Below are 144,179 nucleotides of genomic sequence, written 5' to 3'. Positions count from 1 at the left end.
AGCTTCATCGGGTAACTTATCAAGAAAAATACCATTTGCTAAGGCGTCCAACATCATGCGAATGGGCACATTAACTCCATTATAGAACATCACAACTTGAGTCTAGTCATAGAATCCGTGATTGGTGCAGTTGCAAAGCAAACTCTTATATCGGTCCCAACACTCATACATTGACTCGACATCAGCTTGACGAAAACTTGCTATGTCATGCGAAGTTGCGTGTTCATATTGGGCGGATTATACCACAGTAAAATATTTTTGCACAAATCTGTCCAAGACTTCATCGAGCTGGATGGGACTCACTAAACCAAGCTCTTGCTCGGTCACACAAAGAGTTGGGGAATAACTTTAGCTTTAGCACATATTTGTGCACTCCTTGTTGTCTAAACGAGTCCCACACTTCAATGAAAGCACATACATGTTGCCTAGCATATTCATTATATGAGCCACCGAATTGGCTGATCGAGTTCAAAATATTGAACATCATCGGTTTAATTTTAAAGTGGGTTGCCTAAATTATGGGTGCCATGATTCCAGGATTGATATCATCAAGAATAAGAGTTAACTGATCTTGTATAGCACGTGGTCTTGCAATATTTCTAGGAATATTATTTGCCACGATATTTGGATCTCCCTGATCCTCCACTTGGTCACCACCTTGGTCTTATAATCGATACATATTGTTTTGAGCACCCTGAGTACGTCACCTTTGTCTAAAAAGATGCTCGATTTCAAGTTCAACGGGTACTAATGGTTCTCCAGCGGTTCTCTTGGTCATGCAACGACAAATCCTACAAAAGAAATAAAGAAACACACAAGTAAAACTAAAAAAATGTGACAAGAAAAACTTGTTATGGAAAAGCTTTAAAAATTTCCTTCAGTTTCCAAATCCCCAGCAACGGCGCCAAAAACATAATCGCGTGTAAATGTGTGTTTTATGGCATGTAAATCTGTACAAGTATACACAATCGATGCCAGTAACATAGTAGTGAGTAAGTATCGTCTCCACGGGGATTGGGGAATTCTTTAAAGCAAGTTATAACTAGGAATTAGGTGTCACTAACTAATCCTAAGTGTCTAAGTCTAATGATATAAAGAAGGGAAAAATATGCTATGGCAAATGGTATGAACAGATGGAAAATATATGATAAGGAAAGAATTTTTTGTGAAGTGAAGTGAATAGTAATTTTGTGTCGTGGCAAGAAATTTATGCAAGAGTAAAAATAAAAAAATTCTAAGGCAAGAAATATCTGAGTTCTGAATATAGATTGAAAACCTCACAAAAACAGACTTCTAACAGAGTACTTGGGTTGGATTTGCTACAGCGAGAAATTATTCTCTGTCTATGATGATCTAAGTACGCTATGCCTATGTTGTCAGATATGATTTAATAGAAGTATTCATAGGCTATCTCTAGTAAGGAACCTGATAAAGTTACTGCCACGGAAATACCTCTCAGCGTAAACTGTGACCCTAGTTTATCGAATGAGTGATAATCCTTTTAGCCGTTTGAAAACCCTCTCCTTATCTCTAAGGCGAATTAGAACCTCACCATCCCGGATTAGTTCTCTTATTCACGTAGATCTAACCCAAATATCTCGATATTAGGCATATTCTCTTAGAAAAGTGACTATCTTTTAATAGCTCTTACAGAGACTAAGAATTTTATGTCATGGCATCATACAATCTCTCAAAAGCTCTTACAATGCTACAACATAAAGTTAAAACAATGAACAAAACAACATAAAACATAAACATACCTAATCATCCATTGAACACAAAATAAAAACATCATCCCAAAGAATCCAACACCAAATAGATCAGTTCATGGTGTGGCTAAAATCATCCCAAATTTTCATTAAGTACAAACCCATTAAAAATATAAGAAATAAAGAACAATGAGAAGAAACGCTCCCAACAAAGGGTTATTACCATGACTTTAGACCACCACCATAGACTGCTCCAGTAGGCTAGCCTCTTTCGAGGGCCTAACCACTACTCCGGTGAAGCCAGGCTATGGAGGAATCCAAGAAAAAAAGAAAGAAGAATGGTGGACAAGAATGTACTACATTCATCTTTCCAAAGCTTTTAGGGTAAGTGAGAGTGGAATTGGAATTATGGGCATTATTTCCTATTTATACTGGGGAGTTTTAGGGTTTTATGCCCCTCAAATGCCCTTAAATTCATGTCCAATATGTGATATTATGGTAGCTGGCAGTGGTCCCAAATTATCAGTAGGGGCAGGGGGTTCACGTGAGGTGCATTAGACAACTGGCTGCACGACGTCAACTACTTTGTCTTGTACTGCATCCAGACTTGTAAGACAAACTTACCATGGAAAAAATTCCTCACGATCATCATCACCAGTTCCTTTGGCCCTCGCTTTAAAATTGGCATGTCAAATGATTCTCTCCTCGGTCATTTCCCATCACCTACATAATCAAAACAACACATAACCCTTCTCATCAGCAGCATCAATTTTATCAAGAAAAACTAGTCACTGCAAAACTTTCCACCACATGCAATAAAATGCCCTAAATGCAACTATATACAGCTAAAATGCTTATGACAATAGCTTTTATAAGATCAATAACTTAAGTAAAAAGATCCAAAATATAGTCTTTTATGGAGTTATTATGAAGGTATTGCAAGATCTGATATAGCCAGCAATGCCTGATGTTGGTCATAGCTCAACTAGCATAAAGACTCCTAATTCCATGAAGCTAGGAGGGGAAGAAGAAACTATGGCTACCGATACCAAGTCAATGGAGGCTGAAAATGATATCGACGATGAAGAAGAAGAAGATGGTGATAGTGAAAAGGAAGAGGAATCTGAGAAAGATATTGAAGTTTTACCTTTGGATGAGGAAATTCTAGGCAAGGCAAAATAGTTGAGCATCATTCAGTTATAAGTAACAACTACGGATAAAGTTGATGCTCCAACAGAGCAAGTGGTGGATCAATTGCTGAATTTAAAAACAACCACAGCTGAAGAAGAAACCATTATTGTTGATGAACCAAAGTTGGATACAATTATGGTAATTCATAATGTTATCATTATTGTTGGAATATCAACTGCTGCGAGTCAACTGGAGAGCACTCCCATAGCACAGGTCGTTGGCGCGGAGAGACCAGAACCAGAAGTAAAGAACGAGTTGGATGTTGCAGTATCCATAACTCCAGTCTCTAATGCTCATGTGCAAGAGCCACGTCAACGTTGACTAGACAAAAGAGGAAGAGCTCAGTGAAAGTAAAAACAATAACAAAGCGTCTCTGTCCGAATGTTTTAAGCCCACGCAAAATCCCAAAGAAACAAACTTAGGAGAGTTTTGCTTCCCTTTCTCTTAGTTTAGTTTGTTATTTTGTTTTTGTTACAAGCATTAGGGACAATGCATCCCTTAGGTTTACGGGTGTGTTGTTAGGTTTAAGTGTTTCATTTAGGAAAGTAGTTACATATATAATTGCATTGGTAATGCTTTAGGATAATTTTGAAAGAAAATTAATGAAGTAGTTTAGCGAATTTTGATGATGTCTAATGATGAATATTAACTGAAATGAAATATTATAGGAAATATTGTAGAAATCCTTCGAATTAAGGATGATTAGAATATTTTTTTAACACATAGGTGTATGTTTTCAATACTTAGAGAATATAGAAACTTTCAAGTTGTAAACATTTTATCTTTATTAGATGTTATAGCAATTACTTCAAATGAGAGACTTAGGAAATAAGTTGGGTAATGCTAGTAATATCTTCAACATAGTCTTAGGAAATAAGTTGGGTAATTCTGGTAATAACTCCAACATAGTGAGAGTAATAAGTTGGAATTCCAACATTGGTGAGGAAATATTGTTGTAGCATTGAATACCTTTAACATAGTAGGTGCAAATTGTTTCTAACTTAACCAAGTATTGATTGGATACACCTATATTTCACACACTGAACACTGAGGATTCTGATTTTATGACATGGTATTTTCTTATTTGAGATTACATATATGCTTTACAACATTCTATAAGGGCTAAAATAGAAACTTTGTTACTTGGTTAATTTTTCTTGGTTATTCTATAGTAGTGTTGTTAGTTTAGGTGTTTAATGCATGCTTTACTTGAGGACAAACAAACACTTAGGTTTGGGGTGTGATAACTCTCTGAAAGTGTTATATTTGGCAGCCTTAATTACCTAGGTTTAGTTTGAACTTAAGCATATTTAGAAGCATTTTAGGATTAAATTTACTTAATTTTGCACATTCTATATGATAGGAGCGTTATGGGTTATTAAGGGTTAAAATTGATTTTTGTTGCTACAAATTGTTGCACTGGTGTTGTAGCACTGTAGGAAATGTTGATCAGATGATGTAGCAGTCGTCTAAGCTTCAAACGATTAAAAGAACCTTCTTGATTGGGATAGCTGGCTTGGGTAGTTGTCATGTGGACGGATAATACCTGAAACGTGGACCTATCCTATTGGGTGATGGAATTCTCATTCAAGCTATAAAAGGGGAGTACTTTGGTTCAAAAAGTGTGACAATTGGGAGATATCCAAAGTAACATTTTACACTTTATTTCTTCTCAATCCATGGACACATAAATCCTCTGCCAGGGATTGTTGCTTCACAAAGAAAGCTTGCTAAGGAGCTTTAGTGGTCAGCAGATCACGTTCAATGTCTTTTATTGAGAGAGGGAGTGATTTGAATGATTAAACTTTTGTTGGATTTTTATTATGAACTTTGTATTTTATGTTTACTTGGGTATTTAGTTTATGATCTTTGAATTTCATGATTGTGAGTAGAAATATTTTACAATTTAATATATAGTGTTTTTGTTTGAATCTGGAAATATTTTCATTCGAATTGTTATACACATTTGTGAGCTTTGGTGTTGATGAGTGGCATAGGTACACTGAAAAGTTTGCAACCATTAGATTAGCATTGTTAATAGTTTGAAACTGTAATTAATGAATGTTATTAAAGTAGTTCAAATGGTTTTAATCAATGTTGATCACATCGACTAAGTATATCATGTTTGCATAAAATTTGGAAGTCATAATATCATATCTTTTGATTTGATAGCTGACCAATTACTTTCTGGAATGTTGTAGCATAAACTGGTACTTCTCGTGATTGATTTCATTATTTTCTATCTAGCATCTCATTTCCTTGATGCATTTTGCTACTAAAAACTCTAATTAAAACAATATGCTCTATTTGGGTTGGACATATGAAACTCTCATAGTTTCCATTTTATTACTTGATTTGCGATGCATGCATTTGAGTTCTATTCTATAGAATATTTGTAGCATCATCCACCCAAAAGTTTCCTTTAAGAATAGTTTATATTGGGACCATCGGCGAACCCCATAGCGCAGTAGAAACAAAACTCGACGGTATCACCAGCGATCCAAGTATGTAAAACCGAAATCGAGATGAATGGATGTGAATACTTACAGCGGGTTCCTTGAAAAAATAGCAAGAACAACAGTGAATACTGGTGGTATAGATCGGTTTGAATCGTAAGCCTCCACGAAATCACATCTCGGCCTCTACTCAGTTCACCCGATTGAGAGCAATATTTGTTTTCCCCAAAACTATTTTGAGAGAAAAAAACGGCTGAAGGTTTATGTGTGTGTGTTAAAAATGGCTGCTAGACCTAACACACCCTTTTATATCCATTACCCCTAACATCTTAGGGTTTTCAAAGTTATTTTGAATTAACAATAAAATAATATTTAATTAATTCAATTAAATATACATTAAAGACTTATAATCTGAATTATAATCTTTAATGTTTATTTAAAAACTTATTTAATTCTTCCGAATTATATATACCAATTAAAAGAGTTGTAATCTAAATTACATTCTTTTAATGCTTACTTACTATATTCGGGATAATTAAAATCATATGTATATCAAATATACATATCATAACTCTAGATATATTTTGGTAACATACAACAAATTGTATATTTTTGCTCATTTCAATCCTAATATTACATACAATGAGTGACATCTAGCAATATTACAAATTGTAATCTAGATACATTCTTGTAACGTTAGTAGTAATTATTATAACAATTATAATATTACATACAATGAGTGACATCTAGCAATATATCATTGTCACCTAAGTTACAAGAAATTATGATTCGATATATCATCTTCGTGATTAACTCTTTGATGTATTACATCCTTTTGTCCTTTATATCTAGAATAGGCACAAGTCTTATAATAGTCACACTTGTATAGCCCATCTATTGTTTCTTGATATCTAGAGTAGACTATAATTAACGAATATGATATCACATATCAACTTATTCGAGCATAGCCATGCATTTCTAGTCTCACTCAATAAAGTGGCCTCTGATATATTTCCTATTATGTAGGAAGGACAAATCCTATCTTAACATATAAACCCCACTACATATATCGAAATATATTCAATAACAGTCTTTATAGTGCAGCCAGTTACGAAGCATGTTTAACTGTATCAAAACATACAACAATATATGTTGGGATGACATTGATCTCAAGTCTGAGGATCATGCATATAGTCATCACCATGAGCAATGTTATGACTGTTACATAATAATCCAAGACATATGCTCATGATGGGTCAATCTAATACATTGTTCTCTAACAATATAATCATGTATTAATTCTGACATCTCTATGTCAATGACAACTCCTTGTCATCAATCAATACCATGTTAGTCTTAAGCATATTATTATTGTCCATGCCCATAATAATACTTGACTATGGATCTTTTAATAATGTTATTATATGGACTTTATTATCTTTCAGTTTATGTTAAACACAGGCACATAACTGAAAATAATAGTGGCAATGCCTTTATTCAATAAAATCGGTAAATAAATATATTATTAAATCATCATATGATTGGTCTTTGGGCATACTCTAACAATTTATAATTATCAAAATCATCCATCATATCATAAACGGAATCGAATAAGTTTACAAAATATAGGAGTCTCCCAAATACGTACAAATATACCCATAAGTTTAAAAATTAAAATAGAGTTATGACTCAAATACAGAAGGTCCATATAGAATACATGCCCTCTAAAATAGACTCAAGATATACTCTGCAAATAGTTTGGTCTAGCATGTACTGATACGATAGGCTCCTCGATAATATGTCTGCTAAACTATGCACAGAAACAAATTCCATACGTTGAGCTCACAAGCTCAGTGCCACGAAAATAATTATGTGATACTACATGCATTCATTACATGAACATGCCGGAATGCAAAGTCATGAACGTGCAAAATTACATATCAAATATGAGATAGGCCAAGTATAGTGGTCAGAAAAATTTACGTGCGTCTCAGACAACACGTTAGCCCATATAAAATGGGATAGCTTTGGGGTAAGAACTGAAATTTACGTGCATCAAAACTTATAGCCCTTAGTTTACCTCAGATCCTTGAGAGGTCGGGGTGAGGTATGGAATTTACTTGCATCGAAAGCTCACATCCGAACCTAGTTGAGCATAAGGTACGATTTTGGAATTTACGTGCATTAGAATTTATATCGGTATGACTCAGAATTTATGTGCATCAGAATTTGTATCGAAAAGACAATAGATGGATATTCACAAACAAAGGACAATCGTCATAATGGTAAAGTAACTCGGGTATCCTAACCGTTTCCAGAGCATCACACGAAGGCAAATCTTATATTATCCTATCTTGTTTGGTTTCTAGGTGATAATTGGGTTAACTTGTTTGTTTCCACTTGTATTAGATATTTATAGCTTATACAAACTTAAACACCTCAGCCCGAACACCCAAACCAATTTACAAAAAATACCCAAAAACCACTATAGGTACCGATATTGTTCCAATAGTATCGATACTAGACCCTTGAGTATCGATACTTAAGTGAGCATTGATACCAAATTTTGCTTCGATGTTTTGGAAATTACCTTGGTATCAATACCTCTATGGGGAGTATCGATACTCTACCCTGGGTATAAATACTCCCATGAGTATCGATACCAAAATCAGCTTCGATGTTTTCAAAAATGCCTTAGTCTCGATATTTACCATCTGGGTATCAACACTGAACCTTGAGTATCGATACTCCTTGAAGAGGTATTGGTACTTCTCTTATAAAATGATGGGTTTTAGCATTTCACGAAGAATATTATCGGTATTGTTCCTCCAGTACTAATACTAACAGACTTGGATGCTATGTTTTGATCACGAAAACATGCCAAAAACTCACTCAAACATCCCCCTAAGACTAACAACCATTTTTAAAGTCTTATTTAGTGTCTTAGATGTTAAAAGGTATCAACTTTCATGTTTGAAACACACAAATACATATTTCACCATGAGTGTACTCTAGCATGCTTACATGAACAAAACATACCAAAATACACAAACCATGATCTACATGCCTCTAGCCTTGAAGCTAGGTGATTGAAAACATTCTCAAATCACCCTATGACCAACTTCTCCTTGCCTCTAGCCTTAGAGCACTCTTATTACTCTTGCACTAATCAAACCATGGAAAATGAATTATTAACTGATGTAAATACTTGGAATGAGGTTAGAAATGTTTCTATAACTTAAAACTTTCCCAAAAATGGATTGAACCATAAGTTTCCATAAACCCCTTTAAAACCCACATTTGGAAAGGCTAAGCCAAACCATGAAAATGAGGGCTTGAATAGAAGCTTGAGAGGTGATGATTGTAGTTCTTACCTTAGAACTCTTAAATGAGGTTTAGGATTCTTAAAGCTTGAACCTTTTCTTGATTCCTTGGAGAGGAAAGAAGATGAAGTTCTTGAATTTTTTCCTCATGGCATAATATTACTAAAGGAATTAGTGGATGGGAGCACGTTTAAAGTCAGTGGGCAGCGTTTAACGCATTATTTCCAGTAACAAAGCCTAGCATTACTTCAATCACACTAAGCGATCCCCCTCTATTTTAATATTTTTACTTTTGAATAAGTCAATTTCTTTGATACTTATTTTTAAGCTCTTATTTTTATTTCTATTTTCTTTGTACAGGTTCTTTTCGTTTGATAACTCTCTGCTAGTTATTTGTTGTATCGCAACCTTTCGCCTTATGGTGTGCATCCATCATTATATTGTAGTATAAGGGTAAAACTTTATCTTTTCTGGTAAAACTGAGTATGAGTTGTCGACATTTACCCTACTTTTATTTTTTACCGTCCACCTTAGCTTATCATAATCGTCCATTCAAAATAAAACCTCATCCCTCTACCCTTAAATTTTAAATTTGAAAACCTTATCCCCTTTCATGCAAGCCATTTACTCTCATTTACTTTACCTTTGCTATTCATTCATCTTCTATATGATTTTGATATCTTTGTTAACCATCTTCTCCAATTTCATCATCTAACTGAGAATTGCCATGGCGCCTAAAAATAAGGTGAGCACAAAGCCATCTGGCCCTACTCCCACTCCGACGCCTTTGCTGCACAAAGTTCCACCAGCGGAGTAAGTTATCAGATTTATGGATGATGATCAATAACAGCGTTATGAAAATAAATTTGCTGGTCGAGACTTTTTCTATGAGGAAGGTTTCGATTTAACTACCGAGGAGGAGCCTCATATTTTTTAATATATTTCCCAAATGGTTGTGTGGTGAGGATGGGAGAACGTTAGTAGATATCCCAGAGACATCAATCAACAAGTAGTGTGGGAGTTTTATAGTAATCTCACTGATCAGACCAACCGATTGGTGTTTGTTCGTGAAAAAATGGTCTATTAGTGGGCAAAGCCCATCAATAATTTGTTGTGCATCGCTGAGGAGCCATGTGAACATTCAACATTTATGGAAAACCTAACTGAGGAAGAATTGGAGCAAGTAGGAAGATGTTTACCTACCCAGGCTCTCTTGGATGAGACCAATGACTTGAGTTCAAACCATTAAGCAACTTGATCTTCATCGAGACGCTAGGGTATGGTTTATTTTTATTAGAACTCGTTTAATACCAACTATGCACTCTTCCACAATTACTAAGGATAGAATCTTGCTTCTTCACTCTGTTTTAACGAGGAGAAAAATCGATATTGGGAAAATTATTTCTGCTGAAATGTTTTCTTGTGCTTAGAAGACTCTAGGTTACTTATATTTTCTATCGTTAATCTCTACATTATACTACCAAACACATGTGGTTGCCTTGTCTTTGATCAGATTATAGAAAATCAGAGCCCGATTACCCCGCTACTATGAGGAAAATGTTGTGAAGGAAGGGCTAGACCCAAATGATGTTCCTAGAGAGTCATCTACTCTCATTGCCACAACACAACTCCCGCCTGTGGACGACAGATCCTTGGAGGATTTAAAGACAGCTATAACATATGTCATTGTTAAGCAAGATTAGATCATGTCCCTGCTGAGCCATTCTTTGTAGAATCAATCCCAAATACACATCGCTCAGGTTCAGTAGTGGGAGTATGCAAAGAAAAGAGATCTAGCGAGCAAGATTATGTTCGCCAAGCTATTTACGGAAGTTGAAATTTTCTAATTTTCTAGCGAAGATCTTTGAAGATCTGATGCAACCAACATGCCTGATGCTGGCCATAGTTCAGCTAGCACTGAGAGTACTAATGCTACACAATCAGGAGGTAAATAAAAAGCAATGGTCACGGATACTAAGTCAATTAAAAGTGGAGAGGAAATCAAGGGTGATGAAGAAGAAGTGGACAGTGAAAAGGATGAGTCAGAGAAATCTACTGAAGTTTTTCCAATGGATGCTGAAGTTCAGGAGGAAGAAGAGTATGTGAACAGCGAACAACTGTAAGATAAGGCTAAAGATGGAGTTGACGCTCCAGCATAGTAAGTTTTGGCTCAGTTATTGAATTTGAATGAAACTACAGTTAAAGGAGAAGCTACTGCTATTGATGAACAAAAATTAGATGCAACGAAGGTGATATGTAATGTCATTGTTGCTATCGAGCAATCAACTACTGCTAGTCCGCCGGAGAGCACTGATATCGCACAGGTCGCTGGCGCTAACAAACCAGAAACATAAATGAAAAAAATTGGATGCTACAACGTCCACAACTCCAGCCTCTGTTGTTTTTGTGGTAAAGACACGTTAACATCGGCCAGTCAAAAGAGGAAGAGCTCGGTGAAGGAAAAAACAAAAACAAAGTGTCTCTATCCAAATGTTCTCAACCCACGTAAAAGCCCAAGGAAACCCATTTAGGGGAGTTTTGCCTCCCTTTCTCGTATTTTAGCCCGTTTTGATTTTTTTGTTCAATTTTTGTTGTGTTTCTAATGTTGCATGCATTAGGGACAATGTATCCGTTAGGTTTTGGGGTTTGTTGTTAGTTGAATGTTACATTTAGGAAGGTAGTTTACATATATAATTGCATTGGTAATGACATATGAAATTTTTTTTTAAAATTAATGACATTGTTAAGGGAATTTTAGTGATGCCCAGTGATGAATATGAAATGCTATATGGAATTCTATAAGATCTTTTCGAAATTAGGATCCTTAGAATTTTTTTTTACACTTTGGTGTATGTTACCAATGCTTAAAGAGTTTAGAAATTTTTAAGCTGTAAATATCTTATCTTTATTAGATGTTATAGCAATTGTTTAAGAAAAAAATAAGAGTCTTAGGGAATAAGTTGGGTAATGCTGGTAATAGCTCCAACATAGTTTTAGGTGGTGTTTGGTTCGCTGGAATGTTTATGAGGGAATTGGAATCTGTGAAGGAATTGGAATCTGTTAGGAATTGGAATCCAATTCCATATTCTGTTTGGTTGGCAGGAAATGGAATTGGAATCAAATTCCATATTCTGTTTGGTCTGCAGACATGTCAGATGAATTTTATTTCAGTAATGTAAAATGATAGAATTGCCCTTCTTATTTTTTGCTTTATTTTAGTTTGTTTTACAACTTACATGTAGTATATATAAAAAATTAAAAAATATTAAATTTTAATTTTGTTGATTGATTATTCATTTTAATAAATTATAAAAATCATTCTAATAAACATCATAAGTTAAAATCATCGTAATAAAAATATGTTAATAAGTTACCAAAAGATAGAGCAATATTTCGATACATTCCAATCGGAGTATGTTAATTAGTTACCAAAAATATACCAAAAACTATTTTTATTCAATGTATGAATTAGAAACCCGACCTGACACGACACAAAATAATAAAAAAAAGTATTTTTATTCAATAAAAACATTGACTTAATTGAAAAAAATTATATATAGGGGTATTATTGTAATCATTCCGGTCTGGTTTTTTTCACCCTAAACCCAAACATGACCCGACCCGAATATCACACTTAAAAAAACCCCGATCCGACCCGAATATCACACTTAAAAAACCCACCCGACTCAACCCGAATATCACACTTAAAAAATCCAACCCAACCCGAACAAAATAAAGTTTCACCCGACCCGACCCGAAATATGAATTAGAAATCTGACCTGACCCGACCCGAAATAATAAAAAATTATTTTTATTCAGTAAAATAGTGACTTAATTGAAAAAATATATATAGAGGGGTATTATTGTAATTATTCCAAATATAAGGTAAAATTATATATTTTCGGGTCGGGTATTTTTCACTCTAATCCGACTCGACCCGACCCGAATATCACACTTAAAAAAACCGACCCGACCCGACCAAAATAAGTTTCACCCGACCCGACCCGAATATATGAATTAGAAACCCGACCGACCCGAAATAATAAAAATATTTTTATTTAATATGAATAATTTACCAAAAGATTGATGAGGGTAGTATGGTCAAATTTTAATTCCCTCTAACAAGGGAATTGAATTCCATCCATTCTTGGATGGAATTCACTTCCCTCAATTGATGGAAAGTTGAAGCCATGAGGGATTCCAATTCCCTTGGAAAACTTAAACCAAACATGTGAAAGTAGTGGAATTGGATTTCAATTCCCTCCAATTCCAAGGGATTCCATCCAACCAAACGCCACCTTAGGGAATAAGTTGGGAATGCTGGAAATAACTCTAACATAGCAAGTGAAATAAGTTGGAATTCCAACATTGGTGAGGATGTAATACCCCAAAATTTTGGTTAGTGACCAAAATATAATTTTTGAAAGTTTGGTGGCTAAAATAGAAATTGGGAAAAATTTAGGGACTTAAGTAGTAATTTTCCCAAAATAATTTTTATTCCATAAATGAATATTTACTCTTGAAAGTGGGGTTTTATTGAAATAAATTCTTGATCTGGAAATTGTGTTGAAAACTAGAAAGTGTTAACTTCGGGTAAAAATTCGATAAAACGAATCGAATAGAAAATTTTAGAAAATTTGAAGGATGATAAATTAATATTTTAAATATTATTTCCAAATTTTAAATTGATGAAAAAAATATGGAGCATTGGATTTGAGAATTTATTTCCATGTTCAATTTGGATTGGATGAAAAATGGCAAGATTGAAATTTTTGGAAAATGGCATGGGCAAAGTTATAAAGGCTAAATATTTTGTCCATCTTTGATTTTGGAAGATGATAAGGTTTATGTGGCTTGGTATTATTGTAAATACCAAGTTTCATTAATGGCAAAATGGATATTTCTCATTAAATGATTATTTTATTCATTTAAGCTTAAATAAATGATAAATTAACATGAAATTCATTAGAAATTTCATGACAACTTGGCCATTTTCAGCCAACATTTCATGCTCCCCATGAACAAGGTAAGAGAATTTTTTTTTTCATTTTTGAGCAATTTCTTTTGGATTTTGGAGCATGTCGTGAAATAGAAAATTGTTCTATTCGAAAAACGCTATCATTTGGTACCATTATTGTTTGCTATTTTGGTTTGTGTTCAAAGATACCAAATTATAGGGTTCATATATATTAGGGTTTATAAAATTGATGGAAGATTTTGATGTTATTGAGGTTGTAGAATTTTTTCAAGCATGATTGATGATTAAAATCACTGTACATGATCATATGAACATATGAAGTTTCGACCTAACCCTAATCTTGGGAGAAAGATGTGCTTTGATGAAATTAAGTTAGGGTTTTGTTTGTAGAGATTTTATAAGGATGAATCGAAGTTGATTTCATACTTGAATCGAATCAAAATTGACTAAAATAATGAAAACCCTAATCTTGAACATACAAAGCATTCGGCCATGACTATAGAGGATGAGAAAAATTATGGAAAATTATGTAAGGGCTTTAAATGATGTAGGAAGTATTCTACAAGCCTTCAAAAAATGGGACCATTATGTAATTTTTGAAAAGTTTGGGGACCAAATCAACAATTTTGAAAATGTGTATTGTTGTGTAATTATTCAATATTTTATAATATTATGGAAATTAATGTTTGAGTGTTGAAATTGAAGTTAGGATGTGAAAATGGATTATTTTGGAAACCTTGTAAAAGTTAAGGTTTAAATCACAAATATGAAAAGGTTGGGAGCTTAAGTGAAAATGTTATGTGAAGTTGGGATCAAAAGAAACTTTAGTAGTAAATTAGAAGTATTAAGGTCAACATTTATGTTATGACATGGAAATCGTATCGAATAAGCATCGAAAAATTTGTTAGGAAATTATCTTCCAAAGAATGCCTATGTTAGTAAGATTCTAATATTTGGTTTGAATTTTATATGTTTGGTAATGATGTTCATTTAGATTGAGTGCTTGAAACCAAGATCAAATATTATTAAAGTTAAGGAGAAGCTTAAGGATGAAATGGGAAATTCCAAGGAAGGTTGCAAGCCAAGGACACCAGGTGAGTGCAAATTTTAATTTGTACTATGTTATCGAACAAACATTGGCATGCGATGAGCCAGTGACAAGTTACTATGGTAAGGAGTGACTCTTAAAATGTTATGTGATTTATGATGCATGCATATATGTGTATTTGGTGAGCTAATAGAATTAGTGAACAAGTGAAAATGCAAATTGGTGAAATCTGCTTACAATTTATGTTCTGGACAGTAAGTTTAGAAAATCACTATAAATTCTAAAACATTGATTAGAGGATAATTTTTATACTGTTGGATTATTATACCAGTTTAGTTCTTTTTAGAACAAACAGAAACTAATTCCGAGGTGCATAAAAAAGATATGAATTATTAACCGATGATAGGTCAGAAAACGGGGTAGCAGATTCTGCTCAAAACATATTTTTTCGATCAACTTTGAAATTCACCATAAATTGTACAAATTGAACTAGAAGGAGTGCTTTATATGGATAGATTTTTATTTGAGTTTAGTTTCCAATGGTATAAATGGAATAATTTTTGAGTGTGTATATTAATACTAAATAATATTTCTTTAAAGTTAGTACAAATTTCCAGAATATGAAATTACGACAAATTTTGGGATTTAACCAAATTAGAAGTGAATGATCAAGTTAAAGCTTAGTGAGACTTATATTTTTACTTGTATATAATTTCAAAGTGAGTTCAATGCATGGATAGCATATACATGGATGTTTTATATATCATTGGGTAGGACTTGTAATAAGTCTACCTTATTTGTGTTGGCATGATATTTATGCCATATATCACATATTTGACGTATTCTAAATATGTCAAAGGTTGAATATAAAATGCATTGATCATTGGTTATTATATATATGATTTTTATCATAAATATATATAATGTTAATTACGAATGTTACTTCGAGTATGAACTGCTCAATGTTAAAATTTTATTAATACATTGCCATGGATAAAATAAAAAAATAGACTATATGCCCAAGTAAGTCATTGAGGGACAATGTATAGTTGGCATGACATAGAGTATAGCATATGCAGGTTTATATTAGCACTAGTGTGTAAGGACACTAAGTGTAGGATGGCACAACCTTATGTGTCATATCCGGATTAGCACTAGAGTGTAAACCTAGTGTATGACACAACCTTATGTGCCATATCCGGATTAGCACTAGAGTGTAAGCTTAGTGCAGGTTTAGTACTACGTTGTATATTTGACTCGAATACTCAAGGTCTTCAGGGTTTAAATGGGCTATATTTATTGGTTAATAAATGTAACATACATAAGCTTACGAGCTTGTGGAATGAATGGCAAGTATATTGGTAAGAAACTTGATATCTGATTATATCATGTTATATTATGGTAACATAGTTGGAATACATGTAAGTGATCATATTGCATTAAATATGCTTATTCATTTATATTTATTTGTTCTATTGCTTTAAATATTCATTTGATTGTCTCACTAAGTGTATACTTAGCGTGTGATGATTTTCACTCGTAGGAAAAGTGAGGAAAAGGAGTAAGGAGTTGAGCTTAGTATCAATCACCAAAGAAATATTTACAGTAAAATGATGGCATCCTACTGTGTTCTAAAAGTTCTAGTTGGCATGTATACGAGAATGAAATGTCTGCAATTTATTATATAGTTGTAAATCATAATTAATATTATGATATTAAACTATGCTTAAAAAATTAATTTGGGTTTAAATCAAACGTGTTATAAAATCTTATTTATTTTATGAAACATAACATAACTGTCTATCATTGCTTGAAACTAGGTTTTGAATTGGTAACCAAAAATATTATTATGATTTTTATCGGAATAATTATTTTATAATAATTGTTCAAGTTATGAAACTGATGATGTTTGAATGAAACAAAATTTTACTCAGTTCAATCAAAGAAATGTTTGAATTCTGATGTGACATGTAACTCGTTTTGATACGCGTATACGAGTTATGGGTGTTACAGAGGAAGTATTGTTGTAGCATTGAATATTTTTAATAGAGTATGTGCTAATTTTTCTAACTTAGCTAAGTATTGATTGGATGCAACCTAAATTACGCACACTACACTCTGAGGATTCTAATTTTGATAAGATAAATTTCATTTCCTTATTCGAGAACATTTATGATTTATAGCATTAGCTGAGGGCTGAAAAAGATTTTTCTGCTTGGTTAGTTTGAGGGCTGAAAAAGAATTTTTTCTGCTTGGTTAAGTTCTTAAAATTATATGTGACATTGTTGTTAGTTTAAACATTTCATTCATGTTTTGCTTGGGACAAGCAAACACTTAGGTTTGGAGGTTTGATAACTCCCCAAAAGATTTATCTTTAGTGGCCTTTTTCACCTAGGTAGTTGAACTTGAGCATTTTAGGATTATTTTAGAATTAAATTAGTTAATTTTATGCATTTTGGCGTATTATGAACTTTGTGGGTTACCAAGGGCTAAATTTGATTTTTGTTGCTATAAATTGTTACACTAATATTGTAACATTGCAAGAAATGTTGAGCAGATACAACAACAATCGATGAAGCTCCAGACGATTGGGAGAACCTTCTGGATATGACAACTGGCTTAGGTAGCTATCAATGGACTAGATATCACCTGAAACGTGGAAGCTTTAACATTGGAGGATGAAAATTTCATCCAAACTATAAATATGGAGTATTTGTGTGCCAAAAGGTGTGCGATTGAGAGCCATTCAAGTACCCAATCTCCATGTTATTCTTCGTACGCAAGGTAAGCTTAAGCCCCCTGCCATGGATTGTTGCGCCCAAGGAGAGCTTGTTGAGTAGCATCAGTAGTCAACAGATCACCATTCAAGGATTTCTATTGAGAGAGGGAGTGATTTTAATGTTTTAAACCTTTTATGGATGATATATTGTGGATTTCTCATTTTATGTTTACCTCGATACTTATTTTATGTTCTTGGTACTTATGATTATGAGTAGAAATGCTTATATAAAATATGTAATTTGATTATCTCTAGAAATAAATTTGGTTGACTTGCTCTTTTTGAACAGATTATCTGATAGGGAAGTGGTGGTGGTTTAATGAACGTTTCTCTTATTGAAGAATCAAACCTATAAGCTCTAGACCCGATGAAGAACAAGGGGGATGAATAGTAGAAGGTGGTTGGGTCCCTTATGAAGGTGAACAATAAAGATGATGATGTGAGGATGGATTTGTGGAAAATAGATGGATAATGTCCTATCGAGCCCTCCTAGTCACAATGAAAAGGTAAACACGATATATGGATCTAACCACCCTCCTAGTCGCGATGAAAGGCAAATTGGAGTGTGAAGATTAATCTCCCTCGCAAGAACTCCAGGAGAATAAGCTTCAAAGGCACAAGGCAATCAACACTTGCAAAACCGAACTCTTGTTGTATTATTAATCAAAGAAATTTGTTTTACAAAGTTAATGGTCTCCTTTATATAGGAGATGAGTTCTAAAGGTTCTAAATAACTAATGAATAATAACAACAAACTAAACATTCTTAACTCTAATTCCTAATAAAATAATAATAAACTAAAAATAATATTTAACTCAACCTTAATTCATAAAATAATAAATCTAATCCTAAATATAATGCATCATCCTATATTAAATTATATTACAAATAATCAATAAAATATTGAGAATTCGTAAATTTACAAAATCCTGTATTAATCTCATATAAAATTTTCTGCATGCACCATCTTCACTAAAATGACCATATCTTGAGTTCCCGATATCGGATTGATACATTCAAGAACCTTTGAAAGATAAGAGACAGACGGTCATATATTAAGAAGACATGTTGACCAAATAAGATCAGGATCCCATTCAAAAGTCATTTCAAGTATTCTATTGTTCTGGTCTTCTTTTCCAAGGCTTGGACGAGTAGATCATTTGGAAGAGTTTACTTCTTCCTTTGATCTGAGTCTTGTGATGCATGTATCAGAATCTCTTGATACTTGATATTATTTATGCTTGCAACTCTAATAACAACAACTTGCTTATGTGGTTCGACATCCGTAGCGTTCATTTGCTACCACTTTATTATTTGAGTGATACGTATACTTGCGTTAAATGCTATAACATCTTACATAGCATCAATTACCACTCGAACGTGTAAACAAATCCTTATAAAAATTAGTAGCATGCTCCATTGATGCTTTCTTTTCAGTAATCCAATTGCCATCCTCAGATTTAAGTGCGGATATACGGTTTGCCCTCCTTTCATGAACTGATGTGTGAAAGAACTTCGTGTTTCGGTCTCCAAGCAACATCCACTGTGAGCATCCTTTCTATTGCCAAATGACTCTTCCTGATTCAACACCGTTTCCAGTTCTAACCAAGTTTCTCTGACAACTGAACCAAATAATCCGACGACCCCATGGCTAATATTTGATCAATACCACCTAGCCGAGCTCGCAACCGCTGTTTGCGTAACCCAATGTGCCCAAAAAATCTTATTCCAATCCAAATCCTTCTCATAGAAATTTTCCACATTATCAATTAAGGAACACAGAAGACCAAAGATACCCCAAAAATTCTTCAAAATCTGGATGACTCTGCCAAGCATCCATAAATCGGGATGGGCGATCATGCAAACTCCCCCGATCATATCTCAACGAGAAAAGAAGTGGCCTATGATCGGAATCCATCCTATCTAAGTGAAGAACATGAGAATCTATAAACGAAGCAAACTACAGAGAATTAAAACAAAACAATCATTACGTTTGTAGAGAGAACCTCGTGCCCAAGTAAACAGGGGACCCCGAAAACCCAAATCTAAAAGCCCTTGAGAAAGAGAAAATCAGAACCAGGGCTACGCACTCTAGCACCCCAGTTCTTACATCCGCAAATATGATGACATTGAAGTCCTCCCAGTAGCCAAGACTACCCCTCGGGTTTAACTACTCAAGTTTTCTCCAAAGATGCCTTCTCTTTTGACTGCTCTGACTATCATACACCGTAGAAACAGAAACCGACTGCAACTACCATCACTCGCACTAACCATAGCATTCAAAAATTGGTTACACCTGAACAATATCCACAACGACACTCTCCTGCCAGAGAATCCAAACTCCACCACTAAACCCGTGTGCCTCCACTCGAAAGGAAAACGAAAAACCCAATCGAGAAATAATAGCATCTACATTATGGCTGCTAACTCAAGGTTCAAATAAAGTAATCACCAACGATTTATAATCGAGAAAAAAAGACTTAAAATAACCTCGGAATGTCCGACTCGCATCACCATGTCAGTTTCACAACATAAATCTCATCATGGAAACAAGGCATAAAGTATACGAACCTTACTATTCGCTGACAAGACCCCCGTCCGACGACTGATCGTCCAGGTACTCAAAATCATACGGCCCCTCCCCATCCGAGGAATGACTCATCGGTGATGCATGGTCGGATTCCACAGTCTGGAATGAACGGTATTCACCTCCCCTGCAGTAACCCAATCAAGCTCTTGCGTCACAAGTTTAGCCAATTCTGCTGCAGACAGTTTGGGCTTTGCCCGAGGATCTCTAGCTTGGGAAGACAAAGCCCCGTGATCAATCCTTAACACTGCACCCTTTCCACGCATCCGCCTAACAGCATCCTTAGATGAACCCAGGGTTTCAAATCGGTCGCGTTTTCGGTTATTTTAGATTTATCGTGATTGCAGCTGTCGCGAATGCTATTGTGGCTGTCGCGGACGCTATTGCGACCATCGTGAATAACTCGGACGGCGACGAAACCGCTATCACTGTCACGGACCGTTCTTTAAAACCCTGAATGAACCGACCTACTCACCCTCCATAATGGAAATAGCCTTATGATTACCTGACTTAGTTGAAACATCATGTTCCACAAAACGCACAGCAGTCGAGACTCTCATTACTGCCACTTCCTTTGTCCCTTTCCGATTCTTCCTCACTTTATCTGGATTCGAAGCCCTATAAGAGTCATTTTTGACACCCCCTATTGGTTTCTTCCCTTCTTGCACCATACGCTTTGAACTGCTAATCCAACGACCGCCACCAACATCCAAGGCCCAAATAAATTTGATTATTGCGATGTCCATGTCAGCAATACCTGAATTTTTAGTGGGTATCACCGCTTGCACCACGGGCCACCTTCAGTTTCATTCCTAGCACTGCATGATCCTTAGTATGACCATAGACCTCACATTCATGACATATATTTTGCAACCCCTCGTACTTGAGCTTTTGGAGAAGACCATCGATACGAATGCAAGATAAAAGCGGCTTAGAGAGATCAACCAACTGCCAGACACGTAAATTTTTTCCGACGACCAGAATCCGTATTATAATCGATCTTATAACTCCCAATGAGAGTCGCATATGTCAAAATAGAACTTTAGTATAATAACGATACGGAAGACCCGGTAACTTTACCACATAATTACCTGTGACTGTTGTTTTTCCGATGTCAAAAAGATCCGACTCCATGGTTGCACTGTCAATAACTCTCGTATCATCCCGGCCCCTCGGTAAGAACTTTGGTATAATCCAACATCTGATAATCGTACAAGTAATTTATCAAGGTCGATAATACAGTTCTCCCAACGGTTTCCAAAGAGTATCACTATAGTAACAAGCGCCTTATACCCAATGGAACGACCAAGAAGTCTAACAATAATTGCATTAAACATATTCGCATCCACCTGGTCATGAAATCTATCCGAAAATTGAATAGAAGGTATAACCTCCGAGCGGTCCATTATGATATGATGTCCTCATCCGTGATGGTTACATCATCCCAGAGAAAAACTAGGACTCTACTCAACTCTCCATGCAGAGAACCTGAACCAGACATCATCTTTGTATATGTTACCCTCTCTGTCTCTTGGGAACAGGCCCATATTTGCCATCATCCGTCGACACAACTGAGGTACCCCTCACAGTTTAACCATTATTAATCTCCACTACATGCCAGGCTCCCCCACAACTTCCTTTTCGATAGCCATAGTTGCATCTACTCTGACCTTTCTTAACCGCTCGTTCCAACTGACAGAGATGCTGGCCTCTCCTTCCAAGGACCCGGCGAGGTGTCGAGAACATCTTTCGGTGGCCAACCGCCAGGGTTTTTGTATACCCCTTTGCTTTTCGGCACTTTATGGTGACATCACTAGGGTTTACGTCGCTATGGTTAGTATATTATGAATGAATCGATCTAATATAATTATATAATATGGAAATTTCTAAATAAAAAAATTCTAAAATACCTGCTAACTGAGTAATTAGCTATTTACCTATAAATAGAAATTCTTGGCATTTTAACTGTAAAACTCTCATGTTTTTGTCTAGTCTCTCATACTTATTCTCCTATAAGCTTTTAATTCAGCATTGAAATTATCATTTCCTTCACGTATTCTCCCCCTCAAAAAGAAAAGCAAATCCCCATCTCTGATGTTAAAGTTTTGGATATGAATCCGGCGGAGCAAACAACAATTACCAGCAAGGCATCGAGAAAATTTGTCTTCAATGGAGCCCGATGTGAAAGCCTTTAGGATCGTGAGGGTTCGAGTTACTGATAGAGAATGACAGCGAAATGATGAATTGCTCATTGTTGAAAATCAAATTTAGAAAGCTTTATACTCGATCAAAGAATGAGAGGCAAAAGAGAAGAGTGGCGACGACAATTAAGGTTTTTAAGAGGATTAAGGTTGCTGGAAATTGAGATAAGAACAAGATTAAGACATAAGAAAATAATAAAAACAAGAGAAATAAGATAATGAATGTAATAGGATAAAAATAACTTAGTCAAATTAGAGTTTCGGCAAAATTTCTGACACAAAATCAAGAAGTAGATAGGATTTAAAAAGAGAATAATTTAAGGATTAATATATGCAACAGAATTATAAAAGACAAACGAAACTAATGAAAATTTGAAATTGAAAATTTTCCCGGTAAGTAAAGGGGTTAACACAAATCATTCTTAAGATCCCAGAGATAGACAATTGTATGCCAAATTCGAGAAGTACGAGTTTTGTTTAGTAGAGGTTTCCTTCTTAGACCAGTCGTGTCAGCGAACGACATTAGAGTTGACCCCTAAAAAAATTCAGGCTATAATTGAGTGGGAACACCTAAGATATTTCAGAGGTGCACAGTTTCCTTGGTTTAGCCGGATACTAGTATCGATTCATTTAGGATTTCTCGATGATAACGGCCCTGTTAACCACAATTGCTTCAGAAGAGTCTCGTTCGTTGGAATGAGAAACGACAGGAGAGCTTCGAGCAGTTGAAGGTCATCTTGACCAAGCCCCAGTGTTAACCCAAACAGATCGAGAAAGACTTCATAGTTTTTAGCGATACTTCGTTGAATGGTATAGATGCGTTCTAATGCAGAAGAGCAAGGTTGTAGCTTACGCACCCCGTCAACTTAAGCCTCATGAGTGTAATTACCCTACCTATGACCTTGACCTAGAAGCAGTGGTGTTCGCTTTAAAGATTTGGCGTCACTCTCTCTTTGGTAAGAAGTGTCCACATATTCACCGATCACAAGAGCCTCAAGTACCTTCTCACTCAGAAGAGTTGAACTTTAGACAACACAGATGGTTCTAGTTACTTAATGAATAGAATACATGATAGATTATCATCCGAGAAAGGCGCACGTGGTAACAGACACCTTAAGCAGTAAGTCAATGACCAAGTTGCGAGCTCTCTTGGCACGCTTGAGTTTATCCAATGATGGTGGGTTGTTAGCCGAGCTGTTAGTAGAGCCATAATTGGTAGGTGAAGTCATGAGGCTACAGAGTCAGACGATTGATTGAAATTTGAGTCGAGTGGCTCAACAGGGCGAGGTGCCAGATTTCGAGTTACGAGATGAAGGTGTGTAGTTTAGGGTAAATATGTGTACCCGCAGACGCTCAGTAGCGTAGAAAAATTCTCCATGAGCACACTGTAGTCCACTATCCATACACCCAGGCAGTAAGAAATGTATCAGAGCTTCGTCGATTTTTCTATTGACATGATATGAAAGGGAAGTGTCAGAGTTTATCGTTAGGCGTCTAGTGTACCAGTAGGTGAAGTGGAACATCAGGTTCCCTTAGGATTGCTCTATCCCATTTAAATTCCTCAGTTGAAATGGGATAGGGTGACCATGGACTTCGTGACTGGGTTACCATTGACCATACAGAGACATGACGCAGTTTAGGTCATAGTAGATCGCCTAACCAAATCAACTCACTTCCTCCTAGTTAGGATGGATTACACCTTAGAGCGGAACATCAGGTTCCCTTACCACCAGAGGTAGAGCGTATCCAGAATGTGTTCCACGTATCTATGCTTAGAAGAATATCGCTTCGATCCTTCGCACATCATACCTTGAGAGTAGATTGAGGTCAGCCCAAATATGATCTATTCAGAAGAACCCATCATAATTTTAGCAAGGGAAGTGAAAGAGTTAAGGAGTGAGAGATTCCTTTAGTGAAGGTGCTATGGAGGAACCATGGCTTTGAGGAGGCAACTTAGGAAACCGAAGTGGACATGCAGCTTCAGTATCGTCACCTCTTCTATCTAGGTAAATTTCGAAGATGAATTTTTTATTTAGGAGAGATAGTTGTAATGCCCTGGATTTTGGGTAGGAGTTTCGGCTAAATCGAGTTGGACCCTGATTTAATTCCCAAGTTCATAGGAAGTTTTTACCCAAGTTGTTTTAGTTTTGGGCTTGAGCTATGCCCAATAGTGAGTAAAAGGGTAATTTCAGTTTGCAATTAAAAGTAAAAGGACAAAGGAGGTAATTTAACATTTGTAGACACTTATTTTGTCCAAAATTAATTTGCATATTAATTATTATTAATCAACATTACTATTAATATTTATTATTATATATTATTACTAAGTATTATTATCATTAATATAATTGTTATTATTAATTATTATATTATTACTACTACTATTAAATAAAATATAAATACTAACATACAATATTCCTTTACATTTTGCAGCCCAAATACAACCCCCAGCCCGCCAAAATCAATGGCCCAATTATGGAACCAAATAGCATCCCCAAACTCGATTAGGGTTTTCTCACTCTTAGCCCATCACCCTTAATTAATGGTCTAAATTAGTGATCATTTAGGGTTTTCTAAACCCTCAACCACCATCATTAGTAATGATCAGTCACCCTATCAGTTCGTGAGCCCCACCGTTCATCTCCCAGTCGCGTAAGCCACCACTGAAGACTCCCGAGCCGCCGTCATTATCAAATCTGACCAAACAATCACCAATGCAACCAAATCAGTCAAAATATAAACCAATCAACCAACCCATTAAAATCATAAAATTCCTGTTACATCCAAGATAATACTAGGGAAATAATTCCCCTATAGTCAGATCTCATGATTTCTACACGAAAAATAGGGATAAATCGAGCTTGCAAACATTATTTGGGGGATTTTTTTCAAACGAAAATAGAGAATGAAAAAGGGTTTTCAGAACCAAGCTAAAAAAGGCCAAACAAAGGACTTACCTTCTTATTTCCTAAACGAGACCTCTTCGTTCGTCGGAGACGAAGAAACCACCACCAAATGTAAACAAATTTCCCTTAGATTTTTTATTTCTAGGGTTTAAATGGGGTTGGTTTTGGGTTTTAGATGTTTGAAAGGTTATAAGAGAGAGGAAAAAGAGGCTTTGGGGCTTTGTTTCTCCCCGTGACCACTGATATACGGTCGAAGGGTCTCGGTTGTTCTTCACCCTCAGTGAGAGAGGGAAATTGATAGAGTTTGGCTCTCCCCAAAATAAAAAGAAATAAAGAAATGAAAAAAAATATGGGGATGGTCGATATTTTAGGTTGTGTTTTAACCCTATATATCATGTAAAACGACGTAGTTTTGGGAGGGATAAGTGTTAGGACCGTCGGCACACCCCATGGCGCAGCGAAAACAAAAACTTGACGGTCTCACCAGCGATCCAAGTACGAAAACTGAAATCGGGAGGAAGAGATGCGAATACTTACAGCGAGTTCCTTGAAAAACGCAAGGAAAGCAGTGAATTCTGGTGGGTAGATCGGTTCAAATCGTAAGCCTCCAAGAAATCACGTCTCGGCCTCTACTCAGTTCACCCGATTGAGAGCAATTTTTTTCCCCAAAACATTTTGAGAGAAAGTGGCTGAAGGTTTTGTGTGTGTTCTCCCCAAAACGGCTGCTAGAACTAACACACCCTTTATAGCCAAGTTACCCTAGTCATATTAGGGTTTTTATTATTTCAAATTAATTAAATCTATATTTAATTAATTAGAATTTAATAATCCTTTTATATTCAAGTTACCCTAATCATATCAGGGATTTTATTATTTCAAATTAATTAAATCTATATTTAATTAATTGAAATTAAATATTCGGGATTATAAAATATATACTTAAAACTCTAGATATTTTAGTAACGTACAACAAATTGTACTTTTTGCTCGTTTCAATCTTAGGGTGTAACCCTGTAGGTTATTGTAACATTAGAAGTAATTATTAGAACAATTCTAATATTACATACAATGAGTGACATCTAGCAAATATCATTGTCACCTAAGTTACAAGAAAATATTATTCGATATAATCTTGGTGATTAACTCTTTTATGTATTATATCCTTATGTCCTTTATATCTAGAATAGGCACAAGTCTTGGAATAGTCACACTTGATAGCCCATCTATGTTTCTTTATTTCTAGAGTAGACTTTAATTAACGAATAGTTTATGATATCTCATATCAACTTATTCGAGCATGGCCATGCGTTTCTAGTCTTACTCAATCAAGTGGCCTATGATATATTTCCTATTATGTAGGAAAGACATATCCTATCTTAATCATACACACCCACCACATATATTGAGATATATTCAATAACAGTCTTTATAGAGCAACCAGTTACGGAGCTTGTTTAGCTGCATCAAAACATACAACAATATATGTTAGGATAGTATTGATCTCAAGTCTGAGGATCATACATATAGCCATCACCATGAGTAATGTTATGACTGTCACATAATAATCCAAGACATATGCTCATTGTGGGTCAATCCAATACATTGTTCTCTAACAATATAATCATGTATTAATTCTGACATCTCTATATCAATGACAACTCGTTGTCATCAATCAATAACATGTTAGTCTTGAGCGTATTATTATTGTCCATGCCCATAATAATACTTGACTAGGGATTTTAATAATAACAATTATGTCTTATATGGACTTTATTATCTTCCAGTTTAAGTTAAAGACTATATATAACTGAAAATAATAGTGGCAATGCCTTTATTCAATAAAATCGGTAAATAAAGTATTATTACAATCATTATTGATTGGTCTTTGGGCATACTCTAACAATAAGTTTGTATTTAACGCATAGGATAATAGCAGTTTCAGTCCTTCTTACTTTGTAACCTTACCTTTTGGCTATTGAATGAAGTGTTATGTTATTTGTCTCGGACAATTAATTTTCAATGTTTACATATAAGTCACCAGTTTATATTATGTCATGTTGCTAATATTTGATTATGACCATGAAGTTTATGATTTTTTTATTTTGGTCACTATTTTGTATGGATGTCTTTAGGTAAACTTATTATTTATCCTTCCATGTTTTTAGTTTATTCGATTTTAGTCTTTAAATTCATTTATGGTTTATTTGCATTTTTAGTGTCTTTGCTATTTAATATCTTCGATTGTTAGCTTGATTATTGTTGGTTTTGCTGTTTGGCCTTTTAAGTCACCCGTTAATATCATTTTGGCCCCTTGAATCACCAAGTGCTTAATTTCCTTTGTTTCTATTCTGATCTGTAATATTTCCTTGTTTTATTTTAGTCCTTTATGTATATATACATATTTGTACATATGCGTAGCATTACTTGTATATTATGGTTTTATATGTTTTATGTGGAATAAATATCATTAGCCATATTTGCACTAGATTTCTTTATATTTTATTATGTGTATGAATAAATTATTTTATATTTTTAATTCACATTTAATTTTATTATTATATATTCCTTTATTTATTTATTTATGTTTTACTCGAATATTTTCAAGAACACTTATTTGTAGAATGGGCGTGGTAAGTACTGCTTGATCGAAGTAGTGTAATATGATATGACGTTTGAAAGAAGTATGAACTTGAAAAAAACTCGAATGTTTTTTTATGTACGAACTTACAAACGATAGTAATATTTTTATTTTATTTTTATTTTTTATTCTATTTTATTTAATTTTAGTATTGACGATGTATGTTTTTGAAAAAATTATAAATTATTTCATGCAAATTCGATATTAATTTAACAATTTAAACAATATGAGGAGAGAACATTATTTTACAGATAAGAAATAGATGAGATAGCTTTCCTATGGAGGATTGCTAATCTCAAGATTTTCTTTTTCAAGTTAAAGAATTTTGTCTAATAATTAATTCAGAATAAATTATACAATGTTCAATAAAAGGACCATACTTTAAATATAAATTCAAATTTACAATGTCCACTATTTATAACTATGTGTAAGCGACTAAGTACCAATTTTGGGCGTTGTGGGGGTGCTTATCCTTCCCCACGCGTAATCAATTGCCGAATCCATAAAAATAAATTTTTGGTAAGGCAAACCAGTTTTCATCTAAAACTGATTTTTTAAAATTATTTTAAAAGACATTTTTAGGTATTTGATCTACCTAACCCAAAGTCGATGGCGACTCCAATTCAAAATAATTCAAATTAATTCAAAATCCAATTTTCTTTAAATGAGTCATAATTGTTTTTTTAAAATATTAAAATATTTTTCAAAAATGGTTATGACATTTGGCGACTCCACTGGGGACTTAGAGAGTCAGGCTAAGTGTTATACGTTGTCTTAATGGTGGAAATTAAAAATTTAAGTATATAGTTAACTTATGATCCATTTATTGAAGTTTTTAATTTCTTTATTTTTTTAATTTTCTTAATAACAATTTAATTTTTGTTTTCAGCTATGTCAAAGTTTCTATTGAGAGTTTTTTCTTTTCCGTTTTTTTGTCAAAGGTTTGTATGTTTCTCCTCACATACATCATGAGCATTTACATGACATAAGCTCTATACCCGAGCTTCGTCCCAAGTAAGTAGGGGGAACGCTTTACTCTCATAAGAATTTATTCTTCGTATGAGTTTTAGAAAATAACCCATGTAGTACACATTCCTTATACCTTCGTAGGAATTTATTCCCCGTATGGGTATAAGGTCACTAACAATAAGGACAATTCAAGTACCCTTCCCGCTAGAGCCGAAACCATGCATGTAGTGAACCATAGAACGGTCACCCTAGGTATAGCCATATCGAACCTCTGTCCGTTAATAAGTACCAAAAATAAGTGTACATGAAGGAAAAACCTACTCTAACCTTTTATTAATTAATTAATTTATTTATTTATTTTTGAAATTGGTAGAATATATTTACTCCTTTCGAATTAAAGCATGCGAACTAGAAATTATATGCGGTTAGGTTCTAATTGCAAAATAAATATACGAGGGTAGAAAGCATGTTTGGGTAGGACACGTTTTGATAAATTTTATTTGGGTAGATAACATGAGAAAGGTTCAATTTATTTATTTTCTTATATTTTTGCTAATTTTACTCATTTATTTCAATTGACTATTTTGTTTGTTTTGTTTTATTATTTTTCTTTCTTCATACTGCATGTACATAACATTAGAAAAAGGCGATTGATCCGAGAGTGTCCATAGAGTTGAAAGACTTTCATGATAGATAAAAGTTTACTAAACAAAGAAGAAAATCATGCGATATAAGAAATTGGTCTGAAGCAAAGCAAAAAGAGAAGGAGATAGTCTACCAAGGGCATTATGTGTCAGAATTGTCTAATTATACACCAGTCTCGATAAAGCAAAAAGAACTTCAAGGATTGAAAAAGATCTTGGAGAGTTGGAATTTTACTGAGAAGCAAATATTCCAACAAACTTATGGAGATATATTCCATATGATGTATGTCATTATAAACCCAATCTTGGTTTGAAGCATGATACAATTCTGGAATCTAGCTTATAGTTGCTTCACATTCAATCGGGAGGACATGACTCCGACACTGGAAGAATACCACTTTTTGTTGAATTTGTTGAACGCTAAAGTGGACAAGATCTATTCCCGATCAATAAAAAGAATGTCATTTAAATCAAAACTCGCAAATATCTCAGGCACAAGTGACAAGTGGGTGATTGATCACCTGTAGTAAAAAGGAGAAAGTGAAGGAATGTCGTGGTTCCACTTGCAAAAGATAGTCGAAGCACACATGAATAAAAATGTATGGAGAGATGTTCTTGCCCTGGGGATCTATGGTTTGGTAATTTTTCCAAAGTGTTGGTTCTTATCAAGTTGTGTTGACTTGGTTGAAAATAATGAAGAGAGCTGAATTCAGTTCCTGCAATTCTAGCTAAGACTTACTGATCCTTAAACACCAGTAGGAGACTTTGAGGAGGACACTTTATGGGTTGCGCTCAACTACTCACTATTTAGATCAGACATCATTTTTGGAAAGAAGAAAAAGTCAACTACAACTACTTTTTGAAAGATTATTCTCATGTTGCGAAGTATTTTGCAAAATAATGGTCTGAAACGTCACATAAAGACGGATCAACTTCTTCATGAATGTACATGATCAAAATATAACATGGCGAGCCCCATGGTTAATGCATACTCAAATTTTATTCAAATACAGAGACTTGGATTAGATTGTGCTTCTAGGGCTGTGGGGAGGAGTCGAGTACGCTTCTTTATTAGTTCTAAGACAATACAGTGCTCGACAGTTCGTTCCGGTGACCTATGGATTGGCTAGCACTGAGTTTAATTACAAAGAAGTCAATTATAAGAAGAAAGTCAATGATGTGGATGATTCATGGAGGTTGACTTTCCGGACCAAGTTAGTTGGAGCTTATGTCATCCTAACACCTGACTATGAAGTCTGGAGAGTTACAAGGGTAAATGAAAAAATCTCTTTAGCTTCTGGAGAAGCATCAATGTCAATGGAAGAACAATTCAAGAGAGTTTCTTCGAACCTAGAAATCCAGAGGAAGGAGTTCGAGGTGGAAAAAACCAAAGATGCTAAGAGAATTGAAGAAATGGAAAGGGAAAACTATATATTAACTCTCGATGTTGAATTTCATGCCAAACAGTTTAAAATGATGAGGAAAAGAAAAGACGTGGTGGAGGCTTACTTAGAAAACATAAGGCAGGATTATCAAAAGATGCAACGAGCCAGAAGAGGAATTGGGTCTAGTAAAGCACCTCAGCATGGGCTAGAGTTAGAAACTAAAAAACTCAGAATTAAAAGTCTTGAGGTTGAAAACAAGTGCTAGCTCAAGAAGTTAGAAGCTGAAAAAGCAAGAGTAGGGGAACTAGAAGTTGACAAGAAAGAGTTAATAAAGAAATACAAAGCCGAGACTCGTAGAGTTCAAAAATTCAAAGAAAATGAAGAAGACAATCTGAAAGAATTAAAAGATGAGAAAAATCGAGTCTAGGGGATGGAAACCAAGATGAGTAGCATACTTGAAATTTTGAAAAAAAAAGAGCGAATAATTCAAGAGCTCGAAGAGGAAAAAGAGAAAAAGAATGATGAAATATGGTTTGAAAGGCAGGGTTGGAATCGTATCCTCGATAGAAAGTAGGCAGAGATCGGGTCATTGATGTAAACATTTCCACAAAAAGTCGGTGAGTGGATGAGCTCAATGGAGAAATGAAAGAATTATATATAAGGTTTAAAGAAGCGTTAAACCAATATCAAGCCATGAATGACGAGCTTAAAAGCCACATCTCGTATCTTGAGCAATATATGCTTCAAGTACAAGTTCCACCTGCATCAATGGACTTAAGAATTTATCTTGAAGAAAATAAAGCTTTCCGAAAAGAAATTAGAGAGCTGAAGGGCGAGCTCCAGCGGTGTCGGATTCAAATTACTAACCTGAAAAAGAAGATCAGTCGTATCAATGTTGGGTGGAAAAACACATATGAACATTACCACTCTATGGTAGGAGAACAAGAACGTATGATAGGAGAGGCCATAACACAAATGGCTAAAGTAGTTCGATGAATGAATTGACTAACATGGTTGAGATCATCCAACTCTAAACTAATCTAGTATCTGAATATATGAAGGAGGTCATTACAATCATGAATGAAATTGTAGAGCTGAGCTTGATGGCTAGATCTTATCTGTAATCAAACTCCTTTGTAATGAGCGAAATTTTTCATCTAATGAAAGTTATTTCGGAATGAATACTGCTAGGATCAATGCCTTTTATTTGCATTTGCACTTGCATCATTTATTCGTCATAAACATTCATTTCATCAATCATAATACATTTACCAATAACCTGCATTCATATTTAAGAGAACAATAAAATAACTTATGGAGGATTATGTGACGGAAGACACTGACAAGAAAAAATACAAATCCTCATCATACCCAAAGAAAAACCATGGAGGCTAAGCTTGAACAACTAAAAAAGGAAATGCAGGAAGATTTGTTAAGGATACAACAAGAATGGGAAGCAAAAATGGAACAATAAAAATAAGTCATAAACCGTATCTTGCAAAGTCAAACTAGCATGGTAAATGACATCGTGGCCAGAATGTCTAGGTTGCATATTGAAATAACAAAAGAGCCAAGTACTCCATTGGTTGAAACTTCTGAACTTACCACAACATAATCTACCCCGAGATTGGTTATTTTACTTGAAAAGCTTACTAAGCATCCCACAGGATCTTCTTCCATCAAAACTCAAATGGTTACAACAAATCCTCAAAATAATCCACATGAATACAATGATATAGATCATGAGGAAATTAAGAAATCCAAGAATGAGGTACCAGAACATCTGAAAGGCTAGTGCAAGGACTTTTTCAAAGAAATGGGAATGCAAAGCTCTCTGGATGGGATGGAAATAGTAGGATTGAGCTTGGTGCCATATTTAATTTTACCCCTAAATTTTGAAATGCCAAAATTTGAGAAATACGAGGGGAAAGCTTGTCCTATCGCACATTTGACCATGTTCTGCAGAGGAATGACTGGTTTTGTAAAGGATAATGGATTATTGATTAATTGCTTTCAAGCCAGCTTGACAAGATCAACTGCAAAGAGGTATAATGAGTTGACCTGTGCCAAGATAGGGTCATGGAAATATTTGTTTCTTACCTTTTCAATAGCTCATAACTTTTCCACATATTCATGTCATTAATGCATTTTATATGAACTCATGTCATGTCTCATAATACGAATCTGCTCATGTACCAAGATATAAAATCTAGACTTATCACAAGTCTAGAATGGAGTATTTCTATAATCATGCTATGCATATGCACTCACCTATACTTCTTTGCCTTTTCCTCGATCGATCCTACTGGTAGATTGTTCCCGAACTCGTGTAGGCTCGGTATCTACATAAACATAATTTTCAAGATATCAGATGTCTATGTCTTGAAATTAATCTTTAATATCTTACCAATCTAAGGAATTAATGGCTAATCTTTCTTTCTTTACTTTCTTTTTTTTTTCTCATGGGGGAATCGGTTCCCCCCTGGGGGTATCGATTCCCTCTAGCATTCTGGAATTCATATTCGTTGAGGGGGTATCGGTTCCCTTGAATGGGTACCGATTCCCTAGCCAAAAATCCTATTTTGAGCTCGGAAATCATCCCATTTCAGCTCAAACATACATATTTCACTCTCTTTACTACTCTTAGCTTTCATACACTTACTTTAACTAATTATTATCCATTAAATACCTCTAAAACTTAGAATCTAATTCTCCATGTAGAATTTAAGAATCTAACAAATTCCAATATGTTCTAAATTGAATTCTAACACCTTATACTTCTTAGTTAGCTTCTTGACAAGTCAAAAATCTTATTCAAACTTCAAAAACTCATTCATATCAAAATTTCATCTAAAAAATTCATTTTCCAAATCTATATCTAAAACACTCATCTTGTTGTCTTAATGTCATATAAGCTTTCCTTTAGCTTTATAACATCCAAACTTCCATTTCCAATCTAAAAATCAAAGAAACTACCAAGGTTCAGATTTTTACCTTTACTTGCAAGCTTCACGTTGGGAGAAGAAAGAGAAGAAAATAAGGAAGAAGGAAGAAGAAATGGAGAATTCTGGAAACCTAATGCCCACGTGGTTCTAATATAATCCCCAAGTATATTTAATTATTTCATTACTCAATTACTCTTTTACCCTCTTAATTCCCCTTCTTTATAATTCAATCCTACCCAAATAACTCAAATAGATCATTACACTCTTCCATCATTTTATTAAATCACCAAATGTTGAAACTTTGCAATTTAATCACTAACCTGGCATGGAGGATGTTACACCTGGCATGGAGGATGTTACACTACGCCCTGGCAGAGCTAAAAAAGTAAGAGATGTGGTAATCGATGATCCTGAGGATAGAGTAAATGAACCTGTCAAGATCAAGGAAGCTCAAGAATTTCTAAAGTTTTTAAAAACAGCGAAAACAACATGTGGAGTAACTCCATAAAACTCTGACACAATTTCGATGTTATCTCTTTTGTTACATTATGAGGTACATCGAAATAAAAAAATAAAGGTTCTGAATAAGACCTTTGTAGAAAAAGACATACCGGTGGAATGGGTGGACAGAATGGTGAATCACATCAATGCAGACAATTTCATCTGTTTCTATAATGATGAGATACCCAAAGAAGGTAAAGGCAGATGCAAGGCATTACACATTATTGTCCAGTGCAATGGAGTTATCCTCTTTGGGGTGTTGATTGACAATGGGTCGGCCTTGAATGTCATGACATTGCCACACTAAATAAGCTTCCAGTAGATACCGCCCAAATGATGGTCTATGGCAATATCATGCGAGCATTTGATTGGAATGAGTGAAAAATCATAGGGAAGATGATGATACCTCTCAGAATTGGCCCTATGACATTTGAAGTAGATTTTTTTATTATGAACAGCCATCCGAGTTATAATTACTCGCTAGGAAGGCCGTGGATTCACATGGCTAGGGCAGTTCCTTCTTACTCACCAAAAGCTTTGATTTAACATTGATGGAACTCTAATGACCATTAAGGCAAAATAAGATATTATCGCTTTTATCACTACTCATGTACTATATGTAGGTGTGGATGAGAATGCACTAGAGTCATCATTCCAATCTTTGGAATTTGTCAAAGCCACTTTTAGTCCTGAAGGCAAAATAATTCCCACTCCTCAACTTTCAAACAATACGAAAATGCAACTAAAGGAGACATTAGCTCAAGGAGAAAAAGTTGGGGAAAAACCTGGTCAAGAAGCTACAAGGCATCACTTAAGGGTTGGCCTTAGTTTCTAAAAAGAATTATTTTGGCATCAGATATAGGCCAACCTATCATGACAGAGTAGGGGATGTACAAAAGCTTAGGGAAATGAGAAAGACAATAGCGCAAGGAGAAGACGTTATCTGGGGACTTATGGTTATACCACCACTCTTTAAAACTTTTGTGTCTGGAGGATTTGTCACTGACACACTAAAGCAACCATGGGACGATGAAGAAGAAGCAGTGATTGAAGATTTTATGGGAAGCTGAGCATTAATGCCATCACAGATGATTCTACTGAAGAATAATTGTTGGCATCGATTCATCCATGTCCACCTGGTTATATTTTGAATAACTACACTATTAAAGAACTCTTCGTATTCTATAAGCACTCTTCAAAGTAATGCATAATAAAAAACAGGTCTCCTTTTGACCGAATATAATAGGGCTTTTGTAAAAGACAAATTATTATTCGTCATTGCTTTAATGAAATGATGCTTTCTCTTCATTCTCTCTATAGAAAATATCTTATTCAATTCTTTAATTCTTTATTATTTATTTATAGTTATTCTTTTGGTAAATATCAAATAAAAATTCTTTTCCACAGTCGAATATACTTTTTTTCCATTCGTATGTCTCCAGATATCAATTATTCGAATAATAATATTTCCGAACAAAAATTGATTTTGAAAATGACATGTGTCTAGAAGAATTTAGGGTATAAGGATGATGAGGAATATGAGTTGAACCCTGAACTTGTTAGAATAACAGAATAGAAAATAAGCAATTTTACCCCATAAGGAGAAAATCGAGAAAATAAATTTAGGGACAGAAGAGGACAAATAAGGTCAAGATTGGTACTCCGCTCTCACCAAAGACAAGAAGGATTACATAAACCTTCTACATGAGTGAAAAGATGTGTTTGCCTAGTCTTATCAGGACATGCCAGGGTTAGATACTGACATTGTGGTACACAAGTTGCCAATAAAGCAGAATGTAAGCTGTGCAGCAAAAGATTCGAAGGATGAGGCCAGACATGCTGTTAAAAATAAATGAAGAGGTGAAAATAGTTTGATGTTGGTTTCCTACAGGTAGAAAAATATCTTGAATGGGTAGCAAACATAGTTCCAGTTCCGAAGAAAGATGGCAAGGTTCTGATGTGTTGACAATCGAGATCTCAACTTAGTGACTCTCAAAGATAATTTCCCGCTCCCACACATTAATACCTGGTCGACAACATAGTTGGTCATGCTATTTTCTCTTCAATGATGGCTTCTCTGGGTACAACCAAATCAAGATGAACCCAAAGCATGGTTACCTTGTTCCATGATATGACATAAAAAGAACATGTGGTGGCCTTAAAAAAACTGTTTCTAAGATTGAAAAAGTATTAGCTAAAACTTAATCCAGTCAAATGCACTTTTGGAGTTACGTCGGGGAAGTTATTGGGATTTGTAGTTAGTGAAAAGGGATAGAAATAGATCCGATAAAGTCAAAGTAATTCTGGAACTACCACCACCTAGAACATAAAAGGAAGTACGAGGATTTCTAGGGAGATTGAACTATATTGCCAGATTCATATCTCAGTTAACCGAGAAATGTGATCCAATCTTTCGATTGCTGAGAGAAACAAAATCCTGGAGTATGGGGATGATAGCTGCCAAGAATGTTTGACAAAATCAAGAGTTACAAACACTCTGGTATTAATGCCACTGATCTCAGATAAGTCATTGATTTTATACTTGATTGTCTTTGAGAAGTAAATGGGATGTGTATTGGCACAACATGATGAAACCGGGAGAAGAGAACGAGCCATTTACTACTTTGTTAAGAAATTCACTAAATATGAAACTTGATATTCCTCGATCGAGAGGTTGTGTTGTACTTTGGTATGGACTACTAAGAGGATGAGACAATATTGCTATATTACACCACTTAGTTAATATTAAGGCTGGATCCATTAAAGTACATGATGGAATCATCAGCTATAACTGGACAAATGGCCATATGGAAAATGTTGTTGTCCGAGTTTGACATAATCTACATGAATAAAAAATCAGTGAAATGAAGCGCCATTGCTGATTTCCTGGAAAGTAGAGCATTGGAAGACTATGAGCCAGTAAACTTTGAATTTCTAAATGAATACTTAATGCACATATTTGTTACGAAAGAAGTAGAGGCTCCGATGGATGAAGTTTGGAAAATGAATTTCGATGGTGCCTCAAATGTTGGGACATGGAATTGGGGCAATACTAGTTTCACCTGAAGGAGATCATTATCCTTTTACTAGCCACTCACATTTGGATGCAAAACATTATGGCAGAATATACAGCATGTATCATGGGTATTCGAGCTGCAATTGAGCGCAAAATTAAAATTCTGAAAGTATTTGGTGGTTTGCTCTGGTTATTTACCAACTTCATGGAGAATGGATGACTCGAGACTCCAAGCTGATAGAATACAAGAATATAGTGATGGATTTGATCAAGGAGTTTGAAGAGATTACTTTCACTTATCTCCCCACGAAGAAAATCAAATAACAGATACCTTAGCTACTTTGGCTTCCATGTTTAAGGATAATGATCAGGCTCTAATTATGCCCATCCGAATGAGTATAAGATAAAAGTCGACTCATTGTTGTAACATTGAAGAGGAAGAGGATGATGGCCTCCTGTGGTATTATGATATTTTTCAATATATGAAGTATCGAGCTTACCCCGTCGAAGCAACTGAAAATAACAAATGAACTTTAAGAAGATTTACTATGAGGTATGTCCTCGACAGAGATATCTAATATAAAATAGGAAAAGATCAAGTGCTGTTGAGATGCTAGACAAGGTTGAGGCAAAAAAGATACTTACAGAAGTCCATGAAGGGATTTGCGGAATGCATGCCAATGGCTTCACAATGGCCAAACAAATCATGAGGTTTGGGTATACTAGTAAACCATGGAAGGAGATTGCATCACCTTTTCTCAAAAATGTCATAAATGTCAGATACATGGTAACCAAATACATGTCCCTTGTGGGGCATCGATGTCATTAGGGCAATTTCACCAAAGGCTTCAAATGGATATCGTTTCATCTTAGTGGCTATTTATTACTTCACCAAATGGGTCAAAGCTGCCTCGTACGCTAATGTCACAAAAGGAGTAGTTTGCATATCATAAAAAGGGAAATCATTTGTAGATATAGAACACCAGAAATGACCATTTCAGATAATGCATTGAATCATAATAATGATTTAATAAGGAAGTCTGCACGAAGTTCAAGATCAAATATCACAACTCGGCTCCTTATCACCCAAAAATGAATAGGGCAGTGGAGGTAACAAATAAAAGCATCAAGAAGATCATCACGAAAACAACTGAAATGTATAAAGACTGGCACAAGAAATAACCTTTTGCACTGCTTGCTTATCGTACATATGTTCGTAAATCGACTGAGAGTATTGATGGAGCCGAAACTAAACAAGGCTTATTAGATTCAGAATAGGTTTGATCAATTGAATTTGGTTTAAGAGAAAAGGATGAGAGCTATCTGCTATGGCCAAATGTACTAAAAGAGGATGATACGAGCCTATGGCAAGAAGGTCAGACCTCGAGAATTTCAAGAAGGGGATTAGTGCTGAAAAATATCCTCCATATGCAAAAAGACTTTCTATGAAAGTGGATGCCAAATTGGAAGGTCCTTATGTTGTGAAAAAGGCCTTTTCAGGAGGAGCTCTAGTTTTGACTGAAATAGATGGAGAAGAATTGCCTCATCCTATGAATTCTGATCCAGTCAAGCGATATGAAACCTAAAAAAGAAAAAAAAAAGAAAAAAATAGAATAAAATAATAAATAAAGGGGTTCAATATGAAAACTCAAATGGGCATCTTGAAACCAAAAGAGGATTCGAGTGAAAATCCACAGTGGATGACTCGAATATTCAAGATTTAAAATGGCGGATTCCTTCAGAAGCATAATAGTTAAAGGAGAGGCTCTCAGACTCAGAAATCCTTAGTACGATCTGAATCTTTTAGACACAAGTTAAATTTCAAGAAAGATTTGAGGCGAGGAAATAGAAGGATTCAACACTTGATATAGAACGTATTCATCTTTATTCTTTCTGTAATATTCTGTTTCTTGTCCCGAAAGATTTTACTTTCTCTTTACCTCTCTTTAATGAAATCAAGTTAAATATATTTCATTGTTCCTTTGCATAAGCAACAAATATTGATTAATAATAATATCAACTACTATACCTTACTCTGAAAAGTGTCAGAGTGGGTATTTCAAAAGGTGTTTACCAGGAAGTACATGCAAAAGATACTCTTCCCTAAATCACTAAGCAAATCATTAAAAGGAGAGCGCCTAAATCAAAGAAATTAGTTTTAGCCTATCTCTACCTTTCACAAGCAAATAGATCAAAGAAGTCTAATTGAAAGATGTACAAAATGAGATGTCGTTCAAATCAGATTTTCTCGAAAATAAAGTCAATTAGTGGTTAAAGAGCCAACCAGGCAAGATAAACTTTCTCTCGGGGCAGATCAGAGAAACTAGTCGAGCAATATTTGACAAGAGGTTAAGAAAGTAACCTTAGGCGAAGCCCAAGTAATGGTAACACAAAAATCTCGCATGTCATGATCAAGATTTATTCACAAAGAATAGATGATGTCCCAAATGCCAGGATCGAACTGCGAATAATCATTTATACATGTAATGTCAACTTGCATTTAGTTATCCTTAGGGCATATTGCAGACATGAAATCATAGCATATAACCCTTTTGAACATGTTTTCAAGATTATTCTCGAATCAATAAGTGTAACTATGACTAGATATCCTCAATGAAAAGAGCAATGTTATCACTAAATTTGACCCCAAGCAATGATAAGCTCTCCTTGAAAAAGTGATATCGTTTTCAAAAGCATGTCCTCTTCAGACAATTAGAATTCCTCACCAAGAAGGAACACTATTATCTTCATATTCATACTTTTAAGAACGACTAGTCATCCTTAGCAAGAAGAAACCATGTCAAATTAAACTGCCAAAATATGACTAGATCTCCTTAACAAGAAGGAGCAATGTCATCATTAGATTCGACACCGAGCAATGATTAATTCTCCTTAACACGAAGGAGTAATGATGCTGTCAATGGTAAGATATTTCGAGGTAGTCAAATTTCCTCAACATGAATGAACAATATTACCTCAGATATGCCATCATTCGAACACGACTAAACGTCCTCATAACAAAGGAACGATGTCGAATCTATTCATAAAAATACGACTAGATGTCCTCAACGTGAAGGAATGGTGTTGTTATCAGATTTCCCGAGAAAAGAAATTATTAGGATATTACTAAGACACCCTCAGCACGATGGAACAATGTCATCCTCATACAAATTCAGTTTCCAAATGCGAACTGAATTTCATGGTAGGACAAAATTAGTGTCTTAGTTTTTTGTCTCATTCTCGTCATACGACAATGGACAAAGAGGGGCAATTGTAGACATATAATTTTATCTAAAATTAATTGTACATATTAATTATTATTATTAATTAATATTACTTATTATTATTATAATTATTAATTATTATTACTAATTATTATTATTATTAATAGTAATTATTATTATTATTATTATTATTATTACTATTATTATATAAATAAACTAAAATACTAACATACAATATTCATTTACATTTTACAGCCCAAAATACAAGCCCAGCCCGCCAAAATCAATGGCTCAATGTTGGAACCCAATAGCAGACCCAAAACTCGATTAGGGTTTTCTCACCCTTAGCCCAATGCCGCTCAATCTCATTCACATGATATGGACCCAAATTACTGATCTAAATTAGTGATCATTTAGGGTTTCCTAAACCCTCACCACCGTTGTCAGTGATGATCGGTCACCCCATCGACGAGTGATCCCCACAGTTAATCTCCCCAGTCACGAGAGCCACCGCCGAAGACTCTCTGAGCTGTCGTCGTCGTCAAATCCAGCCAAACAGTCACCAAATCCAACCAAATTAGTAAAAAATATAAACCAAATCAACCAACCCATTAAAAAATCACAACAATCCCTTTAAAGCCGTGATAATACTAGGGAAATCATTCCCCTATAATCAGATCACATGATTTCCACCTGAAAAACGGGGATAAATCGAGCATGCAAATATTATTTGGGGGATTTTTTCGTACAAAAAATAGATAGGGGAAAAAGGTTTTTCGGAACCAAGCTAAAAAAGGCCAAACAAAGGACTTACCTTCTTATTTTCCTAAATCGAGACCTCTTCATTCGTTAGAGATGAGGAAACCCACCTAAACAAAATTTTCCTATTCTCTTAGATTTTTTATTTTTAGGGTTTTAAATGGGGGTTGGTTTTAGGTGTTTGAAAGGTTATAAGAGGGTGAAAAAAGAGGTTTTGGGACTTTGTTTCTCCCCGTGACCATCGATCTACGATGGCCAGAGGGTCTCGGTGTCTCCCTCGGTGGGAGAGGAGAAGGTGCGAGAGTTTGGCTCTCCCCAAAATAAGAATAAAGAATTGAAAAAATAAGAAGATGGCCGATTTTTTTGGGTGTGTTGTAACCCTATATATCACATGTGAAACGACAAAGTTTCGGGAGTGATAAGTTGTATTTTAGCGCATGGGATATAGCAGTTTCAGTCCTTCTAACTTTGTAACCTTACCTTTTGGCTATTGAATGGAAGTGTTATGTTATGTTGTTTCGGGCAGTTATTTTCAATGTTTACATTTAAGTCACCAGTTTATATATTATGCCATGTTTGCTAATATTTGATTTTAACCATGAGGTTTATGATTTTTTTATTTTGGTCACTGTTTTGGTAGATTTATTATTTATCCTTCCATGTTTCTAGTTTATTTTATTTTAGTCCTTATAATTTATGGTTTTTTTATTTTTAGTGTCTTTGCTGAATATCTTCGATTGTTGCCTTGATTATTTTGGTTTTGTTGTATAGCCTTTCAAGTCGTCGTTAATATCATTTTGGCCCCTTGAATCACCAAGTGCTTAGCTTCCTTTGTTTGTATTCTGATATGTAATATTTCCATGTTTTTATTTTAGTCTATTATGTGTGTGTATATATATATATATATATTTATATTTGTACATGTGCGTAGCATTACTTGTATATTATGGTTTTATATGTTTTATGTGGAATAAATGTCATTAGCCATATTTGCACTAGATTTCTTTTATTTTTTATATATTTAATTATGTGTATGCACAAATTTTTTTATATATTTTTTCAATTCACATTTAATTTTATTATTATTTTATACTCCTTTATTTATTGATATTTTACTCGAATATTTTCAATAACACTTATTTGTAGAATGGGGGAGGAAAGCACTGCTTGATCGAAATAGTGTAATCTGATACGACGTTCAAACGAAGTATGAACTTGAAAAAAAGTCGAACATTTTTTTATGTATTTATTAAATATTTTTATTTTTATTTATTTTATTTATAATATTTTATTTTATTTATTTTATTTTTTATTCTGTTTATTTAATTTTAGTATTGACGTTGTATGTTTTCGGAAAAAAATATAAATTATTTCATGCCAATTTCGATATTAATTTAACAAAATTAAATAATCCGAGGAGAGAACATTTTTTTACAGACAATAAATAGATGAGATAGTTTTCCCGATGGAGGATTGCAAATCTCAAGATTTCTTTTTCAAGTTAAAGAATTTTCTATAATAATTAATTCGTAATAAATTATGCAATGTTCAATAAAATGATCGTACTTCAAATAATACATTCAAATTTACAATGTCCATTATTTATGGAAATGTGTAAGCGACTAAGTACCAATTTTGAGCCTTGTGGGGGTGCTTATCCTTCCCCACACGTAATCGATTTCTGAATCTGTAAAAATAAATTTTTGGTAAAACATACCAGTTTTCCTCTAAAAAATGATTTTTTAATTTTTTTAAAAGACAATTTTAGGTATTCGATCTACCTAACCCAAATCGATGGCAGTTCTAATTCAAAATAATTCAAAATCCAATTTTCTTTAAATAAGTCATAATTGTTTTAAAATAATAAAATATATTTTTTAAAAATGGTTATGACAACCTTGGTTCAAAATTAAAGTTGATTTCCATTAAAATTGGTGATATCACATCTGAGCAAGCTCCCTATTTTTCTTCTCTCTTACAAGTTTTCATCTTTTCTCTTCTTCTTCTTCCTTCAAGTTTCTTAGTTAAAGGAGATAACTTGGTAGCCTTACAATTCTAGTTCAACAACATAAAGGTAAGAAATAATTTCAGCATCTCCAGAGCTATCATTTGATCCCTCAGCTTCATCATTTCACCTTGGGAACCAAGAATGAACTTTTGTGGGTTTAAGATTTTCAAGATTTCATCCCATTTTCAATAATCTATATGCTTAGAAAGTGTTCTTATTACCTTCTTAATCGTTTCATTCAGCTAGTAATTCATCCTTTAATGTTTGTTAGTGGAGAAGTTGGAGAGAGCTCCAAAGCTAGGGGAAAGGAGAAACTCAATCTTGGTTGAGTTCTTTAGAGATTCCAATAGTTTAAAACATTATGTAACTCTTTTCTAACTCACCTATACCATGTGTAACTCGTTTATATGAGAATTGATAGGTTGCATAAGCTTGAGGCATTTCTCATGGTAGATTCATATTTTTATGTTTTAAGTGTTAAGACTGTTTATGACCCCTAATGTCAATAAAATACATAAACATCAGTTAGGGACCTCAATGGGGAATTTGGGTATGGAAATATAGGATTTTTCATGCCAAAACAGAGAACCCAATAGCGGCACTATCGATATTGTATGAACAATATCAATACTCATTCATTGAGTATCGATACCAGGATATGAGTATCGATACTACCCACAGGGGTATCGATATCGGGCTATTTTTCAAAACATCGAACCAAAATTTGGTATTGATACTCAGTCAAGTATCGATACCTCAACATCATAGTATCAATACTCATACTAGAGTATCGATACTAGTTTAATTCAAAAGCGACAACAATCAGGAGGTAACGATGCCAGCTAGTGGGTATCGATACCCAAAGTTAAGTGTCGATACCGAAGGGTTAATATTGGTACCCACCGAAGGATAAATAAATAAGGTTTCAGATTAGAGGTACCCTACATACTCAGAACAACACCAAATAAGACTTCAAGCGAGAACAGTAGAAACAGTAACAGCTAGGGTTACATAAAACTAGCCTTGTGTGACGCTCGGAAAACAGCCAGGACACCCGAGTTACTCGTAGCAAAAATACGACAATCAGTGGATCCAAGTCAATGTTACGACACTTCAGTAGTCGAATGGGTGCCATATGCCCAAAACTCGATGGAGGTGTTGGCAGCTGTAAGTTTCTGATTATAGAATTCTAGATTCCCACCCGCTAGACTAAAGGGGTGTGAGCTTCGAGATGACAAAATCCCTCAGTCGCACCATGATGCCTGCTACAGTTTAGCATATTAGGTTTTAGTATTTTATTCCTTCGCATATTTCAGACCTAGTCTGCTAGTCAGTTCTTTAAATGAATGCATATATTATAGTATAATTATTAGTGAGGCACTGAGCTCGTATTCAGAATGTGTTTTCGTGCGCATGTTCTTAGGGGCAGATCGTGGGGAGTTATCATCAGCAAGTATTCCAGCGCAGCAGACTAGATTAACAATGACTACTATAGTACATATTGAGTCTTATTTAGAGGGCATATACTATTTATAGACCCTTGTGTGTATTCAGTGATATTTCTAAATTGTATTTGGTACTGTATTATTTTTAGATATATTTTAGGAGCTCCCCATTTTTTGTAAACTCATATCTCCACGTTATATTTTAATTGCTATGAATGGATTATTTTTAGTGAATTTAAAAAGCAATTTTTTAAAGAAAATAAATTTTGGGACACTATTTCGATAGTTCCGTGTAACATTGTAATTGATGGACCTTTAGGTCAAATTGGATTAGATTGTTACATTTAAAAACTATTCTATTTATACCACTAGAAACTAGATTTGAATTTGTATCTAACAATATAAGACCCTTTTTCTAAATCAACTTGTACAATTTATAGTGATTTTTTAAAGCTGACTTATAGAAGATTTTTTGAGCAGAAACTGCTGCCTTGTTTTCTGACTTGTCCTCGATTAAAAATTCATAACTTTATGTATACTCGTCAAAATTAGTAGTCGTTTGTTTTAAACAAAACTATATTGATACACAAATCCAACGCTATAGAGATCATCTTCTAATCACTTCTGTATAATTTATGGTAATTTTCTAAATTTACTATTTAAATCATAATTTCTAGGCAGATTTCCCTAATTAGCATCCTTAGCTTATTCTATAGTTCTATTAGCTTACCAAATGAACATATATGCATGAATCACAAATCACATAACATTTAGGAGTCACTTCTTACCATAGTAACTCCGTCACTGGCTTATCGCAAGTCAATGTTTGTTCGATAACATAAGTACAAATTAAATATGCACCCACTTGGTGTCCTTAGCTTGCAAACCTTCCTTAGAAATTCACATTTCATCCTTAAGCTTCTCCTTAGCTGTAATATTTCTTGATCTTATTTTCAAACATAATTTAAATGGACACCATTTATAAAACATATACAATTTAACCACATGTTAGAATCTTACTAACATAGGCACAAGTTAGAAAATAAATTCTTAAAAATCTTTCGATGCTCATTCAATACTAATTCCATGCCACAACTTAAATATTGACCTTAACACTTCAAGTTGACTATTTAAGTCCTTTATTATCCAAATTCATCAAAACTCCACATAAAATTTTTAACTTTGCATTTTAACCACAAATTACGAATTCTTTTAGAATTCATCTTAACTTTTCCATTTTATTCAAAATGGTCTTTTACCATTTACTCAATTCAAATTCAATACTAAAATTTCCAGCCTTGAATAATATAGTCAATCTAGTATATTCATATTTGCATCATTATCTTTAAATCCCCTAAAACTCCCCAAACTTTCATAAAATTACAACATGGTCCCTACAACTTCACAGGGCTTGTAGAATCATTCCTACTTTATTTTCATCCCTTACATAATTTTTCCATAATTTTTCTCATCCTTAAACACCATGGTTGAATGCTTAAGTGTAGAATTTAAAAGGTTTCTAATTTGATTCAAGCATGAATTCAACCTCAAATCAACATTTTCAAGCTTCTAAAATCAATCCCCTAACCTAATTTAACCAAATCACAAACTTTCCTAAACCTAGGGTTTAGGCCGAATTCAACAAATATATTTCTAGGGGGGTTTAATCATCAAACAAGCTTGAAAATTATTCTACAACATCAATAAACTCTAAATCCATCATTAATGCATAAAATCCTAAATCATCTTCACCCACCAAATTTTGGAACTAAGCATTCAAGTAAGATTAGTATGCATAATTGGTTCCAAATGATAGAGCTCCTCGTATAGATCAATTTCCTATTTCACGTCTTAATCCAAAAACCTAAGCAATTTGCTTGAAAATGAAAAATAATTTTTTCCTCCATACCTTGTGAAGCTCATGCCCATGGCTGATTTTGAAGAAGAATTGTAATGAAATTTCTAGTTAATTTCATGTTAATTTGTCTTTTATAAACCTTAAATGAATTTAAAATTCATTTAATTGGGAAATGACAATTTTACCCTTAATGAAACTTGATAATTACATCCATACCCTGATACATAATAATTATCATCTTCCAAATTCAAAGATGAACAAATTATTTTTCCCTTTATAACTTTACCCATGCACTTTTCCAAAAATTTCAATCTTGACATTTTTCATCCAACGGTCTAAAATGAACATGGAAATAAATTCTCAAATCCAATGATCTATATTATTTTACACTATTTTAAAATATGGAAATAATATTGCTAAGATTAATTTATCACCCTTCAAAATTTCTCAAAATTCTGATTTGATTCGGTTATCTGAATTTTTACCGGACTTTAACACTTTATAGTTTTTAACACAAATTCTGGATGGAAAATCTGATTCCCACGAAAACTTCATTCTTGGAGGTGAACTATTAATTTATGAAATAAAATTTCTTTTTAGGAAAATTACCACTTTGGTCCCTAAAATTTCTTAAATTTATAATTTAGCCACTAAACTTTCAAAATTTATGTTTTGGTCACTAATTAAGAGAATTTGTTCTCGAATTTTCAATAAACACATGATGCAAATATATGAGTATACTAACTTTTTCATATCTTATGCTCTTCTCTTTTCAAATCTGAATAAGTCTTTTGTAAGTCGATATTTATTTTAAGATCATTTTGAATAATCTTTACCTTGTTACAAAATTTATTGTAACTTGTTCCCGTTTCCAATGAGGAATAGAAATCAATTGCAATAATTCAGAGGGAACTTGATTCTCTACTTTACCTTATTGACATAACAGACATTTAGAAACAAACTCGGTGATAGTTCTTTTTATACCTGCTACTAATATCAGTTCTTTCCTCGATAATACAAGCATCCATCAAACTTAACTTCAAGGTATTTGTTTTAAACCTTTCTTTTCCACTTGTTCTATCCTTGACAAGCACAATAATTTTCATTTTTTCTTTGAAGGTGCTTTACTTGATCTAGCAATAAAGGCTTTAACTTTAATTTTACAATCAAAGCACCGTCTTTTTTTAAAGACAATCTCATATTCAAAACTCTCAGAGCAGAAATGTCTTTCGACTTTATCGTATTAGCCACCATATTAGCCTTTCCTGATTGTAGTCGATAAACACATCATCATTCTTTATGGAATTCAATTCATTCCTTTATTTTCACTTCTTCGAGTGTACACATACTTTTGACTTTTGAGATCAATATAGATATAATGTCATTCACCATATAGATAGTGGAGTTATATCAATGAAGTAAACACAACTGTTACCAACTCGAAATCATGAGTCAAATAATTTATTTCATGATTCTTTAGTTGCTTTGAAGTATAAGCCCTAATTTTTCCTCTTGCACGAGCACTTATCCCAAATCATTATCAGACACACTACTATAAATCACATATTCTTTTTCAGATTCTGATTACACTGACCCTGGAGCTTTGTCAGTATTTTTTTAACATCTCAAAGTTTTCTTGGAACTTAACAGTCCAAATGAATTGCGCATCTTTTCTCAATAGCTTGGTCAGAAGTAAAACAATCATTGAAAAGTTCTTCATGAACCTTTCATAGTAACCAACAAGTCACAAGAAACTTCGAAATTCAGAAACATTCTTTGGACTTTATCATTCGACTATGACTCGTTCTTCCTTGATATATATTCTTATCCCCTCAGCTGAGACCACATGACCAAAGAATACAACCTTAGACAACCAGCATTTACACTTCGTCAACTTAGCATACAACTTTTCTCCCAAAGAGTTGAAAGAGTTATAAAAATATATGTATCGTGTTCTTCCTTGGTATTACAATAGATCAAAATATCATCAATGAACACTACCACCGATTAATCCAAGTATAACTGAAATACTTGGTTTATCAAATCCATAAATGTTGCAGGAATATTCGTTAAACCATACGAAATTACCACAAACTCGTAGTGTCCATATTGAATTCTGAAAAATGTCTTAGGAATATCTTCTTCCCTTCTTTAACTAATAATAATCATATAGGAGATCAATATTGGAAAATATCATCAATTCTCATAATATGATACTTATTCTTCAAAGTTATCTTATTTTGATTGACGATAATCCATTCATAATTTCATAGACTCGTCTATTTTTCACAAATAACATTGGTGTGTCCCAGATAACACTCTTAGCCTTGTAAATCCCCAATCTTAACAATTCTAGTAACTATGCCTTTAAGCTTCTAGACTCAGTTAGAGCCAATCAATACGAGGTAATAGAAATGAATGTAGTACCCTGTAACACCTCTATATTATTTTATTTATTCTACATCTCAATCTAGAAGTAATCTGGGTAACTTTTGTGGATACATATTAACAGTTGGAATATCTTCCAACTTGACTATGAAAGTTTGAGTATCCACCTTATTCACTAAAAAGGCTTAACAACCTTATAACAATAACTTCATAATAGTTACTACCAAAATCACATTAGGAAACATATGTACTCTCTTTCCCTACCACCAATATCTCAAAAATCTTTCGAATTATTAAAAATCAATCGCTTTAAGTGATAATTCGTTGTGATATGGTATGGGTAATCAATCTATTCTAAAAATTACCTTCGAAAGATAATTCTATCAAGTCCATTAAAACTCAACACTTTGAGTCTTTGACAAATAATTATTGTCTACAAATATGATTCACCCTCATACTTTGGCCTAAAGGTTAGTCACACGCATATCACTTAGAATCAATTCTATTAGAATGTTTCATTATTTAATCAATACTATACTTATGTGTGAACGAGGGTTTCCTTAAACTTACATTGACACTTTTTACTAAGCTGATGCATCATCTTAATTAGACTAAATAGAAGAATTGTGGCTAAATGCATTAATATCACCATTAGCTTATTCTTGAACCTCCTGTTCGGTCACTTACTTCAAACCCTCGATTACACACATCTTATACATACACTATATTTATTCACCTTCATGAGTAAAGAGTGGAATCAATCGAACCTTACAAACAACATATTAGTAACAATGACATCCTAGTGGCATGTATACACTTTTTAACTCAAAACAAGCTCGGTTAGTCCTAGAATCGGTTAAACCTTTAGCTTTGATACCAATACATAACACTCTTAACCCGTATACATGTACTATTACGAGTTAAAGAAGTCACATTAATTATTCAAAACATTTCTTAAACTAAAATGAGTAATTTTTTTTAATTTCCAAATTTTAACATTTATATTTAAATAATTAATCATAGAAAATCAAAACATAATATCTCAACTTCTAATTCAAATTCGGTTTTAGGTAGTAATAGGTAGTTTTGCTTTGTTTTATATAAGAAATAAAACTATCTAATTTTAAAATCCAATTAATTCATACATATAACATAATTTAATATAATATTTACTCATACAATTATTTTTTATTTTGTAGACATTTCTTACTTGTATACATGTCGGCTAGAAAATTTAGAACATAATAGGATGCCATTATTGTTACCCGTAAGTATTCCTTGGTGATTGATACCAAGCTTAGCTCCTTACTCCTCTCACTTTCTTTTACTACAGGTGAAAATCATCAAACGCTAAGTATACACTTAGTGAGGCAATTAGAACAATAAATAGTGAAATACATCACATGTATGTAATTAAATCTGATTATTCAATGCAATATGATCACATTACTTGTATATCCATCATGTTGCCATAATAAACATGATATTACATATATAAAAGTTTATTACCAATACAACATAGCCCAAAATATAAACCTATGAGGATCCTAGGTATATGAGTTAAATATATGCACCATAGTGCGAATATGCATAAGGTCGTGCCCGCCATACACACTAAGTGTCTTTTATATACACTCTAGTGCTAAACCGAATATGACACATAAGGTCGTTACCACCACCTGCACTAAGTTTCTTTTATGTACACTCTAATGCTAAACTGGATATGCAACTTGTTGTTGGACTCTATGGCATGCCAACTATACCACTATCCCTTAATGACTTACTTGACCATATAGTTTATTTTATTACATCCATGACAATGTATATCAATATAATTTAGCATTTGGGCATTTCATACCCGAAATAACATCTATGGAAATACATCATATAAGCTTAGGGATCATTGCTTTTTATATTTAACTTTTTACATATTTAAAACATATCAAATATATGATAAATGACATAAATATCATGCCAATATAAACAAGGTAGACTCATCGTAAGTCTTCCTAATGATGTATAAAACATCCATGCATAATGTCATGCATGCCTTGAACTCACAATGACACTTTATATACAAATCAAAATATAAGTCTCACTAAGCTTTAAGCTTGATCATTTGCTTTTGATTCGCTTATATAATGAAATTTATCAAAATTTCTTATTCTGGTAGTTTGCACTACCTTTAAACATATATTATTTTGTATTAATATACACACTTAAAAATTATTATGTTTATACCATTGGAAACTAGACTCGAATACGGATCTAACCATATAAGGCCATTCTTCTGGTTCAACTTGTACAATTTATAGTGAATTTTCAAAGTTGACTTACAAAAAATGTTTTTGAGCAGAAACTTCTGCCATGCTTTCTAAACTATCCTTGATTAAAAATTCATATATTTTTTTATACTCCTAAAAACCAGTATCCATTTATTTTAAACGAAACTAGATTGATATACGAATCAAACGGTATAGATAACATCCTCTAATCACTTATGTATAATTTATGGTGATTTTCTAAACATACTGTTCAAATTTTAATTTCTAGGCAGCTTTCCCTAGTTAGCATCCTTACTCCTTAGCTTATTCCATGGTTCCATTAGCTTACCAAATGAACATATATTCATGAATCACAAATCAAATAACATTTAAGAGTCACTTCTTACCATATTAACTCCGTCACTAGCTCATCGCAAGCTAAAATTTGTTTGATAACATAAGTACAAATTAAATATGCACTCACCTGGTGTCCTTAGCTTGCAAACCTTCCTTAGAATTTCACGTTTCATCTTTAAGATTCTCCTTAGCTTTAATATTGATTGATCTTGATTTCAATCATAATCAAAATGGAAATCGTTTACAAAACATATAAATTTAACCATATACTAGGATCTTACTAACATAGACACACATTAGAAAATAAATTCCTAAAAATCTTTCTATGCTTATTCGATACTAATTTCATGCCACAACTTAAATGTTGACCTTAACACTTCAAATTGACCATTCAAGTCCCTTTTTAACCAAATTCCACATACATTTTTAACTCTACATTTTAACCACAAATTATGAATTCTTTTAGAATTTAAATAAACTTTTCCATTTCATTCAAAATGTTCTTTTACCATTTACTCAATTCAAATTCAATACTAAAATTTCCAGCCTTGAAATAATATAATCAATCTAGTACATTCACATTTGCATAATTATTTTTAATCCCACAAAACTCTCCAAACTGTCATGAAATTTCTAGTTAATTTCATGTTAATTTGTCATTTATTAAGCTTAAATGAATTTAAAATTTATTTAATTGAGAAGTAACAATTTCACCCTTAAAGAAACTTGATAATTACATCCATACCTTGATACATAATAATTGTCATCTTCCAAAGTCAAATATGAACAAATTATTTTTCCCTTTACAACTTTACCCATGCAATTTTCCAAAAATTTCAATCTTGCCATTTTTCATCCAACGATCCAAAATGAACATGGAAATAAATTATCAAATCCAATTATATATATTATTTTCCATCATTTTAAAATGTGGAAATAATATTTCTAAGCTTATTTATCACCCTTTAAAATTTCTCAAAATTCTGATTCGATCCGGTTATCCTAATTTTTACCGGACTTTAACACTTTATAACTTTTAACACAAATTCTGAATCAAAAATCTGATTCTCACAAAAACGTCATTCTTGGGAGTGAACTATTCATGTATGGAATAAACTTTTTTTTTGGAAAATTACCACTTTGGTCCTTGAACTTCTCAAATTTATTTTTTGGCCACTAAACTTTCCAAGTTTATATTTTGGTCACTAACTAAAATTTTGGTTGTTACACCTTTAGCTTCATCAAGAATAAAAAAGCTAAATAAATCTAAGGCTAGACCAAGAACCTCCTCCTATCTTTCGGAGGACGTGAGGTTTTTTTTGCAAGTCAGTTGCTCAAGCTATCCCCACCAATGCCATGTGCTGATATTTCCTTCCATAAGGTGTCATTGAGAATATCACCCCTCAGATCTGTTCCTTTTTTTGGTCAGGAAAGCAGGATAAAAGAGGTTGGGCAACGATCTACTGGATAGTATTTGTAGAACCAAGAGAGAATGTGGATTGGGCTTCAGAGATCTCAAGTTCAACATAGCCCTTATCGGTACTCAAGTCTGAAGGATCATACAAGATCCAAAATATTTAGCGGCTAGAGAGCTGAAAGCTAAGTACTTCCATAATCAAGAATTTCTTGAAGCCAAGCTGGGGGACCAGGCGTCTCATGCTTGGGCGAGCATTTTTAAAGCCAATGATGCCATGAAAGAAGGCTTCTTTCGGAGGGTAAGACACGAGGGACAAACAAAAATGTTTTGCAACCCTTGGGAAAATTCCTCCCCTATTTACTGGTCGAGTCCTTACTTTAATAACGAGGACAATCCAGTCAAATGCTCAGAATTCATGCTTCTAGGGGTGCCTAGGTGGGATGAAGAAATAATTAAGAGGGTTATGTCTACTGAAGATGCAAATAAGGTGTTGGGGACTCTCATAGCTTATTTGTATGTTGACAAATTGATATGGAGTCACCAGATCTCTGGTTATTTCTCGGTTGAATCTGGTTACAATTGGCTCATTCTTCGGAAAGGGCTCTCTAAGGACAATAAGAAGATTTGGAAGACTTCCACCAAGCTTTTAATTTTGCAAAAAATCAAGATTTTGGGGTGAAGGATCTATCATGGCACCATTTTGACAGGTGAAAAACTTAAGAACGCTCGCCTTTCCGAGAGAGCTTTCCCTTTATACGGGGACGTGGTGGAAACCTCGCTGCACGCCCTAAAGGATTGTCCAAAAACAAGAGTCATCCTCCATATCTCAGGCCTCAAACCCTCTATCATCGAGTGGCAAGGAGTTTCCTATAAAGAGTGGCTGGAATGGTCTGCCTCCCATCTGGATCTCTTTGGGATGACAAGACTAATCATGTTGTTGTGGAGCATTTGGAACATAAGGAACAAGTTTCTACATGATAGAGACTTACAAGAGGATAGAGATGTGGTTATTGCGACATGAAACCTATGTACGGAGCTTTTTGAAATTAATCATGATTGGATGCATTACCCGTTGACCAATTTTTGCTCTCGGACCTAGACCTGACCTCCGATATCTATATTTAAGATCAATGTTGATGGGGCTTTTTGCCCCTCCAAAAACCTAACGGCTATAGGAATCGTAGCAAGAGACAACAATGGGATGGTCGTGTAGGAGGGATGCGCAGATAACTTCCTCCCCCGTTTACTGTAGAGTCGGCTGAAGTTGCGACATTTACTAAGGGGCTAAAATTCACAAGCGAGAACGGTTGGAACAACACGATCATTGAAGGTGATGCAATCTTCATTGTTAATAGGCTCGCCAATGGTCATAAGGATGTTTCCACAATTAGATTATTACTCAACGAGGACCGAGAGATTCTTGCCTCTAGCCATGAAGTAAAGGTGTTTAACATCAACCGTGAAGCCAACCATGTGTCTCATTCTCTCATCCAATGGACTTTGTCGAATCTTAATTCATTTTGGTTTTTATTATGACGAGCCTAAATGTATTATAGTTGATGTAATCCACGACGTAATTGAAATCTAATGAAATCTCTTTTAATCAAATAACGAATTGAATGGTTGTCCCTTTTTCTCATATGTATGGGGTAAGGGGAGGTAAGATAGTAGGCTACCCCCAATACCAGGTTGAGAGCAGCTTCCGTAAGAGACCTCCGAATTATGAAATGCCCTCCGTGGGACTCGATCCCACGACCTCAAGGTTAAGAACCTTGTGCTCTACCAACTGAGCTGGATGGTCATTTCCAAATAACGAATTGAATAGATATTAATATTGTATCAATCAATTTAGTGATCATTTTCAACGTTAAATGTAGATTTAGATTTAAGTTAAAATATATTCATTAGACATTATAAGTGATTTTATTTTAACAAGTTACTCATTTAAAAAAAATAATATTTAACACTCAAATTAATGTTTAAATGTAATGAAATGATTTGATTAATATTATATTAATGTTGAAAATTTCATTAGATGATTTTAAAATTTTAAGATGCATTTAATATTCAAATTATATTGTAAACTTTTGTTTATTACAAATACCCTTTAATAAAATCTTAAAAATACAAAATAATTAAATTGTTCCTTTAGTTTTCCATGTATTTTCTTTGTTCTTCATTTCTGCCTCGATTTCCATTTAAAAGTAAAAGGGAAAAAAAAAATCAAAGTGAAAACCCTCAAATGCACGAACTTCCTCGACGTCGAGCGAATACTATATCACGCCTCCACAGCCTCTTATTATTGTAACCAAAAGCACCCTCCTCTTTCCTTCCTCCTTTCTTTTATTTTCTACGACACTTTACAACAAAACCTAAAGAATTAGTAATATTGGATCCCCGGCACGCTTCTTTTCGTTTTTTTTCTTGCAATTGCTATTTCTTCATTAATGTTCGCCTCTTTCATTTTGGTTTGCCGTTACTTCCCAATTTCCAGGATTGTTGCAATTTCTAGTTAGGGTTTTTTATTTTCTCACCGCCCATATTGTTCCCCATTTCATTACTTTATAGGGTTTCGTTCCCCCTCTCATTTCCTATTTTTCAGTTCCCCCTTTTTCTTAAACCATAGATTCACTAGGAAACTGCCCATATTGAAAAACGATTCGTTTTTCTTTTTAGAATTTGAAGTTTTTGGTTGCGTTGTGGCAGTCGGGAGGGTTTAGAAAGTTGCTAGGGAGGAAAAGTGCTTTAGGATTGCATGGGAGAGCATGAAGGGTGGGCGGCACAGCAGCCACTTAGCGGGCTATTGCCGAACGGATTGTTACCGAATGAAGCCGCCTCGGCGGTTCGGGTACTTGACTCGGAGCGATGGATGAAGGCCGAGGAAAGAACAGCTGAACTCATTGCCTGCATTCAGCCCAATACACCCTCGGAAGGTCGACGTATTGCTGTAGCTGATTATGTCCAGCGCCTCATTTCTAAGTGCTTCCCTTGTCAGGTCCAATCCAATGAATATCTCATTATGATTTCTATCTTGTTAGATGCCATTATATTGGATTATATATTGTGAGTTGTCTTTTTGTACATTTTGTTTCCGTGTATTTTATTACAAATGTTAAGGCATGGATAAATGGTATCACATGAAAGATTAAAAATTTACAATCTTTAGATTTCATGTTCTGGTCCATGAGTGGTGGGATGAATGTAACTTATGTTATATTGATGAATGGTTGCTTGCTTTTTGTTGACAGGTGTTTACTTTTGGGTCTGTGCCCCTCAAGACATATTTGCCTGATGGGGATATTGACTTGACGGCCTTCAGTAAGGATCAAAGTTTGAAGGATACATGGGCTCACCAGGTTCGGAATATGCTGGAAAATGAAGAAAAAAATGAAAATGCTGAATTCCGAGTTAAAGAAGTTCAGTACGTTCAGGCTGAGGTAAGTCGGAATGAAATGCATTTGCTTCATATTTCCATGGAACCTTGGATTCTGTCTTTTATACATGGAATTCTTGCATGAAGCTAGTTGTTAATTTCTTCCACACATTTGTTCACTGTTCTTATCTTAATCAGCTAATTCCTTTTGATATGTTCTTTCCCTTTTTATGCATTTTCAGGTGAAGATAATTAAGTGTCTTGTAGAAAGTATTGTGGTAGACATTTCATTTAATCAACTTGGTGGATTATGTACTCTTTGTTTCCTTGAAGAGGTTAGTGATGCTAAGCCTGGCACTACAATTCAATTCTGCGGATATATTTTTTGAATGATAAGACTTTTGGATTTTGTGCCCGTTTAAACCTAACTTAACATCTGTGTGTGTAGGTTGATCGCTTGATAAACCAGAACCATTTGTTCAAACGTAGCATCATTTTGATAAAGGCCTGGTGTTATTATGAGAGCCGCATATTGGGTGCTCATCATGGACTTATCTCAACTTATGCCCTGGAAACCTTGGTTCTTTACATATTCCATGTTTTCAATAAGCCCTTTTCTGGACCACTTGAGGTTGCTATGTTTACCTTTCTATTTGTATGGCTTTGCTTTTGCCTGACATATCTGTCTGAGTTTTCCCCTTTTCATGCGTAGGTCATGTATCGATTTCTTGAGTTCTTTAGCAAGTTTGATTGGGAAAACTTTTGCGTCAGCCTCTGGGGTCCTGTTCCGATTAGTACTCTGCCAGACATAACTGGTATTACAATTTCTGGAACATCTAATGCTAAGCTTTAAATAAGAAGCTTTTACTAACAGAATGTTTTCCAGTTTCATAGTCTTAATTTCATTGTTTGAAATGCTTTTTGCAGCTGAACCTCCTCGGAAAGATGGTGGAGAGTTGTTACTTAGCAAGTATTTTCTTGATACTTGTAGTTCAAGATATGCTGTTTGCCAAGAAAATCAGGGCCAGCCCTTTGTTTCTAAACATTTCAATGTGATTGATCCTTTGCGTATAAATAACAACCTTGGGCGTAGCGTCAGTAAAGGTAGTTGCATCTATAACCATCGAGTGTTTATCTGTTGTTCTTTTGGATGTTTATGCACATTTTTGTGACTTTTTTTTCTCTTTTGTTTAGCAATCCCACGCGTCTGGTACTTTGGCTGCATGTTTTTGCTGGCCATAAGTTTCTATTCTTGGCATAACTATTTGATCTATTAAATATCATTTCCCCCTGTCATGTTCTTTTATGGACCCATGGAAAATCCTTTTGAAGATAGATTGTAATAAACTTCTAATAGATTCTCATTCTATAGGATTTTGAAAATCCTTAAAATAAATTGTTAGAAAAAAATGTGAATAGACTGTTATTGTTGGGAAGAGAGGTGATTGTAAACAATTAGAATCTTAGTTCTGCATAGTTTGGTCACTTGCTGGAAACTTATCTGACTGAGAGCTACATGCTAAGAACTCCTGATTAAGAAGTTAAGTTGAAGAGATTGGTATTGGCAGGCAGAATGGTGATAGTACACATCTAAAATCTTTATTTTGTCAACTCTTGCCCAGTTTTTGCATTTACTGGAAACTTGTATGATTTAGCACTCATGAATCATAGATGGATGTGTACTATCATATTTCTACATGTTCAACTATGTAAATAACTTCAACAGTTGTTATGCTTTTGCAATATTTGAGTTGTCAAATTTTCTGGTTGCCTGTAGTCACTGCTAATAATAGGTTTTATTGATGTTATTTTCCAGGTAATTTCTTTAGGATACGCAGCGCATTTGCATTTGGAGCTAACAAGTTGACAAGGATACTTAATTGTCCCAAAGAAGACCTCTATTATGAAGTAAATCAATTTTTCATGAATACATGGGAAAGGCATGGAAGTGGCCAACGCCCTGATGCACCCAGGAATGATCTGTGGCGCTTGAGGTTGTCAAATTTGGCTGACACTCATGGACTCAACAATGTCAGGAGCACTTCAAGCAGCAGAGGCAATGATATTTCCTCTGGGCATGACACTCAAGCTGAAGGAGTTCAAGGATCACGCGGTGTTTCCTCACATCATGTTAATTATCCATCAGATAGCACAAGTAAGATTAGTGATGTATCTACTGTTTCTCATACTCGAAGCCAAAAGAGTTACGGTAGCATTAGCAACACAAAGACCTCTGATAAGGTTAGACGGAATTCTAATTCCAATAAGAATGCACACAATGATAAAGGTCAGAGTTCTGATGCTAAGGAGAACTTGGTGACTGATGTTCAAGGAAGATATCTTTTTGCAAGGACTCGTTCTAGTCCTGAGCTTACTGAAACATATGGGGGAGTTTCTTCACAGGGAAGGCGGAACAGAGTGCCTGAGGGTGGGAAAACCCAGATTGCTTCCATGAGTTCAGATAATAATGGAATAAAGAATATTGAATCCGATATGAAGACAAGTCATAACATTAAATCTTCAGGTGATGATCCTTCATCTATTAGGCATACCTCAACACGCCCGACCATTGATGCTGTTGGCGATCCAAATGGTCCTATAAATAGTTACCAAAATGATTTTGGCTTGGGAACTATGGGTCAGGATTTTTCTTCAGTTCCTGGTGCACAAGTTATGCCACAAGAAGAGCAAGATCTAGTGAATTTGATGGCATCTACAGCTCATGGCTTTAATGGTCAGGTTCCTATTCCATTAAATTTAGCTGCAGGTCACTTGCCTTTTCACATCCAATCTCTATTAATGGGATACAATCAGAGAAATTTGAGTGGAATTCTTCCTACAAATTTTCAAATGTTTCCCCAAGGATCGGTCTCTTCTCCTTTGGCCCATTATTTTCCAGGCATTGGATTAGCCTTAAACCCAGAGGATCAAATTGAGCCTTCCAGTGAAAATTTTGGTTCTCCTGAAATAAACCTAGGGGAAACGGAAAATGAGTTATTGCATGAACATGACAGGGGCTCTAGTGGTGGTTTTGATCTTGATAATGGGGTTTTTGAAGTGCTTCATTCAAATGATAAACAATTGGCAACTTCAGCTGGCTATAGTTTTGTTACTCAATTTAGAGTAGGCGGCTCAGGTAGTTCTGAAGTCCAACAGAAGTCTTCTAAAGAAACTCTAGGATCAACTAGGGAAGATCATGTAGATGTTTCCCAACATCATGATACCAGAAGTAATGATGCTTGCTTTGATGAAAGAACTGCAAATTCAAGATCATTGTCTGCTTCGTATACTAGTTCACTTAGAAGTAAAACCTCATCTGAAAGTTTTTGGGAAGGTTCATCAGCAAAGGTCTCTAAACCAGCTAGGGAGAAACAGGGTAAGAAAACAGCTGCTTCTGTGATTCTGTCCACTGCAGGTGGGAAAGGTAAGAGTGTATCTGAGCATTCCTCTCAGGCAGATGATGATGGCAGAGACTGGAATCCACCATCAGTGGTGGGCACTGAAATGGCAGAAAGAACTACTGGACCTCAATCAATAGGTTCTTTTCCTGTTCCAAGTCATCGAATGCCTGGATTTGAGGCAAGTCAAGGAAGTGGCTCAGATTCGATGATACCCATTGCTCCATTCCTTCTAGGTCCAGGTGCAGGGCAAAGAAATATGGATAATTCCGGAGTTCCTCCCCTGGCCTTCACAATAACAGGGCCACCAGTTCCATTTTTGTTTTGCCCTGTGTACAACATTCCAACTGAAGCAGGAACTTCAGTTGCATCAACAAGCCATTTTAGTTGGGATGAAGCTTTGGATAACAATGATTCAGGACAAAATTTTGAATCATCTGAGGGGCCTGATCAGTCTGATGCATTAAATACGTCTAGTTCTACTAGAAAGGTTTCGTCTCTTGATCCATTGGAGCATAATGACATTCTTAATGGTGACATTGCTAGCCATTGGCAAAACCTGCAGTACGGACGGTTTTGCCAAAATCCGCGATACCCTCCAATGATTTATCCTTCACCTGTTGTGGTGCCACCTGTCTATTTACAAGGTCATTTCCCATTGAATGGTCCTGGGAGACCTTCATCAAATGTGAATCCCTTCCCCCAATATATTAATTATGGACCTCGTGTTGTTCCTGTTACACCTCTCCAATCCATTTCAAATAGACCTGCCAATGTATATCAATGGTATGTTGATGAAATGCCTAGACATCGCAGTGGTACTGGGACATATCTGCCAAACCCTGTAAGTCGCATAATCAATTTGTAACTTGCCTTTATTACCTTAAATTTCTGCACTTGAACTTTGCATGCTTTGAAGAGTAATGATGATTAAATGGTTCGCTTTCCCCACTTTCTCCTTTAATTGGGTATGCAGTGTTGAGTTTCAATGTTAAATAGGTCATAAGATACAACTACATCACTCTATTGCTTCAGTTTTTTGAAGTGGTTCCTATAAAAAAAAAAAGTTTTTTGAAGTGGTCTTATGTTGCTTAGTTTCCGTTTCTGTGACATTTTACCTTGAGAAACTGTAGCCTTCGATAACGTTTTTATATGATTTTTTTCCCCACTTCAGAAAGCTCCAATGAGAGAACGCCATTCTGCAAATGTGAGGAGGGGAAAATATAATTTTGATAGAAATGACCACCACAGTGATAGAGATGGAAACTGGAATGCAAATTCAAAGCCCCGACCTGCTGGACGGAGTCATAGCCGTAATCAAAATGAAAAATCAAGGTTCACATTTGACCAATTCGCTGTCGTTGCTGGTGAGAGCAGAGCTGAGAGGCCTTGGGGTTCACGTAGGCATGATTCATTTACGTCATACCAGTCTCGTAATGGACCCATCCGTTCAAACTCTTCTCAAAGTAATTCAGCTAGCATGCCATATGGCATGTACCCACTGCCAGCCATGAACCCTGGTGGGGTATCATCTAATGGACCTACAATGCCACCTGTTGTCATGCTCTACCCGTATGATTATAACTCTGACTATGGCTCTCCCGCTGAACAGCCTGAGTTTGAATCTCTTGGACCAGTGGGCTTCTCAGGCATGAATGAAGTATCACAGCTAAGTGATGGAAACAGCTCAGTTGGGGTATTCAATGAGCAAAGGTTTTATGGTACCTCTGCTCAATGGTCTTCACAGGACCAGCCTTCTTCACCCCACTTTCAAAGGTAGTTTATCTCCTTGTTTGTCTTAGGTAGCTTCTTTTGAAGACTTCACGGAAAATCTGTCACCTTGAAAACTACCATGCATCTATATTGTTGTCCAACTGCCTTTGCTGGTCTAGCGACTGGGTAGATGGTGTAGTAATTTCCATTGGCAATACCTGAATGAGCTTGTTTGGAAATTGCTGCCTGCTCCCAACGTCCTTCTACCATGACATAGACCACAGTTGCCACACTCTTCCAGGATGGTGTTCTGGTATTTCCAGTGGATTGTCCCTCGAGTCCATGACTAGTGGTTATATATCTTATGTGGCAACCGAATTGAATATAAGATTGGATCGTAATCATCCCTTTGAAGTTTATGCTGCCTTAACTATTCTGATTTTTTTTCTCTTTCTGGCTGTCGGTTGGATTGTGCTATGGTGCTCTTATTTATTAATCTTGAAAGGCGACTTTGATTTTATTTCCAGATGAGCAGCCCTGAAGAATTAACAATTGAGAGAAGTGAAATGGTCACCCCCTTCCCCTTCCGTTTGAAGGAAGAAATGAGGGTTGGAGAGCCTATACTGCAAGACCGTCCCTTCACCAGGCATTTATGTTCTCACGAAAGCAAGAAGTACATTTCTGATTCTGAATTGGTTTTCTCACGAGATGATTGGTTGGTCACACATGCTTGTTGCCTTGTGCTTGTATGTACACTACAAACGATAGAAATCGTTTTCGGAGGTGCTCTGTTTTTTAAGGTACTGAAAACTGGAAAAAGAAGGCAGGACTCGAAGGCGAAATGAGTTTAGGGTTCTATACATTGTATAACTGAAACAGGTGCTCCTTAGGCTTAAAACTGAATTCTGTATCATTTTATAAACAGCATTATAGGGTTTTTCGTTTTTTATCTTAAATTTTTTTTCAGTCTATTAGCCCTCTTTTGGTGAACTTTCTTGTTGAAAGTCACCAGTGTACCGATAACATTTTCCATGGTGAAAAAAAAAAAGTTGATTAGAATTTACTAATTTTCAGAAACAAAAACTAAGATGTGTTTGTGGAATGTTCTTCCTTTGTAGATCAATACGAACGTACCATTGTAATATAACCGTCTTATTTTGATTTATGGCACCATAGAATAAACTTTACGGCAACTCATAATTTTCTATCTATTTCATTTCCAGAACGTTGTCGTTTGGTACGGATCATATCAAAGGACTTAAAGAGAAGAAAATTGAATTAGTCATCCCCGGCTATTTACTAGGCAGAAATGACTTTTCAATTCCACACTAAACCATATTTCATTAATAATATTAAAGATAATAAGAGTTAATTGCATCATATATCCTCAAAGTATGACCCGCATTTTAAATTAATCTTAAACTTTTAAATATTCTAATTTCATCCCTAAATTATGACTATCATTCTAAATTCGTCTGTAAACTTTTGAACATTTCAATTTCATCCCTAAACTATAACGTTCATTCTAAATTTTTCCCCAAACTTTTTGAACAATCCAACTTCAACCCGAACTATACTTACATACTAATCACATCCCTTGTTAATAAAGTTGTTAGCCAAGTTATATTATTATATGTTTGAAAAAACAAAGTTTAGGTTAGACTGTGGTTGAAACTAATTACATATTTGGATGAATTGAGGATAAAATTGGAATATTCAAAAGTTTAGGGATTAATTTAGAAATAGGGCAATAGTTTAGGGATGAAATTAGAATGTTTAAAAGTTTAAAGACTAATTTAAAATGAGAGACATAGATTGGAGATTAAATTAGAATATTCAAAACTTAAGGATCACCTTAAAATAAATGATGTAGTTTAGGAACATATGATGCAATTAAACTACATTGACATAGTTATTTTATAAGCTTCCGTGTGGAAAAAGATGTGCAAGCTATGTCTTATATAATCTTCTACTTGATTGATGAGAAATTAAAAGTTATAATTATTATAACAATAATCACAATAATATAATTAAAATAATTATAATTATTGATAAAAAAATAATTATAACTATACTTAATTATTATAATATAAAATTAAGTAAATAATTAAAATATATTTAGACAAAGTTGACGTTTAAGAAATATAAACCGGCGTAGAGTTTAATTTGTTGAACATATTCATACATGATAATTGCAATTAGTGGAAATTTTCCATCACCAAAATCAACTTTTACCGTGTTTTATATATGTTGACTTTACGTTGTCATTTAAAATGAACCTGACATAAGAATAGTTGAAAGGAAAAAAATAGAATTAAAAAATAAATGAAAAGAAATTTAGATTAATATATTTTCCAACCCAATGTACTCTTATATTTAATTGATTGTACCACTGAATTATTTATTTTATTGTCAAAAGTACTAATGCAATTATAAAACTTGCAGGTGGACTAAATAGAATATGAAATATATACATGTGTATCCATATTTGGTAATGGATTATTTATTTTTCATTTGGTAATTAAAACTAGAACAAATATTGATGGGCAGTATTAGATAATCCAAGTTTTTGATGGATTTATAAATATTTTTGTATTAATTTTAGGGTAAACTACACATTTAGTACCTAATATGTTAGTTTGATCCGTTTTAGTATCTAAACTTTTAATTTTTTTTTCAAAACTTATTGTTAAATTTTGAACATGGTATTAAAATAAAATAAAAATTAAACTTTAGGTATGATTTTAAAAAATTAAAAATTTAGATACTAAAATAACAAAAACTGATAATTTAGATACTAAACACATAATTAACTGTTAATTTTATCGCGAATTACAGTCAATCAATAATTTAGATAAGTTTAATAACTATCAATGTAGTTAACCTAAAGTCTATCATCTGAGAAATTGGCCCCCAAAGCTAGCTTCCCTCCGAAAACTTTAGAGACTTTGGCCCTTGGGGTTGACTATTCTCTGCCGTCGTCCCCCGTGGACTTCGTCTTCCTTTTTGGTCTTCTCTTTTTTCCATATATATATATATATATAACTGCCACTATAAATTCTATCCATGTTGTAAAAGGGCTGCCCCAACCCCCCACCCTCCTTTCAAACGAAATTTCTCCTCCATTTTTCTATTGTTTTTCCGGCTTCCTTTGTTTTTATGCCTTTATGAGACCTTAAACAAACTGTCTTCCCCTTTGTTTCTCTTTCGTTTGGTCTGAAAATCTACAGAATCAATGCAAACCCGTCTTAATAAACGAAATCAAAAGTTAAATCATTCTTAGTCTTGACTCTTGTTATCAAGGTGAGTCTTCCATATGCATATAATTTTTCTTCTTTATGATAAGAAAGCAACGTCTCAACCACAGTTCTGGTTTCTCTCTTAATGTCTTCAGTGCTAGCTGTCTCATTAATTCATCAAAAGAAATCCTTTTTTTTCCCTCCAATGATATCCTGAATAAACCAATCCCTACTCAATATTGCACGGAAACTTTCTTTTTTTTCTCTCTCTATAAGACATGTTGATTTACTGGTTTTTATATATCTTCTAAGTTATGGTTTTAGTTTTCATTTCAGGGTATTGATTTTATACAAGAGTTGGATGACTCTCGAAGTTGAACTTGGTTGCATATGAAATGAAACTACCCCAGAAATTGGCTGAAATCATGACTTTCCGGCGTGACAAATTTGTAAGGTCAGTGTTTATGCTTGTAGAATTTATCAATGCATATACAGTTGTATGCTTTTGTTGTTTCATTTTCATTGATCGGTTCAACTTTAGAATTATTTGCGTGTTCTAAGTGTATAGTACCATTAATACTAGTCAACTATTCTAAAGCCTGCCTGGGAAACCATGTAAATAACAGTGGATTGCTTGGTTGGTAATATTTTGGTTTCATTGTTGGCCAGTTTATTTGATTTAGAATCAGTCTAATAGTGTTTTGACTTTGGGTTTTTTTATGATATTTCATTTGATCAATCAGCTTCAACGATTGGAGTTCAGATGATGGATCATTTACAATGAAACTTAGGCGCCATTATTTGGTGCTGTTATGGATCGTGCCCGGATGGCTTTCGAGAATTGTTCTGAAAGGATTAGAAGCTTCAAAAAACCAGTAATCTTTGGTTCTTTGGGCAAAAAACGACTAAGAGAAGACAAGGCATTGGGTACCAGGAAGAGGATTCTTAATCCACAAGGAGAGTTTCTTCAGACATGGAACAAAATGTTCCTTCTATCTTGTGCCGTTGCTCTGGCTGTTGATCCTTTGTTTTTCTACATCTCTGTGGTTGATGACTACAAGAAGTGCCTTGACTTGGACAGAATACTGGGGATCATTGCTAGTGTCCTCCGTACATTCGTCGACGCCATTTATATAATTCACATCGTCTTTCAGTTCCGCACCGCATTCTTTGCCCCGTCGTCTCGTGTTTTCGGTAGGGGTGAGTTGATTGACGATCCCAGAGTTTTCTTGTGAGTAGTGAGTGTTTTGTAAACACCTGTAAATTTTCTCTCTTAGTAAAAGATCTGCAGCAGTCCGGAGACGTAAGCACAATTGGCTGAACTCCGTTATCAATTTCAGGTATTATTTTTCCGCTTTTCTTTTGCATTCTCACTAATCTGGTTATAGGAAAATTACTTGTATTTGGTTTATTTCTCAACAACTGGTATCAGAGCTTTTGATTGTGAATTTTGTCAATTTTTGCGAGGTTACTATTCATGTGAATAGTAAATCTCGTGAATAGTAAAATTTTGTCGGCGATACGAATTTGTCGACGGAGGTGTTCTAATACACGGTGGTTCGTAAGAATTGTCAGAAACGATCCAAACGAAACCAGATTCGAGTGGGAGCGATGGCTGCAGATGAAGGGAAGGTGAAAATTGAAAAGTTCGATGGTGCGGACTTTGGTTTTTGGAAGATGCAGATTGAAGATTTTCTGTACCAGAAAAATCTATATCAACCTCTCTCAGGAAAGCAACCAGAGGGCATGAAGAATGAAGACTGGACTCTTCTCGACAGACAAGCCCTCGGAGTTATCCGACTGACGTTATCCCGCAATGTTGCTTTCAACATAGCAAAGGAAAAGACCACGGCATGTCTTATGGCGGCTCTCTCCAGTATGTATGAGAAGTCATCAGCCTCAAACAAAGTGCACTTGATGAGACGATTATTCAATTTGCGGATGACGGAAGGGGCATCGATGGCACAACACCTAAATGAACTAAACACAATCACAACTCAGTTGAGTTCAGTGGAAATTGAATTCGATGATGAAGTTCGAGCTTTAATTCTCTTATTATCTCTACCAGACAGTTGGAATGCTACTGTTACAGCAGGTAGCAGCTCGTCAGGAAATAGTAAATTGAAATTCGAAGATGTTCGGGATCTGGTACTGAGCGAAGAAATTCGACGGAGAGAATCGGGTGAAGCATCAACCTCCTCAGCCTTGCACACGGAGTCCAGAGGGAGAACTTCATAAAGAAATTCAAATCATGGCAGATCGAAATCCAGACGGGGAAAATCCACAACGGGAAAGAAAGATTTTACCTGTTATAATTGTGGCAAGAAGGGTCACTTTAAAAGAGATTGCCGAGCACTGAAGAAAAATACCGGCGCACAGGAATCTGCCAACGTGACAAAGGAGACAGGTGATGCCATGATTCTAAGCGTCAACAGTCCGATTGAATCATGGATCTTGGATTCAGGGGCATCTTTCCACTCCACCCCATGCCGAGAAATCATGGAAAATTATGTCAGTGGTGATTTTGGGAAGGTTCATCTAGCTGAAAGGAGTGAGACATATTCCTGGCCTCAAAAGAAATTTGATTTCTATAGGACAGCTTGATGGTGAAGGATTTAGCACAACCTTTTCAGGCTGTGAATGGAAGATTACCAAAGGAGCACTCGTCATTGCTCGTGGTAAAAAAACTGGTACTCTCTATATAACATCAAATTTAGAGAATATCATTGCAGTAGAAGATGCTGATGGAAAATCAAACCTATGGCACCAAAGGCTTGGCCATATGAGTGAGAAAGGGATGAAGACACTTTTGTCAAAGGGGAAGCTGCCGGATCTAAAGAATGTAGATGTCGGACTATGCGAGGATTGCATCTTTGGCAAACAAAAGAAAGTCAGTTTTGTAAAGATTGGTAAGACACCCAAGGCTGAAAAGTTAGAGTTAGTTCATACTGATGTATGGGGACCATCTCCAGTTCCATCTCTTGCATGCTCATTATATTATGTCACCTTCATCGATGATTCTACAAGGAAGGTGTGGGTTTATTTTCTGAAGAAAAAATCAGAAGTCTTTGATACCTTCAGAAAATGGAAGGCCATGGTGGAAAATGAGACTGGTATAAAAGTTAAGCGGTTGAGGTCTGACAATGGAGGAGAGTATAGAAATAGGAGATTCAGAGATTTTTGCGCAAACAATGGGATCAATATGGAGACAACAGTTCCCATGACACCGTAGCAGAATGGCGTAGCAGAGCGCATGAACATAACTCTGAATGAACGTGCCAGAAGCATGAGGATACATGCCGGATTGCCCAAATTTCTATGGGCTGAAGCTATCAACACTGTAGCTTACTTGATCAACCGTGGGCCCTCAGTTCCTTTGGATGGCAGAATACCAGAGGAAGTTTGAAGCAAGAAAGAAATAAACCTCACACTTAAGAGTGTTTGGTTGTATTTCTTATGTACAGATAGACTCTGCTGAAAGAAGTAAACTTGATGCTAAGTCCAACAAATGTGCCTTTGTTGGTTACGGCGGTGATGAGTTCGTTTACCGGTTTTGGGATTATGAAAATCGGAAGATCATTAGAAGCAGAGATGTCATTTTCAATGAGAATGTGATGTACAAAGACAGATCAACTGTAGAATCAAGCAGCTCCAATACCAAAGCTGAAACAAAGGAATTTGCTGAGTTTGAGGAGATTTCTGGAAATGATGTTCAGATCAGTCCTGAAGCAGTTCAAGAAGAACCAGGCACACCGGAACTAAGACGCTCCTCCAGAATTCCTAAACCAACCCAACGGTATTCTCCTTCTTTGCACTACTTGTTGCTGACTGACAATGGTGAACCAGAGTGCTATGATGAAGCAATGCAAGTGGAGGATTCAGTCAAGTGGGAGTCTTCCATGAAAGATGAGATGGACTCGCTTTTGTCAAATCAGACGTGAGAATTAGCTGAATTACCACCAGGTAAGAAAGCGCTTCACAACAAGTGGATTTACAGGATCAAAGAAGAGCACGATGGGAGCAAACGCTACAAAGCGAGATTGGTTGTCAAAGGTTTTCAGCAAAAAGAAGGTATTGACTACAATGAAATTTTCTCTCCAGTCGTGAAACTGTTTACAATCAGACTGGTGTTTAAAATTGTAGCTGCAGAGAATTTACATCTTGAGCAGTTAGATGTAAAGACAGCTTTCCTTCATGGTGATTTGGAGGAAGAAATCTATATGAGGCAGCCAGAAGGCTTCATAGAGGCAGACAAGAAAAACCTGGTATGCAGGTTGAAGAAGAGCTTGTATGGTTTAAAACAAGCTCCTAGACAGTGGTACAAGAAGTTCGATAGTTTCATGAGTAGTAGTGGTTTTACCATATGCCAAGCAGATCCTTGTTGCTACATCAAGAGGTTCGACAATAGCTTCATTATTTTATTGTTGTACGTTGATGACATGCTCGTTGCAGGCTCAGACATACAAGAGATTATAAACTTGAAACAAAAATTGTCAAAGCAGTTTGCTATGAAGGATCTGGACACTGCAAAGCAGATTCTTGGGATGAGGATCAAGAGAGACACAAAGTCAGGGACTTTGATATTATCACAGGCTGAGTACACCAACAAAGTACTCTCCAGGTTCAACATGCAAGATGCTAAACCAGTAAGTACACCTTTAGGTGTTCATTTAAGACTCTCCAAAGAACAGTCACCAAAGACGGAGGAAGAACGTGCACACATGGTGAAGGTACCGTACGCCTCAGCAATTGGAAGTCTGATGTATGCCATGGTTTGTACCAGACCAGATATTGCTCAAGTAGTGGGAGCTGTTAGTAGGTAAATGAATAATCCGGGCAAGGTACACTGGGAAGCAGTCAAATGGATCCTCAGATATCTGCGGGGTACCACAAACAAAGCACTTTGTTTCAAAGGTGAAGATACGATACTGACAGGCTATGTAGATGCTGACTTAGCCGGAAATGTTGACATCAGAAGGAGCACTACAGGGTATGTCTATACTCTAGAAGGAACCGCAGTGAGTTGGGTTTCTCAACTATAGAAGATAGTTGCTCTCTCCACAACTGAAGCAGAATATGTCGCTATTACGGAAGTTAGCAATGAGATGGTTTGGCTCCAAAGTTTCTTGGAAGAGTTAGGCAAGAAACAAGAAAATAATGTCTTGTATTGCGACAGTCAAAGTGCTATACATCTAGCAAAGAATCCGTCTTTTCATTCCAGGACAAAGCACATACAATTGCGATATCATTTTATCCGGTCTCTTATGGAATATGAGATTTTGAAAGAAAAGATCAGTGGAGCTCAAAATCCGGCAGATATGTTGACAAAGACGGTGACTACAGACAAACTGAAGTTGTGTTCAACTTCAGTTGGCATGCTAGAGTAACAAGACTAGAAAAGTTGTTGCATTGATCGAGGTGTGAAGACATATTAAAATCAGTCTTCAAGTGGGAGATTGTTGAAAGTATTAAAATGGTTTTCAAGTTTGGTAACCAACTTTAAAAAAATGGTTTTCAAAGTTTGGTAAATGTTTCTTTGAAAATGGTTTTCAAAGTTTGGTAAATGTTTCTTTAAAAAATAGTTTTTCAAAGTTTGGTAGATGTTTGTTGAAAAATGATAATGGGATAATCACAATTAATCCCTAGGTTTTAGGGTATTTACAAGATTAAGTCCTTAAGTTTTAACTATAAATACCCTAGCTCATTTAGCTTCAAAACCATCCCAAAAACTCATTTATTTCTCCAATACTAGAGAGTTTTCTTGTGAGTAGTGAGTGTTTTGTAAACACCTGTAAATTTTCTCTCTTAGTAAAAGATCTGCAGCAGTCCGGAGACGTAAGCACAATTGGCTGAACTCCGTTATCAATTTCGGGTATTATTTTTCCACTTTTCTTTTGCATTCTCACTAATCTGGTTATAGGGAAATTACTTGTACTTGGTTTATTTCTCAACAAATTGCTTCTACTTCACTTGCCTTTTGACAGTTGCAATCCATGACCAACTATCTTGTGTTGCTTTTCTGGTTAGGTGGTAGTTGTAATCATAATTCCTGCATTGAATGACCCGGTTTCATTGGTCACAAAGGAGTTGTTGAAATCCTTTATTTTCTGCCAATACGTGCCGAGAATCATTCGAATCATCCCTCTTTTCAAACAAGTTACGAGCACTTCTGGTATACTTACCGAGACAGCATGGGCTGGTGCTGCTTTGAATCTCTTCCTCTACATGCTAGCCAGTCATGTAAGTTTGATTCCGTATATAGTTTGAGTCGTTTCGTTTAAGCAAATACATACAATTACAAGCAATTTCCTGATTCTCTATGGTTTACGACATGCCAGGCAGTCGGAGCCTTTTGGTACTTGTTCTCAATCGAACGACAAGACCGGTGCTGGCGCAATGCTCTAGGCAGTGGTGACAAAGGCGCTCTGTACTGTTTTAAAGAAACAACCCCGGCGAGAAACGAGACATTAGTGAATCTCCTGAATACTACCTGCCCTTTAACCAATCCCGATGACATAAACGGTACCGATGTCTTCAACTTCGGGATATTCATCGATGTACTTGATTCTGGTTTGGTTGGAACAATGAATTTTCCGAAAAAATTATTTTACTGCTTTTGGTGGGGTTTGCGTAATCTAAGGTTCGTAAATATTAAACAACCACACTCTAGTTTACTTCATTTGAACAATCTGTTGGTTCTTCCCCTCTTTTCTTCTGTTCTTTTCAGTTCTTTAGGCCAAAATCTCAAAACAAGCACTTACGAGCTTGAGATACTATTTGCTATTGCTATTTCCATCGGTGGGTTGATTCTGTTTGCACTGCTTATTGGGAATATGCAGGTACTTGCTTAACAATATTCTTCATTGAATCATTGGTATTTCGCCATAAAAAAATTCTTTAATTGTTTCTCAACATTTCTTCTTGTTATTTTCCCAGAAATATCTGCAATCAACAGGAGTCAGACTGGAGGAAATGAGAGTGAAAAGGCAAGATGCAGAGCAATGGATGTCCCACAGAATGCTTCCCGAGAACCTGAGGGAACGCATTAGGCGATACGAACAGTACAAATGGCAAGAAACCAGAGGCGTCCAAGAAGAGACTCTCATTACTAACCTTCCCAGAGATCTCAGGAGAGATATAAAAAGACATCTTTGCTTGGATCTTCTCAAAAGAGTGAGTGCTTTCGTTAAAGCTTCGACCTTCATACGTCCATGCAACCAAAGATATAAAAATTTGTGTTCTTTTAGGTGCCGATGTTTGACAAAATGGATGAACAACTATTAGATGCAATGTGTGATCGTCTGAAGCCGGTGCTTTACACCGACAGGAGCTGCATTCTCCGAGAAGGGGATCCTGTGGAGGAGATGCTGTTTATCATCCGAGGGAATCTGACAAGTACGACCACCAACGGTGGAAGAACCGGTTTCTTTAACTTGGCTAATCTCAAGGCTGGTGACTTTTGCGGTGATGATCTCCTTACTTGGGCCTTGGATCCCCAATCATCGTCTAACCTACCGATTTCGACGAGAACGGTACAGGCACAGAAAGAAGTTGAAGCTTTTGCTCTAATGGCGGATGACTTGAAGTTTGTGGCCTCTCAGTTTCAACGCCTTTCCAGCAAGCAGTTCATGCACACTTTCAAGTAATTGTTCTACGCAACACTATTTCCATTAAGTTCCTATGCTGTGTTAGAATGTGCTTATATGAAGTGATCTGTTCAACCAGGTATTACTCCGTGCGATGGCAGACATGGGCAGCGTCGTTTGTACAAGCAGCTTGGCGTCGGCAACAGAGGAAGAGGCTTTGAACAAAGAGAGTGAAGCCTCAGCGACGGCAAGCCTTGGTGCCACTCTTTACGCATCAAAATTCGCTGTGAATGCTTTACGAACGCTACAGAGCAATGGTTCACAAAGCGCCAGATTACCTCAAAGATTGTCGCCGTTGCTTCCTCAAAAGCCAGCTGAGCCTGATTTTAGTGCTGAAAAATAATTTTATTAGTTTAATTAAGAGTTTCGAGCTTCCATTACAGTACGGACAAACTTGTTTATCAGTACGGACAAACTTGTTTATAGTGGTTTAATCTAAACATATGCATGTATGGCGTTTGTACAGGTAAATATTTATTAGAATGTGTTTGTATTAAGGATCAAATGTTATTACGTTGCTTCTTTTACTCTCTTGATTGCGTACACTACAAGCAAAAAGGTGTAATATATCAAACACGGTCATTACGTGAACAAGCAAAAAGGTGTTTGCATTATGGTATTTACCTGATAGTGTCTTTGCTAAGCTATTCAGACAAACATATAGGGCAAGTGCTGTCATTTAGACTAGGGGTGAGCATTCGATCGGATCGAGTCGAGTCAAAAAAATTTCAAGTTATTCGAGTTGACAAGTCGTGTTTTACGACTCGAACTTAACTTGAAATTTTTTTGAGTCGAGTTTAAGAAATTCGAGTTTCTATACTAATTTTATTATAATTATATATATAGTATTATGACAATAATTTGTTCTAATTTTTTGACTTTATCTAACCATATATATATATATATATTCTTTCATATTATAACGTTATTTAATATATCGAATACAATCTAAAATTATGAAATATTGTAACACCCATAACCCGTATAATTATACCTATACAGATTATAGATGTCACCCGAATTTCTGAAACCATTTCCAATTCAAAAGTGATTTAAAATTTATTTTCTTAAAATAGTAAATGATAATATAAAAATATCATATCATATGAATCATGTTTCGTTATAACAAATTTAAGGCAAATAATGAACAGTAATAAACAGTACCATGAACAGTGGATAGTGTACCGATGCACTGTTACAGTACGTGAACAGTGTACCGATGCACAAAAACATCGAACTTAAAATGTGTATCGATGCACTGCTATAGTGTATCGGTGCACTGCTGCAGTACTTCTGCAGTAATTTTAGCAAATTATATAAAACTGATAAAAATGAACCTTTCATCACTATAAAGTTACCATTTTGTTTCCAAATTAATTCAACAAAACAAATTGAACATTATTAATTGCATGCCACTATCTAAGTCAAATTCTATCATAGGATGTCTTACTGATATTGAAATATCCTCCTCGATGCTTAATGTCACTTTGAACTCTTTATTCCACTACTGGCTTTTTACCTACGCGTGAAAATCATCACACGCTAAGTATATACTTAGTGAGACAATTAAAACAATAAACAGTGCAATACAATTCATGCATGAATTTCAATGTCAAATTCAACATGCCATAAAATCATGTTACACACATGTCCAATATTTTACCATGATCAAAATGATATAAAATTTCTTATAATTTATCCTATAAGTTTGTAAGCTTATTTTACCAATATACTTACCATTTATTCCATAAGCTCGCAAGCTTATTTTACCAATATATTTACCATTTATTCCATAAGCTCGTAAGCTTATTTTATCAATATACTTACCATTTATTCCATAAGCTCGTAAGCTTATTTTACTAATATACTTACCATTTATTCCATAAGCTCGTAAGCTTATTTTACTAATATACTTACCATTTATTCCATAAGCTCGTAATCTTATTTTACTAATATACTTAGCATTTATTCCATTAGCTCGTAAGCTTATTTTACTAATATAATTGCCATTATGTCATAAGCTCATAAGCTTATTTGCATGCTTACCATTTATTAAGTGTTGCGTGTTGTGAGTACTATAAAATATACGCAAATAATGTGCAAGTATACACAATCGCTCAAGTAATATAATGATGAGTGAGTATCGACTCCACAGGGATTGGGTGAAATCACAAAAGTCTAACCAAAGCAATGCAATATTCTATCTAAGTATAGTTAGTCTTGATATATACAAATGTCACGGCAATGGATATGTGTAAGCTGGTGGATGCGGATTGATGGTGTGATGGTGTAGCAAATGGAAATGCAGTGGCAATGATGGATGTTTAATGTTGAGTATGGTGAAATGTTGAGGCAATGAGAAATGGTAAAAACAGAAATAAAAAGATAAATAAAATAAGAAGAAAATAATCCTCACGTGACAAGCTTCCAATGAAATGAATGGTAGGGATTGGTCTAAGGTTGCTAAACTTATTTCTCAAGTATATTTAAGCTAACTGGTCTTTACTTACTCGACAGGGCTTTCCTAAAATGTTCAAAAGAACCTAACAGAATAGGATGCCAAGGCATCTGCTGTCACTCAATGATGTTGGACAGCCTACCCTATTGATAAAGACACCCTTTTTAGTCGTTGAAATCCTATCCTAGTCTCTTCCGAGATCTAAGGGATTAAGTTATAATATTCCTAGGCCGGTTCAAAGCCCCTTGAAAATACCATAACCCATTGCTTATGAGGATCTTATCTTGCGTTTCTTCCGAATACTTACAAGTATTTTTAGTTTAGGATTCTTCCGAATACCTAACCTTCATCTAAGAGATGGACATTTCCATGCCTCTTACAAGCCTAGATGGTGAAGCATTCATAAGCAAAGCAATAAAGAACCAAATAACTTAAATATACTATTGAAAATAAAGTTCAAACAACCATTCAACCAACCACCACCAAATAACTTAGTTCATGGTGGGGTTCGAAATATCCAAACACAAAGTCATGAAAATTCGTTCCAACAACCCACAAAATAATATAAAAAAATAGCAGCAAAAAGGGAAGTGAGAAGAAGCCTTCGACGCGCCACCAGAGGTCTCCTCTCGGCCACCATGAACCACCTAGCTAGCTAGCTCCTTTCGGCGCCTAGCTTGCCACTCCTTGGAGCTTTATCAATGGAGGAATATTCCAAGGAAAAAGAAAGGAAAAAGAGAAAATAAAAATCTGATATTTCTGCTCTTTGCGTGTGCTCTCTGTCCTCTCTCTCCCATGAGGTGTCATATATAATAAATAAAATATCTGGCAGGCGATTACAGCAGTCCTCCACGTGCAGGGACAGCTGTCCAGTGCCAGCTGTCCTTATGCATAAATATCTTTTTGTCTTTTTCTGTGCCAAAAATGCCAAGGCATTTTAATCTGCTTTAGCAACGTGTGATGTCGTGGCATTACTTCCCAAAGAATCCTTTTTCTTGCTATTTCCTGCACACCATAGACAAACTGCACCTTTCCCTCAAATAGCACCATTAAGAAATAAAATAGCACAGCCACCACAAATGCAACTATATGCAACTACATGATCCTAAAATGACTAAAATGAGCTTTTAAACAAACAATAACTTAAGTGAAAAAGGCTTTAAAAGTAGCCTTTTTAGGAAGTTAACATTAAGCAATAAACATAAACCATAGACAGTAGCCCAATATAACACCCTGAGGACCCTGGGTATTCGAGTAAAATACCTGCACCGTAGTGCTAAACCTGCACTAAGCTTATGCCATAGTGCTAATCCGGATAATACACATAAGGTCGTGCCCACCACCTACACTAAGCTTACGCTATAGTGCTAATCTGGACATAAACCTACACTTAGTGTCCTTACACACTATAGTGCTAATATAAACATGCAGCTGCTATACTCTATGGCATGCCAACTATACCTTGTCCCTCAATGACTTATTTGGGCATATAGTCTATTTTATTCAATTCATCCATGGGCAAAGTATATTATCATAATTTAACATTGAGCAGCTCATACCCGAAATAACATTCATGGTAAAATATCACCTTATTCATGATCAATGCATTATATATTTTCACACTATGACATATCAATATCATATCAATTTATAAAAAATGACATAATATCATGCTGATATAAACAAGGTCGACTTATCGCAAGTCTTCCTGATGATGTATAAAACATCCACGTATAATGTCATGCATGTATTGCACTCACCTTGACATTTTATATCTTTCAAAATATGTGTCTCACTATTGTTGACAATAAACCCTTTTTATACTTGACTTGCTTCAATCACAAATCAATCACAATCTGTATAAATCACAAATTCATAATAATACATATGTTAGTATTGTACTAACATAAACATATCCCAAAATAACTCCATAATATACTTGAAACTCATTTTCTATCCAAATACTCAATACTTAATAATTCCTTTTAACATTGGAACCAACTTTTTCAATTTATATAAAATGGTCCTTCACTATTTTACCACTTAAAAATTTCAATACAAAAATATTCCAGTATTGAAAGTATTATCAACCAAGTACCTATACAAAGACATAATTACAATAAACATTCCCAAACAATTTGAAATTTGCATTACAATCACCAAACTTTCTAAACTTCCCAAAATAATAAAATTTCACCTACTAACACTGATTTTAGTTCCCAAACAAAAAATTTCCAGCATAGTACATAAATTATATAACACTTACACAACAACCCATCAAATTTCAAAATTTTTTGAATTGATCCCCAAGTTTTTAAAAATTACAAAATGGTCCCCAAATTTTTATAAGGCTTGTAGAATACTTCCTTTATCATTTCCAATCATTATATAATTTTTCCATAATTTTTCTCACTCAAACAATCCATGGCCGAAACTTAAAGAACAAGTTCTAGAAATATTAAACATGTTCTAATCATCATACATGCTTGAATATGAATCTACTTCCTCACAAACATTAAGATCTATCATCAATTTCATGATCCCTTATATGAACACAAAGTGTAGAATTTGGGATCTTTGAACACCAACAAGATTATCATGCAATATTGGTACCAAATGATAGTGTTTTTTGCGTATAACAATTTTCTATTTATAGCATACTTAAAATCCAAATGAAATTTCTTAAAAATTGAATTGATGCTTTCCCTCACCTTCGGATGAAATGTTGGTGCATTTCATATTAGTTTACATTTAATTAAGATAAGACCAAAACACCCTTAATGAATCTTCCTATTCACCATAAAACCATGACAACTCATCCTTATCATCTTCCAAAGTCAAATATTAATTAATTTGACTTTAATATACGAAATTTCCCATGAATTTTTCAAATATTATGTTTTAGTCATTAAATTCCACTGTTTCGATCAAATCTGAAAAATTGCACATTTCCAAACCAAATTTCTATGATCTAAAATATTAAAATAATATTTCCAACCATTTTATAACATCCTTCAAATTTTTGTAAAATTCCAATTCGATCTGAATTACCGATTCCTTACCGGCTTTAACCCTTTCTAATTTTTCTTTACTAAAATTCTAAATCCAAAAATATAATTTCTATAAAACCCCACTCTCAAGAGTAAACTATCTATTAATGGAATAAAACTCTTTATAGAAAATTATCACTTAATTCTTTAAACTTTACCCAATTTTCTACTTTAACCATCAAACTTTCAAAATTTTCATTTTGGTCATTGTCTAAATTTTTGGGGTATTACAATTCTCCCCTCCTTAAGAAAATTCGTACTCGAATTTTAAAACTTTCTATGAAAACCCTAACTCCACTTTTATAAGGATTGCACTTTTCATTATAAATACGTAACCCTAATTTAAGGTTGTACTGACTGTTAAGACGTGCCCATGCCTTAACTATAAACTTCTTCTGTGATAGCTCAAGATAAACAAGTTGAGCCTGCGCCTTTTGTGAAAACCTCTTCTGATCTTACCAACTTCTTGAATTCAGATTTTTCCTTCTTAATTTGGGAATTTTGTGAAGATCATGCAGATCATTAAAGTTTGAACCTGTTTAATCCAATTCCTCAACCTGATATGAAAATGTGTAGATATTATTTATTCATATCATCATCTCTTTCCCCAAGTAACATCCTCGACATTATGATTTTGCTAAATCACTTTAACTAGAGGAATTGTCTTGTTACGCAATTCTTTGATTTCTCGAGCTAAGATTCGAATTGATATTTTTTTATAAGTTAAATCTGATCGATCAATTTCCTCTGATGAAATGACATATGAAGAATCTGATCGATACTTTCTAAGCATCGACCCATGAAAAACATTGTGCACTTTGTTCAACTCTAGATCTCAATTACCTCTAGAGTTAATGTTAACTAATAAACCATCCGTCTAACTCTTTTTAATATCTCATAAAGTCCAATGAATCTTGGATTTAGTTTTCCTTTGTGCCCAAAACACACAATATTTTTCCAAGGTGAAACTTTAAGAAAAACTTTATCGCCTTCATGATATTCAATTTTTTTTCAATTCAAGTCTGCATAAAACTTTTGTCGATCAAATGCCATTTTGAGATTATCTTGAATTATTTGTACTTTATCATCACCTTCTTTCAATAAATCTGGGCCAACAAGATTTCGATCTTTTAACTCGAACCAATTTAATGGTGTTCGACATTTTCTCCCATATAAAGCTTCATACAAAGCCATATTGATGCTTAATTGATAACTGTTATTGTATGCAAATTCTACTAAAGGTAAATACTTTTCTTTTCCCATGATTTTTGTAATCAATCACACATGCTCTCAAAATATCTTCTAATATTTGAATAGTACTTTTTGACTTACCATCCGTCTATGGATAAAAAATCGTATCGAAATTCATCAAGTACCCAAAACTTTATGCAAATATTTCCAAAATCTTAAAGTGAACTTTGGATCCCTTTCAGATATAATGGATACTGACATTCCATCATGTAGTCGAACTATCTCCTTGATATACAACTATGTATATTTATCCAATGTATAGTCCATTCACATCGGAATGAAATGTGCCGATTTAGTTAACCGATCATTATCACCCAAAATGGAATCCTTTTTATTTGATGTCAAAGGTAACCCTGTAACAAAATCCATAGTGACTCTTTACTATTTCCACTCTAGAATAGAAATCAGTTGCAACAATTACTAAAACACTTTATGCTCATCTTTTAATTGTTGACATGTCAAACATGTAGCAACAAACTCAATAATGTATCTTTTCATATCCAACCATCAAAATGACTCTTTACATCCTGATACATTTTTTTCCACTTAGATGCATAGTCAGTGGATTACAATGTGCCTCAGAAAGAATATCTTTCTTCAACTCATCATTATGAGGAATACAAATTCTTCCTCGATAAAATAGACATTCATTAGACTTGACTTCAAAGTATTTAGTTTCGTGTTTTTTCACAAGTGAAATGTTTTTTTAATCATCTCTCATTTTTTCCTCTTTTTCTTTTCTTTTCTTTTTCTATATTTTTCTTTCTTCTCCATTTTCTTTCTTTTTCGTTTTCTTTTTTTTCTGTTTTTTTTCTATTTTTTCTTTCTTTTTTTTTGGTTTTTTTCTTATTTATATTTTTTTAGCTCTTATGCCATATGCCGAGACAACATGATTAAGAAAATCAACTTCTGATAGCCAAAACTCACACTTTGACAGTTTAACATATAACTTTTTATCCTTAAGTATTTCAAGCACAGTACGAAGATAAACATCATGTTCTATCTTTGTATTCAAGTATACCCAAATGTCATCAATATAGACCACCTCAAATTAATCCAAGTAAAATTAAAATACTCGATTCATCAAGTCTATAAATGCTGCAAGCGCATTTTTCAAACCAAACGACATTACTACGAACTCGTAGTGTCTATACAGTGTTCTGAAAATTATTTTTAGAACATCTTCCTTAAGCTAATCAAACAAGTCATCAATCCTCGAAAGATGATACTTGTTCTTGATAGTTACTTTGTTTAACTATCGATAGTCTATTTATAATCGCATATATCCATTTTTCTTTCACAACCAACCCCGATGTAACCCAAGGTAAAATACTCGGTCTAAAGAATCCTCGATCTATCAGCTTTTGCACTTTGTTCTTTATTCTCTTAACTCAATCGCAATCATTCGATATGAACCCATAGATACATGATTAATGCCTTGATAACCATCAATATTAAATTGCACCTCTCAATGTGGAGGTAACCCAAATAATAAATCTAAAAAGACATGGAAATTCCTGAGTTATGGAAATATCATATGATCTTACTGCAGATACTTGAGTATCTATCACCTTTGCTAGAAAGGTTATGCATCCTTTTTACATCATCTTAAATATAACCATTTTTTTATATCACTAATTGATGATTTCACTTTTTTTTCAATCATTAAAATTTCTTAACTTCTCCGCATTTTTCTAAATTAATCATTTCTTGCGACCATTAACCCAACCTTAATGCAGAGTCAACCAACTCATGATCAAAATGATCTAAAACTCGTTAATGATAATCCCATAAGATTCACCAGTAACATAAGCTTCTGAATCTTTATTGGACATTTATTATTTGTCTGTCTAACACTTATATCATGACCCATAGGTCTTCCCACTATAACATCACTTAATATCAAGTAGAATTGAATATTTCTACTTTGAAATTCCTTATTTCATTCTTAAGGAAATCTGTATAGCTTTTCCAGATCCAAAAATAATATTTTCAATCAGTTTAAACATTTTCAATCTCAAATGAAAGTCTCAATGTTCACATCGTTCAATAAGAAAACTTGATAAATTTTATAGCAATAACTTCATAGCAGTTAATGCTAAAATCACACTATCAAGCAAATTTACTATTTTTCCTCACACTACGAACTTGAAACTTTTCAAGTTCTTGAGACTCAATTTCGATCTGTACCATAATTCTTTGCAGCATGGAAGGTTAGACAATTCATTTTCGCATATTTACCTTCACAAGGTAACTCTATCCAATTTTATGGATTTGATATATATTCTCAATCCAACTCATAACCATTTGATTCACTAATAAATCAACTTTCTTTAAACTTTTAGTGGACAATTTATTACAGCTTAATTATTTCCTCTTACACAATCAACAATGTTTTAAACAATTTAATGATTGCTTAAATATTTCTCGCTTATTTAAATTTACTTGGAGGAACCTCAGAATCATCACTAGATTCAAAAAAATCTCCTCTGGATCCTCATCCGATTCGACTTTTCTTGTAAGCCGTTCAAACTTTTTAGTCGATTCTTTCAATTCAGAAACTTCGTTGAAAGCTGGGGCATTTCTTCCACAAAATGGAGAAAAATCCCTAACAACATCCACCATTCTAAGGTGTTTTAGATAAGTCATGTCGGGTCCCTATTTGGTCGATTTCAATCTCAACCTTCTTTTCAAAATTTTTGACTTTCTACCTTTGTCTTTAATTCCAACATCTGAACATAGTCAGAATCATCATACTTTAGTAAAGTGTAACTTTACTCCCTAATAAGCATCATCACAGTATATATACAACTATCAGTAACTTTTGACGTCCTAGTGGCATGTATACACTTTTTAACTCAAAACAAACTCGGTTTAGTCCTAGAATAGGCTAAACCTATAGCTCTGATGCCAATAAATGTAACACCCATAACCTGTATAATTATACCTATATAGATTATAAATGTCACCCGAATTTCTGAAACCATTTCTAATTCAAAAGTGATTTAAAATTTATTTTCTTAAAATGGTAAGTGATATTATAAAAATATCATATCATATAATATCATATGAATCATGATTTGTTATAACAAATTTAAGGCAAAAGATTTTTTATGAATAGTACCGTGAACAGTAATAAACAATACCGTGAACAGTGAATAGTGTACCGATGCACTGCTACAGTAACGTGAATAGTGTACCGATGCACAAAAACATAAAACTTAAAATGTGTATCGATGCACTGCTACAGTAATTTCAGCAAATTATATAAAACTCATAAAAAGTAACCTTTCATCACTATAAAGTTACCATTTTGTTTCCAAATTAGTTCAACAAAACAAATTGAACATTATTAATTACATGCCACTATCTAAGTCAAATTTCAAGTGTATAAATGCTGCAAGCGCATTTTTCAAACCAAACGACATTACTACGAACTCGTAGTGTCTATACAGTGTTCTGAAAATTATTTTTAGAACATCTTCCTTAAGCTAATCAAACAAGTCATCAATCCTCGAAAGATGATACTTGTTCTTGATAGTTACTTTGTTTAACTATCGATAGTCTATGCATAATCGCATATATCCATTTTTCTTTCACAACCAACCCCGGTGTAGCCCAAGGTAAAATACTCGGTCTAAAGAATCCTCGATCTATCAGCTTTTGCACTTTGTTCTTTATTCTCTTAACTCAATCGCAATCATTCGATATGAACCCATAGATACATGATTAATGCCTTGATAACCATCAATATTAAATTGCACCTCTCAATGTGGAGGTAACCCAAATAATAAATCTAAAAAGACAGGGAAATTCCCGAGTTATGGAAATATCATATGATCTTACTACAGATACTTGAGTATCTATCACCTTAGCTAGAAACGTTATGCATCCTTTTTACATCATCTTAAATATAACCATTTTTTTATATCATTTATTGATGATTTCACTTTTTTTCAATCATTAAAATTATTAAGTTCTCTACATTTTTCTAAATTAATCGTTTCTTGCAACCATTAACCCAACCTTAATGCAGAGTCAACCAACTCATGATCAAAATGATCTAAAACTCGTTAATGATAATCCCATAAGATTCACCAGTAACATAAGCTTCTGAATCTTTACTGGACATTTATTATTTGTCCGTCTAACACTTATATCATGACCCATAGGTCTTCCCACTATAACATCACTTAATATCAAGTAGAATTGAATATTTCTACTTTGAAATTCCTTATTTCATTCTTAAGGAAATCTGTATAGCTTTTCCAGATCCAAAAATAATATTTTCTAACAGTTTAAACATTTTTAATCTCAAATGAAAGTCTCAATGTTCACATCATTCAATAAGAAAACTTGATAAATTTTATAGCAATAACTTCATAGCAGTTAATGCTAAAATCACACTATCAAGCAAATTTACTATTTTTCCTCACACTACGAACCTGAAACTTTTCAAGTTCTTGAGATTCAATTTCGATCTGTACCATAATTCTTTGCAGCATGGAAGGTTAGACAATCCATTTTCGCATATTTACCTTCACAAGGTAACTCTATCCAATTTTATGGATTTGATATATATTCTCAATCCAACTCATAACCATTTGATTCACTAATAAATCAACTTTCTTTAAACTTTTAGCGGACAACTTATTACCGCTTAATTATTTCCTCTTACACAATAAACAATGTTTTAAACAATTTAATGCTTGCTTAAATATTTCTCACTTATTTAAGTTTACCTGGAGGAACCTCAGAATCATCACTAGATTCAAAAAAATCTCCTCTGGATCCTCATCCGATTCGACTTTTCTTGTAAGCCGTTCAAACTTTTTAATCGATTCTTTCAATTCAGAAACTTCGTTGAAAGCTGGGGCATTTCTTCCACAAAATGGAGAAAAATCTCTAACAACATCCACCATTCTAAGGTGTTTTACATAAGTCATGTCAGGTCCCTATTTGGTCTATTTCAATCTCAACCTTCTTTTCAACATTTTCGACTTTCTACCTTTGTCTTTAATTCCAACATCTGAACATAGTCAGAATCATCATACTTTAGTAAAGTGTAACTTTACTCCCTAATAAGCATCATCACAGTATATATACAACTATCAGTAACTTTTGACATCCTAGTGGCATGTATACACTTTTTAACTCAAAACAAACTCGGTTTAGTCCTAGAATAGGCTAAACCTGTAGCTTTGATGCCAATAAATGTAACACCCATAACCTGTATAATTATACCTATATAGATTATAAATGTCACCCGAATTTCTGAAACCATTTCTAATTCAAAAGTGATTTAAAATTTATTTTCTTAAAATGGTAAATGATATTATAAAAATATCATATCATATAATATCATATGAATCATGTTTCGTTATAACAAATTTAAGGCAAAAGATTTTTTATGAATAGTACCGTGAACAGTAATAAACAATACCGTGAACAGTGAATAGTGTACCGATGCACTGTTACAGTAACGTGAACAGTGTACCGATGCAGAAAAACATCAAACTTAAAATGTGTATCGATGCACTGCTACAGTAATTTCAGCAAATTATATAAATCTCATAAAAAGTAACCTTTCATCACTATAAAGTTACCATTTTGTTTCCAAATTAGTTCAACAAAACAAATTGAACATTATTAATTACATGCCACTATCTAAGTCAAATTTCAAGTGTATAAATGCTGCAAGCATTTTTCAAACCAAACGACATTACTACGAACTCGTAGTGTCTATATCGTGTTCTAAAAATTATTTTTAGAACATCTTCCTTAAGCTAAACAAACAAGTCATCAATCCTCGAAAGATGATACTTGTTCTTGATAGTTACTTTGTTTAACTATCGATAGTCTATGCATAATCGCATATATCCATTTTTCTTTCACAACCAACCCCGATGTAACCCAATGTAAAATACTCGGTCTAAAGAATCCTCAATCTATCAGCTTTTGCACTTTGTTCTTTATTCTCTTAACTCAATCGCAATCATTCGATATGAACCCATAGATACATGATTAATGCCTTGATAACCATCAATATTAAATTGCACCTCTCAATGTGGAGGTAACCCAAATAATAAATCTAAAAAGACATGGAAATTCCCGAGTTATGGAAATATCATATGATCTTACTGCAGATACTTGAGTATCTATCACCTTCGCTAGAAAAGTTATGCATCCTTTTTACATCATGTTAAATATAACCATTTTTTTATATCTCTTATTGATGATTTCACTTTTTTTTCAATCACTAAAATTCTTAACTTCTCCGCATTTTTCTAAATTAATCGTTTCTTGCGACCATTAACCCAACCTTAATGCAGAGTCAACCAACTCATGATCAAAATGATCTAAAACTCGTTAATGATAATCCCATAAGATTCACCAGTAGCATAAGCTTCTGAATCTTTATTGGACATTTATTATTTGTCCGTCTAACACTTATATCATGACCCATAGGTCTTCCCACTATAACATCACTTAATATCAAGTAGAATTGAATATTTCTACTTTGAAATTCCTTATTTCATTCTTAAGGAAATCTATATAGCTTTTCCAGATCCAAAAATAATATTTTCAATCAGTTTAAACAGTTTCAATCTCAAATGAAAGTCTCAATGTTCACATCGTTCAATAAGAAAACTTGATAAATTTTATAGCAATAACTTCATAGCAGTTAATGCTAAAATCACACTATCAAGCAAATTTACTATTTTCCTCACACTACGAACTTGAAACTTTTCAAGTTCTTGAGATTCAATTTCGATCTGTACCATAATTCTTTGCAGCATGGAAGGTTAGACAATTCATTTTCGCATATTTACCTTCACAAGGTAACTCTATCCAATTTTATGGATTTGATATATATTCTCAATCCAACTCATAACCATTTGATTCACTAATAAATCAACTTTCTTTAAACTTTTAGCGGACAATTTATTACAGCTTAATTATTTCCTCTTACACAATCAACAATGTTTTAAACAATTTAATGCTTGCTTAAATATTTCTCACTTATTTAAGTTTACTTGGAGGAACCTCAGAATCATCACTAGATTCAAAAAAATCTCCTCTGGATCCTCATCCGATTCAACTTTTTTTGTAAGCCGTTCAAACTTTTTAGTCGATTCTTTCAATTCAGAAACTTCGTTGAAAGCTGGGGCATTTTTTCCACAAAATGAAGAAAAATCCCTAACAACATCCACCATTCTAAGGTGTTTTAGACAAGTCATGTCGGGTCCCTATTTGGTCGATTTCAATCTCAACCTTCTTTTCAAAATTTTCGACTTTCTACCTTTGTCTTTAATTCCAACATCTGAACATAGTCAGAATCATCATACTTTAGTAAAGTCTAACTTTACTCCCTAATAAGCATCATCATAGTATATATACAACTATCAGTAACTTTTGACATCCTAGTGGCATGTATACACTTTTTAACTCAAAACAAACTCGGTTTAGTCCTAGAATAGGCTAAACCTGTAGCTTTGATGCTAATAAATGTAACACCCATAACCTGTATAATTATACCTATACAGATTATAAATATCACTCGAATTTCTGAAACCATTTCTAATTTAAAAATGATTTAAAATTTATTTTCTTAAAATGTTAAATGATATTATAAAAATATCATATCATATAATATCATATGAATCATGTTTTGTTATAATAAATTTAAGGCAAAAGATTTTTTATGAATAGTACCGTGAACAGTAATAAACAATACCGTGAACAGTGAATAGTGTACCGATGCACTGTTACAGTAACGTGAATAGTGTACCGATGCACAAAAATATCAAACTTAAAATGTGTATCGATGCACTGATACAGTAATTTCAGCAAATTATATAAAACTCATAAAAAGTAACCTTTCATCACTATAAAGTTACCATTTTGTTTCCAAATTAGTTTAACAAAACAAATTGAACATTATTAATTACATGCCACTATCTAAGTCAAATTTCAAGTGTATAAATGCTGCAAGCGCATTTTTCAAACAAAACTTGTATATTCGATTGATGATTTTCTTGATAATATTGAGGAGTGGACATTTCTCGTATATAGGAGAAATAGATAGGATAGCCTTCCCAGGATGTGCTAATCTTGTGACTTTCTCTCAAATTAAGGAATGTTCCCTAATAAATAATTCGAAATAAATTAATCAATATTCAATAAATGAATCGTAATTTAATTTTTCATTCGAATTTATAATTTCCACCATGACAATATACAAGCGATTAAGTACCAATTCTGAGCGCTGTGGGGGGTGCTTATCCTTCCTAACACGTAATCGACTACCGAACCTAAAATGAATCTTTGACAAACGCAGACTAATTTTTTGTCTTTAAATTTTTTTTAAAAAAATTATTTTAAAAGACATTTTTAGGTATTTGACATACCTAACTCAAAGGTCGATGGTGACTCCAAATTAATTTAATCAAAATAAACATAAAAATTTAATTTTTCCAAATAAGTCGTAAATTCAAGATTTTCATTGAAAATTTATCCGTTCGTAAAAAAAAGACGTTAGAACATCACGTGATTCACAAGCTCTACAAACCCAAGAAGTCAAATCCTGAACATCACTTGCCCCATAACATTCTTTGGTATTTGACACCTGAAAAAAAGAAAAAATCCCTTTATAAAAATATGGGAATTATAAAATGGAATGAAAATCGATATTAAGAATTGGTGCATAGGGTGAGTAAAATTTGATTCGACTCGAAAAATTAATTTTTTTTTTCAATTTTAAGTTATTCGGGTCGAGTTATTCAAGTTAACTCAAATTATGAATTCAATTTTTGAGTTCGGTAGACTTGAAATTTTTGAAATTTCAAGTTACTCAAAAAAAATTGACCAAGTATTTTGACAGTTTTATGATTTAGTCAATGATTTCATTATTTCTTTACTTTCTCCTTTATTTTAAGTCTATTGGTTTTACTAGATTTAAACCACACGCTCCTAAATCATCATAGGATACAAATGTACTTCAATTACTCTTTTTGATAACAAATTTTATATTTTTCAATTTAATCCCTTAATTTTTCATAATTTTCTTATTTCTTTTTCAATTCTTCCTTTATTTTAAGTCATTTTTACCAAATTTGAACCACATACTCATATACCACAATATAATACCTATGTAACATCAATTCTTACATTTTTACTAATATTGTACTCTTTTTTCAGTCCCTTAACTTTGCATTCTACTCAATTTGGTCTTTTAACTACAATTGTTTGCAAATTCTTTATTCCCACCAATTCATTAACTCCTTGACAACTGTCGTTTTTTATGTCAAAATAAATTCCTTCTTCTCGGTTAATAAATAAGGAAATTCGTAGTAAAGAGAAGTAAGGGTCGAATCCACAGGGACTTAGAAAATCATGAATTAATGTTTGAATGGTTTTAACCAGGCGAATAATAGTAAAATATGGGGTTTGGTAAAATGAAATTAAAATGGTAAAAAATAAATAAAAGCAATTTAAATAAATAATAAGAGAATAAAGTTTGTGAATAAATACAGTAAAAATAGCCTCAAGCTTCGCTTTGACTCAATTTCCTTTAGATCATCGAATAAGATTTTATCTTCGGGATTCACATTGGTTACTTTGTCTACAAGGGTTATCCCCGTGACTCTATCTTGTATACTGAATACCCAAGGCAACCTTTGATTCCGGCTTTGGGAATTGATTTTATTAACATCAATTGTCGTAGATCAATTACCGTTTAAGTTCATGGCGACCGACTCGGATTGATGCTTCAATAAACGTCAATTCCCTCTTGGCGAAGCCATCTTGCCAAGTGTGTTCCCAGGAAGTCGAATTTGCTTTCTATAAGCCAAATCTTCCTCCCACACATTTAATCGCAACAATCTCTTGACCAAAGTCGATCTTTGATTTTGAAAACTGTTTTGATTTTGAAAAATAAGCGCAGAGATTGAGAGAGATATTCTGAAGATATTAAGGGCATGTTTCAATTCTCCTGTTGGAATTGAGTCATCGCGTCAGCTCTCGGCTTATGAAAAATTTATCTAAGCATGAAAAAAGTCATACTTAGCATAGTAAAAATAAAACTTGAAAATAAAGAAAAATAAAAAGTAAAAAGAGAAAGCTTTTATAAAAAACAGAGAGAAAAGAAGATTGTAATTTGAGTGATGTGTTTAGGCTTACCCCAAGTGGGTATTTATAGCCTCTCAAAGCCTAAAGGATAAACAAAGAAAATAAATAAAATAATCCTAAGATAATTGTTTTTCTAATTTAAATTCAAACATAAAACTAGTCTCCTAATGCAACTCTGCTCGTCCATCTTCCAGAAGGCGTGCAGGGGAAGTCTTCTAGAAACTGTCGCTGACTGGACCTTCTAGAAACCACCACGTCAGACCGCGTCGTGCCCATGTCTCTAGCCGTGACCAAGTAATAATAAAAAGTACAGAATGTGCCCGTTTTGTCACTAATTCTGCACGAGAACAAAAATAACACGACCAATTTAGCAGCAATAATACAAAACTGAAGAAATAACGAGCAAAGATTGACAGTTTTGAACACTCATCAAATTCCCCCTCACTTATCTCATGCTTGTCCTCAAGTATGATTAATCAAATCAGTCAAAAATTTCATTTACCGTTCTTTGTCAAGTTTCATATCGAGGAAGCAGGTAGAGACCACAATAACAATTCAAGTCAAGAAATCAATCAATTGAACATCATCAATTGGAACAAGTCAAGTGCAATCGTAATATCCATTCATTTATCAATCTCAATGCTTATAACTCAATGTCTTACCGGGATTCACTCAAATCACTCAATGTGTTTGGGGTAAAGAAATGTCAAATGTAAAAATCAACATGACATTACCATAGGCCTGCAAGTAAATCAAATCTCCACTACTGATAAGAACAAGATGCATAAATCAAAGAGTCTTTTACTGGTTGTAACGGGGCTTAGGTAAAGGTGGGGAAAAGGCTAAATATATGACTAAATATTCAACGCAAGGAACTAACAAATAATAATTTCAACTCCATCAAAACATTAAGCACAACAAGATAAAAAAAAGCAAATTGTCAAACAACAAAATTCTTTTCGAAATGCATTTGATTTTTTTTCTTTTTCACACTTTTGTTGTTTTGTTTTCCATTGTTTTCATGTCTTTTTTCTTTCTTTTTTTGAACAACATTTTTTTCTTTTTTTTCTTTTTTGAAGTATTTTTTTTATGGAGCATACAATGGATTAACTAATCACTTGCCCTGAAATAGGTAGAAAAGAGGGATAAAATAAAAAAGCTTGGGTTTATAAACGTGGTGAAAACAAAGAAGCGGGAATAAGCTCAAAAGTGGTTAACTAGGGGAAAAATGCATGGGTAGGCAATTTAGTGGGGAAACAGAATGGTTAATCCTAAGGTGCCCAAATCATTTTTAAGCATCATGTTCATGTGTAATCTCGACAGTATTTAACATGCAGGTTCTAGAATATCAATGCCAAATTTGACACACTTAATCCAACAAAATGAGAGAGAAAATGATATGCTCGTAAAGGCTCAAATCTCACCAAATTGTTTCATGCATTGAGCTAATCACATTTCAACCAACAAAATCATGGAACATCACAAAAGTACCAACTTGATCACAATTCATGCTATTCGTTATCAAGAACATCCTAACCTAAACAATCATGTGTTCCCAAACAAGCATAACATTCCAAAAATATTCAACAAGACAAAGAAATTCAATGAAATTTCTACAAATTCAACCAACACATACTAGAATCGAGACATAAAGATAAACAAAAGGGAAATTCCATCTACACTCTACTCCCCCTCACTTAAAGCGTTTTGCCTCAAAACGTAAAATTAAAGTGCAAGAGAAGGAACAGAGTACTCCCCGGATTTAATGTCGACCACGATCACGACCTCGGCCGCGATAGGAGGCGCTAGGACTGTTAAGTGGGCTGCCCAGTTTGATGTCATGAACTGGAAACATTATTAAGTGGTGTCGTCAGTGGAAAACCATCATCTAAATCTCCTGTAAAACCATAAACGAGATTGTACATTAGTAATGGATTAACGAAAATAGAATCAAATTTACCTCAGGAGTATTTTTGGATGTTACCGAATTTATCGAACATGATGGGAAAGTCGACTGTTGTGGACGAGAGGAAGTAGTGACCATGGTTGGCGTGGACTAGAAGGACAATGATGGGGAGCAGCGAAGAAGAACGAAAAATAGTGCTCGGTCCAGGGCGGAGGAGTGGCAGCATCGTCCAATTGATTCCTTGTACGTACCATCGTGGAGCGAGCATTGGTGTTGTCGGTTTCGCGTGTGCACCATAGCGGATTAGGGAGGAACGAGTGGCGTGGACACGTTGAAGCGAGTAGATTTTTTCGTTGAAGCCGCCGGCGGTAAGAAGGAGAAGTGGCGATGGAGTGGCGTGCGTTTTGGGGGGTGGGGCAAGTTGGAGAAGATGAAGGGGGTTTAAGTTTGGTTTATGTCGTGGGTTGTAGAGTTATGAGTGAATGGGGATTTTTTTATTTAGATAAAGGTGGATTTAAAATTGAAAAGGTGATTGAAAGAGATTAGGTAGGGTCCACAGTCAAAGTAAAATAAAAGAAGAAGAGAAGGGATTGGGGGTGGGCGGCAGAAAAGAAATAAAAGGTGGAAAGAGAAACTTTGGGGTTTGCTAACGTGCGCCACCCTACTCCAAGGGGTTTTACTATCGTGTGTCGTTTAGTAAAATGGTGCGCACAGATGGGCCTCTCCTTTTTCTGCTTTGTTTGATTGTGTACTACACTGTAGGTTTCGAAATTAGCACTATTCGAATCATAATTTCACAATTTCTCGCAGTTTAAGTTTGAATACAAATATTCAGTTCCTGCAAAATAAAAATTAAATTAAACATGCTTAATTGAAATAAAATAAAATAAATAAAACAAACAAACAAAAAATAAATAAATAAATAAAGAAAGAAATAAAAATATAACGGAATTGAAAACAATGGGTTACCTCCCATTAAGCGTTTTTGTTTAACGTTGTTAGCTCGACGACCTGATTCAGACTACAGGTTACGTGATAGACACTTCCACTTCAATCGCTTTTTCCAACTATGAAATTTTTTATGAGAAATTCAAAAATTCTCATAAATATTTCTTCGAATATTTCTCAAATTAAAAATCATGTCGAAAAGAATGGTCGTCAAAACATCTTTTTTTAAAAATGATTTCTTCAAACGATTCTTCGATGGTTTCGACTTAATTTTTGGCGCCTGCAAAAGGGAAGGTAAATCTTAAGTGTTTAAAGGAGTTAAGATCAAATCTGAATCAACAACTGAAATATGTTTCAACTCCCTTATGTCGTCTTTTTTATCATATGATTTCCTATATAAATCATCAACAAAGTTAGATTCATCATCAACAAGCTCAGTAACGCCAACAAAATTAATACTATTCACGTTATCTGGATATCTCATTGCTTTATAAACATTAAATTTTACGATCTCACCGTCGAACTCTATAGTAAGAGTATCGCTTCGAACGTCAATTTTTGTATTTACCGTGCTCAGAAAGGGACAACCGAGGAGGATTTCAGAACCAATGTGGCTACGATCATTTTCCATATCAATCACATAAAAATCAGCAGGGAAAATTAAGTCTTCTACCTCTACTAGAACATTTTCTATGAGTCCTTCAGGATAAATAATTGATTTGTCGGCGAGCTGAAGTGTAATTCTCATCTCCTTCAAAGGCTCGGTGGAAATTAAATAATAGACGGAGATAGGCATTACATTGATAGAGGCACCTAGATCACACATGGCTCGTTTAATCTTAACTTTACCGATTTTACAGGGTATTGTGAACACACCTTGGTCTTTCAGTTTCGGTGGTAACTTTCGTTGGAAAATAGCTGAGACATGCTCTCCCAAATTTACTTTCTCGTTTCCGGTCAGTCGCATTTTATTAGTGCAAAGATCTTTAAGGTATCTGGCATACCTCGGTACTCTCCAGATTATATCAAGAAGCGGAATATTTATTTCCACTTTTCGTAATACATCCAAGATTTATCTTTCCTTTGATTTCTTGTCTCTTTTAATGAATCTTTCAGGAAACAGAGGCGGAATGTCATAGGGAGATGGCGCATAATTAATTTTCGATTCATCTTCATTCTTTTCTCGGGATTCTGCGTCAACAGCTTCTTCTTCCTCCTGGGAGTTCGAATTTTCTTCTTTCTTCCGGGATCTTACATTTAATTCCTTTGGGTCTGGTTGTTCAATAATTGTACTACTTCGGAGGGTGATGGCGCTAACATTCTCTATATGATTCGGCTCATTTTGTGATGATAGCCTCCTTGGTGACTCTAATCTCCTCATAGTTTGAGTCAGTTGGCTCATCTGCTTGTCTATCCCTTGGAAGTGGGCTTTAGTACGAATCTAAAATTTTTCCTGAGAAAGTGCTAACCTCTCAACAATTGATTCTAATGATGTCTTCTGCTGTTGTTGTGGTGGTGGAGGTGATCTCGCTTGATAACCTTGATCGGCCTTGAGATTTGAGCATAACTAAAATTCGGATGATCCCTCCATCTTGGGTTGTATGTATTGTCATAGGGATTGTAAGCTTTTTGGGGTGGTCCCGAAAAGTTCCCAACTGCATTGACTTGAGCTGTTGTGTCATCTTGAATTAGTGGACAACCGTCTGTCAGATGATCAGGTAATACACATATTTCACATAATCGGTTTTGTCCTGTCTTTCCTACAACAAGAGAGTTTACGACTTCAGTTAACTTATCTATTTTATTTTCCAAGGAAGATGAACTTATATCATGAACCCTTCGAGAAGGTTCATTATTTGCGCAGAATTGTTGGGAATTTGCGGCCATCATAGATATTAAGTCCCTTGCCTCAATAGGAGTCATATTCACCAAGGCTCCCCACTAGAGGCATCAATCATCTTCATTTCCAGGGGAGATAATCCTTCATAAAAGTATTGAATGAGTGTTTGTTCAGTTAACCCATATTGTGGGCACCTAGAACATAACTTCTTAAACCGCTCCCAGTAGTCGTAAAGTGACTCTCCATCAAGCTGCTTGATTCCAATTATTCTCCTTCGTAGTTCACTTACTTTTGCCGCAGGGAAAAACCTGTCAAGAAAAAGACGAGTCATTTGAGCCCATGTAGTTATAGAATTAGGGGGAAGATAAAAATATCCACTCCTTAGCTAAATCGGCTAAGGAAAAAGGAAAAACTCTAAGTTTTATTTGGTCCTCGGTTACTCCCTGTGGTCTCATGCTGGAGCAGACCATATGAAATTCCTTGAGATGTTTGTGTGGATCCTCGTTCAGCAATCCGCGAAATGTAGGGAGGAGATGAATAAGGCCAGTTTTCAACTGGTACGGAGTTTCACCTTGGGGAAAATCAATGCTCAAAGGAACTTGTTCGGTAGGTGCCACGGCTAACTCCTTGATAGTAAGATCGACCATCGGATTTATATTACCTGAATTCGATTCTTCTTCTGGATTTGTTTGTTGTCTCTTTATTTCCCGAAGCGTCTGTGCGTAGAGTCTCCTAGCTTTGGCTTCAATCTCTGGGTCGTACTCCACAAATGCTCCAGATTAGACCTGGTCATAAATCAAAAGCAAACAAAAATTAGTAACTTTGGTGAAGTCCCCGGCAACGACGTCAATTTGACAACTGTCGTTTTCGATGCCAAAATAAATTCCTTCTTCTCAATTAATAAATAAGGAAATTCGTAGTAAAGAGAAGTAAGGGTCGAATCCAAAGGGACTTAGAAAATCATGAATTAATGTTTGAATGGTTTTAACCAGGCGAACAATAGTAAAATGGGGGGTTTGGTAAAATGAAATTAAAATGGTAATAAAAATAAGAGCAATTAAATAAAAAATAAGAGAATAAAGTTTGTGAATAAATACGTAAAAATAGCCTCAAGCTTCGCTTTGACTCAATTTCCTTTAGATCATCGAAAAAGATTTTCTCTTCGGGATTCACGTCGGTTACTTTGTCTACAAGGGCTATCCCGTGACTTTATCTTGTATACCGAATACCCAAGGCAACCTTTGATTCCGGCTTTGGGAATTGATTCTATCAACATCAATTGTCGTAGATCAATTACCGTTTAAGTTTGTGGCGACCAACTCGGATTATTGCTTCAATAAACGTCAATTTCGATCTCAATTCCCTCTTGGCGAAGCCATCTCGCCAAGTATGTTCCCAGGAAGTCGAATTTGCTTTCTATAAGCCGAATCTTCCTCCCACACATTTAATCGCAACAAACTCTTGGCCAAAGTCGATCTTTGATTTTGAAAGCTATTTTGATTTTGAAAAATAAGCGCAGAGATTGAGAGAGATATTCCGAAGATATTAAAGGCCTGTTTCAATTCTCCCATTGGAATTGAGTCATCGCGTCAGCTCTCGGCTTATGAAAAATTTAGCTAAGCATGACAAAAGTCATAGTTAGCATATTAAAAACAGAACTATAAAATAAAGAAAAATAAAAAGTAAAAAGAGAAAGCTTTTATAAAAACCAGAGAGAAAAGAAGATTGTAATTTGATTGATGAGTTTAGGCTTACCCCAAGTGATATTTATAGCCTCTCAAAGCCTAAAGGATAAACAAAGAAAATAAATAAAATAATCCTAAGATAATTGTTTTTCTAATTTAAATTCAAACTTAAAACTAGTCTCCTAATGCAACTCTGCTCGTCCATCTTCCAGAAGGCGTGCGGAGGAAGTCTTCTAGAAATCGTCGCTGACTGGACCTTCTAGAAACCGCCACGTCAGACCGTTGTGCCATGTTTTCAGCCGTGACCAAATAATAATAAAAAATACAGAATGCGCCGTTTTGTCACTAATTCTGGAAAGTAAGGACCTGCACGAAAACAAACATAACACGACCAATTTAGCAGCAATAATTCCACAAAACCAAAGAAATAACGAGCAAAGGTTGACGATTCTGAACACTCATCACTCCTTTATACTCTCATCAACATTTTACTCTCAAAATACTTTCTTTAAAATAAAATATTATGAATATATTTTATAATTTTAGATTGTATTTGATATATTAAATAATATTATAACGTGAAAATAAAATATCTAATATGGTAAAAAAAGATAAAAAAATTGGAACAAATCCTTGCCATAATACTATAAATAATTATAATAAAATTAACATAGAAACTCGAATAACTCAAGTCGAATGACTCGAATTGAATTTCTTAAACTCAACTCGGAAAAAATTCAAATTAAGTTCAAGTTGTAAAATACGATTTGTCAACTCAAATAACTCGAAATTTTTTAACTCTCGACTTAATCGAATGCTCACCCCTATGTACATGATTAAATACCTATTGCAGATAATAATTTTGTTATAATCCCTGTCTTCAACCATCTACACACGGCACATCTTTCGGTTGCCCATTTTCCATCAACAGGCTCATATTTTCCTGAAAAGTATAGTTAATTTTGATGAGTTTGAAAGTCACTAACATATTAACTCTAGGAAAAATAGGTTATTAAAAAAACTTCAAGCGAAAAAAGCCTTTAAAAAGGGCATTTACCTTGCAAAACACCAATTAGCTTCTGCTTATCTAGCTTCATAGCATGAACACCAAAGGCGTTATACTCAACAATCTGCACAGAAATAACATGTAGATATAATGCATGTTAGCTTAGGTTATAACCATAAATAATACTCCCTTTATCCCATTAAATCTTTTCACCGTTGACTTTTTTATCTTTAACTCATTATTATTTAAAATTCATTATTGATAAAAATATGAAAATATATTTTAAAAAACCTTAAATCAAGTAGTTTTCAAATATATTTTATAAATTTTAATTGTTTAAAATATTTAAAATAATCATGATCAAAGTTTAAAATTTTGACTTTTTGAAACTCAATAACGGGCACGTTTAGTGGGAGGGAGTAGCAAAAATAGCATGAAGAACTCAAGAACATTAAAGAACAACAAAATTACTAACACCAGAACAGACCCATTTTTCCATAGGTGTCAATGAGTCCTTGACTTTCACACTATACTTCCATTTTTTGGCTCTACACCCTGTATGCCGCTCCCATCACTGAGTGTTTACTTCTTTGACCCGCATGCACCACACTCACATACAACTCTAGAATATGATGGATAGTTTTAAGACAAATAGTAGATGGACGTACAATAGTTGACAACCTACTTTAGACTACTCCAAAGAATTTCAAGCTTTTCAGGACTTGCAAATGCAGATTTGGAAGATATGATCCTTCCATACCATTGCACACTATAGTTAACTTGTCAGGAGGAACACTTTCCCCAGTTTTTTCTCCAGATTCTTCAGATCTGCATCAGTTTTTCATCACATTATCAGGTAGAAATGAAGCAGGTGATTAAAAAAAATATGTAAACACAGAAGAAACACACATTGGACCAGTTTGCTTGATTTTTGGCCCTCTTTTCTCTGAGCATGATTCAGATTTGAACTTTGCTTTACATTCAGGGCAGTATGCAGTGAGTCAGATTAATTATGGCTAAAAAATGGCGTGACTGGTTAAGTAGGTGACTGGTTAAAAGCGCTACTTGAAATGTTATATTTTCACTGGAAATGTTATTTGTGTTGGTAATAATAATTGTAATAACTGGAAATATTATCGTCGTATGTAAAATACGCAAAAAAATATTGACTTTAACATAACCGGTTAATTACTAGAAACATTATCAACCATAATAACATAACATATAGCGCTTATGTAACGTAATAGGTATCGCCATTTTAAAGTTGATGGAGCCTTAAAAATATGACGATAACAAAATAGGTTAATTACTTGATTTGTTATCAATATTATCAACATATTATGTAGCGCCTAAAATGTTACCAAAGTTTAAGTTGACAGGTCCTTAGAAATCCGACGATAACAAAATAGGCTAATTACTGGAAACATTATAAACCATAATAACATAACAAGTAGCGTTTATTTAATGTAGTAGGTAACGTCTTTTTAAAGCTGATGAGACCTTAGAAATTCGACGATAACAAAATAGGTTGATTACTTAATTTATTATCAATATTATCAACATATTAGGTAACGCCCAAAATATTATCAAAGTTTAAGCTGATGGGACCTTAGAAATATGACGATAACGAAATAAGTTAATTACTTATTTTGTTATTAATATTATCAACATATTATGTAGCGCCTAAAATGTTACCAAAGTTTAAGCTGATTGGGCCTTCGAAATCCCACAACAACAAAATAGGTTAATTTTTTATTTTGTTATAAATAAATATTAACATACTAGGTTGCACCCAATAATGTTATTTTGAATAAAGAAGTAGGTTTCAATCCGAAATATTAAAGTTGTGTATAATGATATCGATAGGATTTAATATATTACGTATCTTTGGATGACAATTATTTTTAAAATAAGTATCTATACTATTATGATTTGATGGTCGATACTTTAGCAAATATCAATACTTTTAGAGTAACTATGGATACATTATTATTAATCTTTAGAGTATCTATAATTTTAGAGTAAGTATCCATACTTTCGAATTTTCAAAAAAATATTTCAAACGGTTAAGTTGTATATATTCTACTGTTTACATTACTGTCGAAACATTATCCTTACTTTTAGAGTAAGTATGGATACATTATTATTAACCTTTAAAGTATCCATGCTTTTAAAGTAAGTATCCATATTTTCAAATTTTAAAAAAATATTTCAAACGGTTAAGTTGTATATATTTTATCATTTACATTATTATTAACATTTAAATAAACCGGTAGCTAGTTCAACATAATAGGTAGCGCCTATTTAACATAATAGGTAGCGCTTATTTTATTTTACCGTTTATATTATTAGTAACCTTTAAACAAATTGGTAGGTAGTTTAACGCAATAGGTAGCGCGTATTTTATTTTACCGTTTACATTATTAGTAACCTTTAAACAAACAGTAGGTATTTTAACGTAATAGATAGCGCCTATTTTATTTTACCATTTACATTATTAGCAACCTTCAAATAAACCGATAGGTAGTTTAACATAATAGGTAGCGCCTATTTTATTTTAAACGGTTAAGTTTTAAATATAAGTATCAATACATACAATATAGGTATAGATACTTTTTTCAGGACAATAGTTGGACATAACTTATTGCCGAAACAGTATCCATACTTTTAGAGTAAGTATGGATGCAGAAGCTATGCAATTTATGTTTCAAAAATTTTTAATAGTTCTTCACATTTTCTACCTGCAACATTAATTTAATAATTTCATTTACACAAAAACTTTATTTGATTATTTATATTTTTTATAAAATATTATTTAGAATTTAAATTTAAATTTAACAATTTTAACTAAAGATAATAATAAATATGTAATATCTATGTTTATTATTTTTAAGTTAATAATAATATATACTGTAACATAAAAATAAGTCATTAGACGCTTATAATTACTAAATTAATATCTTAAAATTCACTCAAAACATAACCCTAAATTAATGTTTTCCATAGTGAAGTATGGATACTTATATATAGGTATCGATACCTACCGATAACCAAAGTTTACCGGTTACCAAATGTTTTAATAGTTCTTCATGTTTTCCACCTACAACACTATGAGTCTGTCAATATTTTTGGTAGCGCTTTACCGAATTTGTTAATTATCTTATTAAATTTCCGGTCACACCATTTCTCAATCGTATATTAGTCCGTCTTTCCTTAGACAAACCCGTAATATAGTCAATGCTCTCCATATCCTTCAAACAATAACCATGTCAATATTAACAACTTCAAGTACAATATAATATAAGAGGGAACATAAACATAAAAATGGCAAGTTAGAATTAATAAGTACACCTGGAAAAGTTTACTGCTAATGTTGTCACATTCAACATGTACTCACACATTACATCCATCACGACAGACCTAATCCATGGGTCAAAACAACAATCTCAAAATATGAAAATGTTTAATGGAAATACTCAAATTAGTTACAATGAGTTGTATATATCTTACACTATAATACCCCAAATATCAGGTCAGTGACTTTAGTAAAAAGTTTTAAATTTTAAGGATTTATTTGAATAAATGATAAAAGATGAGAAAATGATTTGGAATAGTGTTTTAGACTAATTTGTATCAATAGAAGAATTAAAAGGGCATTTTGGTCCTTTATAGGGAAATGAATTTAATATTCATATTTAATAAGGCATTAAAGTATGTAAAAAGGGGAAAGTGGAAGGAACCTAAGTTATTTTCTCTCCTCCTTTCCCGTGGAAGAACTCTCATCCATAGCCAAAGGTAAGGTTTCTTTTGGCTAGTTTCTTCTTTCGTTTTTGGTTGGTTTTTGAAACATTGAGTATTATAGGATTAAGGAAGGATTAAATAGGATCAAAACTAAGAGATGGATGAGATATTCGAGATTAAAGAAAATGGGTTTTTGAATGATATGTTATAATATGAGTTTTTACTGATGTTTATTAGTATATTGACTCGTCAAAGAAGTAAATAAGAGATTAGAAGCATTGGATGGGATTAAGAAGATGTTAGAAAAGTGGTATGATTCTTGGGTAGAATTTTTCTTTGGAAATTTGAGATGTTATAAGAAGTTAAATTAAGTGAAGTTAGTTGGGATAAGTAAAAAAGAGTTTAATAGTATTGTTGGGTGTAAACCTAAGGAAATTTGACCAAAAATTAGGTAAGAATCGGACTGAAAATGGAAAATCTGGGTAAGGGTATCGGTACTATAGGCTTAAATTGGATGAAATCAGCTGAACATCATCGATACTGATGCAATTAGTATTGATACTGAGGGGGTATCGATATCATAGATTCAGAAGAAATAAATGGTATTGATATTGTAATGGAGTATCTATACCATAATATAGAAGTATCGATACCAGGGTAGTGATATCGATACTATTTAGACTAGAATTTAAAGATAGGCTGAAATTGTTATAGAAAGCTAAATAATAGTACTTGTGTTTATTATTAAAGTATAAATGCTAAATGCTAGAAAATATACTAATATTTGGTATGGTATGTGTCTTTAATGGATGTTGAGTATATCGTAACCAAACTCCCGAGTCAAGTAAGAACAATGGTAAAGATAAGGTTGCCAAGTAGTTGGACATCCTTAAAGCATACAACCGAGGCATACCAGGTGAGTGCATTTATTATGTACATTAAGAGTTATAAATGTATGTTGTAATTGTATATCAGTAGTAGGTGTACTACAGGCACTATGTGTGCAAACCACGAAATTCATCATATGTTGATGAACAACCGTACATGCACTATGTGTGCAACTCACATAATTCACCATATGTTGATGAACAACCGTACATGCATTATGTGTTCAACTCACATAATTCATCATATGTTGATGAACAACAGTACAGGCACTATGTATGCAACTCACAGAATTCATCATATGATGATGAACAATCGTACAGGCACTATGTGTGCAACTCACGGAATTCATCATATGTTGATGAACAATCGTACAGGCACTATGTGTGCAACTCACGTAATTCATCATATTTTGATGAACAACCGTACAGGCTCTATGTGTGCAACTCACGGAATTCATCATATGTTGATGAACAACCGTACAGATACTATGTGTGCAACTCATGGAATTCATCATATGTTGATGAACTACCGTACAGGCACTATATGTGCAACTCACAGAATTCATCATATGTTGATGAACAACCGTACAGACACTATGTGTGCAACCCACGGAATTCATCATATGTTGATGAACAACCGTACATGCACTATAAGTGCAACTCACGGAATTCATCATATGTTGATGAACAACCGTACATGTACTATGTGTGCAAAATTACCGTATTGGTACTACGTGTGCAAACTATAGAGTTTATAATAAATTGAAAAAGTTTATTGATATCATGAATAATTATTAGAGTAGAAAATGTTCTAAAATAAAAGACTAGATGCCTAACTGTGCATTTGGCTGAAAGGTGCCAATAATGCAAGTTAGAAGAAAGGTTAAATGCCTTTAGGATAAAAGACTAATGTCTAACGGTGTATATTGGCAGAAAGGTGCCACTAATACAAGTTAGATGAATAACAGTGAATAATTGGCATGAAAGGATGTTATAAATGAAAATGTATAACAGTGCATAATTGGCATGAAAAGATGCCACAGTTGAAAATACATAACGGTATATAAGGTGTCGCTCATGATAATTATAAAAGATAAAGGACCATTTGGCACTTTGGTAAAATACATGTACATTACTTTCTCATTTAACGTACATAGAGAAAATAAAGAATATTTGGGAAAAATATATAGAAGGATAGGTATGCTGGGACTACTAAGAATATTTTCGATGATTGCATGAAAGAAAAATCTGGTTTAATTGAGAATAATTTCTCTAATCCTTATGGAGTATGCGATTTAGTCATCATTAAATAGTCATGAGATACTTATGTATAAATTGTAGATTCTTTACAATATTATGTCTCACTAAGTATACACTTAACGTGTGTTGATTTCACGCGTAGGTAACATCAAAGACTAGTCGGGTACTAGAAGCATGAGCATTTATCATCAATCTAAGGTTGATTCTCATCAGTAACAGTAGGACAATCATGTTATTTTGAAAAATTACTGGCATGTAATCGAAAATTAAGAAAAATTGCTATAGGATGTATTTAAAATGATAACTTTGGTAATAGGTTTCAACGACTGTTTTATTGTGGTATTAAAATGTTTTGGTTTTAAATTTCAAAACACAATTTTATGGGTTTTACAAATGGGGGAATCTTTTTAAAAGTCATGTGACACTTATGACTTGTGTACGGAAACATATACGGGAAATGAGTGTTACATACCCATCGCCACCATCTGAATGGTGCCAAATCCTTTTGCATATGTGATAACTCCGTAAAAATGCTACTTTTAAAGCCTTTTTCACTTAAGTTATTGTTTATCTAAGGGTTCATTTAGGTCATTTTAGATGCATGTAGCTGCATAGAATTGCATTTGTGGTGGTTGTGTTATTTTATTTTGTTAAGATGTTGTATGAGGAGAAAGGTGTTAGTGATGTGCAAGAAACAACAAGCAAAAGGTCGAGATAGGAAGGAATTCCTTGACATCACATGTTGTTGAAGTATATTGAAATATCTTGGCATTTCTAGCATAGAAAATGACAAAAAAATATATTTTTACAAAAGGACAGCTGGTAAAGCACGTGTCTGATGGTTGTAACCACCTACTGGGGACCACTGCCACATGTGGAGATAGACCTCATGAATAAGGAATGACTCTAGGGGTATGATGGGTATTTTGAGTAAAAAACTCAAGATTACCCTTAGATATTTTTATTATTAAAATACACCACATAGGAGATAAGAGCAGACGGTTACTCTAGTAGAAAAATCTTCATCTTCTCAACCGTTCTCTTCCCTCAATTTTTTAGTGGTGTTCATCCGTTAAAAATCTCTAAGGAGTGGCGAGCTAGGGGTCTAAGAGGACCTAGCAAGCTAAGGCGATTTGTGGTGGCAAAGGAGAGCTCCGACAGTGCACGTTGAAGGTTATTCCTCCTTCCCCTTTGATGTTATTTCTCATTTGAATTTGGTTGCAAGGGACGAATGCATTTTATGAATTATTTCATGGATTATTCGAACCCCACCATGAACTAGCTTTATTTGGTGGGAGTTCACTATGGATGTTTAAGTTCTTTCTCTAATGGATGATTGTTATTTTTCTATGATTTTATTTATTTTGTTTATGGTGCTTAATGTCTTAAGGTTGTAGGAGCTATAAGATTAGTCATTCCTTAGGGAAATACTTAGTGTTCGAGAGAAACTAAGTAACTCATCTTTAGTGTTCGAGAGAAACTAAGGAGGATCAACATAAGCAATGTGTTTTAGATAGTAACTGAGCCTAATCCACCTTTAATCATAATTCTAGGATTTTAATCGACTAAAATGAGTATTGCTCGGTCGAGAGGGTAGATATTAGTGCGAATACTAAATGGTATTGCCGTGACATATTCTGTTAGACTGATGAGATCCTGCACCTACTAACGCCAAGATGTATTGCCATGGTATTCTCAACTTGTCGAGTCCTTTGACTAGAGATAGCATAAGGAACCTTTAGTAAACTCTGTTGAGAAAGTAAAACATAGAAATGAAATCATCTTAAGAAGTTAGACTTAAGTTTCCTAAGTGATTCCTATAGTATCTTGTTGTGTGAGGATTATCAAGTTATCTTATTCAATTCAAATATTTACAATTTGTGATGTCTTTACATTTTTAATTGATTTCACTACATACACTTTATTTTTCCACGACATCTCCATTTGCTACCATATCACACAATCATTCCATCCCCACCAATACATATTGCCTTGACATTCTCATTAGTACATACCATTACTAACTATACTTAGATAAAGTAGTTCTTGTTTTGGTTGAACTCATAATTTCCACAAATACCTGTGGAGACGATACTCACTCATCATTATATTACTTGTTCAATTGTGTATACTTGCACATATTTTGTGTCCATAATTAGTACTCACAAAACACAAACAAGTTTTTGGCGTCGTTGCTGGGGATTGGTAATTTGAAGTTAATTAGTTTTGTCACAGAATTTATTTTTACTACTTTATTTTTGTATGGTTTACTTGATATTTTATTTTATTCTTTTTCATGCTTATTTGGTTTAGGTTTAGAAGACAATCTGACGAGCCATTAGAACCAATTGAACCTGAGACTGAAAGACATTTTAGGTAAAGGAGACGTGTTCAACATGCTCGAGAAAATATTTATCAAATTAGGAACTAGGGCATTGGTCAAGATGAAGGCAATCAAAATGTCGAGGCATTCCAAAATGTTGGGTCTACTGATAGGCCTCGTGCAATTAACGATCATTTGAATCCTACGCTGAATGATTTGAAACATAGAATTATGGTACCCAAAATTCAAGTAGCCCATTTTGAGCTCAAACCAGTCATGTTTAATATATTGAATTCCATAGGGCGGTTTGGGGGCATGTCAATTGAAGATGCTAGGAAACATATTCGTAACTTTTTGGAGGTTTGTGATTCTTTTTGCATTCAAAGAGTGCATGAGGATGTGCTGAAATTAAAGTTATTTATATACTCTTTGCATGATCGAACGAGGGCTTGGTTGAGTGGTGTTCCATCCGGTTCGATGGAATCATTGGCCGATCTTTATAAAAGTTTTCTATTGTGTTATAATCCACCAAACATGAACACTCAGCTAAGGACTGATATAGCATCCTTTCACCAAGGCGACAACGAATCTATGTATGAATGTTGGGATCATTACAAGAGTTTATTTCAAAAAAGTTCTAATCATGGGTTTCAAGATTGGACTCAAGTAGTTATGTTCTACAATGGAGTCAATGCACCCACGAGGATGATGTTGGATGCCTTGGAAAATAGGCATTGCTTGATTAATCACCTACTGAGGTGTTTGCTATCTTGGATAGAATTGCCAACAATGACTATCAATTTCCTTCCTCAAGGCTTAAAACTAGGAGAAAAGCACCTGGGGCATTCGAGTTAGATACCAAAGATTCGGTGTCCACTCAACTCTCAGCTATTACTAATATGTTGAAAAATTTACAACACTCCAATGAGGTAAAGAAAGTTAAATCATCCAGCTCAGAGCAAGTGCCCAACCAATCAAGAGTTTATCAACTTTGTAGGTAATTTCAATCAAAGTAATAATAATCCCTATTCTAACACTTATAATGCAGGATGAAGTCAACACCCTAATTTCTCATGGGGTAATCAAAGAGCCCATAATTCAAGTCAGCCTACTCGTCAGGAAAACTATATTGAATCTCAAAGCTACCAAAACACTATCCCATGGAATAATAAGTAACAAATGAGCCTCATCTTCAACAAACATTAGTTCTTTGAAAACCACGATTCAAGATTTCACATCTACCACGAAGACAATGTTGCAAGATCATTCTACTTCTATTAAGAACCAAGGAGCTTTGTTTCATAGTCAAGGTGCCTTACTTCAAAGCATAGCTCATCTTTTCGAGCTTTGGAAGGTCAATTTGGTCATATTACTACGGCATTGCAAGAGCGTCAGCAAGGACGATTGCCGAGTTACACTGAAGTCACTAAATCTCTTACAAAAGAAAAATGAAATGTATTTAATCATAGGAGTGGAACAAAGATTAACCAACAAGTCAATATTGGGGGAATATAACATGATGATTCTACCCCTACTATTGAACCAGCTGAATCTGAATTACACAATGATATCATTACCGAGAAGGACAAAGAAGAGTGTTCTACTAGTGATCCTACTGAAGCACTAAATTCTAATGCCAAGGCAAAAGCAATTTCGACTCTCGTAGTTAAGGAAGTTAGACCCCCACCACCCTTCCCGTAAAGACTGAAAAAGAACAATGATGAAGTTCAGATTAAAATGTTTGTGGACATTCTTTATCAGCTTCATATTAATGTACCTTTCTTGGAAGTTATTGAACAAATGTCGTCTTATGCCAAATTTCTTAAAGAAATTTGCACCAAGAAAATGAGAGTTGAGAAGTATGAGACAATTACCATGGAAAAAGAATATTGTTCTGCATTGAGTAAGTTTTCATCGAAGCAAAAAGATCCAGGCAGCTTCATTATTCCATGTTCTATAGGATTTAATTTTGTAGGAAAGTCATTATACGATCTTGGTTCAAGTGTGAACCTAATGCCAAAATCTATATTCTTAAAGCTTGGTATAAGATATGTGAGACCCACCTTGGTGATTTTACATTTTACCGACCAATCCCATGTTAGATCTGAAGGGAGAGTCGAGGATGTCATAGTAAGGGTGGATAAATTTGTGTTTCCAATCGACTTCCTTATCCTTGATTGTGAAGTTAATGCCAAGGCGCCAATAATTTTGGGGAGGCCTTTCCTAGCCACTGGTCGTATTCTGATTAATTGTGAAAAAGGAGAACTTAACATGAGAGTTGTCGACCAGTGTGTGACTGTCAATGTTTTCCATACTCTCAAGTATACTGATGACGCTGAAGAATGCCAAGACATTTTTTAATCAAACTCATTGATTAAAGGAAAAATTAAACAACTTTTCCAAAATAATTTCATTCAGTTAGCAACCAAGGAATGTTCAATTGATGATGAATGCTTAGAGGAGCATGACAAATTGTCACCTGGGATGGAGCAATCTAGCTTGCTACTAGCTAGATCAGGTATGAACTTTGAACCCTTGGATTTTCATGAATTTATTCCTCCAAGTCATCATTATTGCATGCACCTACCCTAGAACTTAAGCCTTTACCAGGGTAATGTTTATTTGGGTAGTGATAATATTTTACCTGTGATTATTTCCTCTAACCTTACTACTAACCAAGAGCAAAGTTTTTTAAGTGTTTTGTCACAACATAATAAAGTTCTTAATTGGACTATGGCTGATTTAAAGGGGATTAGTCCCACGATTTGCATGCATAATATTTTACTAGAATAATGCCATGGCAATTCAATAGAACCAAAATGAAGACTTAACCCCGTTATGAAGAAAGTGGTATTGAAAAAAATACTTAAATTGCTTGATGTTGGAGTGATTTACCCCATATCTAATAGCTTATGGGTTAGCCCTGTCCAATGTGTGCCCAAGAAAGGTGGTATGACTGTGGTAACCAATGAAGATAATGAACTATTGCCCACATGCACTATCACTGGATGGAGGATATCGTAAGCTCAATAAAGCTACAAAGAATGAAAATTTTTCTCTACCATTCATCGATCAAATGTTGGATCGATTGGCAAATAAAACGTTCTACTATTTTTTAGATGGGCATTCTGGATACAATCAAATTACCATCGCACCAGAGGACCAGGAGAATACCACATTCACTTGTCCCTATGACACTTTTTCCTTTAGGAAGATGCCTTTTGGACTTTGTAATGCCCCGACAACTTTTCAATGTTGCATGTAAGCCATCTTTTCTGATATGGTTGAGGACTTCCTTGAAATATTCATGGATGATTTCTTCATTTCTGGAGATGACTTCGAGCGATGCCTCGACAATTTGGAAAAAGTTCTCAAAAGATGTGTAGAGGTTGATCTAGTTTTGAATTAGGAGAAATGTCACTTCATGGTGACTGAAGGCATTGTATTAGGACACAAGATATCTTACAAGGGCATTAGGTAGATAAAGCTAAAATTGAAGTGACTTAAAAATTACCACTGCCTACATCTGTCAAGGAATAAGGAGTTTTCTTGGAAACACTGGCTTTTATAGAAGATTAATCAAGGCCTTTTCCAAAATCTCTAAGCCTTTATGCACCTTACTTCAACAAAACCAACCCTTTGTGTTTCACGAGTTATGCCTAGGTACATTCACTGAGCTGAAGCAACATTTAATCTCAGTGCCCATTGTAGTTCCTCCTAATTGGACATCACTATTTGAGTTGATGTGTGATGAAAGTGACTATGTTGTAAGAGCTATTTTGGGGTAACACCAAGGTAAAATTTTTCATGTTTATATTATGCTAGTCGTACCTTGAATGAGGCACAAATGAATTATACAACCACTTAGAAGGAATTACTTGCAGTAGTATTTGTATTTGATAAATTTAGACCATACCTAATATGCACTAAAGTTATTATTCATAATGATCATTCCGCTATCAAATACTTAGTGGAAAAAAAATGATGCCAAGCCTAGACTTATTAGGTGGATCTTACTTTTGCAAGAATTCAATTTAGAGGTTGTAGATAGAAAAATTAATGGGAACCAAGTTACAGATCATTTATCTAGACTAGAAAACAATTCTGAATGCCATGACACTATAGATATTCAAGAAGAATTCCCTAATTAAAAAATCTTATATGCCATGGCATTCCTGTGGTATGATGTCCTTGTTAATTTTCTTGTTAGTGGTATACTGCCTTTTGAATTGAACAGCCAGGGCAAGAAAAAACTCAAGCACGATGCAAGGTACTGCTTTTGGGATGAGTCAGATTTATTCAAGTATTGTGTTGACCAACTCATTAGACGATGTGTACCTCAAGAAGAACAATGAGACATTCTATACCATTGTCATACGGCCCCAAGTGGAGGCTATTTTGGAGGAGCAAGGACTGCTGCCAAGGTTTTGCAGTCAAGTTTTTATTGGCCATCATTATTCAAGGATGCTCATGCATTTTATAAGTCATGTGATCGATATCAATGCACTGAGAACATATCCAGGCTATATGAAATGTCGTTGTAAGGTATTTTGGAAATAGAGATGTTTGACATTTAGGGAATTGATTTCATATGACCATTCTGATCTTCTAGTGGTGATCTATACATTTTTCTTATTGTGTATTATGTGTCCAAGTGGGTGGAAGCGATTGCAACATCAAAGAATAATTCCAAAATCGTACTTAAGTTTTTGAATAAATATATTTTCACTCGGTTTGGAGTTCCTCGAGCCATCATTAGAGATGAAGGAACCCACTTTGATAACAAGTTGATTGCGAAGGCACTAAAAAGATATGAAGTCTGTCACAAGATTTCCACAACATATCATCCATAGACGAATGACCAAGCTGATATATCCAACCACGAGATTAAGCAGATCTTAGAGAAAGTGGTGAATCCAATGTTGAAGGATTGGTCACCAAAGCTAGATAAGGCACTCTAGGCATATAGAACATCTTTTAAAACTCCTATGGGAATGTCACCCTACAAGTTGGTGTATGGGAAGGCCTTCCATCTCCCTGTTGAGATAGAACATAAAGCGTATTGGGCCATTAAGAGGTAAAATTTTGATGCTCAATTAGCTGGAGAGCAAAGATTGCTGCAACTCAATGAGATGGAAGAGTTTAGGGCACAAGCATATGAGAATGCCAGGATATACAAGGAAAAGACTAAAAAGTTGCATGAAAAACGCTGATGCCATGACATTTTCATGTTGACCAACAAGTGTTACTTCACAATTCCATACTTAAGCTCTTCCTTGGAAAGCTCAAATCTCGATGGTCAGGACCATTTAAGGTGTATCATGTTTATCCCCATAGAGCAATTGATATAAAAATATGGATGATGGGACGATCTTTAAGGTCAATGGTCAACGCCTGACATTTTACAACGGAGCTCCATTGTTGTGTAACAAGTCGGTGTTGTATTTGCACAACGTCTGAGTGTGCCTGAACCATGAACAAAAATTCGATGGCATGATTTTGAATTCTCTTGATTGTTCTTAAATAACGAACTTATTTCTCTTTTATCTTTAATTTTTATTTTTTATCATTGTTTTTTGTTAACTTCCTAAAAAGGCTACTTTTAAAGCATTTTTCACTTAAGTTATTGTTTGTTTAAAAGCTCATTTTAGTCATTTTAGGATCATGTAGTTGCATATAGTTGCATTTGTTGTGGTTGTGCTATTTTATTTCTTAATGGGCTGTTTGAGGGAAAGGTAGTTTGTCTATGGTGTGCAGGGAATAGCAAGAAAAAGGATTCTTTGGGAAGTAATGCCGCGGCATCACACGTTGCTAAAGCAATTGAAATGCCTTGGCATTTCTGGCGCAGAAAAAGATATTTCTGTATAAGGACAGCTGGCACTGGACAGCTGTCTTTGCACGTGAAGGATTGCTGTAACCGCCTGCCAGAGCTACCAAAGGATAACCGCCACTTGGAGGATAAGGTTCATGCACAACATGTGATTCTAGGGGTATGAGGGTATTTTGCACCCAACAAACTCATCATTACCCCTAGATATTTTTTTATTATATATGACACCTCATGGGAGAGAGAGACATACGGACAGAGAGCACACGCATAGAGCAGAAAAATCACATTTTTTATTTTCTCTTTTCCTTTTTTCTTCTTTGGGATATTCCTCCATTGATAAAGCTCCAAGGAGTGGCAAGCTAGGCGCCGGAAGGAGCTAGCGAGCTAGGTGGTTCGTGGTGGCCGAGAGGAGACCTCTGGTGGCGCGTCGAAGGCTTCTTCTCACTTCCTTTTTTGCTGCTATTTTTATATTATTTTGTGGGTTGTTAGAACGAATATTTTCATGACTTTGTGTTTGGATATTTCGAACCCCACCATGAACTAACTTATTTTGTGGTGGTTGGTTGAATGGTTGTTTGAACTTTATTTTCAATAGTATATTGAAGTTTATTTTGGTTCTTTATTTGCTTTTCTTATGAATGCTTCACCATCTAGGCTTGTAAGAGGCATGGAAATGTCCATCTCTTAGATGAAGGTTAGGTATTCGGAAGAATCCTAAGCTAAAAATACTTGTAAGTATTCAGAAGAAACGCAAGATAAGATCCTCATAAGCAATGGGTTATGGTATTTTCAAGGGGCTTTGAACCGGCCTAGGAATATTATAACTTAATCCCTTAGATCTCGGAAGAGACTAGGATAGGATTTCAACGACTAAAAAGGGTGTCTTTATCAATAGGGTAGGTTGTCCAACATCGTTGAGTGAGAGCATATGCCTTGGCATCCTATTCTGTTAGGTTCTTTTGAACACCTTAGGAAAGCCCTATCGAGTAAGTAAAGACAAGATAGCTTAAATATACTTGAGAAATAAGTTTAGCAACCTTAGATCAATCCTTACCATTCATTTCATTGGAAGCTTATCACGTGAGGATTATTTTCTTCTTATTTTATTTATCTTTTTATTTATTGTTTTTACCATTTCTCATTGCCTTGACATTTCACCATACTCAATATTAAACATCCATCATTGCCACTGCATTTCCATTTGCTACACCATCACACCATCAATCCGCATCCACCAGCATACACATATCCATTGCCGTGACATTTGTATATATCAAAACTAACTATACTTAGATAGAATATTGCATTGCTTTGGTTAGACTTTTGTGATTTCACCCAATCCCTGTGGAGACGATACTCACTCATCATTATATTACTTGAGCGATTGTGTATACTTGCACATTATTTGCGTATATTTTATAGTACTCACAACACTCGAACAAGTTTTTGGCGATGTTGCCGGGGATTGGTAGCCTCAAGTTATTTAGTTTTGCCAGAGCATTTTATTTTGTTTTGCTTTTTTATTATTTTTTTTGTATAGTTTACTTGATATTTTTGTTTTATTTTTCAGGTTTATTTAGTGTATGCCTAGAAGAAATTCTGAAGAGCCTTTGGAACCAATAGAACCTGAGATTGAAAGACTCTTTAGAAGAAGAAGACGTGCTCAAGAAAATATGTATCAGATTGGAAACCAAGGCATTGGTCAAGATGACGGAAATCAGAATGCCACGGCATTAAACAATGCTGAACCTGCTATCAGGCCTCGTGTTATTCGAGATCATTTAAATCCGATGCTGGATGATCTGAATCCTGGGATTGTGGCACCCGAAATTCAAGCTGCACATTTCGAGCTGAAACCAGTCATGTTCAACATGTTGAATTCCATTGGACAGTTTGGGGGTATGCCAACTGAAGATGCCAGGCAGCACATTCGCAATTTTTTGGAAGTTTGTGATTCTTTCCGCCAAGAAGGAGTGCATGAGGATTTTCTGAAATTAAAGCTTTTTCCGTATTCATTGCGTGACTGAGCAAGAGCTTGGTTGAGTGGTGTACCAGCTGGTTCGATGGAATCATGGGTCGATCTTTGCAAGAGGTTCTTATTGAGGTACAACCCACCAAACAAGAATATGCAGCTAAGGAATGAAATATCATCTTTTCGCCAGGGCAACGACGAATCCATGTATGAGTGTTGGGATCGTTACAAGAGTTTTCTTCTAAAGTGCTCAAATCATGGTTTTCATGATTGGACTCAAGTAGTCATGTTCTATAATGGAGTCAATGCACCCACGAGGATATTACTGGATGCCTCGGTAAATGGGACATTGCTGGACAAATCACCTACGGAGGCGTTTGCTATCTTGGACATAATTGCTAACAATGATTATCAATTTCCTTCATCAAGACTTGGGAGTGGGAGGAGAGCACCTGGAGCATTCGAGTTAGAAGCCAAAGATTCGGTGTCCGCTCAACTCTCCGCTATTACTAATATGTTGAAGAACTTACAATGTTCCACTGATGTGAAGGAAGTGAAATCAACTAGTCTGGCATGTCTGTTATGCCAAGGCAATCATCACGAGAGCCAATGCCCAACCAACCATGAGTCAATCAACTTTGTAGGCAATTACAATCAAGGCAGCAACAATCCTTACTCAAACACTTATAATGCTGGATGGCGTCAGCATCCTAATTTTTCATGGGGAAATCAAGGAGCCTACAATGCTAATCAACCTACTAGGCAGCAGAATCACAATGAGCCTCAAAGTTACCAAAATGCTATGCCATGGCATAATGCTAACAAAGGAGCTTCATCTTCAGCGAGCATAAGTTCCTTAGAAGCTACAATTCAAGAATTCATATCTACTACGAAGACAATGCTGCAAGACCATTCTACTTCAACTAAGAATCAAGGAGCTTTACTTTATAGTTAAGGCGCCTTACTTCAAAGCCATAGGTCGTCTCTGAGAGCTTTGGAATGTCAAGTTGGTCAGATTGCTATGGCATTACAAGAGCGTCAGCAAGGACGTTTGCCAAGTGATACTGAAGTCACTAAAGGGCCTGGAAAAGAGCACTGCAATGTGTTAACTCTTAGGAGTGGAACACAAATCAATCGACAAGTCAAGGATAGTGGGCCACAACAAGATGATTCTAATCCTACTACTGAAGCTGAATTACAAGATGATAGAGTTTCTGAGAAAGACAAGGAGGAGGATTCTGCCAAGGTACTAGATTATGATGCCAAGGCAAAAGAAAATTATATTCCTACAGCTAAGGAAGCTAGACCTCCCCCACCCTTCCCGCAAAGATTGAAGAAGCACAATGATGAAGTTCAGTTCAAGAAGTTCGTAGACATTCTTGATCAGCTCCATATCAATATACCTCTCTTGGAAGCTGTTGAACAGATGCCGATGTATGCCAAATTTCTGAAGGACATCTGTACCAAGAAGAGGAAAGTAGAGACTGTTGCCACGGCAACAGAATTTTGTTCTTCATTGAGTAAGTTGCCGCCAAAGAGAAATGATCCGGGCAGCTTCATTATTCCTTGTTCAATTAGAGCTAATTTCGTTGGAAAGGCTTTATGTGATCTTGGTTCAAGTGTCAACTTAATGCCGAAATCGATATTCTTGAAGCTTGGCATAGAAGATGCAAGACCCACCTCAGTTATTTTACAACTTGCCGACAAATCCCATGTTAAACCTAAAGGGAGAGTCGAGGATGTCATAGTAAGGGTGGACAAGTTTGTGTTTCCAATCGACTTCTTAATTCTGGACTGCGAAGTTGATGCCAAGGCACCAATCATTCTGGGAAGACCTTTCCTAGCCACTGGACGTATTTTGATAGAACGCTCAAATGTTTTTAGAATGATTGGTGACACTGAAGATTGGCTGATCAGTGTGTGACTGTCAATGTTTTTAGAACGCTCAAATATGTTGATGACACTGAAGAATGCCAAGGCATTTCTGAATTGAACTCAGTAATTGAAGAAGACACTGAACAGCTTTTCCAGAACAACTTCATTCAGCTAGCAGAAAATGAATATTGGGTGGATGATGAAAGCTTAGTGGAGTCCGACGACTTTCCAATTTTGGAGGAGCAATCTAGCTTAGTACAAGTTAGATCAGGTATGAATTTTGAACTTCTGAATTTTGATGAATTCATTTCTCCTAAGCCTTCATTATTGCTTGCACCCAATCTAGAACTTAAGACTTTGTCAAGGCATCTTAAATATGTTTACTTAGGTAGCGATGAGACTTTACCGGTGATTATTTTCGCTAACCTTACTGCTAACCAAGAGCAAAGTTTGTTAAGTGTTTTGATGCAGCATATGAAAGCAATTGGTTGGACTATGGCCGATTTGAAAGGCATTAGTCCCACGATCTACATGCACAAGAATCTGCTAGAAGATTGCCACGGCAATTCAATTGAACCACAAAGAAGACTCAACCTTGTTATGAAGCAAGTGGTGATGAAAGAAATTCTGAAATGGCTTGATGCTGGAGTGATCTACCCTATCTCCAATAGCTCATGGGTGAGCCCTATCCAATGTGTTCCGAAGAAAGGAGGCACGACGGTGGTTACGAATGAGGATAATGAGATATTACCCACTCGCACTGTGACCAGATGGAGGATATGTATGGACTATAGAAAACTCAACAAAACTACGAAGAAGGACCATTTTCCTCTACCTTTCATCGACCAAATGTTGGATCGATTGGCCGGCAAAGCATTCTATTACTTTTTGGATGGGTACTCGGGGTACAATCAAATTTCCATCGCACCAGAGGACCAGGAGAAGACTACATTTACTTGTCCCTATGGCACTTTTGCCTTTAGGAGGATGCCTTTTGGACTCTGTAATGCCCCGGCAACGTTTCAGCGCTGTATGCAAGCTATATTTTCAGATATGGTTGAGGATTTTCTGGAGATCTTCATGGACGACTTTTCTGTTTGTGGGGACGACTTTGAACGATTCCTCGGCAATTTAACAAAAGTTCTCAAGAGATGTGAGGAGGCTGAGTTGGTCTTAAACTGGGAAAAATGTCACTTCATGGTGACTGAAGGTATTGTATTAGGTCACAAAATTTCACACAAGGGTATTGAGGTGGACAAGGCGAAAATTGAAGTGATTGAAAAGTTGCCACCACCAACTTCGGTCAAGGGAATAAGAAGTTTTCTTGGACATGCTGGATTCTATAAAAGGTTTATCAAAGACTTCTCCAAGATTTCTAAACCCTTGTGCACATTGCTTCAACAAAACCAACCCTTTATGTTTGACGAATTATGCCTCGGCGCATTTACTGAGCTAAAGCGACAACTGATCTCGGCACCCATTGTAGTCCCTCCCGACTGGACATCACCATTTGAGCTGATGTGTGATGCAAGCAATTATGCCGTAGGAGCTGTTTTGGGGCAACGCCGAGGTAAAATCTTGCATGTTATTTATTACTCTAGCCGCACTTTAAATGAAGCACAATTGAACTACACCACCACTGAGAAAGAATTACTTGTCGTAGTATTTACTTTTGATAAATTTAGACCTTACCTAATAGGCACTAAAGTTATTGTTCACACTGATCATTCGACTATAAACTACTTAGTGAACAAAAAGGATGCCAAGCCTAGACTTATTAGGTGGATATTACTTTTGCAAGAATTTGACTTAGAGGTGGTAGATAGAAAATGAACTGAAAATCAAGTTGCTGATCACTTATCTAGGCTAGAGAATAATTCTGAATACCATGACACTGTAGATATCCAAGAGGAATTTCCTGATGAGAAAATTTTATATGTCGCGGCACTCCCGTGGTACGCTGACCTTGTTAATTTTCTTGTTAGTGGAATTGTGCCTTTTGATTTGAATAGTCAGGCTAAAAAGAAGTTCAAGCACGATGCAAGGCACTATTTTTGGGATGAGCCATATCTATTCAAACATTGTGTCGATCAGCTCATTAGACGATGTGTACCTAAAGAGGAGCAAAGTGATATTTTGTACCATTGTCATTCGGCCCCAAGTGGAGGCCATTTTGGTGGAGCAAGGTCTGCTGCTAAAGTCCTGCAATCAAGCTTTTACTGGCCAACTTTGTTTAGAGATGCCCAAACATTTTACAAAGGATGTGATCGATGCCAACGGACTGGAAACATCTCCAGACGACATGAGATGCCGCTGCAAAATATTTTGGAGATAGAGCTGTTTGATGTGTGGGGCATTGATTTCATGGGATCATTCCCATCTTCTGAAGGACAATTATATATATTGTTTGCTGTGGATTATGTGTCAAAGTGGGTGGAAGCAATAGCAACTTCAAAGAATGACTCCAAGACTGTACTCAAGTTTTTGCACAAGTATATTTTCACTCGATTTGGAGTACCTCGTGCTATCATCAGTGATGAAGGAGCCCATTTTGATAACAAGTTGATTGCCAAGGCATTGCTGAGATATGGAGTTTGACACAAGATTACCACGGCATATCATCCGCAGACAAATGGCCAAGCTGAGATATCTAATCGAGAGATCAAGCAGATTTTAGAGAAAGTGGTGAACCCAAAGCGAAAGGATTGGTCGCCAAAGTTGGATGAAGCACTTTGGGCGTACAGAAAAGCATTCAAAACTCCTTTGGGGATGTCACCCTTCAAGTTAGTGTATGGTAAAGCTTGTCATCTCCCGGTTGAGCTTGAACATAAAGCTTATTAGGCTATCAAGCGATTGAATTTTGATGCTCAACTAGCTGGGGAGCAGAGATGATTAGAACTTAATGAAATGGAAGAGTTTAGAGCACAAGCATATGAGAATGCTCGGATATACAAGGAGAAAACCAAGAAGTGGCATGACCAAAAACTGATGCCACGGCATTTTCATATGGGGCAACAAGTCTTGCTTTACAACTCCAGACTTAAACTCTTTCCTGGGAAGCTAAAATCTCGATGGTCAGGGCCATTTGAGGTGCATTATGTCTATCCCCATGGAGCTGTTGACATCAAGAGAATAGACAATGGGAAGATCTTCAAGGTCAATGGCCAGCGTCTGAAAGCCTACAATGGAATTCCACCACCGCACAACAAGGACGTGTTACGGCTGCACGATACTGAAGCGTGCCCAGAGGAGAACCAAAATTCGATACCAAGACATTGAATTTGTGTCTGTGCATAAATAAAATTTAACATTCAAGTTTTTTTTCTTTAGTTTTATTTTATTTTATTTTGTAATTAATTTTTGATCTGATTTGTAGGGACCACATTGCTGCAAACCGTACAAGGAGCGGTTACCAAAGGCAGGAAAGGACAAAGCATTAATTGAAGAGATATTCTTTTGATTTGTTTCTTTTTATTTAATTTCTGACATTTACTTTTCTCTTTCCACAGTTTTTGTCCCATCATCATCATTGCTTTTTGGCAGTTTTTCCTTCCCCATACACGCACAACTCCCACCCACTAACTTCTCTCTTAACCGTCCTATCACCCCTTTTCCCTCCCAAATTTTTAACTTTTTCTTTCCTTTTTCTTTTTTCATTTTTTCTTTTTCATGTTAACTTTTATTTTTTCTCTCTCTTTTACTCATCTTCTTCCCTTATTCTCTCCATAGCCGAAATACATCCAAGTTTTTAAAGCTTTCAAAAGCTTCTTCCTTTTTCATTTTTCTTACATCAAAAACACTGAAAATGGTGCGCTCAAAACCGGCTCCAACCGACACGACCACTTGGCAACAGTTTGAGAACGATGAGGCCAAAGCTCGGTTCAAAAACTTCAAGAATCGAAAACTCTTTTTTGAGTTATGATTTTTTTTTACCGAGGAAACCGATGGTGGTTTTGGACCCGAAGTTATGGACATCGTGATGCCACTCAAGTGGCAGAAGTTTGTCCGTCATCCTGGTTCGGTGAACGCCTCATTAGTTAAGAAGTTCTATGCGAATATTTCCAAGCCCAATCAACACTCCATCTTCGTTCGAGGTAAGCAAATCCGTTTTACATCCACTGCTATTAATCGTTATTTTCATTTGCAGGATGTTATGGATAACCATGCCAAGTTCGAAGAGGAAGCCGATAGCAACACATACGATGAGGTATTGGAGGACCTTTGTTTCGAAAACACTGAGTGGAATAGTCGCCAGACGAGCCAATACTCGGTCAACCGAGAACGTCTTCAGTCGAGTGCCAAATTATGGAATCACTTCCTCAAGCATAAACTCATGCCCACCTTCCACAACACTACGGTATCACTTTCACGCTTATTGCATTTACATTCTATAATGGTATCCCGTCCGATCGATGTGGGTCGTATCATTGTTCAGCAAGTTCACGACTGTTTGGGTAAAAAGGCAAGTGCTTTGGTGTTTCCTAATTTAATTACCGCTTTAGGTCATAAGAAAAAGGTTGAGGAAAATGTTTTTGATGAAATTTTACCTGGATTATCGGGCATCACTAGGGCTAGACTTCCACTGTTGTTGGGAATTAAAAATCCCAAGTCTAACGACCCTGTTCATGAGCAATCTACAGGTGCTACAGAATCGAATGCCGAGGCAAGGTTACTTGCTCTCGAGGAAGCTGTGACGCAGACTCAATCTCAAATGCATGCTTTACACGATGACATCCGTAACTTCTTTGGATATGTGAAGCATAGAGATGCTATGGTGGAATCATTCTTTCAAGAAATTATTCCCCACGGTCAACGGAATTTCCCTGGTTTCCCAGATGAAATTCTGCCGGCATTCAATGCCGAGGCATCTCTAGAGCCTGAGCACGATGCACCTGATCCTCCTGCTGATGACCCTACTCCTGATACACACCGTTCCGAAACTCCTGAATATCCATCCACTGTCCCTGTCGAAGAAACACCCAGCCCCGTCCCAGCACCCAATCCTTCTCATGCACAATGTAGTGGTCACCGTACCAAGACCACGGTTGGACGCATTGCGCACTATTACTCTACTTCTTCCGAGTCCAGCCCAGCACCTATCCGAAAGCGCACCCGACGAGGATCTGCTAGCACCTCCAAAGCACCACCACCACGTAAACATTGAGGTACCTCTCTTGCATCCATTTTCATTTAGTTGTATTTCATTGCATAACATATAGTTTATAGTTAGTTTAGTTCTCTTTAAAGCATTGAGGATAATGCTTCCCTTAAGTTTGAGGGAGGTATTGTCCTTGGTAGGTCATATGCATTATAGCATTAGCATAGTATTATGCCATGGAATCAGTAAATGGTAGGACAGTTAAATGAAATGTTTTGAGGATACCCGATGATGATAATTTTGTTAGGCTAGAATCTAAATGTAAATGACTGTTGAGAATGATAGAACTCACTCTAGGGCTTGATGCTTTGTGAAAAATATTTACACGATTTGTATGTTTTCTATACTTAGAAAATTTAGGAAATTTTTATGAAGGATCTTTAATTAGTCTTGGCATTGAAATATAGTATGGTGTTTAAAAGAAAAATCAAAAACAAACTCCCTTAGAAATAAAACTGTCAATAAATGCTTAAGCATAGCTGTAGAGGGACACTCCTCTTTGCCGTGGCATTTCCTGGAACTTTCTTTAATAAATGGAAGCCTTGTGCATATGAGTGAATGAAAGAAGTCACAGGACGACTCTACTTAACTAGCTCGGGGATGGAAGGTATGCTCCCTTTCATCTAGAGTGTGGGAGAGTAGGTGTGATGAGCTGACTCCCTTCGTAACAGCATAATTAAAAAAAATCAAATCAAAGAAAAGAAAAGGGAGTAAAAATATGCTTAATGATAAGTAAATGCCTTGACAAAAACTAGGGGACTTGATTAGAAATTGTCTAAATTCGCTAAGTATAGATTGGATACAATCACGCACACACACTACCACAAAGGATTTTGACCTAGGGAAAAGTACTTGAATTCTTGATAAGTCTAGCATGTTGAAGCCTATCGTTCTGAGGGTTGAAATTCAATTTTGTCCTACTGTCTTACTATCGAACTTTGCCATGACATTATGCTTATGTAACTGCTATCCATTGCTTGAGGACAAGCAATAGCTTAAGTTTGGGGGTGTGTTAACTTCCTAAAAAGGCTACTTTTAAAGCCTTTTTCACTTAAGTTATTGTTTGTTTAAAAGCTCATTTTAGTCATTTTAGGATCATGTAGTTGCATATAGTTGCATTTGTGGTGGTTGTGCTATTTTATTTCTTAATGGTGCTGTTTGAGGGAAAGGTGCAGTTTGTATATGGTGTGCAGGGAATAGCAAGAAAAAGGATTATTTGGGAAGTAATGCCGCGGCATCACACTTTGCTAAAGCAGTTTGAAATGACTTGGCATTTCTGGCGCAGAAAAAGACAAAAAAGATATTTTTACATAAGGACAGCTGGCACTGGACAGTTGTCTCTGCACGTGAAGGATTGCTGTAACCGCCTGCCAGAGCTGCCAAAGGATAATCGCCACTTAGAGGATAAGGTTCATGCACAACATGTGATTCTAGGGGTATGAGGGGTATTTTGCACCCAACAAACTCATCATTACCCCTAGATATTTTTTTATATTATATATGACACCTCATGGGAGAGAGAGACATACGGACAGAGAGCACACGCATAGAGCAGAAAAATCACATTTTTTATTTTCTCTTTTCCTTTCTTCTTCTTTGGGATATTCCTCCATTGATAAAGCTCCAAGGAGTGGCAAGCTAGGCGCCGGAAGGAGCTAGCGAGCTAGGTGGTTCGTGGTGGCCGAGAGGAGACCTCCAGTGGCGCGTCGAAGGCTTCTTATCACTTCCCTTTTTGCTGCTATTTTTATATTATTTTGTGGGTTGTTGGAATGAATATTTTCATGACTTTGTGTTTGGATATTTCGAACCCCACCATGAACTAACTTATTTGGTGGTGGTTGGTTGAATGGTTGTTTGAACTTTATTTTCAATAGTATATTTAAGTTTATTTTGGTTCTTTATTTGCTTTGCTTATGAATGCTTCACCATCTAGGCTTGTAAGAGGCATGGAAATGTCCATCTCTTAGATGAAGGTTAGGTATTCGGAAGAATCCTAAGCTAAAAAATACTTGTAAGTATTCGGAAGAAACGCAAGATAAGATCCTCATAAGCAATGGGTTATGGTATTTTCAAGGGGCTTTGAACCGGCCTAGGAATATTATAACTTAATCCTTTATATCTCGGAAGAGACTAGGATAGGATTTCAACGACTAAAAAGGGTGTCTTTATCAATAGGGTAGGTTGTCTAACATCATTGAGTGAGAGCAGATGCCTTGGCATCCTATTCTGTTAGGTTCTTTTGAACACCTTAAGAAAGCCCTGTCGAGTAAGTAAAGACAAGATAGCTTAAATATACTTGAGAAAAAAGTTTAGCAACCTTAGACCAATCCTTACCATTCATTTCATTAGAAGCTTGTCACGTGAGGATTATTTTCTTCTTATTTTATTTATCTTTTTATTTACTGTTTTTACCATTTCTCATTGCCTTGACATTTCACCATACTCAATATTAAACATCCATCATTGCCACTGCATTTCCATTTGCTACACCATCACACCATCAATCCGCATCTACCAGCATACACATATCCATTGCCGTGACATTTGTGTATATATCAAGACTAACTATACTTAGATAGAATATTCCATTGCTTTGGTTAGACTTTTGTGATTTCACCCAATCCCTGTGGAGACGATACTCACTCATCATTATATTACTTGAGCAATTGTGTATACTTGCACATTATTTGCGTATATTTTATAGTACTCATAACACGCAAACATTTTTTATTCGAGGTTACGTCCAATTGGTTTTGTACTGTAGGGACCCACTAGTACTTAGGCTGTACGAAATAGCAGATACCAAGGGAAGAAAAGAAAAAAATTAAGGGGGAAAATATTCTTTTAAAATTTATTCCTTTATTTGATTTTATTTCCATTTTTTAATTGTCCTTTCTCACCTCATTTATTGTTTGCATTTACGTTTTCACCTACCCATTTCACCCCATCCACTCAGATCATTTTCAACCGTCCACTCACTCTCTCTCCTTCATTATTTTTTTAACTTTTCCTATTTCATCTCCTTCTTCTCTCATTTTCTTCTATAAATGAAACTCTTAAAGTAAGAAAATCTCTCTTATTTTTTCTTTTTCTTCCTTAAAACTGGTACAAAATTGGTGCGTACGAGACCCGCAGAAGCTGAAGCTACTATGCCTCAGCAGTTTGTTGACGTTACGACAAAAGAGATATTTCAAAATTTCAAGAATCGCAAGATTTTCTTTGAGTTGGGGTTCATCTTCATTGATGAACAGGACAGCGATTTTGGGACATACATGATGGACATTGCTGAGCCATTGAAATGGCACAAGTTTGCAAGGCACCCCGACCATGTTAACGCCTCTTTAGTAAAAGAGTTCTATGCGAATATTTTTAAACCAAATCAACATGAAATTTTCATTTGAGGTAAATATATTCAGTTCACACCCTTTTCCATTAATCGTTATTTTCATTTACAGGGTGTTGAAGATCAAAATGCAAACTTTGAGAAAGATGCTGATAGTGTAACATACGGTGGAGTCCTTGAGGATTTATGTTTTTCGAATACCACTTGGAGTGGCCGCCAGACCAGCCGTTACTCCGTTAATTGGGAATGCCTTCAATTACGCGCAAAACTGTGGAACCATTTCATGAAGCATAAGCTCATGTCGACTGCCCACAATACAACGATAACTCTTCCACGTTTAATGCTTTTACAATCTATTATGGTTATGCATCCTATTGATTTAGGTAGAATAATTATTGAACAAGTGTATGAATGCTTGAGTAAGAAAACTAGCGCTTTGGTCTTTCTGAATCTTATTACCGCACTCTGTCGAAGAAAAAAGGTTTTTGAAAGTAGTTTTGATAAGGTCTTGTCTGGGGTCTCAGGCATAACAAGAGTCTGGTTGCATATGCTATTAGGTGTGGCTAAGCCTAAATTTAGGGCAACTACGACTGAAGAGTTTGAGGACGACAAACCATCTAATACTGAGGTAAGAATGCTTGCTCTTGGGGAAACTGTCCAGCAAACGAGGACTCATTTTCATGCTCTGCACGGTGATATAAGAAATTTCTTTGGCTATATAAAGCATAGGGATGATGTTATGGAATCCATATTTAAATATTCTATTCCATCATTTGATGCCGAGGAATCTCTTGAGCCAGATGATGTAGACCCTCCCGTTGGTGAGCCCGTACCAGATCTTGAACCTCAATCCCCTACTCCGGATTCTCCTGTAGCATCATCTGAACCATCCCCCAGTCCCACTACAGCACCTGAACCTTCTCCTGCTCGTCGAACCATCCGTCGCATTAAGAAATCGACAGGGTGTGTTAATATTGCCCATTACTATTCAACATCTTCATATTCTAGTCCCACGCCACTCCGGAAGAGAACAAGGCGTGGAGCTGCCAGCACATCCGCCGAGACAACGTCACTACCATCAAAAAAATTGAAGTTCCTCATTTAGCACTCATTTTGTATTCCATAACATTGCATTTAGTTTCATTTATTAATTAGTTCTCTTAATGCATTGAGAACAATGCTTTTCTCAAGTTTAAGGGAGGTATTGTTCTTTGTAGAACATATGCATGATAGTATTAATATAACATTATACCATGGCATCAGTAAATGGTAGGACAGTTAGACAAAATATTTTGGTGATACTCGATGATGATGAACTTTTTATGCTAGAAATTGAATGTAAATGACTATTGAGAATGACAGAACTGAATCTAGAGTTTGGTGCTTTGTGAATTATTCTTATACGATTGTATGTCCTCTATACTTAAGGAACTTAGAAAATTTTTATGAAAGAACTCTAGTTAGTCTTGGCATTGAAATTTGGAATTATGTTGAATGATAAATCAATGAGAACTCATTTATGTCTAAAATTGTGAATAAATGCTTCGACATAGTTGTATAGGGATACTCCTTTTTGCCGTGGTATTGCCTAGAACTTTCTTTAATAAATGGCAGTGTGTGTATGAGTGAATGAAAGCAGTCACGGGATGACTCTACTTGACTATCTTGGGGTGGAAGGTATGGTCCCTTTCACCTAGAGTGTGGGATGGTATGTGTGATGGGCTGACTCTCCTCATAGCAGCGTTAAAAAATAAGTAAAAAAAGGAGTATAAATGTGTTTAATGAATGAGTAAATGCTGGGAAAAACTAGGGACTTAATTAGAAATTGCTTAAATTTGTTAAGTGTAGATTAGATTTAATCATACACACAAAACCACAAAGAATCTTGAACTAGGAAAAGTACTTGATTTCTTAATATGTCTAGCATGTTGAGGCCAATTTTTCTGAGGGTTGAAATTCTATTTTTGTCTTTCTTGTCTTGTTGTTGAAAATTGTCATGACATTCTGTTTGTGTTAATTGCTATTCATTGCTTGAGGATAAGCAATAGCTTAAGTTTGGGGGAGTGATAACTCCATAAGGCTACTTTTAAAGTCTTTTTCACTTAAGTTATTATTTGTCTATGGGTTCATTTAGGTCATTTTAGATGCATGTAGCTGTATATAATTGCATTTTTATGGTTGTGTTGGTTTATTTTGTTAATGTGATGTATGAGGAGGAAGGTGTGGATGTTAGTGATTTGTAGGAAACAACAAGCAAAAGGTCGAGATTGGAAGGAATGTCGTGACATCGCACGTTGTTGAAGAATATTGAAATGCTTTGGCATTTATGGTGTAGAAAAGGACTAAAATATATTTTTACATAAAAACAGTTGGCAAAGCACGTGTCTGATGGTTGTAACCGCCTGTTGGGGACCACTGCCACATGTGGAGATAGACCTCATAAATAAGGAATGAATCTAGGGGTATGATGGGTATTTTGAGTAAAAAAACCCAATATTACCCTTAGATATTTTTATTATTAAAATACACCATATAGGAGACAAGAGGAGATAGTTACTCCAGTAAAAAAATCTTCATCTTCTCCACCGTTCTCTTCCCTCCATTTTTTAGTGGCGTTCCTCCGTTAACAAGCTCTAAGGAGTGGCGAGCTAGGCGTCCGAGAGGAGCTAGCGAGCTAAGGTGATTCGTGGTGGTAGAGGAGAGCTCCGACAGTGCACATCGAAGGCTTTTTCCTCCTCCCCGTTTGCTGTTATTTCTCATTTGATTTTGGTTGCAAGGGACGAATGAATTTTATGAATTATTTCATGGATTATTCGAACCCCACCATGAACTAGCTTTATTTGGTGGGAGTTCACTATGGATGTTTAAGTTATTTCTTTAATGGATGATTGTTCTTTTTCTATGATTTTATTTGTTTTGTTTATGGTGCTTAATGTCTTAAGGTTGTAGGAGCTATGAGAGTAGTCATTCTTTAGGGAAATACTTAGTGGTCAAGAGAAACTAAAGATGATTAACATAAACAATGGATTTTAGATAGTAACTAAGCCTAATCCACCTTTAATCATAAGGCTAGGTCAATCGACTAAAAGGAGTAATGGTCGGTAGAGAGGGTAAATGTTAGTACGAATACTGAACGGTATTGCCGTGACATATTCTGTTAGACTGTTGGGATCCATGCACCTGCTAACGCCAAGATGTATTGCCATGACATTCTCAACCTGTCGAGCCCCTTGACTAAAGATAGCATAAAAACCTTTAGTAAACTCTATCGGGCAAGTAAAACATAGAAATGAAATCATCTTAAGAAGTTAGACTTAAGTTTCCTAAGTAATTCTTATTATTCATTCCCATAGTAGCTTGTTGTGTGAGGATTATCAAGTCATCTTATTCAATTCAAATATTTACAATTTGTCTTGCCTTTAAAATTTTCAATTGATTTCACTACACACTTTATTTTGCCACGACATCTCCATTTGCTACCACATCACACCATCATTCCATCCCCACTAATACATATTGTCTTGATATTCTCATTAGTACATACCATTACTGACTATACTTAGATAAAGTAGTGTTTGCTTTGGTTAAACTCATAATTTCCACCAATCAATGTGGAAACGTTACTCACTCATCATTATATTACTTGTTTGATTGTGTATACTTGCACATATTTTGCATTCATATTTAGTACTCACAAAACGCAAACAATATGCCACAATACTACTTTGATTCCCACAACATTAATGAAAGGTAAACAATATTTTAAGAACTAAAGTTGTATTGATGCTAAAATTTATACACATTTACATACTCAAAAGGAAGAGTCTTTTTATTAACCTTAGCACAATGTTTGCACAAAAGCTCAGCCTCATATGCTGATTTCTTCATTTTCTTCAAATTTTTTAATGGAACAACTGAGCCACAGCTATCACACGGTCTCGTATCCTGCAAAAATCAACAAGGCATCCTTAAACATAAACTACTTTGCAAGATAAGCCAAAATGGAGGAAAACAGAGTACTTAGACAAAAAAAATTTATGGAAAAAGAAAGAAGTATCCAACTGAAGTATCCCATAGTAGAACTATAACAAATCACATGTCACTTAGATAATTGAAATTATCAGATACCCCGTTAAACTCTTTGTGCTGTGAAGGTCAGCTCATAAATAAAAGAAAACTTGTTCTAGGGAAACTTGCCTGGTTGTGGGAGGATAAACAGTCAAGATCCTGACTTGAACAACTGGGTTGAGCATCGGGGTATCCTATTTGTTGGGTCTTATGTTCTGAGTCTAGGAAACCATTTTCTGCTAAAACTGCCTCCTCCAATACCATCTGAAAATCACTTTGCTTCCACTTGTACAACTGGGTCTGCCCCTGATATCTGAACTAGGAAAATTTCAGGACCATTAGAAACACTTATTTTCAAAACACTTGAGAGTTTGTTATAGGACAACACAGTAATTGCAAAAAAAGTGTATTACGAAGGTAGTAAATTCCATCTGGAATGCCCCGTGGGCGTGAATAGCATCTCCATACTTCATGATGGTCAATCCTAATCACTGGGTGATTGTTTATTACATCCTTTTGTAATTATAAGGAATTCTAATTACCTAAAAGTGTTTTACTAACAATGTGTAATTACACTATATTCACTAAAACCCACAACTTGAAAACAAAATAATTTTCTTTTAAAAATAGAGTTCTCTAATTCTTCACCCCTTTTAAGGATTGGAGCAAGTTAATAGAGTGTTTCAATTACGCTCAATTTAGTACGACCCACTCATTATAATGATTACAACAATTACAGAAACATGTCATACCTATGTATTTACAAGTAATTACATAAAAATTCAATTATTGAATGGCTTTCTAAAAACAACGTATGTCAGCTGATAATAGTTATCTACACTACAAAGTATACACCTGTCCATACATTCAGCAAACGGGAATATTATTCCTTGTTTCACCCACTCATAATCCTGCTTGCAAGTTCAAAGAAATGAGTACACCGCCATACACAAAACAACAAAAACATGAGAGATGAGATTACCCTTTGAGTTCCGTTTTTTGAGTACCCAAAAAACATAATGCAAATAGCACCAGGAACTCAACAACTTAAGACTGATTCAGGACCTTGCAAGATCGGATCAATCACAAAAGCCGGCCAAGTAGGGTATCTCTTCCCACATTTAGCCCAAACTATATCACCCAAAGCAAAATCCTCTGGCTTATACACATCTTTCCTTTTCCAGCTCTATCTTTTCTTGATCTCTCTAAGCCCTTATATCCATTATAAGGCACAAGCTCGTCTGTTTCAAGCAATACCGGAGAATAATTCAAATAACTTCCATAATTGCAACTACCATTGATCCCTGCATAAGCCATTCCTCTTTCCTCTCTTCTTTTACTAATTAGATATAAATCCAAGCTTCCATATCCAAACTTATCTTTCATATATCCTGACCCATCAAACTCATCGTCCTCCAAGCTCGAGTCCGTGAAATCGACCCTGAGTTTTCTACTTTTCCATGAATCAAGAACGGCATCGTTGAATCTAGAAGGAAGCATTTGAGTTCTTCCTCTAGATGATTTCAATAATGGAGGCTACAAATTCTTCTTTGAACTCTTTTTAGTTTGCTTTGCCTTATTCAATTTCCTTGAATTTGACTCCAATTCACCGGCCCGGTAAGACTCATCGTTGCTCCAATAGCCTGCGCTACTGAAATCTTCCAAGTCGCCGTAGGAATAATAACCGTTCGATTTCAATCTCTTGGGGTTACCGTCGTAATCGTAATATATTTCTTCTTCCCCGCAGCCACCGTAGCTCTCCCCTTCCATCTTGCAGCGTTTCATACTATGCATTTAAAGATGCCCGTTCCGTTTAATCATCATCTCTATTCTCTACATATATACGATCGTCAATCAAAACCCCGATTTTTACATCGAAGCAAAGTCCCGTTCCACTAAATTCAAATCGATGGTCTTTCAAGCGAAAAGCAAGCGCACCGGGAACCAATACTGAAACCCTGAAGAGAGAACAACCCACACGACGACACCACCAAAAGGAAGCAATAAAATTCGCACGTTCTTCCCGCGAATCTCCAGTGTTTCAATCAGAAGAAAATTCGATTTTCAACAGGCAAGGGGGTAATTCACGTTGATATGAATTTTCATCTGTTATAGGCACAATGAAATAGGGGGAAGATGTTGTAACTTGTAGAAGGGCTGGGATTGAAAGAGTGGAGGCGAAAACTACGTAGCGAGATTAGTTTATATTTAATGGGTTTTTGATTATAGGGTTAAGGGGTAATATAATATAATATTGGTTAAAGTATGGGCCTCGGTGGAGTGGCAGGCGTTTTTTCCAAAAAATTATCGATGATCGGTATATTTACCGATCTAACACCGGTCAGACTATATTTCCTGATCTAACACTCTTTGCAGTAAAGTGTGCCCCTTGCACCACGCTATATGTTGATTTGGCGCCACGTGTGGTAAGGCGCCCCCCTGCACCGTGCTATATGCTAACATGGAATACACGTGGGTATAGCGCGCCTTACGCCACGTAGGATATAGCGCGGGTCAGGGGCCGTGCCTTACCTTTAGTTCTCTGACATAATTATATATAGCGCGGGGCAGGGGCCGCACCATACCTTTAACTGATATAATTATATAAGGCGCGGTGCACATGTTATCGCGAGGGAATATATCTGTGTCATTCCAGATCACAGAGCTGGGATCAAAGCAGCAATGGATTCTTCTCCTTCGACAAGAGCAAAAGCAACTGGAAGAATGTGCGACTGCGGGTTTTTTCAAGCTCTGAAGTATCCATGCTCTCATGTGATAGCAGCTTGCTCGCATACACGTCAAGACTATAACCATTTTGTGGATCCCGTATATTTACTCTCTGAAGTTTTTAAGGTATACGAATTTGAGTTTCCCCCCATAGGTACTAACAAAGACCCTGATGAGGTTCAAGATTGGCTTCCGATTGTACCAAATCCGAGTTTATTGAGGGAGTGTGGTCGTCCAAAATCTAATCGAATTCATTGCGATATGGATATTCGAGAAAGATCTAGATAAGACAAGATGTGAATATTGTAGAAACCCAGAACAAACTAGAAAAACATGTCCACTTCTGTTGCCATCAAGTAACAATTGAGGAGGAAATGATGTATTTGTTTATCAAATAATAATTTTTGTACTTTAATTTGCATTTACTTCAAGTTAATGTCATTCGATAATCGCTGATGAAGATTAAAAAAACGATACAATAATACGAGATTGGACGTTTGCGTTATATGTTATTATAATAAAAGAGATAATAAGTGACAAACTTAAGAAAGTTATCGAACACAAACATTAAATTTTATCAAACTAATAACAATTTAGTATTTCAAAATAATTTTAAATTCAACAAACTTACAATAAGTATTAAATGGTAAATGATAACCAAATTACAATAACTGATATTAAATGGAAATAAACAAAATTAACTGAAATACATTAAAAAAAAGTCCAACAAATTTAACAAAATAAAATTAAAAATTACAATTAAAAAGTCCAATAAACTAAATACAAATATAATAAAAAAAATATATCGATGCCTGCGACGCGAATGTGTTCCGCAGGGCGGTGGCTGTCGGTCTTGAGGAGGATTTCTTCATATCACTGGTTGTGACTCCTCACTATCATCATCATCACCATCATCATCGTCGTCGTCGTCGTCCTGAGTAGGTACATTAGGTTGATGAGGAGCTGATGGCGATGAAGTACCTCCATAGAATAAGGACCCTGGAGGTGTATGACTAACTATCCCACCGGCCTGCAAAAACTGGGAAAACTCATAAAACCCATACATCACTGAGTGTGAAAACTGTACAAGAGGTGTCTGTGCTGCGGCCATGGGTGATGAGGTTGAACCCGCCAAATATCTAACATATGAACCTCAAGTCGGATATACAAACATAGACCCATAATAGCCTCCAGGAGGGGTCATCTGTGAAGGTGGCGGCGGCGGGGTCATAAAACCAGGTGAAGGCGGCGACGGCGACATCTGGTAATGGAAAGACGGTGGCAGCATCATATATGGTTGCGGTATGTAAGTCGCTGGATACGGTGGTTGCTGTGAAGGTCCTATTGCTGCAGTTGAGGATGAACCGGAAGCAACTGCTCTCCGTCCACGAGTCAGGGGACGATGGTGTTGTGTCGGTGAACGTCTCTGTTGACGTCGCGGAAAGGTCTGCCCTCGTACATCCTCGGGAAGAAGAAACGGTTTCCCGTTACTGTTGAACCACTCATAATAACCGTCAGCAACCATCAAGAGGTCAAGTAAAATGGGCTCTCTACGGGGAAGGCACCGATGTCGATCCTCCCACAACACGACCCACTCATGATGCCTAACCAGTTAATCTGTATCTGTCTTGCCGCGTCTATATGTGCTATGCAACTCGTCCATATTGCGAGGTGCTTCCGGAATTGGTTGAAAACAACCAAATTGTCGGAGCACGCGATCAGTGGAATGCCACTCGACGGTCGCATAATAGATCAAGGGGACCATCGCCATCCAAACATCTAATGGGCCCCTCAACTCAGGTGGGATCACCGCCCTCACATCATCAGTAGAATATGACACCCATTCAAACTAAAACAAATATATAATTTTTATTAAAAGAATAATCTAATTATATAACTATAATCTAAAATTGATTTTTAAACATTAAAATTCATACATGTGTGCCAGCCTTCTAATCGATTAGCACCCTAATTTTTTCTAAATCATCAGGTAGCTCTTGATGATTTTTCCTATCAGTAGATCACCTATTCAAGGAAAAAAATTATTATACACTTTATAAAATTATTAATATACGAAATCAGTTTTATAATTACCTCAGGAGTAGTGGAAATACGAATGGGTTCTTCACAACAGGACATAAAAGGGCAATCGATACCATGCCCAAGATTGCAGCAGCATGAGACATCTATCGATAGCATTACACCTATAGTCAGTGGCTCGACACATCTCCCTGTACAGCAAAGCCAAAACTGCCGAGCCCCAACTGAATGATCCGACCATATGAAAGTCACTCAGATGTCGCAACCACATGCAGTGAACTTGGTTACGCGATTTGTCCGGCATCAGCAACCCTCCTATCAGCTGCAATAGGCATGCCCGTGCATACATTTTAACTTCATCCTCAGACACGTCCTCGCTCAACTCCCGAAAATTGGCATCTAACCAATTTAACAGTATCCGACCGTTAAAACTTTCCGGGACACGTCCTAGATTTTCCCTGCACAAAGTAGTCCAGGAACCCTGCGCGATCCCTGATATGACATCCTCATCCACCGAAAGCCCCAGGTGCATAGCAACATCCTCAAGTGTAATCGTGCACTCTCCGCACGGAAGATGAAATGTGTGGGTCTCCGGCCTCCACCGCTCTACTAAGGCAGAGATAAGGTATGGTTCTATCTTACAGTGACCCTGATATCTACCTATATAACCAAATCCAGCCTCTACTAAATACAGCAAGACACGGCTAGGTATCACTAACTTAAGGTTCCTAATAAAAGGATCTAATACACGGTCCTTCTCCTAAAATAAATAATTACAAAAATTAATTCTTAATCTAATAATCATGCATTAAATAAATCAACAAATTATTACTAATAATTTAAATTAAATTAAAACATTAAAATGTTACCGTATCAGCAAAGTGTCGAGATATATGATTTCCATCCAAGCGAAGTAGACAGCCTTCCATTATATATCTGCAAAAAAAATTATATAAGTAAAATATTAAATAAATTAAAATACTTAAATAAATTAAATACAAAATATTAAAAATATAATAAAATATACCTTAAACATAGAATATAAGAGTATTTGAGAGAAGTTGAGAGAATTTTGTGTGATGAAAGTGATTGAGGATTGGGTATTTATAGGTAGGATTGAGGTGTGAAGCGTTGGGGTATGAGGGTAATTAAACATATAGCGCGAGGCAGGGGACGCGCCTTTCTGACGCTGGGCAGGGGGCGCGCCATTCTGACGCGTGGCAGATACACAGGTAAGGCGCGGCCCCTAATCCGCGCTATACCCACGTGTATCCCATGTTAGCATATAACGCGGTACAAGGGGCACGCCTTACCCCATGTAACGCCAAATCAGCATATAGCGCGGTTCAGGGGGCGCGCTTTACTGCTAAAGATGTTAAATCGGAAAATATAATCTAATCGGTGTTAGATCAATAAATATACCGATCACCGGTGATTTTTCGAAAAAAACATCGGAGTGACACAAATGGCGACGTGTTTTGGCTCAAATACTGGCAAAGATGGAGGGAGATTGGAAATGGAGCAAATTTTTGTGGCTCGTGACGCGCGAAACCAAATTGAAAAAGTTCGGCTATTGGTTTGAATTTTAGAATTCCTAGAGTATATCTTCGTCCATTCTTTAAACAAATCGAATGAACACGGATGAGAATATATTTATGTTCATTGATTTATTTAATTTTAACCAAATAAATAAATAAACATGAATATAAAATAATATTTTTTGTTTGTGTTCGTTTATTAATGAATGTAGTTTCTTCGTATTTGTTCATTTAATTGATAAACGAATATAAATGAGCGAATATAAACGAACACAATAAAGAAAATGTAAACTAACACAAACGAATGAATATAATCAAACATAAACGAACACAATAAATGAATATAAATAAACGTAAACAAACATAGATGAACATAAACCACAACAACAATAATCACATAAAATTCATTAATATAAGTTGTAACTTCATTATTAGACAAAAACATGCATAAATACTAAATAAACTACATGAAAATAATAAAGTTAAAGTCTTAAAGTATTCAACAAAATGATCTTTTTAAAATCCAAACGTCTTCAACAATATTCAACTTGTATTCATGATCAATCGTCAATTCACCATTCATCCTGATCAGAATCAAGATAGCGTGAGGCGTGAGCGATAAGATTGAGATTTGAAAATATGTTTTTTCTTCTTTCCTAACAATTTTAGGATTATATTTTATTTAATTGTTTCGGGTTTTTTTATTTTCATTTAAAATTAATTGAATTTTAAAATATTAATGAGTATTATATTAAAATTTATTGGGCATTAATAGTTTAAATGGATCTAGAGAGATTGAGCTAAACATAAATGAACAAACATAAACGAACAAACATAAATAAACATAAACGAACGTAAATGAACGAACTTATTACTGAACATTCACCAACATAAATGAATGAACGAGTCTTTTGTTCGTGTTCGTTCAATTAATTAAACGAACACAACATTTTATTCGTGTAAATTTTTTTAATAAATAAACGAACATAAACGAACTTTTCGGCGAAAATTTTACAAACAGTTCGCTGAAGGTTTAGTTTGTTAACTGGCCTCCCTTCGTGGCTTAGATTTCACAAATTTGGATTGGTGTTTTTTAATTAACACAATTTTAGAGTTAGATTCGTTTATCTTAGGTAAAAAAATAAATTAGTTTAATATTTTAAAGGTAACTCAACAAATAAAATTTGACAGTTAAAAATTAATTATTACAGGGTAAATTATATATTTGGTATCTAAACTAGCAGTTTTAATCCGTTTTAGTAGTTAAACTTTTAATTTTTTCAAATCTGTTTAGTTTTTATTTCATTTACTTGCCGTTAAAAACTTAATGCTTTTAGTTCCTAAACTATTAGTTTTGGTCCTTTTTAGTACCTAAACTTTCAATTTTTCAAAACATAATGTAATATTTTGAATAGGGGCACTAAAATGAAACAAAAACTAAACTTTATGTATGGTTTTGAAAAAATTGAAAGTTTATATACTAAAATAGACTAAAATTGATAGTTTAAGTACTAAGCGCATAATTTATCCTTAATTATACTAATGATGAGATATTTATTTGTAACAAAATAAAGAAGTAATCTCATGTATATGTTTCTACCCATATAACGATCCTGAAAATATATAAAACTAAAAGTTTTAAACTAGATGTAAGTGAATCTTAACCATTTTAAAGGTATGATCCATTCACTTTGGGTAAAACTTTGACATAATATTAAAATTAGCCCCGATATTTATTAAATAATTATTTTGGCCCTTTTTCTCTTATTTGGAGTATATTGGTCTCTAACGTTTTATTTTATGACAAAAAGACTATTAATGTTTGACTAAATAGTCATAGATAATTATTTTTAACATTGTCAATACATATGTACTTGAAATAATAACATTGAAATGTTAAACACTTAATTTAAGCGCAAAAATATTATTTCTATGAGTTTCATCAAAGAGTGGGTGTTCTTTTCATTAACGAAGCTAATTATGTTTCTCATTGACTCATTGTGTCGAGGTCGAAAACTGTACTTAATAAGTTTGAAGGTGGAAGATGAAGTAAAATAGAAAAGTAATACAATTTGTAAGATCATACAAAATTTTCCGTGAAAAACAAAAATAATACGTAAAAAAATACTATTTGTGGGTATAAAGAGTGACAAACAAACGAAACAGAGAATTTATATTCGATGATAACATTGTACCGAATTGAAAAAAATATAAATCATGGACATCAAAATAATATCGTCATGCTTTGACAGAGGAAACATAATGGATAAAAATATACTAGTATGTTTTGACAGAGGAAAGAATACTGCAAGCAAGGTTACAATTATACTTGACAGAGGAAAAAAGACCTTTTCACACGAACAAAATTCACGCATGGTAACTTCGGGTGAGACCATGTCTCTTATAAGTTGAACAATGGTGTTAACCATGGATTCACTTATTGATGATGAAACCTATGCACACCTTTTAGATTCAAAATACATGATCCATGATCATGACCAACCCCTTAGATCGATCAAAAATATCAAGATTTTTCGACATTAAATTTGATTCATTTGGAAGATTGGAGGCAGATTGGACATATCATCTCATCTTCTTCTCAAACAGGAGAGTGCTTCTAAAACAATTACTACAAGTAGAGTTATAGCAAGAAAGAATCCATAACCAATCTTCCATTAGTCCGCTGCATCGGCGTATTGAATCCCCGGTACGATGTTTATAGATCCGAAGAAAGGGGACATTCGTCCGAACCAATGGTGGTACCAGTTCCAATATCGCCGGTACTTGGATTCTTTATTTGACCATAGGAAGAATGTCATTCCTCTATGCGTCGAAATATCGACATTCATGCTTTGATAAAGCTGTAATCCGAGGAGTAAAGCTGCAAGTCCAAGGATGAACCCCAGAAACTGGATCACAGCATTGAGATAATACCAGCGTGGATCTTTGTGTTAAAACCAAAATCTTAATAAACATGAAAATTAATCAAGCTCTAATCATGCCAAATCATCAAGAATAAAATACTGGAATGCGAAAGTGTATTTGAATTAATTGATAATTTGAAATCCTTGAATTTTTCTTTAGTCGTGATCTTTCAAGAAGATAGAATTCTCTTGAGTATATACTCTTTGACGGGATAAGATTAAATACGAGATTGTCTATTTCTTGGGACTATAAACCTTTTATATAGCTTATTCAAGAATCAGTTATTGTATGTACTTATAACTTTAACCATCATCGAATTATAAATTCAACTTTAATAGTATCTACAATTTTATTTCCATGACACTTCTAATATTTTATGACTTTATAATATAATTGGTCATTTAATTTATGTCATATTTTATGATAACAATATACATTATAAATATGTGCCTATAATTATAGATTTTAATCCGATAATCTCTCACTTGGGCAACATATGTTTCATAATAAATGTATAAACTTATTAGCTTAAAATTTGTTATCATGCAATAGGTATTATATAACAATCTCGTCCACCAACTATGTCCATATAGGATCAAAGTGGCTTTTGTCATATTAATCATGTTTAGACCCATCAATGATCACGTATACAAACACAGTTAAATAACATAGATCAATCATGAAGCGTAGCATGTAAATTACACGCAATGTGAACCGCACATGTCTATTTCCAGTCGATCTTCTTTAAACATTGAGATCAAATTTATCAAAATCAGAGTGTGGATAAACCAAAATAAACTTTATTTCTACAAAATATAACTTCAACATAATATCCTTAAACCGGAGTATCTGACATTGTGTATATAACAAATGAGTATTAAAATTACAAACTCCCACTAAAATCGAATATCTTTAAATGATATTGCACCCATATGAGTTGTGTGTGTAGAAAGTCAAAAAATAATAAATGGGTTGGCACCGAAAATTAGGTGCATAATTTTTTATTATTTTTTATATGGTCAAATTACAAACTCTAGTCACTAAAATTTAGGGTATTTACAAGATTAAGTTCTTAAGATTTAGCTATAAATACCCTATCTCATTTAGCTTCAAAACCATCCCAAAGCATTCTAGCTTTCTTCCAATACTAGAGAGAATTTAGAGAGTTTCTTGAGAGTTGTTTTCTCCTTTTTATCAAGAGAGAATTATCATTGTTTTCTCCTTGGTAGATCGAGAGAAGTTGTAATTCCTATTTTCTCATAGTGAAATTCTTCTACCGTTGCCCGTGGTTTTTACCCTAAATTTTTAGGGGTTTTCCACGTAAATTTTGTGTCTCTTTTATCTTCATTTTTATTTTCTCAAATTATCAGTTGCGATTTTGCTCTATCCGATAGCCGTCTTACGCAACAATTGGTATCCGAGCCAGATTTGAGTATGTAATATCTGCTTATTGTCTTTGTGGTTGCCACCAAAAGGTGGATCCTCCAACATAAGAAAATAAGAAGTTATTACCCATTTTTTGAAGGTTCCAGAGAACTATTCACGATATTGAAATAGTGAGAGCTATCCGTAAAAGAAGCTATGGCAACGAAATTTGATATTGAAAAATTAAATGGGAGAAATTTCTCATTATGGAAATTGAAGATGAAGGCCATCCTGAGGAAAGACGGTTGTCTAGCAGCTATCAGTGAAAGCCCGGTGGATTTCACATATGACAACAAATGGATCGAAATGGATGGGAATGCTATGGCAAACTTTCATCTAGCATTAGCAGATGAAGTATTGTCAAGCATCGAGGAGAAGAAGACAGCTAAGGAGATATGGGATCATCTCACCAAATTGTACGAGGCCACATCGTTGCACAATAAAATTTTCCTTAAGAGAAAATTGTACACTCTCCGTATGCCAGAATCTACTTCAGTGACGGAGCACTTAAATACACTGAATACTTTATTTTCTCAGCTTACATCCTTAAGCTGTAAAATAGGAGAACAAGAACGTGTTAAACTTCTACTTCAAAGTCTACCAGATTCGTATGATCAACTCATCATCAACTTGACAAACAGTAATATCACCAGTCTAGTCTTCGATGACGTTGCAGCTGCTGTTCTACAAGAAGAAAATCGGTGCAATAATAAGGAAGACAGACAATTAAATCGGCAACAAGCAGAAGCGTTGACAACGATGAGAGAGAGATCAACAGAACGTGGCCAAAGCAGCAGTCACAAACATGGTAGATCGAAGTCAAGAAGCAAGAAGAATTTAAAGTGCTACAACTGTGGAAAAAAGGGTCACTTGAAGAAAGATTGTTGGAGTCTAAATAAAAACTCCAATCCACAAGGCAATACTGCAAACACTTCAGATGATGGAGATGCTCTATGTTGTGAAGCGTCAACCACCGTGGAAGGTAGAAAGAGATATGCAGACATATGACTCATTGATTCGGGAGCAACATATCACATGACCTCAAGAAGAGAATGGTTCCATCATTATGAACCTGTCTCAGGAGGATCTGTGTATAGTTGCAATGATCATGCCTTAGAGATCATTGGCGTGGGAACCATCAAATTGAAGATGTATGATGGAACAATTAAATTTATTCGAGATGTGCGGCACGTGAAAGGCCTGAAGAAAAATTTATTATCCTACGGATTGTTGGATAATAATGCAAGCAAGATTGAAACACGGAAATGAATCATGAAGGTGTTCTGTGGAGCGCTTGTGGTGCTGAAAGGTGAAAAGATAGCTGCAAACTTGTACATGCTGAAGGGAGAGACTTTGGTAGAAGCAGAAGCCTCTGTTGCCTCATGTAGTTTAGATTCGGCAATGCTATGGCATCAGAAACTTGGACACATGTCAGAACAAGGAATAAAAGTCCTTGTGGAGCAAAAGCTACTTCCAGACTTAACAAAGGTATCACTTCCTTTGTGTGACCATTGCATAACAAGTAAGCAGCACCGGTTGAAATTCAACATATCAAATTCTAGAGGCAAAAGTGTTCTAGAATTGGTTCACTCTGACGTATGGCAAGCACCAGTTACATCCCTAGGCGGAGCAAAAATACTTTGTCTCATTTATTGATGACTACTCCAGGAGATGTTGGGTGTACCCTATTAAGAAAAAGTCAGATGTGTTTTCCACTTTCAAAAACTTCAAAGCGCGGGTGGAACTTGATTCTGGAAATAAGATCAAGTGTTTCAGAACAGATAATGGAGGAGAATATACAAGCGAAGAATTTGATGACTTTTGCAGGAAAGAAGGCATCAAAAGACAGTTCACAGTGGCGAACACTCCTCAACAAAATGGAGTGGCAGAGCGGATGAACATAACCTTGTTAGAAAGAAAAAGAGCAATGTTGAGGGATGCAGGCTTAGAAAAATCATTCTGGGCAGAAGCAGTCAATACCACATGTTATTTGGTGAATCGAGCTCCATCAACTGCAATAGAGCTGAAGACACCAATGGATATGTGAACTGATAAACCAGCTGATTATTCAAACCTCCATGTATTTGGAAGTATTGTGTATGCGATGTACAACTCCCAAGAAATTTCAAAGCTGGATTCAAAATCCAGGAAATGCAAATTCTTGGGGTATGCTAATGGTGTCAAGGGGTATCGCTTGTGGGATCCCACTGCCCGCAAAGTGATCATCAGCAGGGATGTTTATCTTTGTAGAAGATAAACTACAAAGAAAAGAAGACGATGATAGCGCTGAAAAGTTAGAGACTACACAGATACTTGTGGACAAGGAGGTTGAACAAGGAGATTCTTCTGAAGCAGAACCAGCACATGATGAACAAGAACCAGAGAGTTCTAAAGCTCCAATAACTAGTCAATCAGATCGTGTGAGAAGACGTCCCAATTGGTACTCAGATTATGTTATAGAATGTAATATTGCATATTTCCTTTTAACAGAGGACGGTGAGCCATCAACATACCAGGAGGCAATAAACAGCTCAGATGCTTCACTGTGGATGATGGCGATGCAAGAAGAAATCGAAGCCCTTCATAAAAATAATGCATGGGACCTTGTGCCACTACCACAAGGAAGGAAACCAATTGGTAACAAATGGGTCTTCAAAATTAAGCGAAATGGTGACGATCAAGTTGAGAGGTATCGTACAAGACTGGTGGTCAAAGGATATGCTCAAAAGGAAGGTATTGATTTCAATGAAATATTTTCTCCTATGGTTCTACTAACAACAGTTCGAGTAGTTTTGGCAATGTGTGCTACATTGAACTTACATCTAGAGCAACTAAATGTTAAAACAGCTTTTCTTCATGGAAATCTTGAAGAAGAGATTTATATGCTCCAGCCTGAAGGTTTTGAAGAAGATGAAAAGAAGAACTTGGTTTGCAGGTTGAACAAATCTCTGTACGGTCTAAAGCAGGCACCGAGGTGTTGGTATAATAGATTTGATTCCTTTATTATGTGCCTTGTATACAACAGACTTAATGTTGACCATTGTGCTTATTTTAAGAGGTCTGGTGACAACGATCTTGTTATATTGCTGTTGTATTTAGTTGCAGGACCCAACAAAGATCATATTGAAGAATTGAAGGCACAACTGGCTAAGGAATTTGAAATGAAGGACTTGGGATCAGCAAACAAGATTCTAGGATGCAAATTCACCGAGACAGAAGTAATAGGAAGATTTGGCTTTCACAAAAGAATTACTTGAAGAAAATCTTGTCACGATTTAGCATGCAAGATTATAAGTCAATTTCTACCCCTCTTCCTATTAACTTCAAATTATCCTCCAGTATGAGTCCTAGTAGTGAAGAAGAGAGGATGGAGATGTCTCGAGTACCGTATGCATCAGCAGTGTGAAGTTTAATGTTCGCTATGATATGCACAAGACCAGACATTGCACAAGCAGTGGGAGTGGTTAGTCGGTACATGGCGAATCCAGGCAAAGAGCACTGGAATACAGTGAAGAGGATCCTGAGATACATCAAAGGGACCTCAAATGTTGCATTATGTTACGGAGGATCAAATTTACTTATCAATGGGTATGTTAATTCTGACTATGCAGGGATTTGGATAAAAGCAAATCTACTATAGGATATATGTTTAAAGTTGTTGGTGGAGCTATAAGCTGGGTTTCAAAATTACAGTCAGTTGTGGCTACATCCACAACAGAGGCAGAATATGTAACAGCTACACAAGCCAGTAAAGAAGCAATTTGGTTAAAGATGCTATTGGAGGAGCTTGCGTACAATCAAGAGTATGTCTCTCTATTTTGTGACAGTCAAAGCGTCTTGCATCTAGCAAGGAATCCAGCATTTCATTCAAGGACAAAGCACATACAAGTTCAGTACCATTTTATTCGTGAAAAGGTGGAAGAAGGGACAGTAGATATGCAGAAGATAAATACCAATGAAAACATAGCAGATTTCATGACGAAAGAGATCAATACAGATAAATTTACTTGGTGTCGATCCTCCTGTGGCCTGTCAGAGACGTAAGCAACATGATGGTACATGGTAGAAAGAATGGTGTGAAGATATGATTGTTCCAATCAAATCTTCAAGTGGGAGATTGTAGAAAGTCAAAAATAATAAATGGGTTGGCACCGAAAATTAGGTGCATAATTTTTTATTATTTTTTATATGGTCAAATTACAAACTCTAGTCACTAAAATTTAAGGTATTTACAAGATTAAGTCCTTAAGATTTAGCTATAAATACCCTATCTCATTTAGCTTCAAAATCATCCCAAAGCATTCTAGCTTTCTTCCATTACTAGAGAGAATTTAGAGAGTTTCTTGAGAGTTATTTTCTCCTTTTTATCAAGAGAGAATTATCATTGTTTTCTCCTTGGTAGATCGAGAGAAGTTGTAATTCCTATTTTCTCATAGTGAAATTCTTCTACCGTTGCCCGTGGGTTTTACCCTAAATTTTTAGGGATTTTCCACGTAAATTGTGTGTCTCTTTTATCTTCATTTTTATTTTCTCAAATTATCAGTTGCGATTTTTCTCTATCCGATAGCCGTCTTACGCAACAGTGTGTTCATGAAATACCTTGGGTGACAGAGTTTTAGCATGCACGCAATTATAAGTTTGTACCAATATGCTCTATAAACACATAACCACTTTGATTTTTCTTTGATAATCAGAAACATAATGTCTAAGTGCTTAAATTTAAGGTGTTTATGTTATATACGGAATAAAGGACTACAACTTAGTTGTCACAAAATAACTCAAGTAGTCTTTCTTATCAATCCATAACTAGCAATTCAAGTGAAAATATTTTTCATCCATATTCCAATAAGTCGGAGTCCATAAACTTGATTATCTCTTTCTTACTACACAACTGATATGTGAGCATGTAATATTTTTGTTTTTAAATGTATCATACGAATCAATTTGGTTGTTATCTAATGATTCATACCTAAATTGCTTAAATATAATCTTAATATGCTAAAATCATACGCTATGTCTGAATGCATATAAACTTGAGTATACATTAAACTCCTCACTTATTTTTGAAGCATAAGGAACCTTTAATATTTCCTTAGCTTCATAATCATCCTTAGAGAGCTAATCAAGACTAAACTTTTTTTCTTTAACAATAAAGGGTATCATTTAGTTTACTCCCACTAAACTTATAATATACGGTTATCACCAAATTCATCTCAAAACCAAATAAGACATTCACTTAGTTAAATTTGTTATACAATTAACGGGAGTAATACTTGAACTTGTAAATGGATTTCCTTAATTTGAATATCATTAGTTTTGTATCATTTGACTCAATTTTCTAACTGCACCATGTAAATATTTCATCAATGTTACCATTGAGAAACAAATATCATTAGTTTGGAAATCCAACTTATGTAACTCAAAATCAAATATGAGCAATAAGTATCATAATTATCCTGAATGAGTTTTTTAATGAAACCAAAGAGAAAGTCTCTTTAAATTAATGTCTTATTATGAGTATATCCTTTAGATACAAGACATACTTTATACATATCAACATCACCATTTGCATCCGTCTTGATTTTAAACATCTATTTGAAACCAATAAGCTTTGCACCTTTAGGTAATGAAATAAGTTCTCAAACTTTATTATCTTTTACATAATTTATACTCTTCTTACATGACATTAATCCACTTTTGAGAGTCATAAGTTTTATGACACGATGAAAGTTGATTATATCATCTTCCATGATTTCACTATCATCCTTATTTCTTATAAAAGCATAATAATCTAAAATAATATCTCCCTCATCTCGTGAATCTTCTTAATGACACTTATTCTTAAAAAATTTTGGATTTGTTCATCTTAAATGGAGAGTTGTTCAATATTATCTTATTGAGGTTATAGATTTACTTCTTGATTAACATGTATGAACACATAGATATCATCAAAAGTGATAATATGAATTGAATTATAATTCACTTCCCCTTCAAAAGTAATTTCTTAGACCTTATTTCTCCCTCCAAACTCAACATCCTCAAAATATTGTTATAGATTTAATCTTAAAAATATTCCTAATATGAGATCATAAAATTTAGGCTTAAGGGTCAGTGTTTCCCCTATAGTGTTTCCCCCATAGTAAACCAAATTTATCAATTCCGCCCCTATCGTATTTTCGCATCAATTTAGCCCTCAAAGTTGTTTAATTGTATTATTTTATATCGTTGACCGTGTTGACTAACAGAATTGTTAGTTTCTGCTAATGTGGATGCCAATTGTTTCCTCCTCAGATAATATTGCTACCGTGTCTAGTTGATGATGTGGTAATTATTAAATAAATAAAAAATATTTTGAATATTAACTATCCTATTATTTCTCTATAATCTCCAACCCTAAAATTACTCCCCTCAAGTTTTCTCTTCTTCC

At 35.0% G+C, this 144,179-nt stretch overlaps 1 protein-coding gene and 2 pseudogenes across 1 annotated transcript; 2 read left to right on the top strand and 1 right to left on the bottom strand.

The window, feature by feature from the left end:
* Positions 1-55,183: 55,183 nt before the first annotated feature.
* On the top strand, positions 55,184-62,543 carry LOC120152967. Its single transcript, XM_039165019.1, has 11 exons — positions 55,184-55,565; positions 55,703-55,991; positions 56,245-56,433; positions 56,612-56,704; positions 56,818-57,000; positions 57,082-57,184; positions 57,297-57,473; positions 58,186-60,611; positions 60,942-61,543; positions 61,660-61,802; positions 62,008-62,543. Exons 2-10 carry the CDS (start codon positions 55,752-55,754, stop codon positions 61,700-61,702), a joined length of 4,056 nt encoding a protein of 1,351 aa, XP_039020950.1. The 5' UTR covers positions 55,184-55,565; positions 55,703-55,751; the 3' UTR covers positions 61,703-61,802; positions 62,008-62,543.
* A 2,074-nt stretch (positions 62,544-64,617) lies between these two features.
* LOC120152940 lies at positions 64,618-72,783 on the top strand (annotated as a pseudogene).
* Positions 72,784-87,627: 14,844 nt separating this feature from the next.
* Positions 87,628-129,260, bottom strand: LOC120152939 (annotated as a pseudogene).
* Between the last annotated feature and the right edge of the window lie 14,919 nt (positions 129,261-144,179).

Source organism: Hibiscus syriacus, unplaced genomic scaffold (genome assembly GCF_006381635.1).
Source record: "Hibiscus syriacus cultivar Baekdansim isolate YM2019G1 unplaced genomic scaffold, ASM638163v2 tig00111096_pilon, whole genome shotgun sequence".
NCBI lineage: Eukaryota > Viridiplantae > Streptophyta > Magnoliopsida > Malvales > Malvaceae > Hibiscus > Hibiscus syriacus.
Note: the sequence above shows the minus strand (reverse complement) of the source record. Positions and strands in the feature narration are given on the sequence as shown.

What these genes read in the sequence shown, in the direction of transcription:
- LOC120152967 (XM_039165019.1), top strand. Translation starts at nt 55,752, where the DNA reads ATGGGAGAGCATGAAGGGTGGGCGGCACAGCAGCCACTTAGCGGGCTA. An exon ending in TGGGCGTAGCGTCAGTAAAG is followed by an intron (nt 57,474 to 58,185) that starts GTAGTTGCATCT and finishes GTTATTTTCCAG; the next exon opens with GTAATTTCTTTAGGATACGC. An exon ending in GGACATATCTGCCAAACCCT is followed by an intron (nt 60,612 to 60,941) that starts GTAAGTCGCATA and finishes TCCCCACTTCAG; the next exon opens with AAAGCTCCAATGAGAGAACG.